The 117,782-nt window shown below is 39.4% G+C and overlaps 6 protein-coding genes across 11 annotated transcripts; 1 reads left to right on the forward strand and 5 right to left on the reverse strand.

Moving 5' to 3' along the window:
* The first annotated feature begins 22,266 nt into the window (after window positions 1-22,266).
* Window positions 22,267-30,236, forward strand: tmem98 (transmembrane protein 98). Its single transcript, XM_042504995.1, has 7 exons — window positions 22,267-22,409; window positions 24,782-25,020; window positions 25,780-25,911; window positions 27,041-27,074; window positions 27,163-27,278; window positions 27,376-27,435; window positions 27,668-30,236. Exons 2-7 carry the CDS (start codon window positions 24,890-24,892, stop codon window positions 27,867-27,869), a joined length of 675 nt encoding a protein of 224 aa, XP_042360929.1. The 5' UTR covers window positions 22,267-22,409; window positions 24,782-24,889; the 3' UTR covers window positions 27,870-30,236.
* Window positions 29,255-58,696, reverse strand: svilc (supervillin c). 6 transcript variants are annotated; one of them, XM_042504991.1, is made up of 34 exons: window positions 58,621-58,696; window positions 55,381-55,880; window positions 52,780-52,935; window positions 52,484-52,660; window positions 51,943-51,977; window positions 50,019-50,080; window positions 48,837-48,982; window positions 47,600-47,828; window positions 46,673-47,232; window positions 46,307-46,433; window positions 43,244-43,291; window positions 43,068-43,130; window positions 41,526-41,600; window positions 41,320-41,413; window positions 41,157-41,240; window positions 41,046-41,078; window positions 40,776-40,959; window positions 39,822-39,988; window positions 39,611-39,730; window positions 39,384-39,520; window positions 38,321-38,468; window positions 37,360-37,505; window positions 37,059-37,234; window positions 36,025-36,151; window positions 35,609-35,897; window positions 35,311-35,462; window positions 34,339-34,441; window positions 34,047-34,254; window positions 33,810-33,943; window positions 33,575-33,730; window positions 32,136-32,279; window positions 31,944-32,056; window positions 31,044-31,199; window positions 29,255-30,840 (listed from the first exon to the last, which is right to left on the reverse strand). In XM_042504991.1, exons 2-34 carry the CDS (start codon window positions 55,644-55,646, stop codon window positions 30,751-30,753), a joined length of 4,905 nt encoding a protein of 1,634 aa, XP_042360925.1. In that variant the 5' UTR covers window positions 55,647-55,880; window positions 58,621-58,696; the 3' UTR covers window positions 29,255-30,750. The 6 variants fall into 6 exon arrangements, with proteins under 6 accessions (XP_042360925.1, XP_042360924.1, XP_042360923.1 ...); XM_042504990.1 differs by having other exon boundaries at window positions 34,047-34,251; window positions 36,007-36,151; XM_042504989.1 differs by having other exon boundaries at window positions 36,007-36,151.
* Window positions 58,697-60,336: 1,640 nt separating this feature from the next.
* On the reverse strand, window positions 60,337-64,589 carry cdk21 (cyclin-dependent kinase 21). Its single transcript, XM_042505617.1, has 7 exons — window positions 64,360-64,589; window positions 63,338-63,470; window positions 62,436-62,603; window positions 62,100-62,209; window positions 61,910-61,960; window positions 61,413-61,545; window positions 60,337-60,492 (listed from the first exon to the last, which is right to left on the reverse strand). Exons 1-7 carry the CDS (start codon window positions 64,587-64,589, stop codon window positions 60,415-60,417), a joined length of 903 nt encoding a protein of 300 aa, XP_042361551.1. The 3' UTR covers window positions 60,337-60,414.
* A 1,221-nt stretch (window positions 64,590-65,810) lies between these two features.
* Window positions 65,811-73,524, reverse strand: retsat.2 (retinol saturase, tandem duplicate 2). The gene is given in 13 exon segments (XM_042504356.1): window positions 65,811-66,846; window positions 66,939-67,098; window positions 67,805-67,974; window positions 68,069-68,178; window positions 69,190-69,328; window positions 69,661-69,780; window positions 69,869-70,066; window positions 70,155-70,356; window positions 71,764-71,891; window positions 71,894-72,004; window positions 72,360-72,459; window positions 72,462-72,549; window positions 73,424-73,524. Coding segments are annotated over 13 exon segments (1,776 nt in total). The 3' UTR covers window positions 65,811-66,697.
* A 2,247-nt stretch (window positions 73,525-75,771) lies between these two features.
* Window positions 75,772-86,126, reverse strand: nmt1a (N-myristoyltransferase 1a). The gene is made up of 12 exons (XM_042505742.1): window positions 85,996-86,126; window positions 83,163-83,268; window positions 82,204-82,348; window positions 81,971-82,089; window positions 81,316-81,407; window positions 81,015-81,131; window positions 79,951-80,121; window positions 79,740-79,848; window positions 79,477-79,647; window positions 79,195-79,359; window positions 78,970-79,107; window positions 75,772-77,379 (listed from the first exon to the last, which is right to left on the reverse strand). Exons 1-12 carry the CDS (start codon window positions 86,097-86,099, stop codon window positions 77,359-77,361), a joined length of 1,458 nt encoding a protein of 485 aa, XP_042361676.1. The 5' UTR covers window positions 86,100-86,126; the 3' UTR covers window positions 75,772-77,358.
* A 2,882-nt stretch (window positions 86,127-89,008) lies between these two features.
* Window positions 89,009-113,017, reverse strand: plcd3a (phospholipase C, delta 3a). Its single transcript, XM_042505407.1, has 15 exons — window positions 112,720-113,017; window positions 103,175-103,342; window positions 98,805-99,033; window positions 97,419-97,548; window positions 96,651-96,876; window positions 94,746-94,947; window positions 94,485-94,629; window positions 93,616-93,768; window positions 93,367-93,519; window positions 93,126-93,276; window positions 92,857-92,973; window positions 92,411-92,589; window positions 90,912-91,047; window positions 90,470-90,619; window positions 89,009-90,365 (listed from the first exon to the last, which is right to left on the reverse strand). Exons 1-15 carry the CDS (start codon window positions 112,808-112,810, stop codon window positions 90,223-90,225), a joined length of 2,373 nt encoding a protein of 790 aa, XP_042361341.1. The 5' UTR covers window positions 112,811-113,017; the 3' UTR covers window positions 89,009-90,222.
* Between the last annotated feature and the right edge of the window lie 4,765 nt (window positions 113,018-117,782).

Raw genomic sequence — 117,782 nt, forward strand, 5'->3', positions numbered from 1 at the left:
GACTGAGGAAAACAGTGAGACATGGCTGAAAGCTCCAGAAAAAAAGCTAGTCGGACAGCGAAGGAATGGCCAGCCCTACTCCACCTCTGATTGGCTAACCCTGACAATTTTACTTTTAAGAGATGGTTCAGATTTTTATAAGTGCGATCTTGGGGTACTTGTCCATAGACCGCATATTATGTACAGCAGATTTCAGTCGGTAATCCCAAGTTTGTAGAAGCCAGCTAAAAAAAAGTCCTACCAAAAATATTCTATAACGTGTAATGTGTCTATAACGTATAAGTGTACACTAAATTGAGAGTATTTTCACCATTTTACCTCTCCGTCAGACAGCCTGTTCCAACGCGGAGGCAGATTCAGTTGCACATATATTCCCTCTTCAAAGCCACAAGACTTAATTGAATATATCTTACACTTAAACAGATACCGATTGTTTTCGGTGGCTAAAATACATTTTATTGCTGACCCCATTCACAGAGGTACATTGCTTAGCTTTCTTGTCAGACTCAAGCCTGCCTTTCCAAACTTGGAGCATGCCGACTGCCATCTGCTGTAGGAAATACACTGACTATGGATAAGTACCTCATACAACCATGGTTAAAAAAATCTGAACTATCCCATTAACCCCAATTCCACTCATTCTATCCTAGGATTCACAATGTATTTATTATTTATTAGAAAACTATTTACAGAACAGCCTCAGAATTAAGTTTCAGACCATTTTTGATCATAAGAGATTAGATACAGCTACCCACATGACAATTTTCCTTCATTTCGAGTACAGGTGGTGACACTTTTTTTTCAGAATCATACCTGTACTTGTAAAAGGTACATTATCTGTACCTGACATTTATTTCATACGAGTATTCAGCACAACAACCCTTTCGTCCGTTATCAATCAAAATTAGCAACTGTCTCCCAGACGCAGATGCAGCATGCAATGTGGATTTTTTTTTACTATTCCTTTGCAAGATAGTGGGTGTGCAGCAGGCAAACTGATACTACTGATCCCTCATCTTCATCTTCAGTGACATACACTTGTACAGGCATTTTATGTTTACGTAATGTATTGGCTATGTTATAATTTCAATGTTCAAACAAATAGTACATACTGCCGCTATTTTCTTTTTTTTGGGGGGGGGGGGCATTTTCAGCATATTTTACCAATGCTGTCATTCTGCATTCATGTGGCAATCAGTCACATCTCAAGCTCAGTCAATATTTGAAAATAACAAAAGACTTTGAGGGAGTAATAAATGAAAATTGTATGAACACTCTGGGATGTATTTTTAATATAATGACAAGGCATGTGTTTGAACATACAGTGCACTCTTTGCAGTCGACACAGAGCAGCAGATGTAAACCACAGTTGACACATGCACAGTGCTGTCAGAGGTCTGATAATTGACATGAAAAAGTGTGTACATACAAATTACATCAGATGGGTTTAAGCTGCAAGGATGTGAACATCCGGATTAGTGCTCTGCCTCAGAGGAAATGCTGCATCCTCGCCTGCCTTTCTATCACTGTTACCTTCACTGTCTTAAATTCACTCAGAAAAATCCTCATATTGGTTTATTTATGCTGACGTTATCATAAATTCTCCTAGGTTGGATTTTCTCCAGAGACACTATCGGCTTACACCTAAACGAGCAGCAGCCACATTTCCATATCAGGAGATTGATTCAGTGAATGTATGCCATATGGCATCCCAACTAACTCACAGCATTGAATGAAGGGAGCTCAGTAATAAGCATGATTCCTATATGGGCAAATTATATGCAGTCTTCACTCTGTTACCGCACAAGGTCAGATTTCATCGTCTTATCAGCTGTTGTTCCAGGAAGGATGAATAAATGAATTTTTATTTGGAAACAGCCCCAGTCAGGGCCCAAGATGTGGAAAATATACAAGGACAATCTGTAGTGCTGAGTACACCCAGAAAACAACATCCTAGATCATCTCATGTAAATGAGTTCCTTCTTTTAAGATTTAAGACATATAGTGTGGTTTTTCTCAAGAATTGTGTCTGCAGTACTTTCAAAATAATTGCCATTTTAGAAATTTTGAGTGATGTAGAGGGGGTCTGCAAAGTAAAAAAAAGGAAGAAAGGAGACTAACATGATCTTTTGTTATTCTCCTAGACCTAAACATGAGATAAAAAACATAAGATAAAAAGTTACGTTCAGTCAATGCATTTTTGACAATATTAGTTTAATCGTTTAAATGAACTGCATTTCAAATATGAGGAGGTTTTTAGGAGTTAAAGTATCTGTCTGTGTTCCAAAAATGAGATGACCAAACAGCAAAAATATGCAGATTGAGACTGTATTTATGCAACTGCAACAGATGGGTAATATGTGCTTCATCTGAGTGGGAACAACCTTTCAAACCTAGACGATTTTTTTCAGCGAGCAAGAACTCTAAATTTCACTGTGATTACCATTATTTTCCAAGATAGGTTCATAACAAGTCTGTCATCTGTAACTTTATCCAAACTGGAAGGACGGAGAGTTTCTCAAAATTGAAATTACTGCTGGATAGTGTGGTAATAACGGCGAAATGTGTCTAAATAATAAACTTTAATATGATCAGTTTAATAAAAGCCTGGTGAGGTGTTCCTTCTAGTCGTACTTTTACGAATCTCCACTTCATGATTATAAATTCTGAAGATAATAACCAGCACTTGTGAGGTGAAATTATCAAACACTGACCAGAGGAGTGCCCCTGCAGCAAACACGAGTGTATTATTATTATAATAACAATAATTACATTTTTAATTAAAGTGGATTTCACTGCTTTGCAGCCAGATTTTCACAGTGTTCATCTTCTCCATGTGTGACTCTGGATGTTAGGTAATGCAGAGAAGTCGTTCTTTCAGTTGTGTAGGAAACCGCGAGCACTCTGGGGGACGATGGGGAGGGAGTCTTTTAATTATCATGGCTGAGCGCGCAGCACAAACAACAGCACTACACAGTCACCATGACGGATACAACACACAGTCAACATCCTTGCTGCCTCTATATATCCGACTTTTTGGCTGCACAGCATTTACAGAAAAAGCTTCCCAGAGCGGAAAAGACACAAAGCCTTTTGTATAATATCTTAAAACTTGATTAGAAAGCAGCAGGGTCTGTCATGATGCCCAGTATTGGCATGCTTGATTTGTCTGTTCTGCACTGCCTCGCCTCCTGTTTGTAAGACTGCGTCAGTCTCACAGATTCAACTATGCCTATGCTTGGAGAGCCGAAACAATTAGTCTTTTAATTTATTATGAGAAAAATTAATTAGCTATTTTGATGAATGATTAAATGTTTAAATCATTTCTCAAGAATAAAAGCCAAACATTTTCTGGTTTCGGCTCCTCTAGACTGAAGATTTGCTGCTTTTCTGTGATTGCTATCATCATAAACATGAACCAGTTCAACCAATACTGATATAGAGTCAAAACCACCCAAACACCTGGATCCAGAATCAGTGACAATGGGGCAGATCAATTCAATGTGATTTTATGTTATGTACATGTGTATTGCTTCATACAAGAATTTTAATTCCTGTAAAGCTTTGACCAATTTGTTGCTGCATTTAAAAGTTTTACACTTAAATTGCAATTCCTGTCAATTCTGAAGATTCATGTTTCAAAAATTGCAGGTACACAATTATTTTAGTAAAAAAATAGCAATGCAGTTCATTTCTATTAATGCATTTGTTATATTTTATTTCGCAAAGTTGGGAAAGCGAGTTTACGTCAAGCCTGATGTTGCCCTATATATAAAAGAAGGATACCAGTCACTTCCACACAGTCAGGCATGCAGATTATTAATTAAACACTGTTACCTGATTGGTAGTTGGTGACAGATGACTATACCAAAGCCCAGGTATTGGTATTTGAACTAAAAAACTCACATCTGTGCGTGGTTGGTTTAAGTCACTTCATCTCCTGACAGAACAGTACAGTTGAATTTCATTGTTTAAATTCAGCAGCTAATGTTGCTGCAGCGAGAACGTGGAGTGAGATGCCTGGCTAGGCAGGTTCTGAGTATTTTATCTCATAATGGCATTGTTTACAAGTAGGTTTTTCTTTTGACTCATATTTTTTTCAAAAATCTAAAATATTTCCTTACTGCTGATTCTTGGCTGCCTGACACTGTTTGACAGTGACAGAGAATTTCAAAATAATGGCATAACCTAAAGATGATATAAGGACTTTTTTTCACTTTGCTTCTATGATATTGGACCGTCGATCATTGAATCAATACATCAGTCAAGGTGAAAATAACCAGATGTTACAGTTGCAATTGCTCATTTTCCTCTTTTAAAGTTTTCATCTGATGTTCAGCTGCCTCATGTGTCACCTGCCTTTCTTGTACAGACTTTTATTTATCATTCCTGCCTTGTTGTTATTCTAATGGACAAACTGACATCCGTTGTAAAACGTCCACATGGAGAACTCTGACATGTTTACAGTGATACTGTTCAACAAGCATCCCGACTGTACAAAAGATATATAAATAACTTAGAATGAGCAATAAGCACCTGCCTATTTGTCAGCAGCCTGATTAGTAATTCGATGCACGGAGGCACCATTAGAGAGTTCAGGCACATTTAACTCTCAAAGCTCTGAAAAAGCCCTGGGCGGCATGCCCCCTCATCCAGCCTCCCACTCTCTTTATCTTTCAAAAAGATTATTTTTTTAAATGATCTTTTGTACTGACAAGTGTTTGCTTTACAATTAATGTGACACCACAGGCGGGTAATTCTGGTAATTTTGGCATTCTGGCCCAGGGAGCCCCAGCAGTATGGTAATTAAGCGATGGCTTTTAACACCAGCCACTGACACATCCAGAGCAACAACAAAGGGAACGCAGCACCACGACATCCTAAAGAATTATACCTGAATCCCTGGTGGCATCTTTGGAGAAGATATTAAATGGTTTCCCCGTGGAGTCACCAGCCAGCATCATTAACTGGATGTTAGATTGAGCCTGGAACGTGCTGTTTTGTTGAGGTGTATAATGCATATATTCTGAGTCACATACAGCTCACAACACACCTTTTTCAGTGTCTGCTTACATGTTGTTAAGGATGAAAAAAGGATACCACATAGAAGTACACACACCCAGTATCTCCCAGTTACTTTCATGTTTCACTTTTCCACACTCATAACATTTGTGTGATGGTCAATATTAGAACAGCAGTTATGAAACACTCTCTGATGCTATCCTCCATCTGTTCACCTCAGCTACTACTCAGTATAAAGAGATGAATTTACTCAAGCGTACACCTTAAAGGTAGTTACAGTTAGTTCCTGTCTGTAAAGAGACAAAAGAACACAAAGAGATGGAGAAAAAAGAAGAGGAAAAGGAGGAAGAGAAGGAGGCTAAGTTTCAATTTTCCATCTCTCCTCTTTTCCGTCATCTCTCCTTCCCTCACCTATTGGTCACGCTTCAGTTCAGGCATCAGGCTCACGTTTCCAGAACAGATGTGATTTATCAGGGTATGTCTCTCCAGCAGAACCACCCACATCCATCCTCCCACAGCAGCACCCCCTCTGTCTGAACCACAACAGACCTCTTAATGACATCCATGGACAAATTAAAGCATCTACACACTCAATGACATGCACTGAAACATGTGCAGATATTCTAAACTTTGAAGCCATTAAAATTAAGCTGGAGATCAAAATATCTAAAGTGAAAATTGTGAAATGAAACTAAGCTATATTTTCTCTTTCCTTTTGTTTTTGTTATGTAACCTCAGTATTGTTGATGCCACTGCAGTAAAATGAAAAGCAACTGTTGTCTCTGTTTTAAATTTTGTGTTGCATCCTATCCTCTCTCACCTCTGACAGTGAGTGGAGATAATGTGCCACATGATAATCACTGTATGACATAAATAATCAATCACACACATTCAAATGATCCAAAACATGCACCTGTCCTGACTAGATGATCATGATCATTAAAGTACTGTGGTGGAATTTTTGTACTTGCATTTTACCTCAAATAATACTTCATATACGTCTATACTACTCCATTTCAGAGTGAATCTTAACTTGAAACTGAAATGTAACTCCACCATCATAATCCAAGAATATATGATGTAACAATCTGAATGGTGTCATTTTATATATTAAGTTCCCTGCCTAATGCAGCTGCCAAAAATGTACTCTAATTCAAATTGCTAAAAAATACATTTGAAAGATAATCCATAGACCTTGTTGGGATCAGTTTCATGTAGAAACTATTTTCTTTCTACCAAAGTACACCCAAGCAGGAGGCATGCGTGTACTCATGGATGAGAGGCTTGTGCTCATGACAGCGCAATGTAAAAATTAATGGCAACCTCCTCGGCTGAGCTGTAACGTTAGCGAGTTCAGTGGTGCTAGGTGAGCTAGCAGTAGTTGCATGCTTTGTGATGCATGTTGATATGGTTGACAGGTGCAGTTTGGTAGAAAAAAGTAGTTCCTACATGAAACTGCTGACAACAAATTATCCTGAGTAAGTGGGTCATGGAAAAGACATTGCCGTTGATGGCACCACACGCCGAGTGGTTCCAGTATATATGAGGCAGAAGTCTCTACAACCCCCAACACTTGGCATCTCACAACAAAACAATCTAGATTGATTAAAAAAAACACTGCAGGTAAGAGGAAAAATATGTAATTTTGATTTTGGGGTGAACTGTCCCTTTAAGTCATATAATAAATGCTACACTTCTACTTGTAATGGAGTATTTTCATAATGTGTTGCTAATGTTACTTGAGTAAAATATCTTAATAGCTTTTTCACCCCAGGATAATAACCGTAAACAGCAGTTCAAGTAATAAACAAGAAGTTACCAAACAGTTTTTACTATCTGTATTGCTTAATGCCTGCTAACAGTCGACACAGTGAACAGTGAAGAGCAGTGTGGAGCACTGAGGGGAAACATAATTCATTTTCATGTCTTTGTTCTTGACCTTTTAAGAATAAGTACACCAAATGTCCAAACTCTAAAGAATTTGCTTCATTTGTTTCATTTAAGGTTTAATACTGTTAAAACTTCAGCTAGCTCGACTAAACATTTAGCTAAAGGAACTTGAAACGCAGACAGAATGAATATGTGAATAAACGTTGACTATAAAAGCTTCAGAGAGTCATTTTATTCTGCTCAGAGAGCTCAGGCTCCTGTGATGCTGTGAGCTAATCACCTTTGTGCTCCAGCCTTCATTAGTTTCTCTGGGAATCAATAAGGAAGAGCTCCAGACGTATAAAACACTTGTCCTCGTCTACATTTGGCCAAGTACCTGTCTTTTTACATGTGTCAACAAACTCCTTCAACTACTGCAGTGAATGAGTCTTGGAGAGAACACAAAGGCACGAACAAGGTGAAAGAACAGAGCTTAAAGAGGGAGGTGTTTGTGCGTCATTGGTTACAGACTGAAAAAAGAGTGAACCTTCAGTTGAAGAGAAGCTTAAAAAGTGATTGCGTCACAATAAATTTACTTCCCCAGCAGATTAAGAGAAGGAAAAAAACAATTGAAAACAAATCATATGATCAAAGTATAAACTATGATTCATCAGACTGAACTATGCAACAGTTTTTGGTTGAAATCAAGTCTCCTACAGCTGCAACATCCAAATACCACTTACATTGTAAAGCATGAGCACTGATGCTCCTATAATATCTACAGCATTAAAATACACCAGTTAGAAAAAGAACATCCTGCATCAGGAGCACTTTTACTTTGCAAGTAAAATATATTTGTTGATGTTGCTTATGTGTTTTTGCATTCCTAAATTTAAATGCAGAACTTTCTACTTTTACTTTCTTGTCTTGCCTTGCAAATGACCAGTGGTATATTTAATTACCATGACAAGGACACGTTAGAAGTTAGACTAAAGTCAAGACTAGAGTTATTGTTAGATCTCATTATTCCATCTAAGATCTGCATGAAACGACACAGCCACACATCGTGGCTCTTTAACCACTAAAGAAAAACATGTTCACCGTATAGACTTATTCCCCCTGAGGATGCCCATGTTACCTTTGAGACCATGATATGCATGCTCATATTTGCACAAGAGAGTTAATGTCCTACTGTATGATCTCACACAAGCCTCTTGCGTAACAAGCTGAAGCCAGAAGTGCTATTTTATTCAACTGAGTCAGAAGAAGGAAAACATTACAGTGATGATGTTCGCCAAGGGCGACTTCTCACCCGTAACGTATGCACACGCAGGCACATTCATCACCTAAACAAGCACACGTGCTGTAATATAGTATGTCAGCCAAGAAACATACAAGTAAATAACTGCACGGCCTCCATGACTTAACAGAAAAAATAAAACAGCTATCACTCATGCATCCACACACAATCGGAGAACAAAAGCGTGGGCTCCGGTCTGCGCTGACAAAGCCTGAGTGGAACGGTGTGTCTGAACTTTTCCCCCACTCCACCGTGGGAGTGGGCGAGAAGCAGGGGTGATGCAAGCTCAGGCAGAGGCAAATTCTCATTTCCCTGCTTCAAAAAGCCGGCAGCTCTGTGGCGTTTCATGTCCTGGCAGCTGAGGCTTTCCCTCTGCTCTGCTGGTGAATACAACCTGACCCAGAATCCACTGCGGGGGAGCAGCGAGCACAGACTGTGGGGATCGCCTTCTGTTCAGTCTCTGCTTTCATGTACAAGTGAGAGCGTTGTGGGCATTTGTCTGTGGCGGTAGCTGAGTGGGTGTAGGGTTTCAATGTGATACTCGCTACAAGTAGAATTACAGCAGCAGGATGATTAGGCTAACAAGAGTCTTTCCCTCCCCATTTTACTTTGCTCTGCCTATTTGACTCTTTTTTATTTCCTCTGTTGGAGCAAATTTCTTTCTTCCTTGCAGCTATTTAGGCTCATTTACCCTCCTCACCTCACTTGTCATCACTGTGACAGCTCCATCCTGCTGACCCATTGTTCATCATTAAGTACTGACTGGACCTGCCTCCAATCAACACTAATTGAGGAAAACAGCTTTAATTAACAACAAGCCTTAATTGGCACGTTAACGGCCCTGCTTATCAAGTCAGGGTATTTTCCACAGCATGTGATGTTCTTAAGGTTATTAACTGTTTCACCACTGCTTCCCCTGACATACAAGTACATTGATTTGGGTAAATCCCTTGTTTAAGCTCCATTATTTATGACCAGCTGCACAGTCAGAAACGACACCGAGGGTGGACAGATATCCCGCATCCTCAAAGTGATCAAATTAGAGACATTTGGGACACAATAGGGGTTAGAGACTAATGTTTATAATGTGCAATGTATCTGCATTTCTAAGTTGAGAGAGAATTTGAGTTTTTTTCTTTTTTTTTTTTTTAACCCGTGGCCGCTGCAGCGAGGACACAGCCTCTGTACATGGGGCGCTACTCTATCCACTGAGCCACCAGGCGTTCCGAGGATTTGACTTTTGCAGAAAAGACAGAACCAAAATTCTGAGTGGCTCACACCAACATTGACCACGTTCCAGTACAAGTTGGAAAGCCAATATGTTGTTAAATACCAGTTGATACAAAGGTATTATGCTGTATTTTGCACATTCAAACATTGTAGCAATGTGTCCATAGAAACTAGAACTTGGACAGTACTGTCTGTCTTGTTTGTGTGATGGTTTTAAGTCACACAAACAAGACAGAAATGCTAATAAACACTTCATAACTAAAGCTTTACCTACTGTTGATGTGCAAGCAGCCATATTGGATTTTGAGGTTGGGTTTTGTGAGGTTCCTATGACTTTCCTAGTTTTAAATTCAACTTCAGGAGGCATTCCATTTGAAATTTGCAACTGGGAACTTGACAAATTTCAACTTCCCAATGTAAATGAACTGTAACATCAGCCATAGTTTTGGTTAGCAAAACTAACATTACTGTGATGTTAAAAACCATCTCACTGATTACCTCCTGACAAGACATGGCACTCAGAGTACACATTTCTTGTTTGCTAATTTGTAAAATTAGTAGAAGATGAAGAAAGCAGGGAAACATTAGTACTAAGTGAGGGAGGGAGCAGGGCATAAACTGATGTTAGCTCAGCACCCTTTGTTCCCAAATGTTGTGTCTCATAAACATATTTGAAGAGAGAGCTCCTGCTCTGTAGCCTTTGAGAGTGCTTGTCACATCCCACAGCTAATTAGAAAAGTTTTGCTGCAACAAAGTTTAGATAGAAGATGAAGATGAAAAATAAAATTTTCATGGTGTTTGATTTTCAGCCTTTTGAAAAGATCCTGGGATTATTCGAAAGTAAGAAAAATGCTTAATATAAAACTGACTTTTTGGCCACAATACATTATTAATAGCATCGCATAAAACCCTTCTACAGTTGATTTATGACCCAGGATTCAGGAAGATAATTGAACAACAGCCGCCTCTAAATGAAGTGTGTATATTTTACATCTGCTCAGATGAAGGATTCATGGTGCTGTTACAAGAACAAGAGGCCATGTTACAGTTTGCAATATGCTGGCAGGAAAGATGAGGTGCTTCACATCAGGCAATCAATAATAACGACAGATATATATGTAGGCTGTACATGCAGAAATATTAGTTTCTTTTCTCACCTTGTGGGACTGTACATGTGTTTTTGTGTGTGTCTGGACTGACAGTGTGCCTCGTTGGGCCTTGGGTGTCCCTGTCAGGCCTCTATTCTGTTGCTGACTGAACGTTCTTGGTTCTGTAAACATAGACAAATGTGCCCTACAGGACCGCCTGCCGCCCTGCAGCTCCCACATGCCTCAAACTAATGAATTTTTAAAGACAGCATCAATCAAACCGCAGGCCAGATCAATAGACCACAGAGTGGATTTCATCAGCGCTGCAGAGCGAGGGTTTTCTGGTACACACAGGTTCTACCGGGGTTTCTTGTCGAGCAGCCTTTTACTTCAACCGAGCTTCAGTTAAAGCAGCCAAGCAGGTCTGTCCAGTAATAGAATATGATTAAAGACATTAGAGGGTGTTTATGTTGGTAGCGTGTCCTCTACGCAGGACTGACTGACCCGACATGGTTGATTAGGACGTTTGATAGCCAGTCAGCCAGAGCATCTCCAAAGTGGTCATGGCCCATCGTTGATTTTAATCATTTTACGAAACACTGAGGTCATTGTGGACATTAATCCTCATCAGAAACACAGATGACTGGAACTGCCACCAATGCTGATACAAAACACTGTCAAACCAGTGTTTCCACAAAAGCCACGTGCACGAGGAAAAAAACACACACACACACACACACAGAGGGGGGAGTTGCTATGCAACAAAAGCTTGAGGCCGATTTGGGTACATGCTGCAAACTAAGCCACCAGGACACATGTAGACACATTTTCAGCATTTTCTTTTCTCACTAAGCAGATGACAGATTGTAGTTTTAGCTATACAAACATTTACACAGAGACAGAATGACTGTTACAGCAGAAATCCAATTTAGTTAAAGATAAATCCCAAGGGACCAGAGCCAAAGAAACTTTTATACTTTCACTGGTCAAAATAGAATTAAAAATCTCTTAAAAGTCAATGACTTATTTTATTTATTTGTCACATGACATCTCAAAATGTCAGCAAGCTTTCCAACCACCTCACCTGTATAAACATGGGGTAATGTTGTTAAGTTGAACGTGAATGCTCTGCTCAGGGTCAGGTTACGCTCAAACACAACTAGTCTTCATCTCTGCAGGAAGCCATTTATTATGTTGCACTCCATTGACTTTGAATAAATAGTTGTGTAGCAATGAAAAAGAGAGCAAAAGAGCAGATTAATTATTTCTTAACACCACACAGCTAAATAATCCCAGCAAAAATGATGTATTGTCAGTTTTAGGAAGGTAGGGGAGGAGGGAGGCACTACTGAAGAAGCATACTGGCCTGCTATAAAGTATACTTTGCCAATTTTCAACCAGCTTTGAATCAAAACAATGTGGGTAGAACGTGTTAATGAACGGTGTTATACTTTCATCCATCTCCAGGGCGCAGATTTCCCTGCTCATCTTACAGCTAAAATCAGCCAGTTGACGCCTTACATGTCATCTGGTGAATTTTTGCTGCCTCCAGGTCTGCTGTTCAAACTACATATTTTACTCCTGCATTTCGGTGTTGCCCGCCACTACATACATATACATACTCAGAACAAACTATAAAATAAGGCAGCACTGATCAAACATAAACCAAGATTTAGTTACAATGCCTATTTCTCACCTAAATTGTTCTCAGAAACATATCTTAGTGCACCAGTTGGCTGTAATTTGAGAATTTCTGAATAGGAAGTGGATGCCATACTGTTTGTAAAGACAGAGGCTGAAAAAACTGAGATCAAACGGTAAAACTAATCACTGCTCATCAAATATGAACCAAGATTATGTTTTTACGTTGCCTATTTCTTGCCTCAAGTGTTATCAGAAACATGTTTTAGCTTACTCTTTCACTGTATTTCAAGATTGTTTTTATACCCGCAAGCTGCCATATTGTTTCCTGTGTTTTAACAGTCAAGCTTGCATCACATAATTATACCAGAGTATTTATTGGCCCAATGCTGCACTGTGCATCGTGGTAGTTGTAGGTTTTTTACCTCTTGAATGAACGCGAAAGCCAGACCTTTTTCTCTGTCTTCTCTGTTCATGTAGCAACAATGTCAAAAGTATATGCATCTAAAATTATTTGCATCTATACACTGCACAGACAGCCTAGTTTTCTGAAAACAACATTTTTTTACAGCAGTGAAATACTTCTTCTTCTTCTAACTTGCTCGTTTAAGTACAAACTTTATAGTACTACTTTCCCCCGTCTTATCCCTTGACCTTAGGCAAAACTCAAGTCTATTCAGTCAGGAAAATTGTGGTTATAATTACTTTCCCTTCTGCCCTCAAGAAATTTCTGTCACTGAAACCCAGGTCTGGAGACCTCTTTTAGAAAGGAGGGTGCTTCTCTCTCTGTGTTGTGTTAATTCAGTCTAATTGAGCCATCTGTGTGAGAGGGCAATCCCCTCCACCCTTCTCTATGAATCGCTTCACAGCAGCAGTGGATCTATCAATTTACCTGCGACAAAGATAAAAGTGTTGGCTTTCTCACATCTTCTCCCTCTCTCACTCTGGCTTTTGGGAAGCAAGAAATTGCTTAAAGATTATGCACTAAGGAGGAAGCAATTTCTCAGCTGGTGCAGCGATAAGAAATCGAGAGCGGAGTAATCCCTTAAATCAAATTTGATTCAATTAAATTAAATTAGAAATGTTGGGAGGAATAGAAAATAGCTGCTATATCATGAGCAATGACGGGTGGATGGAGAAATACAGTTAGAAGGCAAAGAGAAATGCCTTTCGCAAACAGGAGAGAATACAGATGGAAGTGAGAAAATTTTTTCCAGGTAAGCTTCTCTGACTAACAAAGGACAAAATGAAACTTCTGGGGTAGTTGAAACACATAAAATGTACCGAGGAATCGTAAAAAAGAATTTACTAATTGCCCAAAACAGTTGAAGGATGTCAAATCTGTTTGTTGCTCCATATACAAAAACAACGACTTCTGCCTGCAAGCCAACATGCTCATGTGAACTCAGAAGGAACAAAGCACGAAGGTGGATCACATGGACGGCTCAAAAACAGCCAGAGGCTCTGTATGACGCTGAACAAAAGTTCATTTTCAGGGTGACTTCACTTTATAATTTCTCTGCCTTTAATGAAAAAAATATGTAGGATATTCCGGAGCTGTCGTCTCAGACTCAAAGCCAGATCTTGACAGTCTTTGCCTCTGGCTCACAGACACAGTGTGTCCCCATGTTAATGTTGAGGGGAGGCTGCAGTGAGTCTAAAGGATCAAGTGTTAATTCACAGAAACCGACTCTGAAAGTGAAATGATCTTGTATGTAAGCTGTGCTCTGCTGGTTATATCTGTCAGGGAAGTACACACAGCGTAAAGTCTGCATGTGTAAGGAATATACAGGTCGATCATAAAAGGACAATTTTATTGACAATTTAGAAACTAAAAGCAAAATCACTATTTTCATTATTTTTTTAAATTAAAAAAATGTGCAGAAAGATGGGATCACGTTAAATGTAATTTTTTTTATCATGGTAATGGTGTAAATCAAAATACAGTAATTGTTCTGTAAATTCACTTTAGAGTCGTTTTGATACCATTTTTTTTTGTTCCTAGTACTGATTTTCGACACCTGAATCTACGTAAAAGCTGATATTGAGTACCAATCCTACCCCTGAGTTAAAATAAAAAACTACATATGCATTAGGGGTTGGAATCACCATCATCAGAGGCCCCACGATACAACAATATCATGATACTTATGTCACAATACATAATTGAGATTTTAAACATTTCACAATTCGCCAACTATTGTGATAACATATATAGCAATATGCATTTTACAACCTATTTTCAGCAGCATATTAAGTATTTATTCATTTATCGCCTTCATGTCTCCCTAATTACATCACCTTGTGAGGCAGCAAGAATCACAAGGTCATGCGGGAATCCAGCCATGATTTGCTACATAGCTTGCCTGCATAGCTCCCACGTTAGAAACAGAATTGTAAAATCTCTACCGGTGGACACATCTCTATCGTTGCACAGCACCATCATATTATAAAAATATCACACACATGGACTGTCACTCCAAATACTTTTATATGTATGATTTGACCAAATATCTGGGGAACATAATCACATTGTCACTAAAATGTATTCATATAAGACAAACCTAATATTTGTGTTTTCTGCAGCTCAGATGGTTGTAATGCTAAATGAACTATGGGCATAATCTACAAACACTAGCCCGCATATACTCGGATGCTGTACTATCCCACACCATCCTTTAATCTGCAGCAAAAGCAACAAAAGAAAAATGTTTGCAGTTTTTCTCTATTTGCCTGCCAAGAAAGGGATTTCAGCAGCACAGAGGAGACTAGGGCGAGCAAAATAAAGAAGCAGAGCTGTTTGGCTAAAAGCCTGCTGGATTCTTTGATTCTCAAGGACATTTATGTGTCCTATACTCCACTGAGTCCCCCCCCACCCCACCCCACCCAGCCCCATTGTATCATTCTCAGTTGCAGAGAGATTCCCGCAATTCCTGCTCAGCTGCTTATAAAATAGGAAGTCATGTAAGCCTTTGGAGCTGCAGGGATTGGAGCTCCCTGGGGTAAAGCTGGGTACATTCAGAAACTCTCTAGTTTTGCTTTTGGACTCTTTTTTTCCTGAGCCCCTCTCTGAAAGTCAAGAGACTTTTAAGTCGCTCTTCACAGAAAATTGGCTTTTTAAAAGTCGAAAGGCCGGAGAGCCTTACGAGCAGCGCAGGTTTTATGGAACAGGGTCATTAAAAGCAAACTTAACTGTAAGTGGCACTTAGATCTTGAATATTCTGTATGTACAAAGGGCATCACGAAGTGTATTCATTGGCTGCTCCATTCATCCATTTATGAAATATGCCAGATTCAGTCCTACCCTGTCAGAGTTTACATCATGAGTTTCTCAACGATGCTACAATACAACACATTTCTGCCTGCCCTATTGTTGCCACATGCAGGAAACTCACAATGAACAGACTATTAAATCTATTCATATTCTGCGCATAAGAAGCCCTTTCAACCATGGCCATCAGATACACTGTGCATTCAGTAAGAGAGACTTTCTCCAGTGTATTTAGGAATACTTATTATGCAAAGATATATAAATATTGTGATAAACGTTGTGAATTTAGTGACAATGGTAGTTTTTTTATTTAAAAAATTTGATTATGTGATTTTTTTCTGGGGACTGTGTCAGACAAGCATGATTCCCTACGTCTAGAATATTGTGTTTTGACCAGGCCATCGCTGTAGCACCACCATGCTTCATTTATAACAGTTTGTGGTGGCACAATTGAACAATTATCAAAAATTTTCAGCTCCAGTTATTTGGATATTGCACTTGGTCATATTGCAATATGGATAATATTTGATTAATTGTGCAACCCTAGATGTCTTCAACTCCCCTCTGCACCCAGGTAAGCTTTTCAATGCACTGTCTGGTCAACGTAAAGACACCTTGTAACAGTGGTCTTCTCCATTATTGGTTTTTCTTGTCTCTGTTCCCCAAGCATCTTAGCCCCAAAAAGTCTTGGCATCCTCTGGTGGCCTCTTGGCCACCATTTTTGACATAATTGAACTATTTTAAGATTTTCTTTATTGACCAACAGCAGATTAACCATCATATACCATAGAATCACAATGCAATATTTTCTGGGCAATACTGTATTGATACACTGATGCCAAGTATCAATATTTACTAAATAAGTGATTAATAATACAAATAAAAAGTTAAACTATTTGTCTACTAGAATAATAAAATCAATTGCAATTGCAGTCCGCTAGATAAAATTTACTGTAATAAAAAATGGTTCAAATGAGAAAAACAAACTCAATAAATCAAAATAAACGTTATCACCATGCTCACATTTAAAATCACAATAATGTTGTATCTTGACTTAAGCAGGATAGTCTCGTATTATGGGGGCTCTGATGATTCCCACGCCTAGTTGTCAGGTATAGAAAAGAAAACCCAGCGTCCGCAATATGTCATGATGTCAATTTTCACACAGTGTAAAATTCTACTGTCGTTAGCCGTTAAAAATATCATCAACCTTTTTTTTTCCTGTTTTTTTGTTTTTCTGACTTCATATTGATATCTGGTACCATCTGTGTTGGATCAGCTGAGAATTTTAAGAAGTAAATGTTTCCTCTTGTAAAGAACTGTCACTTTTCTGCAAGAAATCTGTACTTTGTCTAGCCATCCATTTCTGATGCTATGTGGAATCAGGTCACAGTGGCTGCAGGCAAATAAAGAGCCAAACTTTTTCCCCAGCTACAGTCTCCAGCTCTCTCCAGCCATCACACATCACTCAATTCTGACTACACTTTAATCATTTCCTATTGGATTATTAAGAAATTGATAAATAATAGCACAGCCATCTGTGGTGACCACGTTGACATTTGTTTCTAGCCATGTGTGCTCATTCAGCTGCAGGAAATCGATGTGTGACAAACCACAAGATGTAAAACTAAATAAAGCACAGAGCTGCCAGGGGACGCTTTGTATGCACAACACCCAGATCAATCTACATTCAACAATCCACAAAGAAACCATTTTCAGACCACTTCAGGTGGTTTAGGTCTAAAAACCTTTTAAGAACTGAGCATATGCACACAATTAAAATATATTTTTACATCAATTTGTTTTTATTGAGGGAGGTACTTTTGCCTTGAACCACATTTTTTGAATAAAGTAAAGATAAAGCCTCTTTGCCAACATTTATGAGTTGTCCCTGTGCCTTTCATGCATTTCTGATACAGATGGTGTTGTCATGGTTTGCCTCCAGCTTTAGAGTGCTGATAAAACTGAGACAACAAAACATCTTTTTTTTCAAATCTTGGAAGCATTACCACCCCCACAAAACACATAGGATGGGCAAAGAGAATACAATAGGGGGTATATGGGCTTCAACAACCATTCTCCCAGAAGACTGGACAGTAAAATGTTCAAATATATTGCCAGAAGAGGCACAATTTCTTCCTTTTTATTCCAAAGCAAATATGCTCTCATTTGAAGGAAAGCCTTATCTCATGCAGGAAATATGAGGGAGAGAATGACTGTAAAGAAAAAGTAGGAAAAAATCCTGATTATACCTGAGGGCTGAAAATGTCACTGTAATATATGGCTGTTTATGAAGGCATCGAATTTAATCACAATCCTAGGCATCAAAATAATGTGAAATAACGCAGCAAGAAATTGCCAAAGTTGATTGATTTTCCGCTTAAACGACCACACCTGCCAGGCAGGCTGAGGGAAATACTACATTTGTGCGGCCTGCCACTCCGACAACAACAGGCATCAAACACAAAGACTGTTGTCAAGCACTGACAGTGAAGAATGTTTCCCACTGTTTCTGATTAAGAGACAGCAAGAAATAGATAAATCATCAGGGTGCTGCTCCACATCCACAGCTTCTCAAAGGCCACCCTCAGCCATCTGTTAAAGAACGACCCCTCCCCTTCACACATAACCACACTTAATGTGTAAACTCCCCTGCTGCCTGCGGAGCAGCACAGGGCCACAGATGTCATGAAAGGCCACGGGGACTGTAAACAAACCCACTTCTTCACTCCACATCTATCAGTCAAAAGGCCAGCACTCCACAGCACCAGTAATATATATTCCTATGACTTCCTATAAAAAAATCATCAACCCTTTTTCTATTTCATATAGATTTTAGGAGCAAGGCTACACAGATGTGGACTAACTCGTCTGTGGCTGCAGGCGGGTGGAGCATGCCTGAGATAATGAGAAATAAAATAAAGTGGAATTGTAGGGAAACCATGCATCATTTACTACCTCCTGTCGACTGCAGCTCCCAGCATCTGGTGCACCGGTTTGTCTATCACAGGTTCTGGAGGAGACAACAGGTGGAGATTTCTGTTAAGATACAATCCATAGGCAATTATGGCCATTGGGCAAACCTGCCAACACACTTATGGCTGCTTTTGTAAGCCTGCAGTAAACATGGGGTAACATCAAAGATAAGTTCAAAAACCTCCACCTGTTTCCCAGCCGGTGGACAACTGGCTTCTTCCTCATTTAAAAATGAATGTTTCTTGAAACACTGCAACTTAGATAATACTGCTGCCACTCAGTGGCAAGACGATGTAGTGGTTTTAAAACATTTTGTGCACAAATTTCATGTGACAGGCTATCTGCAAAGTGACACTAGAGTCTATGAGTTAGATCAGCCCCTCACTCCTCCACAGCTCTGCCCTCTTGTCATAATATGGTCATCTCTAGCTCCAAAAAAACAAGATGAAGACAGGCAAAATGCCAAATCCAGGCTTCAAAAGAGCAGTCTACAAACCAATGGGTGACATCGCCATAGCTGTCTATTATTTTATATAGCCTATGGTAAATTGTCTCAAAACAGCTAAAAATCCCACATGTGCATCACCAAAAAGCCGAAAATAGTCATTTTTTTTAATCGTTTGTTTATCAGATAGTTCGAGACCCAATTAAGGACATTCATTTTACTATCACACAACACAAAGAAAAGCAGTAAATCCTTACAATGAAACTAAAGACTGCGAGTGTGGTGGCTGTGGACAGGGGCAACAAAAACGTATTTTAGCCTCCTGAAAAGAGGAGCACCTGAAAAGATTAATGTCAGTCTAAGAGTATGCTACATTTAGATTATCCTACCGCTTTACTTAGCCGTCAGAGAGCCCTTTTTTAATGGGGAACTGACACTGTTACATCACCCTCTTCAAAGTCAACATCGGTTGACAGAAACAGTAATTTTACCTCAAAGACTTGCTGGTCTATCATGATTTACATTGTTTAATTTGTGTCTTTCATTGTGTGACTTTTAGAACTGAACTAAAATGTCACAGCAGTACATGGGTTTATATAGCAAAGTAATCATGTGAATCTATCAGGAACAATACTGGAAATCTACAGAACGAAAAATTTCAAAAATTCCAAAAATAATGTCGCCCTTAAATGAGTTATTAAATTTAATGTTGATTCATATTTCTGAAAGCAATAAAAACTCCTGAGTTGGTGCATAAACCCCAAGCTTTTCTATTTCATCTTTTTTTTTTAGAATTATTACTATTATGTCTCTCTACTGTCTACTGTGTTTTAGCGAGAGCTCTGGTGCGTAGTAGTTTAGTTCTGATGTTTCTCCTCTTCATCTCCCAGCAGTTTTCACTGTTCATTCAAGCTAATTATCAAATTCTTACAATTACCGATCCAAACAATTGCTGCTGCCAGAAGTGTCAAACGCATCAGCTCCTGTGTGTCACAGGATGTCTCTGTGGGAAAAAACACTCAGTGAACCTAAAAGCTTTCATGACCAGGGTTTAATTGGCTGATTTACAGTATGCTACTATTTTTTTAAACCTTGCTAATGAAAAAAAAAAAAAACAATCTACCATGAATAAACTGTTGGCTTTTCTGTAAACTCAGTGTAGTGAGTAAAGTGAACACACATTCCTATACAGCTGCCGGCCTCCTGACCTCAGCAGCATCAAGGACAGTTAATAGTTCAATTACAGCTTGGCAGGTTCTCTCTCAGGAGGAATCGACTGTAAGCAGCAGATTAGCTCTGCCATGGCTCAATACTGGATAACACTCAACCTGCTATTTAACTGGTGACAATGCGAAGCTCACAGTAAGAGCTACTTGGGTGAGCAGAGACCAGCAGGGGAGATTCAGTAAAGTTTCCTCGGCACACACGAGTAGAAAGATAACTAACTACCCTCAGGCAACGTGGATGAAAGGGTGAGTGTTTGTGTGAGCTGCAAATACCAGTTTTTACCATCGTGGTCATGATGTTGAGATGAAAGGTGTTTCAGTGAAACTGTTAGGATCTAAACTTATGCTCTTAATCCGAACTGACATTGTTAAATAAATAAATCTATTTTTTAGTGTGCGATTCATTCATGCTGAGTAAAACTTCAAACACTGAGCGTCTGCACCAGAATGCTGCACAGACACACCTAATGATGCACTGCAGTGATTGACAGTGCTGCTCAGACATTAACCAGCTTTTGCCGGCGTTGCGCTGAGGTACCCTGCTTTTATGCTGGATTCAGTGGAAGACGGGATAATTATCTCTACTGGTGGTATCGTATGTGCTCCAGCAAAGTGGAACACGCAGGGAAAAGTGGATGGAGGGCATAAATGTATAAGAAACAGCAGCAAACTGTGGTGTAACAGAGATGGATCCACTGTGACAACAAAGTGGGATGTTGCAGCTTTACACTCTGTCGTGCTTTAATGTTGAATGAGTTGATGTAGTTTATGTGGAAGGAAAAAGGTGGTCATACCTCTTTAAAGTTGTATTCTGTAAATTTTCCTGCATGTTAGGTTGGGAAGCAGCTGTCAGAACCTCATCCATGTGTGGATTGATGGCTCCAAGCTCTGCAAATATGAAGGAATTCATATTAATGGCAGCTGATTGGAAAATCTGAAACACCACTGGCATGCCAACTGAATTACATGCACTCCTATATTCATTATGGTTTGGGTTTCTTAGATGAATATAGTTGACAGAACAACCTTACCTCAAAGTCCAAAGCTTTTCTGGAGCTTTCAATTGTATCCTCTTCAGCAGATGTAATTTGCCCTGTTGTCAAGGAAAAGATATCAAAACTTTTACGTAAGTAACATTTTCAATGCAAGGCTTTTCGATGACTGTTTATTATTAATGAAAGGGGGGAGGGGGATGCAATACGGGCACTCCATATATTTATATTTTAACTCTCTGGAGGGAGTTGCGTTATTTGATTCAGACTCATGATTTCTTTATTTATTAAAAAATCACACCATTTAGCATTGCTATAAACTGTGGAATATGGTTATTTATGGTGGAGGGAGCGCCGTGCATTTCCCTGCAGTCTCTCAGGGAGGCTCAAGGAAAAATATCGGTAGCTCCAAAAGGTTATGATGTGAAAAAAGTAAATAAATAACATGTAAAAAATGAAAATGAATTTTAAAAAATAAAATAAAAACAAAGTCATACCCCAGCCACCCCTACTCTGATAAATAAAGTACAACTACTTGTAACAGAGTATTTTCCTACAACATAGCACTTTTACCACAGTAAAGGATCTGAGAACTTCCCTCACCACTGATAAAAGTAAGGTTAGGCCTATAACTCTTTGCCAAACATTTATTTTTTCAGCAATACCAGAATAGAATATTTTGCTGTTAAAACTTCTGTATTTCAACTAAAGTGAAATCTTGAATTCAGGACTTTTACTTGTAAACTTGTGTTGTACAAAGTAGTATTGTTCCTGTTACTAAGTGAAAAGGCCTTCTTCGACCACTGATAGTCGGAGATCCAGAGTGACACATTTAGCATTAGCACTTGTTTGCTAATTTAGCATCAGACTTTGCAATCGACTGCACGTGCAGCTTCAATAAACCACAGAAACATTTAATTTGACAGGTTTGACTTACCTCCTCTCGTGTGTTGAAAACCAAGCAATGTGGCGGTTAATGCGCGCCACCTAGCGTTTACTGTATCCACCTATGAGTGACATTCGCAACACTGTATCATTTCTTAGGAGCATTAACAAAACATAGCAGCGAGAGCGCGCTTCGGCACCTCGCGAGGCGCGTTTCCTCGCGCGTAGATAAGGCTACAGGAGCGCGCGCGCTAGAAGGTGAAGCGAAGAAAGGAAAGTTTGATCATCAGTCACTCACCGACAGCTCCAGCTCAGCCGCTCACGTAGCCCACGGGCTGCTTTTGTGCGCGTTCACGTCCCAGATTTGATTTGGAGATGTCGGTGCCGTCTCCGCGCGCTTGGCGGCGGAAAGAAAAGTATTTCGTGTCCTGAAAGGGAACCAACTAAAAGGACAAAATGTTTAGGTAAGTAAACTGTTGGTTGTTTTCTTCACTTAAGTTAAAAGTGTTAAATGCAATTTTATCTGTCGATACTGTCTGTATTTGAGAGAGACAGCGAAAGGGGGAAACTTTTTGTGCGTTACTGTGAGCGCGCACTTATGTATGTTTCTACTGATCTTATCAAGTGAAGGTAAATTGAACATGGTGAAATGCGTAACATAGCTGTGATTAAACCTATTGTTGGGTGTGTGTGGTGTTTATATGCACGCATTGCACATCTATTCAAGTCATACAGGGACTTTCTGACCCAGACCCGCTTTTAATATTTTTTTTCTGTGTGCGAGCCAGATAACTATAGCCTATTTTACGTGCAAATACTAAGTTAAACCACAAATTTTAATATTTTAGTATCATTTTGGCTTGTTACATTTTGTTTTTGTTGTTTTTGTTTTGTTTTGGTTTATCTTATTTCTAATAACTCTATTCTATGTGCGGTGGTTGAAAAAGTAGCCTATTTACTTTAGCAAAATAAGTAATACTACCTTATAGATTTACTCTATTGTAGGTGCAAGACCTGCATTTACAAGTAGGTATAATCAGCAAAAGTCACTTAAAGAATCTGTTTTAACTATTTTACAGTTGCTTAGTTTTATCGAGAGCAATGGGTCATGTAGGCAGGTTTTTTAAAACAATATTTACATTTTTATAACAATATTTCCCTCTGAAATGCAGTGGACTAGAATAGGGCTTTTCATTGTTGATTATCTGTTGATTTTTTTTTTTTCAATTAATTGATGAGTTGTTTGGTTTTTAAAATGGTGAAAAATGTTGATCACTGTTTCCAGAAGCCCAAGATGACGTCCTTGCTGTTAGCAACCGAAAGAAATTTAGTTTATGCTCACAATGGAATAAAGAAACTAGAAAATTATTACATTTAAAAAGCTGGAATAAGACAATTTTTCACTTTTTTTTTCTCTTAAAAATGTACTCAAACCCATTAATCGGTTGACAACCAATGGATTAGTCAATTAATTGTTGCAGCTTTAGGGGAAGTATAAAAGAGCAGAAAATGGAAATACTAAAATAAAGTACACGAGCCTCAAAGTTGTACTTAAGTCAGTGCCCTTGGTTACTTTCCTCTTCTGGGCATTTGTGAGTTTAAATAAAAACAAACTTTTTTTTTCTCAGTATGCGGTAAAATAATCTTGGTTAGGCTTGGGGAGAAAGGGTTTGGTCCCTGGACTTTTTCTGTATCCTAAAACACCCCCATTCACTTTCTCTGAGTTTTAATGTAGCAGAGGGAGCTTTTCAGATACAAAGAAAAGGGAGTCAGAAAAGCTTTGGGGCAGCAGAGAGACAGGCGAAAGCTCTGTATGATACGGCGAGTGTAACACAAATTAATCTGATTAAAGAATTACAGCATTCCATGGCAGAATCTCACATAATCATCCAGAGGAAAAATGCAGGTTTACAATGTTGTAATGTCGAAGGTTCAGCTGCCCTGTGGTCATTTGTGCTCGTAACTGCATACAGAACTGTGTTTCTGCTTTATAAATGTCATGCCTAATTACAAATCAATTACACTCAACTGTTGAGAGCCATCTGGGTAACCAATGACGGCTTTCCTCCAGGGAGTTTACACACATCCACTGTAAGTGATCAGGAGGGGCACGACGGGTTAATGAGTGACCAGACTGGGCAGAGGGCAAGTACAATTTACACTCTCACAGTGCAGCTAAATGTGGGAACATGTCACCTAAATTAAAATGCAGATAATCCAAAAGTACTTCAGCCAGGACTGAAATCATCAGATGGTAAGAGGTCAAAGTTCATAAGAGTTTTGTTCTTGAGCTTTGTTCTTTGTTGAGGTTTAGACGTGTGTGTGTGTGTGTGTGTGTGTGTGTCTGTGTGTCTGTGTATCTGTGTGTGCATGTGTGTATTTTCCAAAGCTGCTAATCAAAGAAGTGAGAACACAGGAAATCTTCACCCAGTTTTTAAAGTTGTTGACTCTGTGCCTGCTTGTTAAAGCTCAGCTGAATTAATATAATGTTTTTTTGTCAGCGGTGTTTGCTCCGATTACACAAAAAAGTCTCCATACGCCAAATAACACTGTGCTCTCATTACGCTGTATGAAATGCAAACAAAGAGCGAGCGCACTTCTGCTTTTTATGTACTAAGATAAAGATCAGTTTTATGTGTGTGTTGTAGGTGTGCCGCATTTAGAAACAGAGAAAACACTGCCGATTGTATTCTCCTCTCAATTGGCTCACAAGTGCCTCGTGTTGCAACAAATCAGGGAAATTTCTTGCAGAAATAAGTGCGGTCATGATGTCACTCTTCTCTGGTTTGATGTCACCCAATCAGACTGAAACTGCCAATTATTTTCTCCTCGACAGATGAGCGGCCATCCATAATCACGCTCAAACAATCAGCCGACCCTGACTGGACTCTCTTCTTCTAGAAACAAGCTGCTGCCTGCAGCCGCTGTGGGAGCCGGAGTCGCCATGGAGACAGTGGTGATTGTGGCCATTGGGGTGTTGGCCACCATTTTTCTGGCCTCCTTCGTCGCCCTGGTGGTGGTGTGCAGACACCGCTACTGTCACCCTCACGACCTGCTGCACCATTTTGAATCCAAGTCAGTGTATCAATACAAACACCTCTAAATCTGAATTAGACAGAGTTTTAACTTGTATTAGAATTTAAGGTCATAAAACTAGGGATGTACGATGCACTACAGAGGAGACCTGTTGATCACTGAACTTAAGTGGGGTAAAAAGTGAATTTATCGATAATGGTTATCTGCCAAATCAGTTATTATATATCAGCATTTTGGATATCAGCAAAAATTGTGCATCCCTACTAACAACATATTATGAAGTTTGAAATATTGGTTTTACTGGTCTTAGTTCACCTGTAACCCATGCAACAGGTTTATCTGCATGGCATATATGTGCAGTTTGACACTGTGAAATTGGGATTAGTATAACAATTTTCTATTAATGTACCTTTTAAAACTACTTTTTGGTTATGTTATGCCTTTACTGATTGGCAATTGAGGAGAAATGCCAGTAAGTGAGGGGTCAAGAGATGCAACAAAAGTCCCTGCACCATCCTATTGATGCCCTTTACACTTTGATAAGTTGTGTTCAGTCAAAAGCAGGTTGTTTTAAATTGTTCCAAACAAAAGTTCACAAACCATGTTAGATATTGATTTTTACAACCTGCCAGGAAAAATATATGCTGTTGGACCCTGATTAACGCCCCCACCTCCCACCCATTGTGCAAAGTTTGCAATTAATCAATACATCACAACCAATATAAAAGTAATTGAACTGTGATTATCTGGTTGTTAATCCAAACGGGTTTCCCTGGCTATTTCTACGCTGTTTCACAGACCCACAGTGGATCTGATTGGAGCCATGGAGACCCAGAGTGAGCCGTCTGAGCTGGAGCTGGATGATGTGGTCATCACAAACCCTCACATTGAGGCTATCTTGGAGAATGAGGACTGGATAGAGGATGCCTCGTATGTTACTGGTGTCACTGTGACATACATTTTAAGTTTTGGATATTTAAGTTATGTTTCTTAAAGGGACGGTTCACACCAAAATCAAAAATACATCCTCAAACCTGTACAGCTGTTTATCAATCGAGATTGCTTTGGTGTGAGTTGTGGAATGTTGGAGATATCAGCCGATGTCTGCCGTCTCACAATTATAATGGAACAAGATGGCACTCAGTGTGTGTCACTCAAAGTGCCAAAAAATACATTTAAAAAACTCAACAGCGGTGTCTCTTTGTAGAAATCATGACCTGGTTACTCAAGATAATCTACAGACCTTGTAGTGTGCACCTTCATGTAGAAAGTATTTTCTTTTTACCAAACTACACCCACCAACTGTATCACCACACAGAAGGAGGGCTGCATCAGCTCAACTAGCTTCAGAGGGCTAGCTAATGTTACAGCTCAGCTAAAGAGGACACCATTCATCTTTATATTACTCTGTCACAGGCTTGAGCCTCTCATCCATGAATAGATGCACACTTGTTCAGTGAAAGGAAATAGTTCCTACATATAAAACTGCTCACAGCAAGGTCTGTTGAGCAATGTCTCTGCGCTTTGAGCATCACAAGCCGAGTGCCTCTATGTCCGATGTCTCCAACATTCAGCAATTCACACCAAAACAGTCTAGTTTGATAAACAGCTCTACAGGTGAGAGGAAAACATTTTTTTTTTTTTTTTTTGGGGGGGGGGGGTCCACTGTTCCCTTATTGCTGCCGCTTTGTTTTGTCATAGATACAATGAGAGAAAGCATGTTTTCTCAAGCATTATACTTAAGTAGTTTTTTAGGTAATTGTTTTTTACTTGAGAATGCTACTGTTTCCTTTTACTTCATTACATTTCAGATGGAAATGTACATATGTATTTATTTGATAACTTAAGATGCCTTGAGCATACAGACTAATAATAAAACATTATAATAAACAAATAAAATATGATATATTCTTATAAATTAAGATTATAGATTATGCTAATACTTTTGTACTTTAAATAAAGTTTTCAATACAGGACTTTCACTTGTAAACGTAACTTTCACTTAAGTAAAAGATGTGGGCACTTCTTGCTACTAATGTTGTGAATGTTTCTCTCACAGTGGATTGGTCTCTCACTGCATCTCAATCCTAAAGGTAACTAAATTTCTTACTTTTTCCTTAAGTCCATTTTTAGTGTATATTTTTATTCATAGGTAGTAACTCATGATACTTCCACATGTAGATCTGCCACACTTTGACTGAGAAGTTGGTTGCAATGACAATGGGTTCAGGGGCAAAGGTCAAAGCACCAGCCAGCCTGAGTGACATCATCACTGTGGCCAAACGCATCAGCCCGAGGTAACACACAGTATAAAATTCACCACAACATACTATGAACACATTACTGACCCAGACTTACATGCATCCTCATGTCCTTGCTATCCCATCCTTGCAGGGTGGATGACGTGGTCAGATCCATGTACCCTCCTCTGGATCCAATCCTCCTGGACGCCAGGTAATCACATATGTGCTTTTCTACATTTTTCATCATTTAATCAAATTGAATTCAAAGTTTATACCATCCTTCCTGTGTTGTATAATTTCCGTGCCTGCTCAGCCCAACAGACCCATGCTAAGCCTTTTTTCCCTCATTCTAAAAAGCTTTTTGGGAATAAGTGCTTTTCATCCAGCAGCAACCAAAAAAAGCCAGGTAAATCGAACCCATTAGTCCCTTTCTTCCTCCTCAGGGCCACTGCTCTCCTCCTTTCAGTCAGCCACCTGGTGCTGGTCACCCGCAACGCCTGTCACATGTCTGGAAGCATGGACTGGATTGACCAGTCGCTCAATGCAGCCGAAGATCACATGGTGGTTTTACGTGAGGCGGCGCTGGCCTCCGAACCGGATCGATGCATACTGGGAGCCGACGTACAGAGAGAACAGGCCATCTAGAGCAGATACTGACACAAACATAAAGGGCATGAAAATGCTGTCATTTTAACGTTGGGCTTCTGCACTCAAATGGTACTTTACAGGCACATATTCTTCCAGACAGTGTTGAAAAGGCACACTTCACAAACTCATCATCCAGTCCAAATTAATAAGGATACTTCTGAAGGCTGTGCTGATAGGTGCAAGAACCTGACTCCTTTATTTTCAGATCTCACATAAAAAAAGACCTTGGGATGTTTATCTCCATCAAAAAGTGCTTTAGATTACTTTGTATTTACTACAGCTACATATTAAAAGTAGATGTCACACATTCAGATACAGGTGGGGTAGATAATTTTTTATTTATTCAGTTTAAGCTGTTGCTGCCTGCAAGGGACAGGCCTTTGGAAATTTGTTTCTCGAGTGCGCCATCACCCAGCGGTGGGCCTAAATCCAATCTCACCAGCACTGCACAGTCACATGGAGGCTTAGTCAGCTAATCCATTCTGAGGAAAATAACACCCAGTTAGCCAGTGAACCCAAAGGGGCTCCAACTCAGTGGACCAATGGAAGAGCAACCTGACTTATTTACAATTTGTATGGTCAGCGTGACTTGTGGATGTTCTAAAACATCCCTCAGATGCTCTTACGGTGATGGAAATCACCGGTCTGTGAGTTGCAACCAAAACAACAGCAGTAGTTTTAGCCACATCAGCAGCAGAGTAAGAGTTTTTCCAGTTAAGTAATGCCCTTTTGTCCAATTGATGCAATGTATTAGAGTTAATGGTTATCAATGGAGAACCTCCACTTTGGTCTACACTAAAATATCTCATCTACTTGATGGATTAGCACTAAATTTGTACAGTCGTTCATGGTTCCCAGAGGATGAACCTTAAAAACTGGTGATCCCCTGACCTTTCTGCCAGCACCGACAACAGCTCCACATATGTGGTTTTGAGTGTCTCATAGTGTCAAAATGCTGTGAAATTTGGCACAGATATTTATGTACCTCACAGTATGAATCAAAATAACTTTGATTTTCATATATCACCAGTCATTTTTATCAAATACCTACAAAAGTAATTACATTTCCATTATTTCCATCAGTCTGTACTTTGTGTTTCTTACTAATTAGCAGGTGTTAGCATTAGAGCTGCACCGATTAGTTGATTAATCTGTTATAAGGTTGAAGTGGATACTTGGATTAAACAAATATGCAGTACAGATAATGAATTTCATACTAGTAACATCCGAGTATAATATGTCAATATCTGTACTCGTGATGAAGGAAAAATCTTATTCCTTACTCCTGAGATCAAAAAAATATCTGAAACTTAATTCTGATTCTGTTCTATAAATAGTTTTCAAATAAATAAGCAATTTTTGAGCAGCCCACATCAATTTCAGTCTTAAAATCCCAGTTTTAAGATTAAGTTCCACCCACTCTCGGTTTAAGCCCAACCCACTGTCTATTTAAACTCATTCGTAGTACGGTTACAGATACAGATAATTTGGTTGGTTGAGCTAATGCAGATAATGGTGTACTTGCTCATTCCTCATTGATTTGTTGATCAAAAGAAAATGAATGGCCAACTATTTTAATAATCTATTAATCAGGCATTTTTCAAGCAAAAATGTCAAACATTTACTGGTTCCAGCCTCTTAAATAAAACATTATAGCTGCTTAACGTCAGCAAGTTAGCATTGTCATCGTGAGCATGCTAGCATGCTGATGTTAGCATTTTGCTCAAAGCAACGCTTTGCCTAAGTAGCCGACAGCAGCTAGCGTGACTGTCTTTTTTCCTGCATTATTTATGAAAGTTGGTGCTGGACAGTGAGTCAAGAGATATTTTCTCTTAAATGCTGACAGAAAAAAGTCTTTTTTTTTTAAAGCTAATTTGCTATCAAATTCAACCATATCTTTTTTTCTTTTACATTTGTCAAAGAATAAGGATATTATACAAAAATCAGAGTAGACCAAATCATTTTCAGTACATCACCATCAGCTGTTACCTGTTATATAAATATTGAATTTTCACACACTATAGAGAGATACAGTATGACTTTATGAATTGTCATGTTGCGAGGCTGTTTTGAACAGTGTGCTGATTGAGGTGGTGCAGAACTAGCGTGTTGTTTTGGGTCAGAGGGATGTTATTGGAGCATGTCTACCTGCTCTCCCATGCATAACTAATAGTGAGTCCCCAAAGAGTCCTAATAAGGCATTACCCACAGCTACAATGAACACATGGGCTTAAGCTGCAATACACATGGCACAAAGCTTTGTACACACAGGGCTGGCAGACAAATTAACACATCAGTACATTGTATATCACACACGACTGAAAAAGTGCATTATATGGAGTCGTTTTTGGTGACAATCATGAAGAAGAGTTCAATCTGACATAAAGCAAAAGCTGTAGCTCTGAGCACGCAGAGATGTTTGATGGAGGTATCAGTCGAGGAGGAAACCTTTAGAAAGAAGTTAGCCTTTTATTATTTTTTTTCTTGTTTACATTGTTTATTAGCATTTATCTTTTTTGTAAGCACGCCTTTGTTTTGTCATCTTTATCCCAGTTTGTTACTGATGTCCTTCCCTCACTCCCACACGCCTTTTATCTTTCATTGATTTGTACAGATGAAATGAAGTTTCATAGGAAAATGTGTTTTTTTTTTGTTCTCTGAACAGTAGCTACGGAGAAATCCATGTCTGATAAAAAGTCCACACACTCATACTAATTCAACATAAATAAAAGTGAATTTCTTTCCTCTTTTTATGACGTTGTGAGCAGTCCTTTGTGCAACACCACAGTGCTAATACCCCCCTGCCATCTTCCCTCCTCGGCGGAGGAGGAAGTCCCTGCTGCAGGAGCGTCAGTCAGCCTCCATTTGTTTTCGCTGTCTAGCAAAGCAACCCTTTGCTTTTCTTCAGATCAATTTGCTTCCAGTCTGGGAGGGAAGCATATTCATCTCTCCTCATTTCCAAAATAGTCTGAAACATAATTGTAGTGATTTATTTAGGGATCAAACAATGAATAAATCAATTCAGATGATAATATCTGAATGTTAAAGTTTAGACTAAACTTCCTCTCGGGATCAGATTGTAGACATGAGGACATCTGTTTTTGTTTGTAAAAATTATGGCGAACACTGCAGCCTACTGGTTGAAAGACAACACTGCATTCATCACTTTACCTGGAAGTCTTGATCAGACAGGTAGACTTCCAGGTGCTGGGGGTCGACTCCTTCAGGTAATGGGCTCCGCAGCAGCTCCTCAAGGGGGTACTGGGTCTTCATGAGCTGGGCCAGGGCGTCCTGCACCAAGGTCAGCTTCACCTGCCCTGTCTCACCCTGACACACACATCAAAGAGACAGATGTGGCCGTGACTGCCAGAAACAGACTGCATTAATATTTAGACAGGGATTCCATGGTCATGGAAAACCTGGAAAAGTCATGGAATTTCACAATCACATTTTCCAGGCCTGGAAAAGTCACAGAACTAATAAAAATCACTGAAAGCTTTTTTTTTTTTTAAATAATGGTAAGTTGTTATTTGTAATAAAATTAATTACATTAATGTTACATAATGGTGAATTTATTTTCTTTACCTGACGACATAACAGCTCTTATATGTGTCGACGTGTGACAGTTTTGGTTCTTTTTGTTTATTTGTTCATCACAACTGTTTCTGTACTTTCTCCCTGTGTTCTGTCTCTCCCTCCCTTCATGTATGTCCACTACGCATGTAACATGTTGTATTTACAACATATTTGTTCACATATTTACCTTTTATTTAGTATTTATCTTTCTTTGTTGTATAAATATGTGTGTGTGTGTGTGTGTGTGTGTATGAGTGTATATATGTATATATTGTTTGTTTTTGTTTTTATTGAAAACTGGAGAAACATTGCCAATATTTCGTTCTTTCTTTTTTTTTTTTTTTTTAAAGAAAACGGGTTTGGAATGCATGTTTTCTTTAAAAATTGCCAAAATTACATAGCTTATCATATCCAGAAACTGTAAAAACCTAAAATGTGTAAGAACTTTGTTTACAGTTGAAAACAGTAGATGTACTAATGAAACTTCAACCATACCTGTGTGTGGGGTCCAAGGCTCCTCTCCCAGCGGGGGAACACGTTAGTGAAGGTGAGAGGCTCTAAACCCTCAAATATGAGGTAAGCCTGCGGTGGCCGTCTTGGGTTCATCTCTGGGAGACAGAGGAAAACATCAACAAACCAGCAACGCTGTGATTTCAAAACAATACCTGTCAAACAGCTTCCTCCTACCTTTGCAGTACTGCAGCGCCGTCTGCATGGCACACCTCCTCTCGTTGTGCCAGCTGCTCCAGGCCGCAGCCGAGCTCTCTGTCTGCTCGGGCTGACCCCTCTGCCACAGGTAGACCTCCAGTCGGTTGTCAAGCAGGAACAAGGCTGATAGAGTGTATATAAGTTAATTAGGTAATTGAGTAGATTAAACTGTTATCAGATAAGTTTGACTTTGATGTTCCTTTGGGATGCTGGCACCAAGACAAGACGGATACAGCCAAGAAAAAGTTAGACAAAGACACGATGACTGTCTTGACTGAACAATCCCCATGACAACTGAGCAAACTCCATCAACTGAGGAAGGCCACGAAGGGCAGAAACTGCAGGCAATTTTTAACTAATAGATAGCACCATGAAATTTCCCCTGTTAATTACTCCTTGTGTTACAAGTTTTCTGAAATTTTATGTTTTTAAATAAGCAAATGAGGTATTATCTAATTAAAATGCACTAATTTGCAAACAATTTCTGGACATAAATCTGAACATTGGATAGTTGGGTTCATTAGAGTCCAAAGATTTTGCAGAGGAAATTTTGGATCTCTTCTCTTAGTATTCCATGAATCAGAAAATACTGTATCAGCTATTAAAAAAACAGATTAAAATGTCAATTTTTGCCATATTTTTGGGAATAAAATGTCCTATAAATCAGGCCAGGAATGATATATGAACAAACCACTCTGTGAAAACCTTCAGAATACAAATAAGGAAAAAAATGGAAAGCTTGGTGTATTTGAATGCTACTTAAGTTAAGATTTCTGGCTCAGTGTATGGAAAAAAAGTGAAAATAGCCTTTAACAATATGTATTGTAGGCACTACAAAAAAAAATTTAACTAACAGACATAAAACTTTTCCAGTTGATTGCTTCAGGTAATTATTTTTTTAATTACACGGTTTCAGAAATTTTATGTTTAAATATACAAATTATGCATTATCTAATTAAATAATCACTTTTTGTATATTTTTTCAGAACAAAAATCTGAATTTAAAGAAACACATAATGGAAGCAAAATAGCCCAAAATCTCAAATTCACCAGTGGATTAAAAAAAGTTGTTCTCCCCTGTAGTGTCTCTCTTTAAGAGCTTCCACTGAGTGGAGCTTGCTAAGTGGGCTAAAAATGTTGAGTCAAACTGCTATTTTAAGGTGATTAATAAACTATTTTAAGGTGATTAACAAACCTTTAAACTTAATATTAATTCATTATTTCCAGCAAAATTTCAGCATCTGAAAACTTGTGAAGTATGACTCCACATAATAAGTTTCTGTATAAAGCCTGAAAAAGCATAAAAAATGGGGTTGATCTGCAGAGAAAAAGAACATGTTTTTAGTGTATTGCATGTATGTGTGTGTGTGTGTGTGTGTGTGTGTGTGTGTGTGTGTGTGTGTAATATGTGTTCTCACCCGGCTGTGGTACAGAGTACAGACTCTCCTGGACGAAGGGCGCCGCCATCACAACTCCTGGCAGCCGCGTTGGACTCTGCAGCTCTTCGGCCTGGAAACTTCCAGAGGAGGCACTCAGGTGGAAGAGGCGAGGTGTGAAGTTATATTTTCCCGGATCTGACAAAAGATATGTTTTACTGTGATTTTAAAGTTTACAAGGGCTAAGAGAAATGACCTGGTCAGTGTTGTTTTCTACCTTGCAGCATACAGTCGTAGGCCTTCCTGTCCATTTGTCCCAGCGCTGTCCAGAAGTCTGCAGGCTCAGAACCCTCCTCCACTACTTGCACCTTCACAGGACTGCTTTTACTGAGACCCAACTCTGGTGGGGACCTAATAAACACACAATATTCAAATGCTGGAAAATGATTTTAAACCTTCAGTGTCAAAATCATAACTGGATCCTCTGAAAGCCCAATCAGTGCATGTGACTCACATTTGAGTGAGATGCTCTACTGCCTTCTTGCTGACCTCTCTGGAGCTGCTGTGAGCTTTACAGCCAGTCCAGAGATACAGCACCCCCTGCTGGCTGTTGAGCAGGACAACAGAGCCCCTGGACCTCAGACCTGAACAGCAGCAATCCACCTCCAACAGAGAGCCTTCCTCTGGGAGCTCTCCTCGCACACAGAACAGGCGCCACTCTGCTGCAACACACAGATGAGAATATATTTGAATGTAATAAAGAAACAAGTTAAACAGATACTGGAACATGCCCTCACTGTACATACCTGCATTAGTGGAGGCCTCCTCACGCTTGCCCTTATGAATGATCAAGCCTCCCTGGAAAAGCTGCAGGAAACAGGGAGGTTCTTGTCCCTGAGGGACCACCACCTTTGGAAACAACACAATAAACACACAGGCTAGAAAAAAACAACAGTCCCGTGGGACAAAAAATGAAAATGTCTGCATATACAGTAGTTCTTCTATAAATTAATATTGAATAAAAATCCTGAACATTTCTCCACTTTGATATGGTAAAAATGTTTTTAAAAAGCTCCATATTTGCAGGAAAGTGAAAGATGAAGTGGTTACCTTGATAGGACAAAAACAAAACAAAGCACTATACCAAACACTATGCACTTCATGCACACTTAAAAGGGGCCCTTTCATGCACGGCCCCTTTAAGTGACATGTCTCTGCAATGATGCACTTTTTTTATTTTAATTACGGATGTTTATATAATAATTTCACAATCTTATAATAATATTAAATTATTTCAAATATGACTTTTATTTGCTTTATCTTTGATTTGCATTATTTTTGTCTTTTAGGAGAAAAGCTATTTTGTTTTTCTTAATGTATGGAAGTGCACAATGAAAATGACCAAAGAAATCTGAAATCTGAAACTGAATTATAATTTGGAGCAATCACCTCTCCAGTGTATGCTGGCAGCCAGAGTGGAAAGTGCTAAAACAACAATAATGCTTAACTGATTTGAAAAGTCTTACATAAAGCAAAAGAGAGACATTTCTCAAATTTTGGATTTCTGCACTGGACAACAGGTAAAAGGAAATACTGAGAATACTCCCTCTGAAAAAGCTGACCTACATCCTTGATGAAAGACGGAAAGTGTATCGCTTCTATCAAAAATGTGAAACATAATTATAAATCAATAATAAATCAAGTGTGTTCAGTGTAATTACTTTAGGGTGTAGTCACGTATTTGAGTAAACGATCTAGTGTGAGGGTTATGTGCTCACCTGTGACTCTTCATGGTCATTCATCCCGATGGACAGGAAAGCAGCAGTGTCCCGTCCACTCACACTGGAGTGACGTCCTCGCCACAGGAAGAAAGCGGTGTTTTCTTTTTGTGAAGGACTTCTGCTACACTCATCAGAGCTGTTTGTCTTATCTACAGAAGAGAAAATCTATTTATACTCATATTTCAGGTTCTTGTGGTTGATGCTCTTGTCCAAATCAAATTACACTAACTATAACTACAGAGGAAAGCCACAGTTAGGAGTGTGAAGATAGAGTATCAGGATAGACGTCACTGACCAAAAGTGTTGATGCTGTACGTCCAGCGGATGACATACGAGTCTCCTTCATGAAGCTGTCCGGTGCTCTCCACGGGAATTTCACTGTCATCAAACTCCTGGACATGCCACGTGTCCACAGCAACTGTTTTCAGCTCCATCTGACATCCTTCCTCCAGCGTGATGACCCCGTGCCCCCTCTGAACGTCAACCCCCGCCAGCACGTTATGGACCAGGCCGTCCCCTTCCAGAGACTGACCTGACACTAGAGCCTTGGCGTCACAGGCGCTCAGGACGTCTGATGATGGGGACTGCGAGAACAGAACAAAGGCAGGCTGTAGCAAGAAAAGGACTTTTATTGGTATCAAACAACAAGCCAAAGTAATGTGTGACTTTTAAATGTTACACTATGAAGTAAACCTGTTTCTCTTTGCTCACTGAAGCAGGTTCCTCCACGCCTCCACCGCCAGCCGTCCAGTCCAGGAACTTCTCCCTGAACAGAGCAGTCTCATTGTGCTCTGAGACACAACCGAACAACGCCCAGCAGGGACGCCCCTCTCCCCTCCTGTGGACAGAGTTAGAGTCCAGTGAGGTCGTGAACCCATTTTAAAGGGGTATAATGAGGCTATTGCAGTAAATATATATAATAAAGGCTCAAACCTTAAAGACACATTTCACTGCTGGAAAGATGGTCTTTTCTTTAAAAAAAACTAAGCTGTCTATGTGAAAGAGACTTGCAAATACTTTTGAAATTGGTGCTATGTGAACAGGCAGACAGAAAAAAAGGACTGTGGCATTTAGTTTTTCTCAAGAGGTTGAAAATCTACAACTATCATATTGGTACTTTAAAGGTATTTAGACAGCTAAAAGGGACTGAGCAGGCTATAATCTGAAATATGATCACAATGAATGAAATCAAGTCTTTCTGAGGCAGAAACAGCCTTTCAGAGACAAGATAGGAGCTGCAATCACATTTTGACAGGTTGAAATGTGCATTTTATGTGTTGTATTGTTGTATGTTACCTCCTGGGCTCCGTATGTTATCCGTCCTGTATGTTATAGATATCCTGCACATTAAAGCTCCTGATTTGGGAACGACATGTTCAACAGGTTTCTTCCTATGTGTCTAAACAACTGTCTTTTGCCAGCTGCAGCATGGCAGTGTGTGTTGTTGGGGTTTTGCCACCTGCAGTGTGGAATTACAAGCCATTCGCTTTGGTTTTAAAGACCCACTGCAGACCTCTGGAGTGTCACTAAATGCACCGTAAACTTAATACTATATACTCGCCCACTGTGTCCACTGTGGAATTACATAGATCACTTTTACTGTGCCCACCTGAATGTTAAAACTGTGTAGTAAATGCTTACAGCTGCACTCCACTGTTTGTGTAATGTGTCCTTATATTGATATGCTGTTATTTTTCGTTGTGAAGTACGGACTAAAAGCTTTACCGCCTGCAGTGTGAACTCACTGCTGTGTGTTGGGGTTACTCTGCGTGGGATCCAGCGGATTGACTCGACAGTTGCTGTAGTCATAAGCTCCGACCCACACTTGGTGAGTCAGCTGGAGAGCCACATTCCTCCTGCTGATAGAAACATCCTGTCCATGCCACAGGTACAGCTCACTGCCGAAATCAAACACCAGGGCCTGGAATACACATGCATAGTACAGTATGTACTGAGACATGTTCAGCTACTAAAATTGACTTGTAAAGGCCTAAAACTTAACAAGAATGATCAAGCAAACAGGAGAAACCAGAGGGGAGCTCAGACCTCAGTGGAGCCCAGCAGGGAGATGGTGGGGATGGCGGCCCAGGCCTGTTCATGAGGCACCAGTCTGTTCTCCACCAGCCTGTAAACACAGTTGGACTCCACCACACCACGCTCATAGAGCTCATCCTCCTCTTCTGCACTGGCTCCTGTGGGGAGAACCAAACAGAAAAACATGCTGCACACATCTTATTTTTCCAGCTTCCGCCCCAAATGTTTCATCAAATGTTTTCCTGGAATTACCTTCAACTTTGTCCCATTCAGATAAAAATAAATGCTTTTCCCTATAGAAATCTAATATAAGTACATTAAATTCCTTAATATACAATCAGAGCACCGGACCAGATCACTAACATGGGATGGATTCAAAATAGAAGATTTGTCAGCTAAATATTTATCTTGTGAACTCTACTCCAGCATAGTGTAACAGACATACATTTCAAGATCAATAATGATGTTTATGGCAAATCCTTACTCTACCTATGTTATGTAACTTAAAACTAGTAACATCAGATAATGTTTTGCCTCTTTTTCAGGTGGCAGAAGTGAAAATGAGTCATTCACAACATTTGTTGTGTTATGGTTTCAGAAGGATGAGGACAGATGGAGATACAAAATACGTCATAGGCTCCACAGGATGTTTTTTCTTCTTTCAAGAGTCTTTCTTCCCAAATTATGTACATAAAGGCATTTTATTCACTAAAAATGGCCTGAAAAATAGTGTATATAGCTGCTGTGAATGGGAAAAACTCCTAAGTTTGAGCTGAGCCCTAAATGTTTAAAACATCTGCCTCCACCCCTGGTTGTCACCTTTGTCAAATCAGATGAAAACATTAGCTAAATTGTAAATGTATAAAAGAACAAGCAGGCTTTGTTGTTTTAAAATATTTCCTTTACAACAAAGGTAGTGCTAAAACAATCTACTCCAGGAGAAATTAACAATGCATACAATTTAACCTCTAACCTCTATATTGTGTCTGTCCTCCCAGAAGGCTCCAGAAGTCTTCAGCTAGGCTGCTGTCACAGTTCAGCCCCTCCTCCAGGTGGACCACCTGGGAGGCCTGACAGCCAAGATCTCTCTGACTCTGGATGGATAATGCCAACTCAGAAGCCTGAAAAACAAAAATGATCAGTATGGGTAGCAACGAAATACTTGAAACCATCTTATCAAAAAGGTATTGTGATTTCTGACACTGACACAGAAAGAACATTTTGCAACATGTGCTGTGGACCATTGGACACTGTGACAAAAATAGGTGTTTCAAAAAATATTATCACTGTAAATGTTTCTATCATACTTTATTTTAAAAGCGACCATCATCAAAAAGTGGAGATAATAATATTTGTGCGATCATAATATTTAGATTAGGTCACAAATCTAGATATCAGTGATAGCAGCAGCTGTGGTATACAGATTGCACCATGTTTGGCAACAGATATCAAAATAAATGATGTGATAAAAGCATTTAAAGTGGCAAGTTTAAAGTGAAAATGTGAACCCAACAATTCATTTTCACTTTTAGCTGACTGGTGACCTTTTTTCCATTCTAAACTATAAACTAGCAACATGGCAAAATTATGAGTAACTAAAAGTAACCAAAACATACAGCTGATGCAGCTGATTATGCAACCTGAGAGTAGAAAGAATCGCAAAGCATCAGTATTGTCAGTGTGACCTCCGGAAACAGTGATCATATATTGTATTGCATGTGTATGCTATTCAAAATGCATCTAAAGCATAAAATTCATCTTGGGGTGTTGCTTGTGATTTTACGCGATTATATATTGTTGCGATTATAATATCATTTTAATTTAAAACACTCAGAAAGATTTTCTTCTGAGGCACATGAAATGATATTTCCTGGCAGCTGCGCAGGTGATAACGGGGTTGTCAAATGATGCATACATTTTTTCTTCACTAAATGTCTCACACCAAGCACACCTATTATACCCAGGCACCTTGTGGTTTTATACTGACAATATATTGCTTTCCAAAAAGTAATGTGTGTTGCTGTCCTCAGTGGTACCTTGGCTTTCTCCTGCCCATTAGCAAACTCTCCGCTCCACAGGATGCAATGCTCCGGAGTGACCAGCAGGAAGCAGTCTCCACTGTTCAGTGACCGCACTGAGGGCTCCACCAGACGCACCTGGACATGCCGCCTACCTGTCACCACAGGCACTAGTTAATATAAAAACCTAAACACAAAGAAGTCAGCATGAGGACGCTCGTGCACACATATACATATTTTCTGACCTTTGATGTGAATGAGCATCAGGCTGCTGAAGGGAGGAGACGACTTGGTGGAGTCTGAGGAAGAGATGAAGTCTTCTGATCGAGAAACGTGTGAATCTGTCACAGAGGAGTTCTTGCACTCTGTGCGAAGGGAAAAACAGATAGTAAGGAAGCTGAATAAGGAAGGCAAAGTAAAAAAGGCATAGAAAAAAGAGAAATTTTTCCCACTCACTCTTCTCTGCCTGGGTGCTCTCCTCAGCAGCTGTGTTGACTCTCTCTCCCATGAAGTCCTGCCTGACGTCCTCCCGGGCAGCAAGAGCCCTCAGAGGGTTCCTGGAGCCCTGAGTGCGACGGGACGGACGCACCGACCTCCTGTGCTCTGCTACTGCTGAGGTCAGTCTGAACCACACACAGGACAAATACAGCTTCACACAGACAGTATACACAGTCTTCATGAGGATCTGCTTTAAAAATCAGTCATTATTTTCAGTGTACTTTGGTATTTAGTACACAAAAATTAAGTTATTTTGCTGTTATTCTTCAAAATGAAATTAAGTGCCATCAATATTTTTTTGAGATGGTTTTGAAATGATTTAAAACAGCTCCAGATGTGTCACTGCTGGGAGTCACCAGCAGGTGGCTGTATCACAAGCACAGAGGAAGTGGGTATGCTATCCAACACAGACATCTTTGACATATACAGGACAAGTTAATAAAAGTTACAAGGTCTCCTCTAATGTCCACACAACATGGTAGAGTTGGAATCATTAAATCATGACACAATGGACACAGCACACAAACCACATCTACGTCAAATTTGAAAAGCAAAACTATCTTAACCATGGCAGGGCCTTTCTCTGCAAACGGGAGGAAAGTAGCTCAACTGCCAAATTCAAATTAATTTTGTCTTTAAAAGAGTGGCACCAATTACATGCTTGTGTCATCTTTACAACGTACACAGAGTTTCAATAACTGCACACTCAAAGTTCTACCATTTTGCCCACCTTTATCAAATGTGAATAAAACTTAGTGGGTACATTCAAGACTCTGTGCTGGATGTCTCCAATTAGTTTAGTTAGGATTGCTCAGTTCAAAAGAAAATACCTAAAAAATACCTTGTAGATATTTATAATACAGCAATGGAAAAGGCCAATAATCTTAAAATCTGTGGTAAAACCAGGCTCACATGGGTGTGTTGGTCTGGCAGAGGACACCCAGGTCCTGCTCACTCTCTGCAGCGGTGATGTCTCCACAGGGAGGGGGGGCGCAGGCGGAGGGAGGTGACGGCTCTCTGTAGAAACCTTCATCAAAAGTGTCTGATTCATCCACAGGCGACTCCTCCTTCACTTCGTGTGGACAGCTTTGTGGAGCTGCAGAGGGACGGAGCAGGACATATAAACTTCAAATACTTTAAGACTTTAACTCGATAAATCCGTGAGCCTTCACTTGATCTTACCTTCAAACTCCATCGTAGACAGACTGGAGATTTCTGTTAAGTAAAAAGAGCAAACCATTTAGACACAAACAAGCAACTGGTCTCTATTAAATGAACTAATGTTATACTAACCTTCATATGTGCATGTTGGAGCTTCAGTGGAGTGTTCCTTGTTTTGAGAGGTGTCGTTTCTGTCTGATTCTGGAGATCCAAGATCTGACAGGTGGCAAATACAGCGGTAAGAGGTCAGAGAGGTTCAGCTGAAAGAGACGATGAGAGTCAAGAGTAAGCTCACCTCTCCTGACCATACGTCCGGCCTCTTGCTCTCTCCTTTCCTGCTCTGTATTCATCTCATTGACTTCGTCCATCTCATTCTCAACTCCCTTAGCCTATAAAGTAAAAAAAACAAAATCAGATGAGCTAATGTAAGATACAAATGAAATCTGTAAAATATAACATCAAAAACATTAAAAGATTTAAAGACATGCCGGCCGGTGTTACCTTCTGCCTCCACTGAGGCTGAGTCTGGTTCTTGGTCGGAGAGGAGACTTCTTGTGCCTCAAAGGACAAATTTGTCTGACGATGAAAACAGAACACATGCATAATAGAGTAACAGATGATGTATTTCATGCAGTAGAGATGTGTGGAGACGTGCATGACTGAGGGAAAAATATGAATTAGTCTGATACATTTGGGAGCAATAAACAAATAAGATATCGTGATACAAAATATGTAGTACAGTACATTTAGTACAGCATTTATTTATTTATCTATATATATTTTTTTACATGTAAGACAAGGACAGCTATCAAACCGATTCTCTTAAAGGGACAGTTCACCCCAAAAAGTGCTGATTATCAGTCTAAATTGTTTTGTTGTGACTTGCTGAGTTTTGGAAATATCAGCCACAGAGATGTCTGCCTTCTCTCCAATTTATTAAAACTAGATGGCACTCCGCTTGTGGTGCTCAAAGCGCCAAAAAATTACATTTGAAAAACTCGACAGCGATGTCGTTTTCAGAGATCTTGACACAGTTAATCAAGATATCCCACAGATCTCTTTGTGAGCAGTTTCATGTAGCAACTATTTTCTGTTTACCAAACTACACCTGCCAACTGTATAAATGCGCAGAAGGGCGCATACGTCTAGTCATGGACGAGAGATTCGTGTTCTTGACAGCACAAGATTTAAATAATAATTGCGTCCCCCTAATAGCGTAATTTATCTGTTGTTGTACATGGCTTTGGGCAGATTTATACAGTAAATAATATATAGTGGATGATATAATTACAATTTATTATTGCATCAATTCTTTGCTGCTTCCTGTTGCTTTGTGTGAATTGTGTACTATCTTGAGAATGTTGATTCTGTCCGTTTTGTTGTCATTTATGCTTGTTGACATTTAGCCTTCTGGCACATTTAGAGAAACATTGATTAATGTGTGTTTATAAATATAGAATATTAAATGAAAAGGAAACGTGGTGCTCAACAAGGAACAATTTCAGTAATATTCAAAATATGACAAACTTTGTTTACTGTCATGTTACAGGAGAGACTTACTCGGTAAAAACACTCCAGCAAGTTTAACTTCTAAATGTAGTTTTCATCTGAGATACAGAACCTAATTAATCTTGACAACATTAACACATCTTGAACTCTGCTCTTTTTTTGTGACAAGTTTCTCCAATCGTGTTGCAGGTTGTTAAAATTCAAAGTGGGAAGGTGGGGTGCCGCAGGTCACATTTCCACAAAGAGGCATGACAGAACACAAGAGTAAGGCACGCAATTAACAAAACCAAAATAGAAACTGTGAAGTGAGAGCTGCGATAAATTCACATCAGAAAAGATCATGTTCAAAAAAAACAAAAACACTCCACAGGTGACAGAGTTGACTCATTAGCGTGAGTGAAACTTCACATCATCTGTGTAAAAATCACAGCTGAATGAAACTGTGAGGTGAAAAAAAACTTTTCACTGCATCCAAAACACAGCAAACCCAAAAAAGCGACAATTAACCTGCCATGCAGCCGCTCAAACAATTACCTGATTGAAACACATGATATATTGGGCTGTACTGCTAGAATAGACAGAGGAAAAGACGGGCTCCTGGGAGAGAAGAGGAATTAGAGGAGAAAGGGGCAGGCTGAAGCTTTTGTAAAATTAGTAATGCATATGATCTTCAAAGAAGGAGCGTTTCAAAGCATTAGTTGAGGACTTACCCAGCACTGAGGGTTAACTCTCTCCTCATGAGGGGTTTCTGTCTCTTCCTGCAGGGGGCAGTATGGAGGGAAGCAGGGTAGATCATTAAAAATGACAGGAAACAGAAAGGGCATCATATCAGAGTTTTATGAGCTGCTGACATCTTACTCAACTGAGATTTCACACTATATGTTGAATGCCTGGAAGGCGAACTTGCAATCCCATATTTTGGATGAAGAGTGAAATGCAGCTTGTATACTATAAATACACACTTTAAATTAATACAGTATAAGTGGTTAATGGTGAGTCATGTGACACTGGTGGAATTAAATCGATACAACAAAAACATGCCAGACATATGCACAAAATGCACAGAAAGCAGAGGAACACTATTTCACTGTATTTGGCAATTTAGAAAGATTAAGAGGTAAGAGGTAAAGAGTTATAATCGGGATTATTTGAAAAAACAAAAAATTCTCACTGGACCCTAAGCTTTCTTTATTGGAGCTATATCCAGAGAAACATAACTATAGTAAAAATGGCAAAGCATTGATAAATGGATTAGACGAATGTTATTAAGCTTCCATTAGGAAAGGATAACTTACATATTAAAGGGTAAACAGCTAACCTTTAAGAATATATGGAGTCCCTTTATAAATTCTGTAAAGGATTTAGATTTATCAGATGAATGACTAATTTCTTTGGACCATGTTTCCAGGCTTGTGTATTTTTTTTCTTTTATATCATTGTCATACTTTGCAATTATTGCAGTTATTTTACTCCAATGTGTATAGTTGACCATTTATTAACAAAGGAGGAGCATTTTTGTTTTGATTTTTTTTTCTCTTTTGTTCTGTATTAAGATCATAATTATATGTTATGTATTATATGACTGTAATAAGCTGTATCTTACAGCATGAAAAATCTAAATAAAAATACTGTGGGGAAACATTTAAAAAAAGAACCCTAACCCTAACAGGAAGCAATTGAATATGCTACTAGAAGAGTAAAATTAAAGCAGAAATTGACTAAAAAAATAAAATAATACACACACATACAGTACATGTACACACACACGTCACCACGGCACAGCTGATATCATAAGGTCATAAAAGGGTCAACATATAACCACTGAAATAATCAGTCTGTTTACATTCCACATAACGCTCTAAGACAGTCAGCCCCCTCAGCACATAAACACTAACAAAGTCTGGAGATATTCTCCCAGTAAGTTCAGTCTGATCTCAAGACATTTGGCACCTCCCAAATCCAGAGTGCTGTTGCTAAGAGATGCTGTATCTGGTTTCACTGGAATGACAAATACAGCAATACAACCACCAGCTTCTTCTTGTTCTGGATTTAAAGATGGCAGGAAGAGTGAAACCAACGACCAATACATGTGATATTCTCCACAGGCTGCTTTCACTGAGAATTTAGATCAAAACACTACAATAACCTGTAGACATTTTGTATTGGCTTCTAATAAGTATCAACCTGTTTCATGATTGGTGTTAAAGGAAGACTTACCTGATTGAAGGATGGCTTGTATATCAGTTATTCACTCTGTTTTAGGTTGAATTTGGCAAGAAAATTTAGTTTTTCTGACATGCCTCCACAGTGAAACCTCAGCATAAACAGTACAGGTGCACTTCTCATCCATGCCTGAGACTGTCCATGCAAAAGCATTTTAAATAAGATTTTTGCAAAAAATGCATGTGTTGTGGGAGGTAATGAGCATATGACTGGATAAATGAAACTTGAATTATACTGCACGAGTTGTGTTAGAGTTTGTGAACAGATGTTTTGATATAGTTTTGCTGTTGTTAGACAGGTTCCCCTTTGCTTCATTTAACCAAGACTTTTCTCTCCTTCTGGATTCTTTTCTTACATGAGGTGTGAGAGAAAAACAAGCTTTTCTTAATGAATTCACAGGGTGCATAATAAATGCACAAATGGTCAATTATAACTGAAGTATTCCTAGGGCACTTTGGCATTGATATCACAAGTCAAAGTGTAATTTTATTGATACCAGTGGAGTTGCCTACCTTTTGTTCTCCTAAAAAACAAAATGTTATTGCCACCCTGTGTCACAGGCTGAATCTCTCTCACTCAGGGTTGTCTTTATTACATGACAGCAGCCTGTGTTTTATTCAACCTGAGTTGACAGGCTGTTTACTTACAGTAAATCTTTGGATATATCATCTGAGATAAACTCTGAATAGTTCTGTGGGCAGAGATGATGGTAACAAATTTCCCTGTTGGACAGATCAAAAGTTGAGAACTTAATGTAGAAAAACAACTGTGAATTTAAGAACCACACTAAAATATATTATATTGATGTATCGCCACTTAAAAATGCCAAAACTCAAAGTTAATATAGTTTCAGGCCACTCAATATAAAGGGTGTTGGTTTGTTTTCATAAAGTGGCATCAGAAAGTGTTGATCTGCATAACCATTTCATACCACTCACTAATTACCTAATTACTATCTAATTAATAGTTTCATGAAAAAAGAGCATTTATAACAACAATATTACTTAGCGGATTAATGGCTACCAATAATAAAACATTTTTGCAGAGCAGTTGACAATATTTTTACTCCCTGAGCAGTACCTGCAGGTTTTTTTTCTCAGGCTACAGTGTAACCACCAAACAGAGGATAAGTAGAGCAATAACCTCTACATGAATCACTCGCTGTTAGAGTTTAATAACTATGATACTTGAAACCACCTAGGCTTAGTAGATGAACATATCCCTATTTTTATCAACATCTCTCTTCTCACCTCTGGGTTTTGGAAACTTTGCAGTCTAAAGATTCTGTTTAGAAAGATTTTTGTGAGTAAATCAAACTGCGACCTTAAAAGTGAGGGGAGACAAAACTGCCCTCTGCTGACCGTTACACTTTATCCCTCTCTGCCGACAGTCTGAAACCCACTGGCTCCAAACTGACTCCCAAAGGATTCAAGATTACAGAGAGGCAAAGAGTTTACAGACAAGAGGCCAAACAGCTGCTGATTCTGCAACTGAGATTTGATCCACTGAGATTCTCACTGCAGACACAACCGAACTTTTATGTTTCTTACCTGACTTCTGCTGGTTTTGGTTGTCTCTGGGAGTTTAACTGTGCCATCTACCAGTGTGACCTCAACATGTCCAATGGTTGCAGTTTCTTCATTCAACCTCTTCACACTCTCTACCTCTTCCTGTTGCCTTTTGGACGGACAAAATATACAGAATATAAACCATAGAATAAAACAAATACAACAAAAAAAACTTAATTCCAGTTCAATTTGCATTCTTAAACTGCTGAGAGCTGATGTTTGTGCTGGTTACGCCTGTAAATTTGACCATTTTTGCAGCAAAAAACTACAAAAAAACTACCCCCAAATTTCTTTTTTTTCTCTTAAGAGGCATGCATCAGTCCACAGCACTTTATTCCAGATACTCACTGAACTCTCCCATCTGAGCTATCTCCCACTGAGGACACCCGCTGTTCCTGTAGCTTTGTCTGGCAGGGCCTCTCCTCCTGAGGAGCGTCATGCTCTGACAAGGCTCTAATCGGTGGGCAAGCGATGGTTTCCCTTCTGGTTCGAGCTCTCTGCCTCCAGGGAGCCGCGGCACCTGGCGAGCCTCCCTCCACACCTGAAGCCTCTCGTCTCTGTCTCCGTGGAGGTGCACATATTTCCCGCTGCTCTGTGCCCTCCATCCTCGCTTGTATCCCTGCTTCTTCACAGCCTCCGCCATTCTGTTCATGACTGGACAATGCATCCGTCTGACCGCCCTCCGTCCGGTTCCACTCTGAGCCTCCGGAGCAGCTCTTCTTCAGGATTCCTCTTAAGACTGGCTCCGGGTCGGAGCCACTAGGCTCCCCAGGTACAGGAGTGGTGTCAGGTTTTGGTTGGGAAAGGCGTATCTCACTGGGTTTTAGGTTGACAGACGAGGCCTGCTGTCTGTCGGACAGATGAGGGGACAAACGGAAGGCAGGAAGCTGTACGGGGCCTTTCTGGATCTGAAAAGAGATGAGGATCAAGGCTGAGATACAGGCAGAGACAACTGATCAAAATGCAAGAGTTTTACTTGTAACAGAATAACAGTGGGGTATAAGTACTTCTTACTTAAGTGAAGGAACTGAATACTTCTTCCACCACCATCACCATGTTAAACACACCAAGGTTTTTATGGTTTGAAATATATATATATATATATATATATATATATATATATATATATATATATATAATATATATATATATATGTATATAAATCTACTGCATATACGGTAAATGTATGTATATATATATATATATTTACATACATACATTTACCGTATACACAGTAGATTGATTTGTCTACATTATTTTGGCTCATGTACTCACCAGGCTGACCTCTTCCACAGTAATGGGCTGTGTTCGGTATCGAGCCCCTTTCTGCCTCCGTCTCTCTGGGGGCCCCTCGGTAGGGCCGCCAGCCTGCCTCCCCGGCAGTGACAGTTTGTTGAACAGGGCGAGCTTCTCACTCATGCTCAGCTTGCAGCTCTCATCACCATCCTCTGCTGACTCAGCCTGCAGAGACTGGGACTCCACTGGGGGTGCTGGTTTTGGGGTGCTGCAGGGAAGCACGAGTACACTTGACATAAAACTGGCTTATAATTACATGATACACCTGGCGATACTCTATTTTTCTATTTTTTTCTCATGGTCAACAAATTTGCAAGGTTTGCACATACAAGGAATTTGCTTTGCTTTTTAGGTGGATAATTATAGACACAATGCAAAAGTCAAGAGTCTTAATACAAAATTGAAAAACGTACGATCATTCCCAAGTCGTCAAATACTGACACTGTCACACCACTGAGCGTGTCATAGTGATGCACAGGGCAACCTTTCACATATCTATGTGACACACAGCTGTTGTGAAAGGGTTGCAATTAGATTTGGGCAACAAAACAATTTGGTTAGATTTAAGAAATGCCCAGTGTGTCTCATTAAGACACTAAAGGGCACTTTGGCATTGATATCACAAGCCAAGGGGTGTGGCAATGGGTCAGTATTTGACACCTGGGGAATGAGCATGGGCTGGTGAGCCCGACTGCTGCACTGAGTGACATGTATTTTTATTACCATGAACAGAGTCCCTGTGGTTTATTCTAAGTCACATACACCATCCTGTTGCTGAAAATACTCATTAGAGCACAACATAGGTATCATTCCACCGACGATAGTAGTTCCTGATACATGCACTATTTACTCTTCTTTTAGCAATGTTTGTTAGTGACGGCAGTGCCCTGCTGTTTTTAGAAATTAAAGTGCTCTTTTTAAAATAAATTATATATTTGTGACCTGTATCAAAAGAACAATCTCATTCTTTTAGGTCTTTTAATTGGATTTTCTTGACAGTAAGAAAAATATAGAATAATGCCAGCTTTATCTCCAAATGGCTAAGCTAAAAGAAACAACAATGGAACAGATGTCTAAAGTGCTGTCATGCCAATCATGTCAATATTTGTTTGCCCCGTGTATAAAACAGTTTGCGACTCAACCCCACATGCTTCTATATGCAGTATGAATTCACAGCACTGAAACTTCTCTGAAAGTCTCCCACCATCTTCCCCACCTGATTGCCACAATCTCTTCACAGGTGATTGGCTGAGTTAGAAAGCGGTGGTCGTTGCCCCGGCGCACCCTACGCTCATGACAGACGCTGCCTGAACGAGGCTTCAGGAAGGCCGAGGCCTCAGGGGCAGCAGACTTCTCCAGCTCCTATGGAGGAGGCAGGGAAACATGTTAATATGAACACATCACATCTGGTCCTTTTCTCACAGGTGGAGCCCAACATTCAGGTCAAATAGCGGCCTCAACAGCCTCCACCTGCTAAATAAGTAATAAGAGAGACCACAAAAATGGCAGTGAAAACTCTCCTCTCCTGATGTCTCCTGTTCTATTTGTACGGACAGATGGAGGGAGGGGAAGTGGGTCGGGTGGCTGGTGAATAAAGCAGCTTGCTGTAAGGTGGAGCGTGTTGGCGACATGGATAGAATGCCAGCCCAACAGGTCACAGTGTAACTGGAGCTCTGCCGGCTTCGGTTACCTCCCCGCCTGCATCCACGGAGTAACAGGCTAATTATACACACCACTGCTAAGGTTGTTAATGGTGATACAGTGTTTGGCACATTTTCACCTGATGCTTCATGACTAAAACCGTGCAGGAGGTAAAATGTAGGAATGGAGATTGTAACTGTTGAAGGGAAAATCAACATCATCTTCTGTGCGGGGACAAAAAATGTGTGTTTATGGCGCTGTAAATTTAGTCATTCTTTTAATAAGTACAAACAGACACACTGCAGCACCTGTTTGAGCATTCATCAGGTTGTGTTCTGCATGCTCAGCGCTGGCTCACCACGAGTCTCACACTGTAAGGTGAGCAGCTAAAGTGACTGTCGATGATGGACGAAGCTTTCTCTTTAGCTGTTCAATATATTTTTTAACAACAAATCACCAATCCATAATAGCAGCTTTTAATTTAGTACAGAACATTGCCTTGGCGTACTTATTATGAGATTAATTTGCAGTTACAATTCTGGTTAGACAAGTTCACTGCAGCTTGAGTAAACCTTCAGAAAACCTTAAATTATCTATCTATGACTTTACGTGAAGGTATGCCTTCATCGCATTAGATGAAAAAGCAGGGAATAGCCATGGACAGATCATATATAGCAGTGGGCATTAGTAAGCACATGAGAAAAAATAAGAAGAGCAATAGGATCCTGTTTCATTGCTGAGAATAACAGAGACTCACTTTAAACAAAGACATCTTGGCTGCCACACTCATTTTGGCTCTGTCGTCTGTTTTCACATCAGCTGTGAGAAGAAAATGACATAAAATATCATGCCATGACCAGACATTTACAGTTTGTGGTTCATCACACATTTCAGACACTATCAAACACTTTTAAGAAAGGTGATGGTCACCAAAGAGTATTTGAAATGAACTCAGATTAACTCAATGAACAGATTAATACTGGCTGACACAATAATGTAATTTATGGCGACAGTTCTCGAAGTTGGAAAGTAACAAAGTACATTTTTAGGTGATTGCACCATAGTTGAGCATTTCTATTTCCTGCAGCTTTATACTTCTTGGTTATTTCACAATATTTTATCTGCAAATATTCGTCTTTTAACTCCACTATATTTATCTTGCAGAAAGAGCAACTAGTTTCATTCCATATTAAGACTGTAGATAAACAAAAACATGGTGATCTTTTAAAATTCAATACGTTTATGCAAAAATAAAAAATAAAGAATTAAATATAAATAAAAATTATGTGAATACTTCTTCCTCCAGACAATTGCAAAGAACAATTTCTTCACATCATTTTGAAATGTGCCTTTAATTAATCTACTTTTTGTCCTGATATTAAATTAAACTAAAAGTAACAAAGTAACAGTATCACACCACCTCTAAACAACACTTTCCATTCCCTTTTCATCCTCTTTACATATTAATATTTGAATGTTGTGTACATTGTAGCCTAATATTGTAACAGGCTATGGAAGCAGGGCTGTAGCTAACTAGCATGTAAAGCAAGTAAGCATTCCATTAAGAGACAATGGGGCTTGATTAACTTGTATTGTATTTGTGGTATTATTACATTTGAAAGTGGATGGCAGAAGACACATGCCCTAAAATGAGTCCCAATAGCATTAAAAAAATAGATTTACATTAGCTACTAGTTTCTGTAGTTGTGGTATAAATTCTAAGGAAGTCAACCTTTGTAAAGACTTGCTCTTAATCTTTTTATGGTGAGGTTAAGAGAGGGCAGTGCTCTACTGCTCACATGGTTTTGTGAGATATAAATCTGTCATCAAAGAGGAATTTAAACATCGTGAGACTAAAAATATAAAGTGATTTATTTCATGAGCTGTTAAATGATTTTATGGAGGCAACTGTTTAAGTTGGACACACACCCTAAATATTCATTTTAAGAGAGAAACCTTTGAAGAGAATGTCATACGATTTAACTGGTGTTTGTTTCCTTTGTTGTCCCCTAAAGGGACAATTCAAACCCAAAATCAAAAATACATATTTTTCCTCTTACCTGTAGTGCTGTTTATCAGTCTGGATTGTTTTTGGTGTGTCTAGCAGAGCGTTGGAGATATTTGCCATAAAGATGTCCACCTTCTCTTAAATATCAGCAGACTACATGGCACTCTTCTTGTGGTGCTTAAAGCGCAAAAAGAAAAAAAAAATCTGAAAAACTCAACAGCAATGTCTTTTTCCAGAAATCATGACCTGGATACTCAAGATAATCGACAGACCTTATTGTGAGTGGTTTCAGAGACAAGCCGAGTGACATGTAGTGTCATTATATTGAAGAAAAGGCAGACATCTCTACAGCCAATAACTCCAACACTTGACAACTCACACCAAAACAATCTAGATTGATAAATAGCTCTTTAGGTCAGAGGAAAACTATGTCTTTTTGATTTTGGGGAGAACTGTACCTTTAATATCTTAAGTAAGATATGTCACTTTTTCCCTCCTGCTATCTTTGTGTTTATATCACTGTGTTTGTTGTCAGTGGACCACTATTGTGCTACTGTGACCTTCTCCCTCTCTATGTCACTGTTCACATGGCCAGCGTGCCAGACAAAAGCCATTTGTCTCTAAACACAATAACAAACTGTTTGATCAAAGCCAGGCGGGAACACTGCTTCACCTTTACAGTTCTCGTCTTCTTCTGCGTCCAACAGCCTAAGAGAGCGAAAAAAGGCAAAACATGAATTCATCAGGTGAAATATGAAGGGGTAGGTGATATGGACTTCAGTTTCCAGCTGCTAAATTCTCTTTCAGATCCTGCTGCGAGCATACAATGCATGTCTTTGTGCTTTAGGGTGCAGCTCCAAACAATCAAGATACTGTGTTATATTTGCATGCTCAGTAAAGCAACACTTTTGAGGTCATGAAGGAGGACAAACACATGCAACACACACCACATGTAGACATTTATGCAAAGATACTGCACCTCGGGCTACATATGACCGCCTTTTTATTAGTGAGGAGGAAATATCAAACACAAACCACCAGCAATTTGAGAGCCACGTTAAAAAACACATTACGCAGAGTAATCAGATGTTAAAAATTTCCCCAGCAAATGATATTTACTCTGAAAATATGTCAGCAAAACACTGCAAACAGCATCGTCTCTTGGAAAAACCAAACCAGGTGCCTCATGTTGCACCACAACACACAGGCCCTACCCGCTGCTCTCCTCCATCTCATTGGCTGTGATTGGCTGTGTCCTGAAGCGTTCCCCTGTCTTGCGACCACCACCTGACTCACTGGGGAGGTAACGGCGGGTGCGGCGCCGCCCTCCCTCAGCGCCTGGCTTCACAGCTAGATCCAGAGAGGACGTGGTTCGCCCAGCATCAGGGCCACTGGTATCCAAACAAACAGAGCAGGAGGAGGAAAGGGAAGAAGATGTTGAAGCGAGGACAAAAAATGCCACACAGGCCGATACTGACAGTCTGGATCACACACATGCAGGTGACCCTACACTTTCTCGGGCTGCACTCCGCTCCCCGTCTGCTGCAGGAGGGCACTTCTCAACTGGCCCACTGACACCCGAGTGTGGAGCTGCGGGGCATCGAGTCCAAGAGAGACGGGGTGCCCCTCCCCACTCAGCATGTTGGCAGAGTCCGGGGAACCCTGCCTGGAGGGAGCGGGAGTGAGGGGAAGGAAGTGAGGACTCAGGTGTGTGGAAACGTGGTGTGAGAAACGCTCTCAGAAACAAAGTGCAAATCTTGAACCTTTCCATCAACAGCAGCAAAAGAGAATGTGCAGCTTCAGTCAAGAAAGGTGCAACATTTTACCTTTTGTTCATGACACCAAAGAGGTTGCCAGTCTCTGTTCTATAATGGCAGCTCTAAGAAAAAACACCCAGACCACATGACGGGAAGAGATTCAGGCTGGAAGAGTACCGACCAGACTGACTGACCAAATGCAAAAGAATCAGACTGGCTTTAAAACTCCCTGCTGGGACCCACTGATTTAGACTTCTCAGTTTTAATTAGTAACAAAGGCCGCAGAGCAACTGGTGCAGTCAAGGATCTGGTGCTGCTGAAAGGTCACCCAAGGAGGCAGACCAAGTTTAAAAACCGGTGATATAACCCCCTGAGATTTACGTCACAAACTTCAGAAGTTTGAAATGCATATTAAATCATTTGAACTCAATCAATCATAAACTAAAACAAAGGGAAGTGGACCACACTGTTTTCATGCTTCTGAAGTAGAGAGCAACCTACTTGTATGCATATTCTACATCATTTACATAGAAAAGATCATGCAGTCAAGTCACACATACTTAATGGACTGTAAAAGCATTAAAACGTCATGAAATCCTTTTGTCTCTCTGGTTATGTTACCCTTCTCCTCAGTGATCATTTATGACGTTACACACTGTTACCAAAATACTATCCATTGTGCTATTTTAGGACAACACCAACTGAATATATTTATGTCAAGGTGTAAAAGGTTGAAGCAGGTGACTGGTTACATGGGGGGTTAGGAAGCGGGCATGTTGCTTTATTGGTGTGTGGACAAATTAAGCCCAAAACACCTGCTCCTGCCAAATCCAGGAACAATAAAACAGAAAAAACTACAGTGTGCTTCCCCTTCATAACACAGATGTGTTCTTATGAGTCCTGTGCATGTTTTTTACAGTAAAGGGGACAGTTACAAGCAAGTGAAATTATCAATGGCAAGAATTCACATCTCAGTCACTCCTATTTCGTATGAGCAAAAAGGTGAATAAAAAAAATTGCGTCTTGTGGCAAAACTAATGTGCATCTTCACATTACGTCACCAGCAAAAATGCAGACTCAACCAATAGCTATGAAGTTAGCACAAGCTAACAAAAAGAAGCAGTGGCAAACATTCAACACTGAGCAATAAACAGTTGCAATAATCTGACACTGACATCTAAAACGGCTCATCTCTGTCCTTAAACCTGTTAATAACCGTTGGGTAATGTTAGCAGTGTGATACTAACAGTTAGCCCTGTTACTGTGTGAGGGGCCAGGTGGACTCTCACCAACTGTCTCTGGCGTGGAGCTCACACTCCCACAGTAGCAGGTAAAACCCATACAGTCTGTGGTGTGGTGAAGCTGAGATGGGAAGTCGGCAATTTAGCATCAAAACGTTCAAACGTATGGCTACACTACAGGCCACTCCATCCAAATTATGGATATCAAATTAAGTAGTCTATTGGTATCTTTATCACTTTAAGAGTAGACCATTTCTACTGGTATGGGTACTGCTATTGTAATTTTTTAAACAATAACCAGACCTTGCGGTGTCTATGTGGTGGAGGCAGAAAGCTAGTTTACTCGCAAATGTTAGCTAGCTTGCTAATAAATATCGTGAAATACTACATTATTGGTCTATTGTTCCATTTTCTTACCTTCTATGCCTCTCTGCCATCTCACTGCCAGCCAGGCAGCATCTTTAATGTGGGGCAGTTTGTATTTTTCATGGCCATCCTCATATGTAATATTGGCAGATTTGGGTTTTAACACAGCTTCAATCAACATCTCCTTAACACATTTCTTTACTATTGGTTGAGGTCTTGACCTCTCTTGTCAAAATTCACCAAAGTTGAACTCCATATGATGCAAATTTGCTTTGCCACCACAAGCAAATGCTTTATTTGTCCTTTTGCTGGTACTGAATGGAGGTCAATCTGTATCCTTATACAGACTCTTACAGAAGCATAATGTGTGCACTTAAAAAAAGTGCTCTTTTTTTAAATTCAACAATGTTGTTAATCCATCTTGGTATTTCAGAAAAACAACCTTGTTACTTCAGTAAAGCAGGGCAAATGTTTTGTTGCTTTTTTCTCAAATGAATGCATTACATTTCTGTAGACTTTATATCCGTGCATACACTCAAAATTTGCTGTGTGTCCCATGGTCAGTGTCCCACTGACCGTCAGTAAACAGAGATTAATTTAAATATAATTTGAAAAAAAAACCAAACAAAACATTATTGGATTTTATAGAAAAATTAGCCCTAAGTGAAAACTTTAATTTCAGCATCTATCTGCTGTCTTAACTTTGCAAATTCACTCAGGTCATCCTTCACTGTAGACATGACTCACCCTCTTAAGTGGTTGGACTCTTCAGGATCCTCTAATCCATTTGTAACTCCTCGTGTCCTGCCATTAACTCTTTCATCTGAGTTCAGAGTCCCTCTGTGGGCTTGGGTCACTGGGTCGTGCACCTCTCTCCCGTCCCTCCTCACCCACTTTGAAGGTAACTCCTCCATGTTGCCAAAGCGTTCGGCCAGTTCTCGCCTCCTCTCAGCTTTATACCGAGCGATCCGCTCTGATCTGGGCTCCAGGACTGGGTTCTCCATGGTGTCCATGTCCCTCAGAAGGATTCAGTCGACTCTCTGCTCCTCGAATAATTGCAAAGCATTTAGGAACAGAAAGTTGATGAGTTGTACTCTCTCGACTTCTCAGCTAAGACAAAAGATGGGAGCCAAACTTTCCTCTGGTGAAATTCAGATTCCATTGGACTTAGAGACCTTCTTTGCTGAGAGTCCACAGATCAGAGGTCAGAGGGCAATCCGTTTCTTGGTAGGTGAGACATATTGCTCCTGAAAGAATAATAAGCGAATAAAAAACATCAGATGATAACTTAGCACATACACATTACTTATGTGCCCTTTGGCAGTCTGTGCATGTCTTTCTACACACAGTCATGATCAACGAGCCGCTGCCCTCATTATAAATTAACTAATTTTTCTAAAAGTGCATCCCTCATTTAAGTCTCTTCTCTTGCTAGAGTCCATGTAAGATGACCTGTACCAGCAGTGCCATGCAGGAATCTCCCCTTGCACTGAAACCCAACACCTCAGCAGCTCAGCTCCACTCTGGGTCCGAGCCTCGACAGCACTGAGTATGCAGACTTGCTGGTCTTTTCCACAAACCTGGATGTAACTCAACAAGTTACTCTTTTCTTGTTCAAATGTTACCTAACCACCTGCAGAGCCGGTTTGACTGTTGTATGTCAATACAGAGCATGTTATCTCTAAAAAATACTTGGCTATGGATCAAAATTTGTTTAAATACCATATAATAATTTGAATAATGACAGGTTCCTAGGCAACGCGCACATATAGATGAGCCAAAAAAAGAGTCCCTCTTGGCTACATTACAGTTGCCTGGAAGTGAATAAACAAGTAACAAAGCCTGAGGCAGTAAGTCACATATAAATAGTTCCGATATGACACCATTTGCATTTAAAGACAGCTGCTAACCACCAGATAGGTTCACAAATAAGTGACTGTGTGCACCCACAAATATGTACAAACATAAATGTGTGTTTGCATATGTGCCAGTGTGCTTTCCAAAACTGCAGATGTCAGCATTCCTGATGCAGGAAGCACAATGGAGCCAGAACAAAGAGACGTGAGCCATGGACTTAGTGCACCAGATATATCTGCAGCAGGGCTGAACGCTTCTGGTGGCAGCAGAGTTCACAAAGTGAAAGATGCAACTTTTAAGTTTATTCTGTCATGTTTGTTGTTCCTCTTAGACTGCTGGGAAAAAATGTAGTGATAATAAAACTTGACTATGAAAGTCTGCACAACTTTTGATCAGGTCGGAACTTTCATCGCTCTGAAACACCCAAAATAAACAGATATAATGTCATATTGAAAAAAGTGAAGGCCACATTTGCAGTCATTGTCAGCAGGAGATTGCAGGCCACGGCACAGAGAGCTTTAATGAGCTAAATTGTAAGATTTAGTAATTCCTACATGAGACAAGCTCAAAGGTTTGTGTTGTCTGCACTTCAATACACGTGTACGTGTGCTTTGACCGAAAACAGTCAGCCAACCAGAACAGGAGATCTCACCTCCCTGTTGAGACTAAGAGAGAGCAACCCATGAGCATCCCCAGTCTCACTGACGCCACACTTCTTTATGTTTTTGCTTGCAGAACACAAGTAAGTGGCCATGCTTGTTTAAAGAGCAAAAGTCATGTGACAAGCTGGAGGATTGTCGATTGGAGGGGAAAATGCCATCGAGGCTCAACAAGGATCATGGGCTTCTAATCCAGCGACACTCGTTGACACTAGCTCTAAAATAAAGCTGATGGATGAGCATACAGACAGGAGGACTTCAATAAGGGTATAATATTCTAATAAAAACAAAGTCTAAGGACATAAATTCAAATCTTTGACGTATGAATTCCTCAAACACTCCAACATCACATTTAATACACTGTTACTGCCATTACATGTATTGAGTACATTTTTACAGGTTACCACACTGAATTTTGCTCATAGTGTAGACATGGTAGAACTTAGATAACAAGAGGACCTCAGGGTCCAGAGTGAGCAGGAAAAAAACAAATAAAAGGCTTGCCAAGGATAAGCATCCAACCAATTACACCTGTCCTCGCTGAACGGGGCTGGCCTGCACGAAAGCCTCCCCATGGAGTACCATATTTCCAAGGACAAATCCTCAGAGGCCTTTCCTTCTCACTTCCACTGACTATGTGAGTTTAAATAGCACATGTAGCAATATAGATCATGGCTCTGCTTGGGTGTATATAGTCATGTATTGTCCTTTTGCCTGATCTCTACATTTAAGGCAAATTGCTGCAGGTCAGAGAGTAAGAACAGCTTTCTCCTCATGCAAACACCATAATCCACCAAGCTCCCAGTGGGATGTAGCACATTCACAGCTGCTCTGAGGGCAGTTTTTACCATACATATAACTTTAAGTTGTCCAACAAATATTCAAGCAGAATGTCAAACTCCTTGTATTTCAAATGGATTGGGAAAATCATTTCAAATTCATCACAATCACAATTTAATGTCCACACACATAAAGTACATGCTCAAGGCTTTTAGTCTACATACGTTCTTTCAAATATACCTTATTTACAGAAACTCATAGTGAAATTAGTTCGAAATTAATACTCAACCAAAATGCAAAACCCACAATTAAGTCGCTAGGGAAATAATAAAAGGTAACACGCGAAGATAAGGTATTAATAATAAGGTGCTTGCATCCATGCGTAATTTTCGTGCGCAAATTGTGCGTAAAATATGTTCTGGCATCACTGCCAAGTCGTCACCGCCTTCAGATCATTTTTAGACAATACTACATAAAAGTTTGAACAAACATGACTCACATGGTGACACCATAAGCTCCATCAGCAATGCATTGCTCAAACTTCAGCAGATCTGACAGAACAAACACCAACCGTTGAGTGATCGGAAAAAAATGGCAAAATACTCACAACTTGGTCCTAGCTGGCGCCTGATTACATTTTCGACGGTAAATTTGTTGTACGAGACAAATGAACAATGAATGAAGTACTCACATGCACTGCGCGCCGTGTGAAGTGGGCATGAGTGTTGTCGCTGCCCTTCCTCAGACCGGAGGTCCCTCCCCACTGGCCCTTCACCACCGGACTGTCGCTCCAAATGTAGTCACGCTTGCAGCTGTGAAAGCTCTCCGTATTAAGGGGGGAGAGTATAAATAGATGAATAAACTGTGGGGCGCCCCTTCCACTGTCCACGAAGCAGGCGTCAATATGGCAACCAAGAGACGCTGCTCTCGTGGAGCTGTGATCTCGTGTGCCGTTCACAATTTTTTTTTTTTTTTTTTTGGTAATTTCATCAATTGCGCATTTGTTGAACAATTTGCACAACTGAAGCAGTACATCAGCAAAGACCTAAACCTACTACCTTAACTTTTAAAAACTGTAAACAGGATGACCTTTTCTTTTCTTTTTTTTTTTTACTTTGCTCTCACCAGATGCATTTCTTTTAAAAATGAAAATGAAAGGGGTTGGGGGGTTCTCCGACAGGAAAATTTGAGCATCACTTTTTCTGCATTCTTGTATTTTTTCTGCATCAATTTAGGATGTAAATATCTTCTTTTTTTTATTTAGGGAGAAATGTTTTACATATCGAGGGGGCGTGTTTCCCATTCCGTCCATAAAAGACAAGCTGAAGGCATTTGGCATTTAAATGTTACTTTTTGTCATTACGTTTATAAATATGTCTGCCTGTCTCGTTCTGATCATTCAGATATTTCAAAACACTCAGCACAAACAGGAAAACCAAAGCTGTCTGCCAGCCACTTAACACTGGACGTAAGTGGAATTTACGAGTGAGGAGCAAATATTTGCAAATTAAGTTTTGGGACTATAAGCAAAGTGAGAACCCATTGTGCAGCTGATTCTTTCCAAGTTGTTTCAGTACTGCCCCCCTCTGTTCACACTATGCAGTTGCAATAAAAAAATGTTTTGCTTGTCCATCCATCATCATTACCTGCTAATGCGGCTCTTGTTCAAACAAGCACCAGATCTGAAAAAAATTAAAAAGGGTAAAAAAAAAATACACAGCAGATGTCTTGGTTCAAACTCACAGTCAATCAAAGTCCACAGATCTTTTAATCTGCCTTAATTATATCAATGGTGTTGCATTCAAATGCAGAGATGGGTTTGAGAGGCAATTATTTATAGAAATGCTTCTTGAATGAACAGTGTAACTCATGTAGAAAAAATCTCATACAATCTGTCAATACAAACATGAATACAGGTGTAATCTATTCCAGTAGTTACACCATAAATATCTTCACAAAAATAAAGGACTTTATATATAAGTCTAGAACAGAAAAGCTTTGGTGAAACAACATAAACCAACCCGTCAACCTAAATGTGCTCATAATAGTGTCTAAGGCATTTCACAGCAAAACAGAATTCCTATTTTTTGTATTAGTAACGCTTAACAAAAGTAAAGTATCACTACTTCTTGTGGAAATACACAGTGTACTATCGAATATTTTAAGAACATACTTTTACTTCATTCATATGAAGGCTGGTCATGTCATAAGTACATATAACTGTTTACCAGCTATTTCTATCCACCACATTTTCTACTGTGTTAAGGATTTTGTGCCATCAGTCAAGTTCTACAAGTCTGGCATAATGTGTTTGGTTTTTCAGAAGGCTCAAAGTTGTTCCCCAAAACCCGACCACAGTTTCTCATGATGCTGGTGAACCTCTGAACAAAGCATATGATGGATTTTATGGCACAAGACAACAGCAGTTAGTATAGGTGACAGTAGGAAAAGCAGATGGAGCAGAAGATATTCGTCTTCCAAAGTTTCAGTGCTTCATGAAGAAAGGATGAGCCAGGGCTTTGGCTGCTGAGACGCGGCCGCTCGGCCTAAATGCCAAACATTTCTGCAGGTAAGGAAAAGTCACACCTTAAAAAAAAAAAGTCTTGGAGAAAAGCATTTAAAGTCTCATTGCTGCTACTCTGGTGCTTTTTGTTTTAGATTAATCTCAATTGTCTAAATAATCAGTTAACTGCCTTCTTTATGAACCTTCAAATACGCAAATCTTTAACACAAACCACAAAAATATACATTTAAAATGTCACGAAACCAAAATTAGCATGCAACTCTTTTAGATTTGTAAAGCTTTAACTAACAAATATTTGCTTTTTTTCCCACGCTGGCAGCATGGCTCTAGGGATAGCAAAGCTGGTCAGTCCACAGACTGAAATATAAACTGTTGGACTGACTGCTGTGAAATTTTGTACAGACACTCAAGGTTCCCAGATTATGATTTTCACTAAATTTGGATAACCCCTGACTTAAAAGGTCATTTACTCGCCCCATGTCACATTGAATTCGTGCAGGGTGGGTATTTTACATTTAGGGGTGAAGTATTTCTTTGGTAAAGGGTTAAAATTTTTATTGTGACTGAATATTTTTTTAGCAGATGGTTAGAAGAGTCTTTGAGAATTCAGAAAATACCTTCAATAAGAGTTTTTTTTTTTTTTTACATGAGCTTCTGTTTTTTCAAGGTATTGTCAGTTAATCATCGTTTGTTACCTCTGTGACCCAACTGTACGGTTATAAACGAGGGGCACAAACTGGAGCAACACTGTGCCAAATTAAGACCTCACATAGCTGCCAGCACGGCTGTCTCACTGTAGTATTGCTTAAATAAACTACTAACTACTAACTACTAACTATTCACTCTATTCCAATTTTTTAAAAATGAGCAGTCAGCCTGTGCCTGTGAGTGTTTACCTCCAGATGTGAAATGCGAAGCGTGGCAACATATCATTAAAACAGAAACACAGATCTGCTCACAGATAGAAGGTCGTTCTCGTCTGGGCTCAGGTTGTGCAGCAGCTTAGTGCACGAGTTTTTTGGTCCCCAGTTGACCGAGTATGAGACTGGGCTGTCACTGGGCCAGTCCTCCTCACTGGGCACACCAATCACCCTGAAAAACATAAAGAAAAAAAAAGAAGAGCTGAGCAGCAAGCCGCTAATGACTGGTAGGTCTGACATTTTCCAGCAATCACATCTTTTTAATGTTTATTTATGGAAATATTTTCAAGGAAAAGCAAATGTCCTGCAGATTCTCATTAAATTGCATTACATGTACTTCATTCTAACCACAGTGCGATAATACAGTTCTCATGGTTTTTGAGTTTTAAGCACTGGTGCAGTATGAGCCCTGCTTGATGTTAAGATATGGGCAATTTGGAGCAAACAGGCAGAACATTACAGTGCACTTCTTTATTGTATTTATATATCTATATATATATAGAGAGAGAGAGAGGGAGAGAAAAAGCACGACTCACTCAAAGATTTTTTGCAGCTGCTGTACCTCTGTGTATCCCTGAAACAATGGTCTGTGGGTGACAAGTGTTCAAAAAGCAAGGCAAACAAAATTTAAAAAATGGTAATGTTATCTCTGTTTTAACAAATGTGGAGAACATTTTAGCCTCTACGGTGCCAAATATCTCGTCAAGCCAGACACAGAGTCCTTGCCTCAAGAGGAAGAGCTCAGCAAAGATGCAGCCAGCACTCCACATGTCCACCGAGGACATGTAAACAGAGTTCAGCAGCACCTCGGGGGCTCTGTACCACAGCGTCACCACCTTACAGAGAGAGAAAAGTATCAAAAGACGAGGAGAGAAATAGAGGCACACAGCCAGGGGTGGGAGAAGTGAAAAAGGAACATTTTTCACCTCAGGCCAAGGAACTGACAGAATACAAAGCTATATATAGGAAAGCCAGGCTCTAAAATGATTACTGCTGCAAAATTCAACTCTGTATAATTCTTTTTCAATCTTTATTCTTCTCTTTATGTGCTGCCTCACTTACACCTGGAGTGAGGGCAATATTGAAGGTGTAGATGCGTGCCAGTCCAAAATCTGCAATTTTGACTTCTCCGCAGCTGCTGACCAGGATGTTTTCTGGTTTCAGGTCACGATGCAGCACCATGTTTGTGTGGAGGAAGTCCAGTCCTCGCAGCAGCTGCTGCATCACATCCTGCACAGACAGACAGCAGCACGGCAGAAATGAAGAGATACGTCTAAATCCAGGAGCTATTTTTCGACTGAACACATTCTCTGTATATCAAAATTTGTATAATGACTTATGAATGACTAATTGTCATTTGTTTACATGTGCATTACAAGTTTTTCGTCGACTTATGAAGTCAGGATATATTACAACACCTTGGCATATTTAGATGTTAAAGGGACAGTTCATCCCAAAATCAAAAATACTTAACTATAGTGTTATTTATTAATCTAGATTATTTTGGAGGAAATTCTCAGGTGTTGGAGATATTGATATTGCCTCCACTCAAATATAATAGAATGAGATTGCAGTCAGCTTGTGGTGCTCAAAGTGCCAAAATATACATTTAAAAAACCCAAAAGCAATGTCTCTTTCCAGAAATGATGACATGGTTACTCAAGATAATCCACAGACCTTGCTGTGATCAGTTCCATGCATACCCATTTCCCTTTCTACCAAACTACACCCACAAACCACATCACTGCCCAAAAGGAAGCGTACATCTACTCATGAACGAGTGCTTGTGCTTGTGACAGTGTGAGGTGTAAACATTGATGGCATCCTCCTCAGCGGTTATGTTAGTTAGCTCAGTGGTGCTAGATGAGCTAGCATACATTTAATTTAAAAAAGGTATGCAAGAGTTTGTTTCATTGCTTTTGTAATGCAGCTGTACTATGATAACTCAGGTGATGAGTTCAGACCTTAATGCATTCACGGCTCAGTCCAGGGGCAGGAACCTTGGAGAGGTAAGTGGACAGGTCCTGGTCAATGTATTCCAGCACCAGGGTGAGGTCCAAGCTCCTACCCACTGGTACGGCAGATGCATCCAACAGCCTAGACGGTAAAATAAAAACTGGACATTATCCTCATGACTGATTTACTGCAGTTACTGTTAGAGAATGTCTTATTTATGTGGGACGAGGGGTGGTGCAAAACAGTAGGGACATGTCAAAAAAAAGTTTTAAGCACTGGAGTGGGACCATAGACAGTATATAAAGATGAACAACATGACAGCTGTGTTAAAGTGTAAATTTTCAATCTTGCCCCCTGGTGTCTAGCTGCGGTATAGGTCATAAAGCCCATCCCTCCACATTAGTGAATGGGACATACTAAAAATTCAATGTACACGCCAAATAAAGTTTTCCCAAAGATGTTTTTTGTCACTGAAGGTAGTTCTCATCACCCTGATGTTTTCGTTTTTTGATAAGTTTGGTTTTAATGACTTATTAAATTCTACAAAATAGGGATTTTCCACCATGATTGACAGCTGTGACAGCCAATCCGTGTGCTCACATTTAATGGAGCTGCTCAAGATTGGTCAGACGGGTGTTTAGGCAGGACTAGATTGATTTTAAGGTAAATCTTTAAAAATGGCCCAAATCACACCTTTTATAATAGCCAGAAACTGAAAAAAAGTGAAATTAACGATGCTGTTTGTTGCATTGGCTCTAATACTACAATGGTTGCGAAACTGAAAAAAGAAAACACAGCAACATATGGTGAGGGCCTATTTATGGCAGAGGGAGGGTCATACATTTTCCCCCATGTCACTCAGGGACTCTAAAGGAAAACATCTGTAGCTTCGAAAAGAGTCAAGATAAAAAAAAAATGTAAAAAAAGAAAAAAATCAAACCCCAGCCACCTGCTATCCTCTGATAATTTAAGAACAGTCCCTAAGACTACATTAGTTTTAGCCAGGTGTACTTAATAAACATGACCTTACTTGACTATGTTGGGATGGTTGAAGTGCTTCATTCTCCGCAGCAGCGCCACCTCTCGGATGATGAAAGCAGGGATCCCGGTCTCCGACATGTCCCCGCGGATGTTGAATTTCTTCACCGCCAGGAGGCGCTGTTTCTCCCCTACCTCTCTGGCTTTATACACTTTTCCATAAGAGCCTTCTCCTATTTCTACCAGCAGCTCGAAGCACAAAGGGTTACTGCAGACGTCCATGGTCTTCAGATCCAGGATAAAATAACCTGAAGTTTCTAGATAAATGTCTGTTTTGGGATGACAACTGTTGAATATGTCGTATTTGTTTGCTTTCCACTTAGTTCAAGTCAACTAGCTAGCTAACGAGGCTCTGAGTAAACAGAGGTTTGCAGGTTAGCTAGCAGGTATCTCCTATCACACACCACAGCCGCACACCACCTGTAATAACAATGTTTCATGCAATTAACATGTGTTTAATTTCGCTCTTGTTGATACAGTATTTGAGTTTTTTACTTTACCTCAGACTGCTGAGCGCACTCTCCCCTCCATGCCGCCTCCTGCAGGAAAGCGTCGTTGTATTTCTGCAGCCAGCATCTGCTTCTTTTTTTCCCCATGAAAATCACACCCCTTTTATTCACCAACTAATCAGAAAGCTCTAAATTTACATTTTGGTGAGCCCACTCCTTGTACACGTGCACTATGCTGCTGTCAATATCACTGTAAACAAATGCTGCGTTCAGGTGCAGCCTATGTCTTGAGATTAATGTACAAACAACATGTATAAACAAATCAACATTAAAGTCGCCAGATTAAACAATGCGGAGGCTTTTAATTTCAACAGCTTTGCAGTCAATGCGCTACTAAAGATCTGTATACTTTTTTTGTTTTTCTCTTGGTCATAAGGAGCAAAGTGAATCTGTTTAATAATATTGAGATAGGATGTTTTTACATTTATTTTCATATTGTCAACATGCCTTATCAGGGCTGAGTTGCACAGATATGACCTAAAGTGGTAAAACAAATAAAAGTCTATGGCAAAATTTTAATTACAATATTACTATTAGTATTAATATTAATATTAATTGCAGAACGTTATGATGTGACAGTGAAATTTATCTTTTGGATTTAACATATTGTCGCTTTATCAATTTATTCTATTAGACACGAGTGAAATTTTGTCATAGTTGCCTTAAGGCCTTGAAATATTGCATTCACGACAACAAGACGGACACGGGGACACGATGATCTGGACCCTCAACCACCAAAATCTAATCAATTCATCATTGAGTCAAAATGGATGTTTGTGTCAAATTTGACGAAATTTTGTCTAAGCGTTTTTCAGATATCACATTCACAAGAATGGGACAAACGAATGGACAACTCAAAAACATAATGCCTCCACTCATGGCTATGGTCAACACACAGGCATAGTAAAAACACCAAAGACCAAAACGCAACTAATTCATTGTTTGTACCCTTTAATATTGAAAGGGAGGGACATTTGTAAATCTGTTACAAACCAAACGCACCTCAGGCACAGAGTCAAGAGTAAAATGGCACACAACAAGCTGCACACAATTTTAAGGTTTAAAAAGACATTTGAATCTACAGTTGAGGTAATGTTAGCTTTGATAAGTGCAGATTGACTGTTGATACAAAATCCAGGTATTCAGAAATTAATTAAAGCTAGGATGCATTTTTTAAGTGGTATAAGTTGGGGCGAAAAGTCAACTCTTCATTTTAGTAAAAAAAAATGTGTTAAATGAAGTCTGGGTCTCTGTTCTTTGAGCCTCCTTACAAACAGGTTTTGAGAGAGTGTGATGGAAACTTAAGTTCTAATCAAGTACAGTATTTAACAGTCACCAGTGCTGGGTAGTGACTTGTTACATGTAAATTTTGTAATTAAATTACAAAATAAATGTAACTGTGATCAGTTACAGTTACTGAGAAAAAAAATCTGTAATTCAATTCCTGCTACTAATCACAATGTTGGTGATTACTAAGGGGTTACATCTGAATATTCTTTCGGGTGAAGTTTTTCTGTGGAAAATAACATTCATTCTGTTGCTTTGCATCTTATCGTCATGCAAGAATGCCGTCTTTGGGCATAGCCTATTTACAGACATTTTTCAGCTTTATTGACCAGTTTGAAACATCCCTTAGAAAAAGTGATTCAATGAAGTGAGTTACATTACTTTGCTGAAGTAATTTAAATAGTTGCATTACATCTTTAACTCATACTCTTTAACCTATTACATTTCCGAATGAAACCAACCGTTGGACCAACCAACCAACTTCCCAACACCGACATTTGCACAGGGTTACTGAGTTACCTTACGTTCAGGCAGTTACTCTCCTTTCAATTTGTCATTCGTGAGTTTAGTTTTCTTTGCCAAGTTTATGGCATCCAGATGGAGGTTTCGGTTGAGAATGACCGAGCCACAAGTGAGAGCTCCAGCGAGAGCGCCAGCAAAGCCACACACAAACACATCCTGTCCTGCAACACAAAATATGCAAAATGTACTGAATTAATATGATGCTGTCAAGTCCTGTCAGGAATTAAAAATCGATTCAGACTGACAGACTAACCTGTCAGATAGAGGTTCTTCAGAGGAGTCTCAGGTCTCACTGTTGCGTTGAGTTCAGGGCTGAATCGGGCGACGCCATGATCTGCTCCGTAGATTTCACCTTTGGGGGCTCCGATATAGTATGTGTTTGTAATGGGGGTTCCAGCATCAACATACTCGATCTACACCAAAAAAAAAACAAACAAAAAAAACAGGCATGTAAAGAACTGACATTAAACCTCTTTTTTTCAGGATCAGCAAAAATGTAAAAAAAATAAAACATTTTTTTTAAAAAAGCAAAATTAAAAATAGAAAGAAAATCAGACAAAAATGATTTTAAAATTAATATAATGATGACTCTGTGACTCTTTGACTCTTTTATAAATGACCTTGACCTCTAAACAGTCAATGAAATAAATAAGACTAATCTAATACCATAAAACAGTTATTTAATGAGGAAAACACATCAACATTAAAACATTAGCCCTAACATCAGCAGCCAGAGTTTCTGCAGCACTGATTTCAACCTCCCAGTGAGGGACCACATCTGAAATGTTGCATTTTGTTGTAGAAAGCAAATTTATTCATATAGTTTCTTATACCCAAAATTAACCCAAAGTGTACACCACTAAAAAATAATAGAACAAACAAATAATCAAAAGCATACAGAATAAAAACAATATACCAAACAAATGTATTTGATGGAAAATGGGTACGTCTTTAGCTTGGATCTGAAAGTGGTCAGCATTGTCTCAAGTTTTAGCTCTTCTGACAATTTGTTCCACATTTGAGCGCTACAACCTGGCTGCTAGCGATGCTGACTGGTTGGGTTTGGACTCTAGGATCTGTCAATAACAAAAAGAAGACAGACAGATTCAGAAACGTTACCTTGTCTCTGGTAATCTTGGGGAAGACGTCCATAACCACCTCCAGAATTGAGTCAATGAATGTCTGTTTCAGCTCTTTGTAGTCAGGCCCTCTGTTTGTCACTTTGCCGTCCTTCCACTCCTCAAACCACTTGTAGTTGGCAAAACTGACCAGACTCACAGTGGACTTCCCTAATATGAGGGAAAAATTAAGAGAATTTTAAGGTGCACAAACAAAAAAACAGACCTACTACACTCTCCACACTGACATGCTGCATCTCATCACCTGGTGATCTTTCCTCCCAGGTTGGATCTTTAGCTGACGGAGATGCAACAAACAGGAGAGGCACCTTCTTAGCAGACTCTTCCCTTTTTCCATTCATGTACTCCTCCACCCTGTTAAATGAAGCAGGTTAGCCCATAGTTTTAAGTCTAAGTTTAATTTCTTTTTCATTTAATCAGTGTACACTTGCCATATGAGGCATTTTGAGATTTGCGGGTACAGTGTATGAATTTTTGAGTTTGGCCAAAAACTTCTTTTGTGAGGTCACAGTGATCTTTGACCATCAAATCTAATCGGTTCATCATTGAGTCCAAGTGGATGTTTGTGCCAAATTTGAATAATTTTTCAGAGGATGCCCTTGAGATATTGTGCTCATGAGAATGAGAGGGGATGAGGTCACAGTGAGCTCGACCTTAAACTTGTGACAACTAAAATCTAATCAGTTCATTTCTGAGTCCATCTGGACGTTTGTGCCAGATTTGAAGAAATTCTCACACAGCCTTCTTGAGGTATCGCATTCACAAGAATGGGACAGACAGACGGACAACCTGAAAACATAATGCCTTCCAGCCCCAAGAATCGCTGTTGCGGAGGCATAAGTTAAAAAACGCAAAATGATGTGAAATTACAAGAGGCCTTTTCTTTTAGTTCGGTGCCTCATCAGCTCAGTGGGCTTTTGCACTGCAAATTAGAGCACTATCCATTTTGGAAACATGGTGCTCACCCTCCATTCTTCCCCCACAATAGCCCCAGAGAGTAAGTGGCTTCATTTTAAGCCCTAAAACCCCTTCATATTGTTAATTACGTTAGCACTACTAGACATGCTGACACTGCTAACAGTGCTAAAGGAGCTAACAGTGATAACATAGTCAATGATACAAAGGGGGGGCTGGGATTGAGCCACTTTTGCACTGTGGCAAGCTGGGGGTCAGGACAGCGTTACCAATGGTAACTGCCAAATTGTTAGCTAGCTAGCAGTGCAGTTAAATGAGGAGTAGAAAAATCTACCTATAGACCACCATGTGCAACCTGTCAAAAAATATTCTCTGCAAGTTAATTGATTAACTTTTAAATGTTTAAATCCCTAATGACAAGAAACAGAAACGAGATGCAAGACAACATACAGTTCATCAAAATTGTTCTCGGAAAAGATCCAGTAGTTGTCTGCTTTCAGGCCCAGCTCCTCCTTGGTTCCATTCAGACCCACAAAAACACTCAGTCCTCCGTCACCGTTCTTCATCATACTCAGCTGTTTCTGGATAGCTGCATGATACAAGTGTCACATCATTCAGTACAACTTAACCACCAGCTCACAGAGTCAAGTAATATGAAACCTTAATTTAAAAGCATGAGTCAATGCCCTGAATCAATGAAAAGAATACTGAAGTACTGAAAAAACTACTAAACAATCTCTCATTACAGCCTTTTAAATGTGACGATTTGCTGCTTTTCTCTGATTCATGTCACTGCAAGTTAAATATCTTTGATGCTTGTGTTGTCGCATGGGCATTATCAAAACAAAAAAATTAACTGATTACTTACTGATAAATACATACTATTGGAAATAGTCCTCTTTTGCAGCATTTATTCCCTACCTGGCATGGCCTGGAGCTCTTTGGGCAGCAGCCTCTGGTAGGTGTTAAAGATGCCGGCATTAGAGATGACCATAGGGGCGCGGATATGTACTTCCTCTTGGCCTTTCATGACACTCACACCTGAAACCATAAAAACAAACATGATGCACTGAGGGGAGATTCACTGCGTTTATTTGAGTATAGAAACACTAAGAAAAATTTCACCAACCGTAAGCTTCCTTGGCGTCATTGAACAGGATGCGGTTGACTGGGGCTCGCACTAGAACAGCACCACCAGCCTTCTCAATGATGGGGATCATGTGGTAGGCAATTTCAGTGGCTCCGCCTTTCGGGTACCAGGCACCGTTCAGGTAGTGAGTGACAAGCAAGCTGTGCATCGAAAAGCTGGCGTCTTTTGGCATGTTACCTGCAGATCAGAGAGGGAAACAAAAAACAATGAGCAGGACACTGAAAAAATAAACTGATTACATCAACAGAAGTGCAGCTTGGCCTACCGTAGGTGCCGAAGATGTAGGTGAAAACAGCCCTGGGGCCCTTGTCCTCTGGCAGTTCGTCAACCACTTCGGCCAGGCTGGGAGGTGCCATTTCGAAGAAAAAGGACAAACGTTTGGCCAGGCCAGTGCAGATAAGGAACTTAGCCACGAAGACAGGACAGGTCTTTAGCAGAGCGAGGAGCCAAATACCCCGCCCGACTTTCTGAAGATGGAACACACAAGACACACAGATGATGTCTATAATTATTAATATAATTCATTTGTACCTTTCATAAATATATAAATATATATTATATATACTATATATATATAAATGTGCATCAAAGAAGTGGCTTTACAGTATGGGGCCTGATTATTGGGGCAGGATACTTGGCATTTTGCCGAATTATCTGTATCAGCATTTTTATTTTTAGTGAATCGCCGATAAAAATTAATGAATTAAAAAGTGCAAAGAAAGTTTCAGCATGGTAGGAACTTTTTCTTTGTAAAAAAACCTCAGCGAGCTATTTTCATTTATTCATTTAAATTTTCACTTGGACTTTTTTTTTTTTTTTTTTAAAGTTGCTGGGAACTTGCTGTATATGATGTTGAAAGCTTCAGTTTTGATTGAAAACATTTGCTAAAAGCATTTAAATAAAGTTTTGGGTTGGTGTTTGTTATAATTCCAAATCCTAAATATTGACAAAAGATTTTTCATTTTTATTGTAAATGCGTATCAGTTCCAAATATCGGTTGTCCGGTCTCATTAACTATTATTATTTTGTATCAGCTCTGAAAAACCCAATAATCGGTCACACCTAGCACCTTCGCAAGAAAAAAAAACAGACAGATTAAATTAATATAGAATTCAAACTACTGACAAATATTTGACAAAAATGGCACATACTTATCGGAAATAATTTCATAACCCCAAGAAACAGAAATGTGAATGTTAACGTATCATAATGCAACTTTGTTATTATGAATCCAGTTTATCTTTTGTTCTGTTTTCTGCCTTTTTGTGGTTCTTTGTTTTTTTGCTTGTTATAATAATAAACTAGGGGGAAAAAAAACATGTAGATGCACTAAACTATCAAGATAGAGAAAGTGACATTTCCTTTATCAGTGTGTCAAAGCACAGTGCTGTTGTAACTCAGCCTTTAATGTTATATAATAGCTCAGCTAACAACCATCCGTTATCTGCAAATGCTTATCCTAGTCAGCATCGCAGGGGGCTTGAGAAGTCGCCAGCTATCACACGTGACCTATACCTAATCACCTCTTTGCACTGTAAAAGCAAGCCAGAAAACCTGGTGAAAAGTCACGCTAACACGGGAAGAACATGGATAACACCAATTACTCTGACCTTGATTTACAAACCCTTGAGTCCTGGAATAATATCAGTGATGAAAACAACAGAAATCTGGATAAAGAAGGGTCTTTGTGCAAAGTACAGTTTATAAACACACGGTTCACTGGGGGAAAGGCAACATATAAAATAGGCAGAGAAGAAACTAAATGGCTAAATTATCACTAACAAAATATCTGCTTTGAATTTGCAGTTCATCAATATTTTGTCCTGATACTTTAAAACCACCTGATCACAGTTTGTAATGCGAACAGATCCTACCTTGACCAACCTCATGTACTCATCGATGGCCTTTTCCTCTCCAGGGAAGCACTTCTTTAGTTCCTCAGGGAAGCGGGTTCTGCCGCTGTAGATGGGATACCGACGGCGGTTTTCTGGAGGTCCCAAACTACTTGGTCAAACGGATTCTCCAGAGGCTCCCACTGCAGCTGTCCGTTAGTTATTTGGTCCAGCATGCAGCGGAACGGCTTGTGGTCCAGCAGGTCACCGATGTAGTGGATTCCTGAGAGAGAGGGAGGACAGAAAACACCTGCTTTTTGGGGCTTTTTTGCCTTTATCTGAGGGGATAGTTTTAAGCGTGAAAGGGGGAGAGAGAGGGGATGACATGCATCAAAGAGCGAGGTCAGAATTGAACCTGTGGCCACTGCGGCCTTTTGTACATGGGGTGCACGCGCTACACGTGAGCTACTGGGTGCTCCTTTCCTTAAATATTTGAATAAGAAAATGATCCCCACACCAAAATCCATATATATATTATGCCCAACTTTTACATGTCCAAATTCTAGCATTGGGTATAAGCACTTCTGGTAAACCTTCACAAATGTGTGTGGCATTTTTATGAAAGTCACTCTACTCACCAACGTCAAACTCAAAGCCCTTCTCAGTGTGAACGTGTGGCAGCAAATCCTCCAGCTCGGTCCCATGTTGCTCCAGAACCAGGACTTTCTTTCCGACTTTATGGCTAGCAGCACCGCAAGCCCAAGGCCACCAATCCCACTGCCGATGACGATGGCATCCAGGTTTTCAGGTACTTTACTGGCCACGAATCTGGAAAAAAAAGGCAAGGAAACATTCAAACAACAGCATGGCTGCGCACATATATGGCACAACAACAATAATCTGGGTAAGGAGATAATGTTTACTGTATAGTCATAGCCAACATTACTCTCAGTCATAAGGCCACATTAGTATCATAGCTTCTGCAAGTGTGAAAATTAACAGTTTTTTTCTGTTTTATGTCTTCGCAAACTGGATGCCCATGAGAATGTTTAGAACAGACAGAGACTCAAATATATTTAATTTCACAACAATATATCAGAACAGAAGCTGAAACCAAATAATTTCTTTTTCTTTCAAGATAGCTGTTGACTTTGAAGTACATCCTCTGAGGGGAAGTTTTGAACACTGTTCTTTAAATTGGCACTTAACTTCAATAAATCCAATACTATCCAGGGTTAGGCTTTAACTGATTTCATGAAATCAGGATTTAATAACAATATTACTGTACGATTAAGCAGTCATAAACAGCCTAGATACATTTGAATAAATGTTTCATTAGATTATATTTTGCATTGCATTGCATTTTGTCTCTTGTGGTGTCTTAAAAATATGGCAATTTAAAAATTCTGAAACTTTTTTTTAATGATAACCAATGCTTCTACTAACTCATGAGACGCATGTTGACACGTTTTTTTTTAGACAGTGGTCTTTGAGGACTTGATTGGAGAAAAAAGAAGGAGCTGAGTCGAGATGGAAGATTTAAGAAGCAGATATTTATGTTTTTAAAGTAGAAGGTGAAATATTTTCATTGTTTGACATTAAAGAAATTCATAAGTATTAGATGACATTTTTTGTAATCCAATTGATTACGTTACCAATTAAAAATAGCTAACTGTTTTTTTGCATTCAGTAGTTAACTTACATCTCAAAGAAATCCGAGCACACGCTGTGAAAGCCTACTGCATCTGCCAAGGAAAAATCTGTCGTTGAAATGTAGGTGTGTCTTTGGTCCCACGCGAGCATGTTGCACAGATATATTCTTATATTTCTTCACAGAGTATCGGCTTCACATGGAGAAATTCACATCAGGTTGAATATAACTAAGCATATTTATTATATCCAAGAATTTGAATCTGTATTTTTCATTTAAAACTTAAAAAAATAAAAAACAAATAAATAAAACGACCTTGGTCATTTTACTCACCTTGCTTGAGAACTTTATTTTTCTCTTTCATGTCGTGAGACCATCTTTTTCAACGGCTCACGAGTGTCCGTCTCAAAGGGGTTTGGCCCCGAGCAGCGAAGACTATTTCACTATAAAAATGACCAAAGCGACAGAGATTATCACGACACTGAGCAACATGGTGCCAGAGGTTTGCTAACACACGCTGAGTGTGAGCTCAGTTCCGCGTTACAACCTCGAGTAATACAAGCTCCAACACTGGACCAATTGAGGTCATAATGACCAAATGAGAGCGGTTCTTTTAAGGTCACGTCAGGTAATTTCGACCAATCAAAGTTAACTTTAGTGTGAGACAGTGAAGCCTCGTTTAAGGAAAAACAATGAGACGGAAATCAAAGCATTCACTGTGTTTCATATATGAAACAAAGAGTCTGCTTGACCTCGGTGTCATTTATGAAGAATGTAAATGAACATAAACAACAAAAAACTGTCATTACAATTATATATTAAAATAATGTTCATCCTCTTATTGCCTTTTAAAAATACAGGTTTAAATAAATTTAAATTAAAAATAAAAATTTATAAATTAAATTTGATTTATTTTGTTTCCAGCATGTATTTAGCGTGCTAATATGTCTACAGCTGCATTATTTAAATTATTATTATTATTATTATTATTTTAAAGGTTTACACCGATGAAACGCTGGCCTTGCGTACCTGCTCAGGAATCGGTTGGGGCTGATAGCACCAGGAACACTGGGATGGATTGTCTATTACTGTATTTCTTTACATTTCTATTTTTACACACTTACATACTGAGCATATTATAAATACTTCTTTAAAAATATTTAAATATATACATATTGTACTGGGTGGTTACTAGTACTGTATTTCTACTTTTACATTTATGTTTTTACATACTTGTGCTTTTCATTATTTCTGCTTGCTATAATTCTTGATGCTGGCATCAGAGTGACTGTGTCAAACTACAACCCCCCACCCCCCAAGCTTTTGGGGGATACAATTCACAAGAACAAACCAAAAACAATCACACATAAAAATGCTTATGTGTATTGTCAACAATTCTGGTAAAATTTGTGTGTTGGATTTAGCTGCATTCAACAGCAACTTTGCAGACTGCAACCAAATGAAATATGCAGGCTGACACAAAAAAGGACTGCTTGGTTTGTACGTTCTGGGCTACTGTAGAAACATGGTGGACTCTGCAGAAGAAGACCCGCTGCCTTTGTAGATAAGCGAGTCATTCTAACGTAACAAAATAACCGCAGTTCTTCTTTTCAGGTGATCATACACTAAAGAAAACATACTTATACTCAATTTCTGTCAACTTATCACCCCATCGTACACACTGGACCTTTAAGACACTTTTGATTTATGTGCATTTATGTTAAATGGAACTTAAAGACACGAGTTTAACATGCATGATTTTAAATTGGATAGACATATCGCATTTTTCTTGATAACTGTAGAACAGCAATCTTTGTGGGTAATACTGGCAAAGCTTTGGGAAAATTGACCCAACAGTTTCTGACGAGTTTTGTAAAGTAGGATTCATAGAAAATTGTGAAAAAAATTGCAAAATTTGACATTTTTAACATAAAAGACCCTGGAGCAAAGATGCAGATGAAATGAGACTAAAACTGTGAAAACATTTTGAATTTAAGGCATGCTGTTTTTGAGATAACAACGAAAAAGTGACTGTTACAGTGCTTACTCTGAGGTCATTGACATCCATAATTTTTCTATGCCTGAGTAGTGGGAGGGGATTTGCACCCCACCAGCCAATTTGCATGAAGAGGAGAATATGGCTCCAGCAGTAAGCATCGCTTTTTGGACCCCTAAAAGTTTAACACAACATCCACTCACTTGCTTTTTCTATAGCTCTCCTCAGAAGAAACACCTTCCACTGAGGGAAACCATGAGATCCGGTTTAAAATAGCAAGCAAGTGGACCTTAAGGTAAGACTTTTTTTGACAGCAGTTTACAGCAACTTAGCAAGTGTTCAATCTGATATTGTGGATATTTTTATTTAACATGAACTTTGAAAAAAAAACTTTCAAAAAACCTCACAGCAACTTCTAGATTTTATTTTATTTTTTTTTGCCAAAAAAAAATCACCTGCATCTTCACATTCTTTTCCTGCATCATAACACCATGAGACCAATTATTCTTTTAGATCTTTTTGCAAATAGAAACAACATTATGCATAAGAAACACTTTAAGTGGGGCAATTCCCCAGTGATCATCCCCACCCACTCTGCACAATGTCCTGGATGCCCAGACTGCTGTTCACAGGCCCAGTTCCAACATCCACTCTGAATCCTCACAGACTTCAGACCGAAGTCACCTGCATGATCTGTGTCCAGCTTCAAATGCTGTATTGAGAGCAGTGTCTGCACTTCATGTTGTGTAGGTGAATGCTTTTGTTTTACTTTCTTAATATAGTTTCTAAAAGCATCTCAGTGTTGTAACAAAATCATGATTGTTTCCCTAAACAGCTACATGCTGTGCATTTAAAGATGTTGCAGTATCGCTTTTTTTGTTGTAGGTGTAATGTGTTTTATCATGTAAATCTATGTTTAATACTTACTGTGTGATTCCCTCAAGCAAAGTCTGCATTTAAAGCTTATCACCTTAAAACACTTTTGATTTACAGCTAAGCTTTTGCAGTATTTTTGGGAACACGTCAAAGCCTGAGAGCCAAAAAGGATGGACATTGAAACTGGAACAACAGGTGTCATTACACATCTGAAGCCTGCAAAAATGTGTTGAGTAAACCCCACCGAAATGCCTTCAACCTCCGTGGGGCAGTCGGGTCTGATTTTTGTCCCCCCTCCAACAGAGCTGGTCCACTGATATCAGTCTGTGTTTCAGGGCTTCTTCTGTTAGTGCAGTAAGCTGGGGAAGAGCTTCATGAGCAGTTAATACAGGTGAGAAAACCCCAGAAGGCATAAACATTTTCTCCATAATGACTGGCAGATTAGAGGGTTTAAAGAGAAAAATAAAATCAGACACAGGGTCAAGCATGACAAGAGAAATCTTAACAGAAGCCCTTATCTGGTGTCCACTTTTGGTATTTATTACCTCACCTTTTTGAGCCTTTTCCTCCTTAAAATATTTTTTGATCATTTTGATTTTTTTTTTTTAATCTCTAAAACTCAAGGATGACAGATTTATTTTAATTGCAAAAAGCGCTTCCAACATTTAGGAATAAAACAAAACAGTAGGTTCTAGTCTGGATGTGTTAGGGCATAATCCGCAGTAATGTTTGATATTATTTACATGTATTTTACGTTTTGAAGGTATGCCAACAGTGAGTGTTTGATATACAGTAATCTGTGCAAACTGTTCTTGTGTGTATGTGTGTTTGGTACAATCAAGACAGCTCTTAGATGAAATACAGTTGTTTCGGGGATGGTAACAATGGCTTAAGGTCCATGTGATTGAGGGAGGAGGACGAGCAGGAACGCTCTCCCTGCCTCCCTGCCTGGCAGCGGTAGTGCAGGTCAAAGTTCAAAAGGTCAAAAAGTAAAAATGGGCGGTGGGTTTTCCTTTCCTGAAGCAGGAGGTCATCAGTCCATCTGTCAGGTGGTCAGTGCGATGGTGCCATCTCCTCGCCTGTTGGTGACGCTTGATTATGGCATCACGGGACGTCACTGCAGTACCAACCCAACCTGAGAGGAAAAAATGTGAAACGATTAGCCAAGCAGTTACAAACATATTTTTTGGGAAACTTTAAATGACAAGGTATATGCAAGATCTTTTTGATACCACAAAGAACGTGAATTGAAAGGAATACTTCGCCCACAAAATTACCCTTTGCATATTAGTCAGTCATGCAGTGTTACCTTAAATTTGTGAGGAAACATTTTCTCGCAAAATAAACTTCAAAGTCAGGCTTCAATACTCAAATATTTTAGTGAAAATGCATGTGTTTGGGAAGTACTGAGCATATGACTGGATATAAATGAGACTTGGATTATACTGCACAGGTTGTGGGAGAGTTTGAAAACTGATGTTCTGATATACTTTATCTGTTGGCAATCCCTCATTAATCAATAAATCAATATGTTTTCTTCACAAATTCAAGATCATGTGGTATGACTAACTGATTTTCAAATGTTATTTTGTGAATGAAGTTTTCCTTTGTGTCTTCTATTGTGGAACAAGCAATTATTTTCATTATTAATTAATATTTCCATTATTTTTTTGATTAATTAAACTGCCCTGTGCAACTTCCCTGAGCTTATGGTGATGCCTTCATATAGCATGTTTTATCCTACCAAAAGTCCAAAAATCCAGAGCTCATCAGTTTACTAATATGTATGACAAAGAAAAGCATCACATTCAATATGCATTACACCAGCAAACTTTTGGCTTCATTACTTACATGCAACATCATTACAACATACATTTATTGGCAATCAATAATTGATTGACTAATCCTTGCAGCTCTAAATAGAATTAATTTAATAGGAGAAAATGGATAGATGGATTAACCAGTGAAATGTGATTAATTGATTCATGTTCATTTTAATGAACAGTTTGTAAGCTTTAGGGGGATTTGGTGGTGTCTAGTGGCGAAACTTCTCCCGGTTAGAAGCCCTTCAGTGTTCATTGTTCAGGAGGTTTTTACGGGGAGGCGAATTATCCACGAATCAGTGTAACTCAGATGCTGCTCATTGCAGGTGGGCTGCTTACTATGGTTGCAGAAACGAAAATGCAAATGACCCTATGTAGGGCCAGTGTTTGGTTTGTCCATTTTGGGCTACTGTAGAAACATGCTGGCGCAACATGGTGATGTCCATTAAAAAAAGGACCCGCCCCCTATGTAGATAGAAACCACCCATTCTACGGTAAAAAAAAAAAAAAAAAAACATACAAAAAAAACACTGGACTTGTAAGTTTTTGGTAAGTTGGAAACTTGCCCACAATGATACACTGAACTTTGTAACTTGTTATAGGTTTGATAGACCTGCCTGAAACTCAGCTAAAAGCCTTTTAAACAGCCTCCTGCACACACAATGCACTGTCGAAACAATCACACGGTGGTGTATTTAACATCTCCCAACAACCTGATACTACACTGTCGCATAAACACCTACAACAGGAGAGAGAAAACATTTGAGACTGTTATAAATTAAAATGAAGACTTTACTACCTTGTAAGGACTTCATTTGAGGAAACTAAATTCAATGCGTTTACACACTTACGACCTGCACGTATTTGAGGTTATGATACTGAAGTTGTTTTAGAAAATTTACCTTTTCTGAGCCCATGCTGGGACATTTCCAATTGTACAGATAATACTGTAGATTTCCATCACCGATGCCGAACTTAAGTTTCTCCAAGAAAGTCTTGTTTTCCATTAGATCCAGTGCATTGAAGACGTCAAACCCTTTCTAAATAAAGAGATGAGAAAAAAAAAAAACTCAGTTCCCTGAGAGTCAACATTTTGGAGAACACACACAGACTGAAGAGGAACGCACCGATTTGGCCAAGATGAGGGCATCGGACATCAGGTCGAGCAGGGGGGTGGTGGTGTGCACGTTGTAGAAGGAGTACGCTGCTTTTAGACTGCGGTGCACCGGGTGGTTCATAATGGTAGAGGGCAGTGTGTAGAAACTCAGGAAATCTGTTACCTTGCCATCATTCTGTCAAGAGAACAACATACATTTTTATATCTCAGTGTAAAACACACTAGAGGGGTGGTTATTTAAAGATGGCTGTGGTTAAAAAATAAATTAAAAATGTCTAAATATCATTTTTACCTCCACCAGGTAAGTGTCGATAATATTCTCCCGGGGCAGCAGCCAGTGCTCTACCTCTTCCTGGTTCATGGCAGGTACCAGGTGAAACTGGCTCAGGTACTCACGGAGGAGGCGATGTACCACTGGCACATCCTTCTTGGTCATCGGCCGCAGACCCGAAGTCTTAGGAGCCTGAAGAAGAGATGACAGGGCAGAGAAGAATAAACACGTGGCCGGACGATGTAATATATTTGTGTTTGTCAAATCTGGGTGTGCTCACTAACCTCAGGCAGACGGTACAACTTCATGGTGCGCTGCATAGTCATGTTCCTGCTCAGGTGGGAGAACTTTACCTCGATTAGTTTGCGTGGGTTCAAAGAGCGATGCCAGTACCTGTGCAAAGAAATTGGATTTGTAAGTACTCTGTGGAAAAAAACGGAGAAGAGAGAAAGGTGTGTGCATACAGTGTGAGGAGAGCTTTTCTCTCAGACGCACCTGCATGTGGCCACAGGTTTGGGCAGTACCACTCCAGCAGTGTAAACGGCCTGAAAGATACCCTGAAGGTTGACTCGTCTGGTGATTTCTCTGATCAGAACCGGGGCAACTCGTTTGGAGCGAAGCTTCTTGTGGACGCAGAGGAAATTGATCTCAACCATTTTCTTTTCTCTAAACATCAAGGAAAGTAATTCATAACGTGAGCATTACTGTCTGTTCAAGGCTGATATGTCACATTGTTATTACACCTTGCCATTCTTTATAAAAAGGTACGATCACTTTATTGTCGCTTTTAAGCTGGCGGTGGACTTGTTATGTGTGTGATTCACCACCGGGAGATTTAAAAAGCAGTTAACAGCAGTTAGCAGCTAACTCAAAGAGGAGCAACTAAAAATGTCTGTAAATTGGGAAGACAATAAGGTCCAGGTCTGTCTGGACAAGATCAACCACCATGTAAGAGGGACAGTAAATGATTGTTATTACCATGTTATGCAGAAAACACTGCCAACGCGTATGTCAAATGTGACGCCAGTATATCAGGGTTTTTTCGGTTTTGTATAAAAAAGCAAAGGCGTCTGTACTCCAAGGAAATGTCCAGGAGTGCAGAGGTTTGTGGAAGCCTTTTCTGGATCATGTTCATGTCAAAAGTTATAATACGCTAATGAAAGGATGTTCTCTGAAACATAACCCTCTAAGACACTGAACTGTGATCACTGACAGACTGATGATAGGACTTAAGTCTCCTAAAGCAGTTATGCATAGGATGGGCTGGACTCAACTGGACAGTGTTGTATTGTGCTGTGTTGTTTTGTATAATTTGGTTGACAGGGTTTACGATGATACTATGGAAAATAATAAAATAATCATTAAAAAAAAGGAAAGCCGGCATAATGATGGGAATTTCTTGCAGCCCTGTTGCTGGATCTCTTTGTACAAATGGCTACAGAGTTTATGTAATTTGGAAGCGAATTAAATAGTTAAACAGAGCAGTAGATTTCATGCAACATGTGAAGTTATTGATTCAATACATTCTGTTTTTACTCTGCACTGTTGTGTTCACTTACATGTCGTAGATAAAGATGGAAGCAGGAATGGCACTGATGAAGCCCACCAGCTTCTGGTTGGAGTTCACTCTCACCCCACAATGCCACTGGGGCAACCAGCCAGGGGGTCGCAGGGCCCTGAGACAGAGAAAAGTCAGATTACTGTATTCCCGTCACCTGTATTAATACTTTTAAAAAACATTTATTCAAGTGGCTAATTAAAGAAAGTATCTGTTAAGATATATCATATAATATTTAGCATTTAAATGTAACATCATTGCCAGTTGTAAATTGGAAGAATATAAGTTTTAAAAAGAAATACCAGAGCAGAAACTCGGGGGAGTAGTCAAATCGGAACATGTTGTCGTCATCTTCAACATAATTCTCGTTGAGAAGGGTGTAAAGCTCCTTGAGCTGATTTTACACAAAACGACAAAATGAAACAACAAAAACAAATATTTACTATATAATAAACAAGCTGTAAGTACAAATATTGTTTCCCATAGTCTTAATGCCTGTGGGCCCTGCCGACACCAACTGTTCTGCATAAATTCTAGGAATTTACCATTTCTGACAATGTACGTTATAAATCATACACATACTGTGCATGCAAACATAATATTCCACATTATAAATGAAAAATATGATAGAAGAATCTGGTATCTTAACCTCTTAATATTAGGAATCTTGTCAACACCTGAGATTCAGTACAATGAATTTGTTTTTTTTGTACATGAGTGACACTGTTGTTTACTTTAAAACGTGTTGTAACTGTCAAGCAAGTTTGTAGATCATTAGAGCATTAGAGTTAAGCTGCACTCTGACAAAACAAATGCACTTTAGGACGAATAAAAATCAGTCAATTTTCTAACAAAATCCGAGCACTGAGAGCTCAGGAAATTGTTTCTGAAAGATGAATTTCTCACGTGCATCCCTGCTCTGAGTGTGTGTGTGTGTGTGTTTATACACTCTCTTACCACGCCAGGATTCCCCAAATCGAGGGTGTCCCAGCTGAAGCCCTGCGGGAGGCTGTAGGGCTCCTCACGAATGTTGTCTTTGTCAGGTTCAATAGAGCCATGTGATGTCACGGTCTCCCCTGTGGAAAAACAAAACAGTCTCTAACATGAGGCACAGAAAAACCCACAGTAGATGACATTCACTGAGGGTTTCAAGTCTTTGAGCAGCCCGGCAGCTCTCACAGATGTCATACCTAGCTTGGGCACAGGCTGTGTGTCCCAGAACTGGTAACTCCTCCGAGTTGCCTCCTCCATGGTTTTGGCAGGGCCTTGGCCTACAGAGAACAGTTCGATGGCCTTTTGGATCTCCTGGAGCTTATCAGCTGGCAACGAATTTACCTGTTTAGAAAATCCAGACAGAAATTAATAGCATTAAAACAGACAGTCTAACAAAATATATATATATATTTTCATCTATACAGGATGACATTTTTTTGTTGGCCAACCAAAAGTCAGCATTGCCCTGGTTCCATCTTCAAAAAGCCAATGGGATTTTTCCATTGAATTTTGGATCATCGCAGAAAATAAGCTCTGTAGCAAACAAATGTTTCTGTTACCTGCACGTTTTGCTCAGCAAGATTATCCTCAGTAACGAACATCACTCTCAGGATTTTTGAAGCCTTATTGCAATCGCAAGAAGTAAAAAGCTCATGTTAGGCTCTAAAAGGACTACACTATGGTCTAACAACTTAAGGTTGACACCACAATGAGGTTGTTAAGCCGTGTTTGGTACGGTTCAGCTTGATAAAGTTCTTTAGTCTCATTTGGCCACTTGTTAAAAACCCCCTTTTTTTTTTTTTACTGCCTTTTTTTATGTCGAAGAGCAAAATGTGACAGTCTCTTAAGCTAGTGTTTACCACAGACCTTATCTCAGGCTTGTAAAAAAAAAAAAAAAACAAAACCCATTCAAAAAACCCATTGCCTTTGAGAAGAAGGAACTGTACAATTTTCTACACACCACAGTCAATCACAGTGAACTGGATGGTTTAAACATCTAAAAGCACCACCTTGTGGCAGAACTGTAACTCCAAACTTTGGAAAATCGCGCTTGAACTATACTTTTTTTTTTGCTTATTTTCCTTTTGAATCTCAGGTGATCTGATAATTCAATCTAAAATGTGTCACTTCATAATATTAAAGGACAATTTCATGCCTTGGCAAGGGGGTCCTGAGCTGCTTCTGTAGCACCAGATTTCTTCTTCTTTTTCTGCTTCTTTTTCTTCTTCTTGGCACCAGTGTCGTCACCCAGACCCCGGTCACTGAGAGGACAGAAACATAAGGCATCTGTATTAGTCCACTATCCCAGAGGAAAGCCACGCCCTGGTCCAGATGTATTATCTTAAATCTCTACCTGGGAATGCTTACAACACAATGGCACGATTAAAGCTGCATTATACATACTTTTGTATTATACCCATCCTATCAATCTGAATATTCATTTTAACTGAATTAATTAAAAACGTATCATATTAGAGGAAGACACTTTTTTGGAAAATTGTGAATACAGACTTTCAAAACCACCCAGGTAAGTCAACAGTTAGCCACCCAACCATGCCCGTAGGGTTGCTTTAACTTATTATTTCAGCTCTAAATACAGTTATTCTCACTGCTACTGCAGAAAAGTAAATTCAACATTTTGTCAAAATCAACATTTTGACAAAATACCTCTATATAGATCTTATTACTCTATTGTAGGGTTGACTATTGGTATTTGACAAAATATTTTCACAATGAGATTTTTGGTAAATAGTCATCAGTGATGTGGATATTATGACTAAATGGATTAAGGCAAAATAATCAAACAGCAAGAACAGTCTCGTCGTGTTAATAAAATTACATCACTTTACTGTAATGCAGCCTTTAAGACCCCGAAAAGACAACACTTATTATGTCACAATATCCTAAAACTAGAATATAGTTTTATATGAGTATATCAAGCCAGACCTACTGCTACGTATTTCAAACATCATATTTCAGTGGTGAAACAAAGTCACTGTTAGTTAAACAAGCACTTTTAACAATGTTTTCAAAACCCAAGGTCCTTTTATCATTATACAATTTAAAGCCTTTTTTAAATCATTTTTTAACTTATTCACTTACTGTTCTATATATCTTTCTCATTTTTAATTATACTGTTTTGACTCTGGATTGGTCTTTTATGTTTTTTGTTTTTAATCTCTCTGTACCTCTGCACCTTGAACCTACCTCTGTGAATGAAATGCGCTTTATAAGTTAAACTGCCTTGCCTAAAACAACTACAGTGGTCTGTAAGCAAGAAGAAAACCCCAAATGAAGCCTCAAGAAACTGGCAGGACATATATCAGGTAGAACACTATAAAACATATAGACTGCGTCCCTCTCCATCACCTGCATCAGCAACAGCTGATGCAGGTGATTCAAGTGGATACATGTCAGTATCAATCACTGCCGGTCCCTGCAGCCCCCTCCAGCCTTCGTGTAACAACCCCCCATTTTCTGATCACTTCAAACCTGAGTAGCCGCACACCCCCACCCAGCTATCCCATCTTCTGCCCTAAGAAAGACCGCATACTTACAGAGGATAATCTCATTAGTGTCTGAGAGAGGAGAGAGGCCAGCACCGGCCTGTATTTGTAACACCAGCACAGATGGTGAATCACATGACCTCTGGAAGAAGAGTGTATAGTATCTGCGCGTGTGTCCATATGTATGTACAAGAGGTCAGTGAGTGAGTGGGACAATGGGCAACAACAAAACATACAATAGTATGTTCCACAGGCTTCTTTTTTAACAGCTATCAGACAGAAGCGTTCTTTGTTTCTGTGTGTGCTGTGCATGTGTCCTCAGTGGACAGAGCAACAGTGAAGCTCACATTTGCTTCCCTTCCATTAATAAATAGGATCATCACTTAACGCTTGCTGCAGCGGTGGGTGGTTTAAAAAACATACATTACTGTTACAGAAAATTGTTTTCATTCTTTTATTGTGAAACACTGGCTGCTTTAATCACCTAAACTCCTTCAATTAAAACAATCTGAGAAGGAATTTTCACCCTGTGGTCAAATTGCTCATGACCACCACCACAAAAAGGCCATAACTTGTGATGATTTCTTTAAAAGGTCACAAGCCACATAAATAGGCAGGGGAATCACTGCATTTTAACAGCATTTTCTCTCCCCGTTTGCTCCTAAAAGCAGTATTTACCTTGAGCAGGACACGCCTTAATATTTGCAAGCCTACCATGTGTGCCACCGCTTGGTAAACATTAACAGAAGTCAATGCGGTGCAAAGTAGGATATCCATCAAAGCCTATTTTAAGAGCTCGACTGATCTAGTACCTTTCATATTTCTAAGATTAAACAGGAGATTTAAAGCCTTGATGACTCCCCGGCTAAACAGCCAACCCGGACACATCGTATTATCAAGATGCATGTGTTTAAACATGCAGATTTTGCTTGTTTCACTTTTGATTTGGCTCCTGTCTGCACCGAGATCCACTTACAGACAATAGCGGTTTGACAGCTATGTTAGCATGCAAGCTAACTTGCTAAATGTCAACTGAGGTTGCCATGAATTGCATCAGTTACAGGCAGCCAGCAAGATATATTTATACATATGTGAATAATACATCACGCTGCCAAGTTAATAAAAATATTGGACTGTCCTCTAATTTGTTCAAGTGACAGTAAATGTTTTGTTTTGTGATATAACTGGCTCCCAGGCGTACTTTAGGTTTTCTACCCCCATACTACGCCTTGCTATCAAGGAAGGCGCTGATAAAGCCCGCCCACATAAGGGACAGAGTGCACTCTCGGCCAATCACATCAAAGTACTGGCAGCTAAACTGTGCTTCTAACCAATCAGGTGAAGGCAAGTGGACGGGACAACCTCCACCGATGGCTGTCTATTCCGACAGCTCGCCGAGGCTTTACTTAGCTCTCGCTTTAACAAAGTGTGCAGCGACTTGACATCTTTTACACCGCTTTGCCTCTTAGTCTGCCTTCTTACCCATCGTCGGAGTGGTGCTCTTCATTTTCACAGTCGCTGCAGTGTCCGTGGTCCTCTACATCTTCTTTCTCCGGCATCGGTGCTGTCTCATTCTCATCCGCCATCTTCAACCAGGAAGTGAGGAGCCACCGCGTGCCCTCGACGGCTTTAAACCTCCCCTGATGCTATTGGCTCAGAGCGGTGATGTCTTCACTGCTGGCTCCCAGTGGCTGTTTATTATAAGACCTTATAATAAACACATGCTCCTGGTCATGAAGCTCCAGTCTTTCATTTCCAGTCGTGGAATGAAACAAAGTACATTTACTCCTTTTTTTCCTTTACACTTTGTATTGCATTCCTGTTTTGTTTTGTTTAATTGATGTTGACTTACTGGTTACTTTTTCTGCCTTTGTTGTCATTTATCTTTTGTTGTGTTTTACTATAAAATCTTAATTTAGGGGTTTTGTTTTTTCATTTTTGTTCACTATTGTTATTGATTGTTGTTTTCAAATCGAGGGGGGTCTGTTGGTCTAAGCCTCTGGCTTCTTGGCCTCTCCAGACACTTTTTTTAATGACCAAAATTTTTATTGTTTTTATGTTTACAGACCAGTGTAACTGACAGAAAATAGCATATAGATAAACATATTCATGAAACCAAAAAGGAACACAACAGCAAAAATCAAGCAATAATGAGCAGACCACATAAATCAACAAAGGACAAAAAAGGACAGATAATAAACAAAACATATGTTAAAAAACACACACAAAAAAATCAGTAACAGTAACAATACACACTTACACTGCACTGATGAGCTTAGTTGTCTGCTACTTTTAAATGCCAACACTAAACTGCAGTGCATGGCCACATCACCAGCTCACAATGAGTCGCTCTACTCCTAAAGGAAACAATTATGGTCTTGTGATAAGATCAATATATTTTACCCATTTAGTATGTTACAGGTCTAGCTGATTTACCATCCTGTATGTCAGCTCTTCATAGGCTGCCACAACATTTAACTGGGTAAGCCATAGACTGGATGGAGGAAGATCCACCAATTTCCATTCTCCAACAAGGAGCTTTCAACACATTTTTGTTGTTGTTGTTTCTTTTATTCAACTGGATTTTATGCAGTTTTTAATTGTGTATAAATAAACTAAACTAATAAATTAAACTATTCAAGTACTGTAGATTACTTATATACAATTCTGTGGTACATGTACTTTACTTTAGTATTTCTCTGTTCTGCTGCTTTATACTTTTACACCATTACATTTCAGAGGCCAACATTGCATTTTTCACTCCACTACATTTATTTAACACCTTTAGCCACTTGTTACTTTATGGATTTATGTTGCTAATGCAAAATAAAAAATATAAATAAATATCCTGTCTTTTAGTTTATCACAAATATCCAAAATCAACACATCTGGAAATACGTGGTTTTTAACCAACAGAAAGGTTATCAATGATTGTACTCTGAAAAGTAACAAAAGCTAAATATGCAAAGTTTTAAAATAAATGTCGTGGAAAGTCCAATACTGGCCTCTTAAATGTAATCAATGCATCAATTAAATTATAAAATAGAGCAAAAACATCAAATATAATAGTAAAGCACTGGCAGGGAACAGTTTACTGCATACTGAGTACTTTTATTTTTCATACTCACGGTAAATTTTGCAGATTATTCTTACATACTTTTACTTTATGAACAGTTTCAAGGACGATTAATTGCGGTGGAGTGCTCTCACAGGGTGGTATTAGTACTACTACTTAAGGAGAGGATCTAAACACTTTTTCATTTCTCATGACCCTGACAAAAGTTTGTGATTGATTCAGTTTAAATCTCTTTTTGTCTCACATGTGCATGATTAGAGCCATGTGACCTGCATTTGGCCTAAAGGAAATAAACTGAAGTATTTAATAGGAAGCACATGAGGGGCAGATATACATGGTGTATGATCTAGACTGATATTTGGTATTATTAGAGAAATGTGCAGTGGTGCAAGACGTATTCAGATCCTTTACTTTAGTAATAATACAATTACCATGCTGCGAAAATACTGCACTAAGTAAAGTCCTGCGTTTAAAACCTTACTTGAGTCAAAGTATGTAAGTATTATCATCAGCAAAATGTATGAAATGTAGTAGTAGTAGCAGTAAAATGGTCCCTGTCAATGTTTTACTATTATATCTGATGCTTTTGGATGTTTTAGTATTACTGTTACAATCATGTGTATATTGCATTTTACTGGGTAAAAATTGTGCTAATCCTTATTCCTTTATATTTACAGTTGGGTAGTTTAATCTAAACAGCGCTACTGTTCTGTGAGAACCAGGTTTTTAAAAAAGTCAAGTCAAAGTCTGTTTTCAGATTTGTGAAGATTCATTTTCCAGCTGCTCCAATAAAGTTTTCAAAGAGTTTACTTAGCTTTTATACAAGAAGTGCATAAAAAATATAATCTGACAAGAAACTAAAGCTGTCAGACAAATGCAGTGGAGAAAAATTTACAATATTTCGCTCTGAGATGAAGTGGAAGTATTAAGTTGCAGAAAATGGAAATATTCAAATAAGTACAAGTACTTTAAATTTGTACTTACAAACAGAACTTAAGTAAATATACATATTTCACAACCTAATCTAAATCTGTATATATTAAGTGATAAAAGGAGTATTTCCACTTTCTAATAAGGGAATATGGCAATATTCTTTATTTTTCTTGTAAACAAAACCCATGAAAGGATTAAAATAATGTTTACCTCTCAGTACTTGCTGACTTCCTTACCTGTCTCTGGCACTCAGTTCCTGCTAAAGACATAAATCCTCACAAATATATCATTTCTATATAATCTCTTTAAAAAAACATCTCCACCATCTCCTGCAGATCATCAGATCGCAAGAAATTTAGCTGTTGAGACAGTGAATAAGACTTAAATGCAAACTTCCACCCATCTGTACAAACATATACACATATTCTGTCTATCTCATAATTTAAAAAATCCCAAATGAACAATAAAAGGGCTCACACAGTGACGTGTTATTAGTGCTTTTATGAAAATTTTCTCTTGCACACATAATACCAGCTGCCATTCATACAACAGAGGCTCTAACACTGCAAAGTCATTCTTCACTATCTGTTACATGCTGTTGAACCCATCCACATCACATATACTGTAATTACAGAATTCCACATGCAGCACCTTTCATTATTGCACCATTTTACTATCAGGAAAGCTCCCTTAAGGGTATTAAATGATTCACTGTAGCCTGCAGTAATTGGTGGTTGTGTTTAACCACAGTTTTCTAGATCTGAATGTTAAGGACAATAATTGGCAACAAAAATATTCATACAAAAGAGAGCATTCAAGCAAATATCATTACATGTCAAAGACATAAAAACATAAAAAAAATGCTAAATTGAAATACAATAAATTGAAATTTTAAGAGCACAGGTATATCTATCTATTGGCAAGTTAATACTGTTTATATTTCAAGTTCATTTGTAAGTTGTGGAAATATGTCATCTCCCGAGAGAAATTAAAAGTGCCAAGTATCGGTAGTATCAAGTAAGACTAACTGAATAAAGGCTTTCATTATATTTTCAACCTTCCTGGACAATCTGTAAAACAATACATCTGAGTTACATCACGATTAGTGCTGAAACAATCATATATAAAACAATAATGTTAATCATTTTTTAATTACATACTTGGATTCCTACCTAAAGCACTTATAAGACAGCCATAGTTAAGTAATTACTGCTTTTGTTTGTTAAAGTATCTTCGGACTTTAAGTTAAATGGTAAATTTTAAAAATATTTCTAAAATCAAAAATACAAAAGGATGAAATGACTCATCTTGACTCAGTCAATTACCGTCCACACGTGAGAGTTAACAACATTGAAATGAATTTGGTAACAAATCCCATATCGGTGTATTTTGTGATTGCAGTCCCGAGTGCCCTGTTTCCAGAGCACTCAGCACTGACAAGACCAGATACTCCCACAGTGTGTCATGGATTCATTATCTGGCCTGAGGCAATTCATTTGCTAAAAGCCAGGATCTTCATTTCTGATAAACGACATCTTTCCTCCTGCTTTGGGAAGTGGTTCAGTGTAAATTGGACCACTTGAGGTCTGGACTGTGAGACTGGCTGGCAGCAGCAGCAGTCTCTCTCTGCTCACATTCAGAGCTCCCTTTCCACAGCCCTTTGTTAAAAAATGCAGCTCTCCATCTAGTTCAGATGCCCGTCATGCCTTGCCTTTGGCGATGGCCATTCGCTCGGACACAGTTTTGATGGGAACTCCTCTGCGGGCCACTTTGACATGTATGAAGAGTGTGCTGGGGGACAGACTGGAACCATCTGCCTTCAATAAATGAACATGCCGATAACCTGAGGAAAAAAGAGGATATTACACACATGACAAACAGCATGCCACAGTGATGAGTGCTTTAGAATATGCACAGGGGATCTTTCACAGGGATCTTTATGAGCACCTGTCCGTATGCTTGTGAAAGGTAACGTGAACTGCCCCACAAAGTCATTTTTGGCAGTGTGGTCATGGTCCTCCACAACAAACCGCACCAAGGCCAGTTCAGGGACCTGCAGCTGGAAACTCAGAGTGCAGTCCCATCGCGGGTTGAATCCTGTGGAGGGCGCACAAGAGCTGTAAATACATCAGCCAGGATTGCACCTTTCAAACAAACTAATAATGGCGCTGGACAGGAAAAAGGATCTGTGCTGCTTAATGCTGTCATCTGCAGCCTCCTGCATCTACATCATTACAAAACAGGCCAATAGTGAAAAAAAAACAGCAATAATAGGTTAGCTTTAGAATTTAGTATTAGCTCTCTGCTTTAAACGTTAATACAGGTAATAATATGAGGATAACAATCTATTGTTAAAGCTTTTTAGTGAATTATGACGTCTCAGAATTACCGTTGTTGTCAATGCGGTGAGTTTTTTGTCTTGCATTATCAATAGCCACCCCATGAATCTCCACCACCACCTGCGGGTCCACAATGGAGCTGGCCTTCTCTGTTTTGATTTTTGGCAGCTGCTGTGCAGATATTATCTGAAAAGCAAAGTGTAATAAGTCTGTTTTTGTATCAAAATCTTCTGTAAATATGTTTGTAAATATGTTGAGACCTCGTCCAACAAAAAGGGGCACAAACATGTATATTTGTCCTCATTTCAGCCATTCATTCCCCAACCTTTCCTTTGCTACCACCCTGACCACCCACCCAGAGGATTACAACATACAAAATATATACCGATAAAGGAGGGAAAACGGCATAACTTCATCAAATAATTATATTAATTACTCAAACAAAAGTAGAAAGAGAGGGGGGAAAAGAAAGAAAAGAGAAAAAAAATAATAAAATGTTAAAAAAAAATCAATAAAATAACAATAACAATTATAATTTAACTATCAACAATAATAGTTTAAAAAGAAATAATAGTTTTCATATAAAATTCTGATGGTTGTGTAGAGTCCCAAATCACAAATATGCCTCAAAGAGCCTCACAATCTGTGCAGCATACAATACCCTCTGTCTTTAGAACCACGTCAGAAAATTTAAAAAATAAAATTAAAAAAAATTAAAGGTCCAGTGTGCAGGGTTAAGGGGGACATATTGGCAGAAATGTAATATAATTGTACATTTCTGTAAGTGTATAATCACCTGAAAATAAGAATGAGTCGTATTAACTTGCTGTGAGCTGTAAATTCACCACTTCTTACGGTTCAGTCTCTATTTGTCACTGTGCTGCTGACTACATGTCTGCAACTGCAAAGAGTAGCGTGAAGATCAAGAGTACTCACTCCGCAGCAAAATCTGTGGACCAAAATGTCCCCCTAAGTACATTGCACAAAAAAAAACTGCTTGACTTGAAGCAATTTCAGTTGAATGAGGGGTTTCCAACTGATGATTTGAGTCTCTAGCAGCCCTACTTAAGATCCAAATGTTTAGGAGGTTCTTCTTGGGAGCCGAATTATCCGCAGAGGGCTTTTCCACTCCAGAATAAACAAGCCTGGTGATTTAAACCAGTAAAAACACTGAATAAACCAGTTTAACTTCTGTGGCTGATGCAAGAACATAAATGACCCTCTCTAGAGACATGGAGAAACATGGAGGTACAACATGGCAAACCCGCACCCTATATAGATATAAATGGCTCATTTTAAGGAAATGAAAAGACAATATTTTTTATTTTCAGATGATTATACACTAAGGTAAACATACTTATTATATTTCTGCCAATAAATCCCTCTAAATCCTACACCCTGGACCTCGAAGTGCAAAAACCTTATGAAGAGCACTGATCTAAATAAATAAAGTTTGTCAAAAATCAAATAATAACTATCATTTAAGATGGACTTAAGTCAACCTATCTAAAGTTGCTCTAATATTTTCACTTAAAAGGTCACCACTAACCCGTATTGTTAACTGGGTGGGGATGTGACCTGGGCCTCCTCCCGTGTTCTCTGGGTTAAAGTTGGACGTGGGGCTGCATAGGAAGTCAGGTTTAAGAATGTATCCACAGCGACCATTGGGAAGGAAGCGACCCTGGTTCAGGTCCATCTGCTCCCCAGGTGTCTGGAAGTTCAGAGCCACTGCACGGCACAGAGAGTGGAGTCAGTAACATGGCAAGTCGATCCCACTCGTGCCAACGGAAAACATTTCAGTACGTGAATGCCGTCAGTCACAGAATCAGTAAAAGAGAAAGACATCAATGTGTTGTGATGTAGCAGCAATTTGCAGAAATGAGAGTCAGTATAACACTTCTCTGGCACTTACTGACCACATAATGTTTTCCAAATGAATTGCCTTAATTTGCTGCCATCAGAACAGCATCCAAGCTTCTAGTCTGGAGTACTAACCCATCTGGCAGCCGCCGTTCCACATTTCCTGAGGATCATAGTTGGATGATTGGAGGCGCTGGCCAGAGGGGTAGATCCGGCTCAGCTGCCTGCTGTTGTGTCTCACGAAAAGCTTCCCTGCAAATGAAAAGAAGAAAACCACATGCCATGATACACTGGAGGCTGATTATATTTTGTGTAGAATCAGCTGCAGTGAAGCAATGTCAGAAAATCTTTTTTTTTAACTTCCTCTCTGTAATGTCAAGATGCAATTATTTCCACTGTTGTACCCGAGTCTTTGATGAGCCTGAGGGCTTCGTTTTCAGAGAAGGAGGACATTTCATTTGAGGGTTTTTCGGATGCATTTTCAAACCCACGGAAGGGGACACTTTTGCAGTACACAACCAGCTCTGATAGCTCTGGGCTCAGTTTAGGACAGACCTGGAAAGGGCAAATACAAACATAAAAGAAAATTGGGCTTTTATTTAAAAAGTTCACTTGAACATCTTCTCCGTTTTATTGACAACTGACCTTTGCAGGATCCTTCTTGGGTGTGTTCTTATTGCTGCCTGCGAGTTCATCTTCAGAGCTTGAGGAGAAACTGGCACAGCTGCCATTCTTGCCCAGCTGGCCCAGGTGAGGAATCTGCTTCTTCCCTTTTACCAGAATACGCCCCCGCAGCTCCTGTGGCGAAGATTATTGGAACAAATTACTTCATTAGAAAACCAGACAGCCAAAGGACAGAAAAATGATCCAGCTGTGTGTGTGTGTGTGTTGCACCTCAGGAGAAGGGAGATCCTTCTGCTGCTGGGCGCTGAGAGGCTTGGTGAGCAGTTTGCTGCCCAGGATGGTGCGGAGGTGTTTGGCCATGACTGCCTGCTGCTCCACAGAACAGTGGTTCTCCAGGGACAGGATTAGAGGGTAAGGGGATGCCTGCACAGAAAAACATGGAAACATACTGTATGCCATGCCATTAAAAGGCAGTTATATCACATGATGGTAATGCAGGACACAACACTGTAATGCTATAGGCTAGTATGTCAAACCAAAATGCCACAGGGTTGCCTCTGAACCAATGCAGCTGCATGAAGTGCAGCAAGCTATGAAAGTAAGACGTCTGACTGACTGCTTACTTATTACATTAGCAGTTACCAAGGGCATATTATAACTATATAGATATGCAAATGGCCTCACCGCCACTCCTACAGAGGAGCAAGACCCTCAGACTTTGTGTCAGCTTTGCCTTTTTTGTTGTTGTTTTGGATCACTTAGTAGTTGTTATTTGTATTTTTGAGGTTTTGTGTCTCTCTGTAGTTGTTTTGTGCCTTCTTGTGGTTGTTTTGTGTCTTTTTAGTTGTTTTTTTTTGTGCCTCTTTGTGGTTGTCTTGTGACTCTGGTTGTTTTATGTCTCTTTTTAAAAGTTTAGTGTGTCTTTGCGGTTGTTTTGCCCCTTTTTTGTCATTAATATTGTGTCTGTTTGCAGTTTGTGGTAATTTTAAGTCTCTTTCTGGTCATTGTCTTAAGTCAAGTCACATTTTGCATGTGAAGGCCACAGAGGCCCCCTAATACTTCATGCCCCATCCATCCATGACAGTAATGAGGGGCAGAAAGCATACTTTCATAGCTGAGAATTTACACTATTAAATCACCTTGAAGGCATACTGGGCGATGGTTTCAATGACTTCCTTGAAAGGCACTTTGGAGGTGAGAGTGTGCCCGTGGTAGATGACAGGTTCACCTTTATCTCCATCCCAGCAGTCTAGCTCCACACAGCGACAGCCCTGATTCAGAGCCCTGCCAGTAAAAGACACACTTCATCTCACACCACAGGGGGAACTTAAAAACATCTAAATCAGTTTTGATCATGCTAAAATATGGTGACAATGCTTTACAAGTCTCCGTCTCAATACCTGATGTATGGCTCAGTGCTGCTGGCGCTGGTGACTTGGTCCTTGGTGAGGTAAGTGTTGTGCGACGAGGAGATGAAGAAGTGGGCCAAAGGTCGGCTCATGTCCTGGTAGACTCTGGCGTGGTCAGGGTTAACCACATCATTCTCCAGGGACAGCATGTACATGGTGAAACCATTCTGGGTCATGAACAGGTTCCTTTGAGCTGCAATTAATAGCAAAGTGTTTAAAGTATTTTTAGAGGGTTTATCAACAGAACTGTGAGAGTTTAATTATAGTGTTTGAAAACTAACTAGGACTCAGGTACATGGAAGGCAAGGCAGGACAAGAGAGGGTTTACAATAAATCACAGCCTCCTTTTCTCACACAGATTCAGCTGAAAAATCTAGAAATAACACATCTTGACTTCTATTATTATTTATTTTGAGAATATTTTAAGCTGTCAGTGTTGTGATGTCTGCCCTACACTTCACTACCACTCAAACAGTACTGCTTCCTGCATCCTATCAACTCCTTTATTTTGTAAACCTGTCATAATACTCTTTATAATTTATAATTCACAGATCCTCTCTTACCAAACCAGACAGTCACTTAGTCTTCATCTTCCCAAACATCTAACACATATATTTAAAATGATGCTTTCAATAAAGCAAAATATGCAATTTTTTAAAGGAAAAAATGACACATTCTTCAACTTGAAAGTAAAAAGTTAAATTTATAAGAAAAAAAAACACACCACCACTTAAGTCAATGATACATATCAGTGACATTGTGAATATTGTTTTTTATTATTTACTTTTTGAAAATGACTAATGAAACAGTTGTTTGACAAGGACAAGTATGCTACAACAGACTGAAAATTTTCCTTTAGAAAAAAAACACATACAAAATGCCCAAAGCAAATACAGCAGAAATGTGCCGAAATCACAGAAACAACGCAAAAACAAAAACACACAAACCTTGAAAACAAATGGAACTGAAAAACTCCAGTCAAACACAATGGAAGTTCTCCAGGCCTCTATGGGAAGATCTAAGAGGAACAACTTGGTTTTTGATTCAGCAGAGAGGAACCAGAAGAGAGTGTTTGTTTTTGAAGAACAGAAGGCTTTTTTAAAAAAGATTATGTACTTTTTTTGTGTTGCCTCTTTACTCCACTTTTCATCCCGCTTCCAAGACATTCTCTCATCCCGTTTCTCTCCTCGGGTCTAACATCAAGCTGCTCCATTTAGCACTTCTCCTAGAGAACTGCATAACAGACGTTTTGTTGACTTGATATGCAGTGTTTTTCTGTTGTATTTGTTTTCAACATTTGTGCAGTTATGACCTTGCATCATTTCTGCATTTGCAGGGCTTTTGCTGTTAATGTATTTATTTTGGCTTTTTGCAGCACTTTTCCATCATTGTATTTATTTTGTTTTATGTGTTTTTAAATTGGCATTGTTTCTGAAGCTGCAGTACATTTCTCCTAATGACAAAGTTTTGGGCCATAATAGCGTATTTGCCCTTGTCATAGAGTGCACTTTTGAGCCTGTTTGTCTCTCTGTGAACAGAACAAATTTTTATTTGTTTGATTTGGCACATTCTTCCTTGGATTCTGTTAATCAAGTTTGAATTTTTGTGTGTGGCGTTTTCCTATTTTTCATGTCAGCCATGGCAGCTGTTTTTGCTTGTGCTACTGCAAATACTTTAACAATTTCTTCTTCCTTGAAACAAATCAATGTCACTGCTCGAAACATAAAGTGTATCACAATGTTGTGCAGCAGAGGATTTTGACTCAGTGTTTAGAAAAGGAAGATAACGGGAAGATCATTATTCTGTCATTGTATCAAAGAGGACATACATAGTGTTTATATGAAAATGTTTTAGGTTCTTCCTTAAAAGCCTTTAATGACTGTTTTTAGGACCTACCCCAGTCATTGAGCTCATAGGTGAGGATGAGACTCTGAGCATGATTCAGTGAGGCGTCCTCTCCTTGGTCTCCCAGGAAGTCTCGCAGCTCAGCAGTGGCGAGCACACAACCATTACTTGAATAATGTCTGAACACGGCGTCCAGCTCGGGCCGTCGCAGCAGCTCCCTACAGAACTCCTCGATCTCTATATGATCCAGACGACCATCACCGGATCGGTCACACCTCTGAGATACATAGGGGATAGAGATGAGTTAAAAAAAGACAAACAATCGAACACACAGAGAGACACATATCAAACACAGTGCTTTTATGGAGATATTAAGCATCTCCATAATAATTCACCCCAGCTGCATATACTCACATTAAAATACAGCTCTCTGAGGAGGGTTACTATTGGAAATTGCATCGGAAAAGAACAGAAAAACCAACAGTTAAGCTATAATAGAGAACTGAGGGACAGGGCAGGCAGTAATGCCCCACAATAAAGAAATAACAGGCTCTTGATTTGTTGTGGGGAGGATGAGGGAGGGGGTAAAGTTGTGGAGGGGGGCTGGTGGTTGGCTTGCTGCTGGCTTGGTAATTGAACACAGACTGTAGACTCCAGGGTGTCACAGTGAACTGACACTGGCAAAAATATAATCAACTCCACATCTCTGTGTAGTTATCTCCTCTCTTCTCAGAATTAAAGCTTTTACAGAAATGCCCTCTACTAAGGATATTTTACAGGTGCTGAAAACTCACACAATGTACACATGATGACCCTGACCTTGAATAAACAGCGGGCATACTGCTCACTCAGGTCAATGTTGATCATCTGGAGAAGTCGTTTGACCTCGTCGTAGCTCATCTTGCCGTCCTGGTTCTGATCCGCTCGCCTCAGGTAGCGCCGGATCCAAGTGTGGAGAGTTAAGGAAAAAAAACAGACTAAAAACTAGAGACTACAATCAGTCAAGTCCATTTTGTCTTCACTATGCACAAACACACTGAAATCTTACACTTTTTTTTGCATAACACTGCTTCTGATATTTAGCCCACCCTCATTTAACCTCTCATTAACAGGGTGGACAAATAACAGCAACTTCAGTCAGCCCCGAAAAACTGCAACCTCTAAAACAACACCGCAGCTACATATATGCACAAGCACTGGAGTGGGCACCAATACAGCCAATCATCATAATTTTTTATCATAATGACTGAACATATAAAATTAAGACGAACACAATTATAGGCAATAAGGCAAAGTTTATGGTCGAAATAACCAGGATCATTAAGTAAGAAAAAAAAGACTATTAGATTATTTGTTTGTCTTTCTGCTGCAATATGATCTCACCTCTACTCGTCATATTTTACTGCTTGGACGTTATGTAAATTACACTGAGGGCAGCCTTTTCTGTTGTCTCTTGACACAGAAAGGGTCAGCAGTAAGAAGGTGTTTGTAGTTAGGTTTAAGGCAACAAAGTTATTTTGGTTGTGGTTCAGTACATGTCAAATAAATTATTCCTTAAGAGTTTATGTCATTGTATGTAGTTGTTATCACGCTGATGTTTGCTCAAGAGTTCATTTTTCTGACAAGTTTGGTTGTAAGTGAATACACTTTGTCCATCTTTGTCCATGTAATCTCACTGCATAAAGGGTTGGTAACAATAAAAGACTAATTAAAGTTTGTTACCTGAGTGTGCAAATGGTAGTACAGAAAGCCAACACACACACACACACACACACACACACACACACACACACACACACACACACACACACACACACACAATACACCATTTAAGAGAAACATCACGCCGATAGTCTGCAGTGTGAAACCTAATAAACAAGTTAACAAGATAGCATAAACAAGATAATTGACTTGATGATTTATAAGGTCATAAAAATAAAAATATATCAATAGAGAGGCACAGATTATTTTAGTTTTATACACTACCTGACACCTGCAGTCATATTATCCTCTGGCTGTGAGGGTTTGTAATTAACTGATAGTCGGGCTATATTTAGACAAGGCTTTTTCATCAAGTCATTACTGCTCACCTTAGCTATGCCGTGGATGTGGGATGGCACATGTGACAGCAGAGTCAGTCACCATAGCAATGCTGCCTCAGCTACTCTATATTTATTCTAGCATATTAGAAATTGGGCAGGATATTGGTCCAGTTTCTGCTTCTGACTCATGTTTGCCACGTGCTCCTTTAAAGTGCGGAGCCCTCGCACCCAGCGCCGAGCTTCGTCCTCACAGTGGCACAGCAGGTCCAGGCTCTTCCTGGCTCCTCTGAAGACCACTGTGAAGCACTGGCTCTCTGGCACAGACCCAGACAGCTGCCTCAGCGCCTCGGACTGGCAGCCCTCACGCACACACTCAACTTCTGTCACTGCAACTGTGGAGAGAGGAGAGGCAGAGAAAAATCATGTTTTTGAGTAAACACAGCCCTGCCAGAAGATCACAACAACTCAAGGTGCGAAACAGCGTAAGGTCAAACGTTGAGTGTTTATAGGGATTCATCAATCCCACCCAGCAGAGTGTCATAGCAACAGGATTGTAAAATATAAAACGTACTTTGCATACTCTTCAACAGGATAAATTTAACCTGAGACTCTTACAGCACCCAAACTGACACGCAAGTGAAAGTTACACCTTCAGTTTTGCTCTCCCTGCTGAAAGTCAAAGAGCAGATTCTTCTAATAGGTTTTTTTATATTAGTTATTAACTCAACATGATGGCTGTAGTGCACAGCCATGTGAGGCTGTGTTGGCTAAATGCTAACATTAGGACATCTCCCCGTCAGCTAAGGCTGATGGTAAGGTCACAGGTCAGTCATAAACAAGAGTAGATTGACCATATCCATCTCTCACTGATTAGAGATCCAAATATTCTAACAGAGCGCGATCTACACACACACATCCGAGAGATTCACCAGCACTATATATATCAACTGAGGTTTGGATATCTATATCTATATAACATCATGACCACTCTCGGCCTAGCGAGATAAAAAAAGAGCAAATATTTTCCACCATTAAAGATTGATGATATAGAGAGAGCACACGGTGGGGTTGTGTTCCGTTTGACAAGCATTTTTTTAAAAAAAAAAAAAAAAAAAAAGGTTGGGGGTTTAGTTAAAAATACCCAAAAAAAAATAAAAATAAGAAAAGATACATAAATTCTTCAACTAAACTCCACCATCCAAAACTAGTTTTTTGGGCCACACACCCTCTTCTTTCCACAAGCTCTACTCCCAAACCACACGCAACATGCGCTGCCACTCAACCACGAACTGGCACACTAAAGTCAGCGAGTTGCGGTTCTGTTCAGACTCTTTACCCACAAAATGTCAGAGCGTCTCAAAACATATCTCACCTATCTGCGAAATCACTCCAGCCTATTAGAGTCCAGTGACGCACACACATCATACACCTATATAGTATCTAGATCATCTATATTTTATTACGAGCAGGTTTCTCATTCATTCATGAACATACTGTTGTCCAACAATTTTGAGGTAACATTTCACACAGACAGTTAAAAAACTTGCGCTGATACATAGATGCATCGAGAATAGCGTCCAGGGCATTTACAAAAAGTCTCAGCCTTTTGGTACCATGAAATTAAGCATATATTTTATGGCAATCCAGCCAATAATTATTGAAATATTTCAGTATGGACCAAAGTGACTATCGTGTGTCATGTTGTTAAAAACATATTTCAATGTTGTGGGGGGTATAATTTTGGTGGAGGAGTCACAGGCCAAAAAGGTTGAGATTTACAACTTTATGTAATCTGTTTATCTCTTGCTGAGCTCTGGTGAGTCTGGGCAACACTTTCTGCACAGAAAAGAGACACACACACACACACACACACACACACACACACACACACACACACACACACACACACACACACACACACACACACACACACACACACACAGGCCTAACACAACAACTTTATTCAGTGCAGGAGCTCATCTATTTCTGCACTGGGAGGCCTGCTGTGTGGTGATCACTCAGTTGGGTAATAAGCAGTGTCTGCCCTGACAATGGCCTCATTCTCTTGTTGGAGGTCATAAAGCCTCTGCCGTCCACCTCTTCAAAATTACTCCACATTCCTCCTTTGTGGTTATACCAGAGACATGGTAAAAGTGACATGCATGTGTGTGTGAGCTGTACAAAGGAACAGTAGAGGTGTGTTGTAATCTAACGCCAAGTGCTTTTAGAGCATCAGACGCAGCACTGAACTGCAAGGGCCAGATCACAATGGACCTGGAGAACCGCCTGGAGCTCGGAAAAGAGGAGCCGAGCCAATCCTCCATCTGGGATTCACACAAACACACACAGATATGGTCCCCAGCAGTCTGCCAGTGCAGCATTATCAGTATCTGTCCCTGGAGAGGCCACCATGTCCTCACACTGCTTGTCATCGTCATTGTAAGGAGTGTTACACGCTGCAACACGACCACTCTGGGTCTATTTCTGGAGGTGCTGCAGCACAATCAAGACAGCCTTCACCACCAGCTGAACCACAGACCTGCCCAGCCACCCACCCCGTCAGTCAGGCTAGCAAGGGGCCAGCATTAAACTGCATTGCAACATCAGGACAGAGAGCAGAAACAGAGCAGAGGTGGGAGAGCTAAAGGTCAAGCAACAAGGAAGAAAATAAAATAGTGTGAGAAAGAGTCCGTCCGTATATATAAATATATAAATATATATAAAGCAAATCAGATGTAAAGTCTCTGTCTTCTGTTTAATTTAACTCTTCCAGACATGCGTTGCAGTTATTTTAGTCCACAGGTGTAACTTTGGACACAGTGTGCCATGACCACTAATATGTGACAGGTATTTTAAAACAATGGGATACCAACATCAATTACTTATTAAATATTTACTTCAACATGAAACATAACTTTTTTGTCAAGTTAAAGAGTTAGATGATCTACTTTAAATGCTGAAAAAAATTAAAACTTTGTGGAGTGGAACACATGAAAAATTATGAGCATATTATTTTATTATATATAATAAAATATATATAAGTATCAGTTTGGTTTGCCCGGAAAAACATTAGTTCATTTTTTATTTAATTGGATGTGGTAAATGTATATGAGTGCTGTTGGTTCTTCTATCCTGATCTGCCTGATGTAAATTTGGAAAATTATTTAAATTATATTTGAGATTTCACGATACAATGTCAGAAAAAAAGATCGATAAAATCCTTTTCCCAGTGTCTCAGCATAATTAAGACTTTTGAAAGATTTATCTAATACTATTTAACACTAATTAATGTCTTAATTAATGCCTTTAAAGCATCCGTGGGAACCCTGGTACAGTTTATTTAGGATGGTTTAAAGCTGTCTATCTAACAATCAAACCGAGACCGCAGGAAAAGGTGGGTCTTGATTTGCTTCTAAGCGGACTCTGCTTAGTTGTGTGTGAAAGCAAGCAAACCGACCACAGGATTATGATAGCAGATATGAGGTTTGCGCATGACTTCAAAAGCTAAATAAATCCATTATTCCCCTAGAAATAAACCCATCTGCTGACTGTAAATCTGTTCAGGAAACGATCTTACAATGAATAAGGACTGGTAACCACTTAAACACGTCAGCACAGGTTTTTTTCCTTATTAAAAAGCTGTTAAAATGCTTGTATCTGACTTTGTGTGTGTTTTAAGTACAATAAAAAGTGTATGACCGCAATCCCAAAGTAATAAGCCCCAAATCATTGTTTTACAAGATTCCTCCTTTTCATTCTGTCTTTTCCTGTTAGTCATTGTTCATAACATGCAGGCAATTTGCAGTCCAATAATGCTAATAATGCTTATAATCAGTTATTTCTTTGATCTTTACAGGGTCAGTTCACCCTAAATATACAAATTTGCCATTTTAATCCTTTCTAGCCATGCAGATCTCTGTCTGAGTCTGAAGAGATTTCTGCCACTAACACGATGCTGAAAATGCAAACAGTTGCCTGCAGTGACATCTGTTACTGATCTGTAACTTTACATGACGGTTTAATAGTGAGCCTGCACACTGTACCTGACTCTTCATGAATCCAGGTTTATGTTCTGGTAAATCACTCATGATTATTGTTTCGGCAGTTTGCAGAGCCCATGATTAGTCTCCTCACTCACCATAGAAACAAACAGCTCCTTTAATAAGGCAAAGTAACGGAGAGGGCATGAGATAGAGCCAAGATAAAACAGCACAACTGTAAACAATAAGCTCGCTGAATGAGTGTACTGACGCACGTCCTGGTCTACACTGGTCTGATGGAGGAAGGCCTGCTGGTGTGTCGCTACATTACTGCCTTGTAGATAACGTTTCCTTCCAGCCAAAGCCCTTTTCCTCTTATCTGATATCGCCTAAGTTTCCTCTTTCAGGACAAATTTTTATTCAGGAGCTCCTTTTCCTTCTTAACCCTTCTCTCTTCTTGGTGCTTTGACTCTTTTCCACCTTGAATCCTCCCTCCTGATGATTAGTTGTCCTGCTCTCCCTGATCATGAAGGCAAGTTTCGGCAGTACTTACATGTCTGCTGGGCTTTGGCTTTGCGGGAGCTCTTAGTGGATTCACACCACACGGTGAGTCCATCATCCAGCAGCCGCAGGTTTCTGCTCTTCTGCCACCTCGAAGAGCGAATTTTCACCATGCTGGAGCCCTGCATCATTATACGGATGTCCTCATTGTCCAGCAGCCCTGGAGCACAAACACACACCCACATAAAACAAAACGGGAAGTTTTAATGTAAAAATAAAGTGTGATTCTGTTTGACACTGTGTCATCAGCTAGTTGAGCAAGACTTGTTTTTGTGCCGGTTAATTGTGGTGACATACAGGCTTACAGTTTTTCTCCATTGCTAAGACACATTTCACGCACCTGGAATCCACTAGAACGTCATCATCGCCTTCTTAACACAGCAGAAGTTTCTCTTGCAAACTCTTTCATTGGTTTCACACATTTTTCAACCTTTTTAAAACACAACTCAGATCTCACACAAAGACCCAAGACTGAAAACATCTGTTCACATCTGATAGAAATATCTTACATAATTATGGATCGCTGATGCACCTGTGTGAAACCCTTTTGCACAACTCTTCAAACAGAAATCAGTCCGTAATCGTCACCTCTGCCTCCTCTGTGATGCTATTTACAAGCATGAATCAAAGAGATCAAGGGCACATAAAAATTAATACCATAATAAATATAATAGATTGAATTCTTCTTCATGAGTATCTTAACAGGCCATCCCAAAAAAAAATTCAAAACACAGGTGCATCGTCTTTAAAGAAAATAATATCCATGGTGTGATATGCTTGCTTGCCTCTGTAGAGTTTTGACAAAATAGTGAACTCTTTTCAGATTTGCGTTTGGGGTTTTGAGCCATTGTTTCAGAAAACGTTTTTAATCGATTGGGTAAAAAATGCAAACACAAAGCACAGCTGAGGCTGATGGGAATGTCATTAGTGTTGCAGGTATTTGGTCATGAACCAATGAGACCAAATACTTGTGGTGCTAGATGAAAATTTAAAGGTCTGGCAAAGTTATCACAATTCATCCTTAAGGTGATATGACTGTACTAAATTTCACTGCAATTCAGTCAATATTTGCAGAGAAAAAAAACTTGAATCCCAGAATCTAACCTAATAGTGTTGCTATGGGAAGAAGTCAGCACGGTTGACCCTCTGGACGCTATGAACGTCTGAAACCAAATCTCACAGCTATCCATTCAAAAGTGAGGACCACAGGCTGACTATAAGTACAATAATTATGTCAGCACTGAGTTCAATGTAAAAAGTTGAAGTTTCTTTAGTAATTTTGTAGCTTTACAGATATGTTTTGCTCCTCTCCTTCAGGTTAACAACATCAGAGGTCTGGGAGTTACGTATCTGCCTTCTCTAAGTGCAACTTAGTCTTTCAACTCAATCTTTTTTTACGAGCTTGTCAGTGGATGCTTTTAAAAATAATTAACTCTAATACAACAGAAATATTTCACAGACAAACAGACCTTGTTGTCTGTATTTTGTCAATCCACCCTCAACACTTTTCTGCTTATACCCAAACCAAAGGCTGTGTTTCATATACAAACCTTGGAGGAAATTACCTGTGCTGAAGGTTTCGGTGTACAAAGTGAAGCTCCCACGAGAGATTGTCTTAAAAAAATGTTATATCAAAGTTATGTTTTTCTGTGCATTTTCTTCCAGTCTAGACTTTATGAAAATGAACATACTTTAAGATTAAAGCTGTGAGAAATTAAATGCTGAAATTGGAATCAGCTGTGATAATTGGAAATTTATTTCTCTCTTGGGGCAGAGGCAGGCCATCAGACAGTGTTTACTCTGCCTGTATTGTTCATAGTAGTTGTCCCTAACTATTACTACCATATGGAAATTTAATCAAGGGGCTAAAACCTTTGCAGAGCCTCAGAAAAGAGGCGTGTATTATTATTTTTTGTGAACACTTACAGGGATGAAGCTAGTCAGAGAAGAAAATAAAAGATGAACACAAGAAGCCTATGTGGAGGCCTGGTGGAAACACAATACAGGTAGAGCTGGATGATATAGAGAAAACCTATGTCCACAATAATATTGCAACAATATTGTAGGGTTGATTACTAAATATTAACACGACATTTATAATAAATAATCATTAGCAATGTGGATATAATGACTGAGTGGGTAAAGACAAACAACAAAACAGCCAGAACAGTCTGGTCAGTTCAGAAAATTACATCACTTTACTGTAATGACATTTTAAAGCCAGGAAAAGATAGCGATTCTGATATTGCAATATCCAAAATCAAAGACCATACCTAGTCTCATATCCCAATATCAGTATAACATGGATATTTTGCCAGCCCTAAATAAAGGTTTAAGTTGAGAACTGATAGTAAGTTGGAGCCTAGTCATGTGGTATCACTTAAACTCAGAGGGGAAACTAGTAACTACTGCATGGTGCATGTGCTATTTTTTGTAAAGATATCAAGTTTTATTATCAATAATAAAGCCAAATGCTGGCACAAGATACAACTCTTTTAAATTTACAAGCACAAGGCAATATTTATATGAGCTGGTTTTGATTACATCTAAATTCAAAAAGGACTATTCAGTTGAAAGGGAATTACCAATTGATAACTGATTAATCATTACGTTTCTTAATTGTAATAATTTGCTTTTTATTTTCTTTTATATAAAGTTGCACACTGGATATAATGGGGATTTGGGCTGGAATTGTGTCCCGCTGGCCTCTGAGAAATGATGATGAGCATTTTATTACAATATTTTCTAGGACAAATATTTAGATGATCAATCAAACAAGATAACTGGCAAAATAATTGAGAACTGTTATCTGCAGCTTTACTCTAAAGCTGAGGGGATTTTGGACTGCAAGGTTGGAGTTAAAGGGGCATGCAAGAAGTGTTTACACAATAGTTCAAACATGCCAGACCCACAGAGAGCTCAGGGTGCAATCCAACACTGAGTGGACATATTTGCAAGAGTGTGATGGAAAATGTTGTGAAATTTACTACATTTTTGTGGATATTCCACAAATTATTTATTTTGGAGTGGTATGGGGTTTCTCTCAAAATTACCTATGTAATGACATAGCTATTTCTTATTTAGTTCATTATTTGAATACATTTTGGGTGGTTGGGGATGAATTTAATGATACATTTTGGTAGTGTTTTTCAGAGGGTGTTTTTGTAATTATTTGATAGGAGCTAGTTATCAAAAGGGAGGGTTGACTTGTCAAAGGCCCTAAGCAAAATTTCACCCAGGAAACTAGCAGGCCATGAAAATGTTACACACTCAGTTTAAATCTGATTTGACATTTTTGCAAAATGCATATTTACATTTCATGAAACAGGTGCAAAAGTTGTGAAAAAATGTAGCACAAAAATCAACCAAAGATTCTGCTCTTCAGAGCTAAGTCTGGTTATGTCAAACTTGTTTTACTATGACGAAATCATGGCTACTACAGCTTTACACTACAAGTGTTTATAAAGCACATTTGGCCATGCCTCATTGCTTCTTTAGCAGGGATGAATGGGGCCTCTCACAGGGAATTTTTCTCTTTTAGGACTGTTCAAAGAAAAGGTTTAAACAAACGGTCACTCTTGTCAAATTATTCTTTGGAGTTGGTCTCTTCTGCTCACCCCTGAAGATTTGTCCAGAAACAGTGGGCATAACTTTCCCTTAAATCACAGTCCTTATACTGTCAGTGCCAAATGGCTGAAGTCCCTCAGAGGGCCCCCAAAGCTACAGCTCAACAAAAACTGCTCCGAGCTCCCTCCCCCCGACTAGAAACAAAGTGGGTGCAGCCAAGGATCTCTCCCCATCAAGGTTGAGCACAAAGAAATTCCCCTACCAGCCCTCCATCCATAACAACCCTGTTTTCCCAAGCTGTTACCACATGCAATGCATTCCCACAAGCAGAGCACATGGACCTGATTAACTGCAGGTCATTGACCACGCTAAGCTGCCCAAACAGCCTTAACTGCCTCTGTCTCAACCCCCTACTTCACCTTTTATTATTGCCCCTTCAGCCTCGACCACATTCTTGCTTTCCTACCTGCATCGTTTTAATATCTAACCGCAGAGCAGAACAAGTGAGCACAAGCCTGAAAGTATTGGCCAATCCACAGTTTAGTTAAACAAAGGCACATTCACATTTTAATACACTACATGTTCCTAAGAGCCTCTTTATAAGGGTGTAAATGGAGGGATGGGCATGGCTCTTCAGGCTACAGAGATGAATTGTACTTTCTTTTCATCGTCTCCTGCAGAAAATCTGGTTGACATCCCCTTCATCAGATGGTCAAAGCCTTGCATGCCAACTGGCTAGCAACCATACTGATGTATTTTAATGCAAGCATTTCAACATGGCACAGACATGAGAAAAGCGGCAGAATTAGCTACATAGGAGAGGAAAGAGTCCATGCCAACTGCCAACCAAGCAGCAGTGCTTTGAGCTAAGCTATTGTGTCACCATGCTAACATGCACTCAATTGCAGCACTAACACACACTGATGTTTACCAACTCAGATTAGCACAATAACATGCTAATGTGTGCTAAGTAGCACTAAACACTATGTACAGCTGCAGCTGATGGTAATAGCCCATCTCTTCTTAAGGTATTTAGTCATAAACCATAATATTGGACAAATTTTGATATGATGATGGCACTAGATGAAAAGTTAGCCACACTTGCAGCTCTGTGACTTTGCACATCTTGCTGCAAAAAAACATCTTGACCAGCTTTAGATGGTTAAGCTGGTTGACCAGTTTTTTTGACCAGTTTGAGGTATGTTTTCACATAATTTTTTAATGGTTTAGCTGCTTGTGATGGTCACTCTAGCTTTTTTATCCAGTGAGGTTCCTGTGAAATTGAAATTAAATCAATGTCCTTGAGTATGGAGAAATAACAGTGTCATGAGGGGAATGTATGAAAAGCAAAGGGTATAAATCAGTTAAATCTGCTATCATGGGATGTGCATATGGATACATTTGCACAGCTGGATAGATTGGCCATACCGGCCTGTCCAGCTTGACAGGCTGGTCACACCAGTACGGCTGGTGGTCTACCAAGCTAAATCATCAAAGACCAGCAAGAATTGCTTGATGCTCTTAGAATTCACCGCTTAAGTGAAATTTTTAACGTGCTTGCAGAGCTAGAGGAAAAGTCAAGCAGTCACCAAAGTCATAAGGATTCTCTGGGGACTATGAATGGCTGTACAAAATTCCCTGCCAATCCATCCAATAGTTGTTGAGATATTTCAGTCTGGACCAAAAAGTGGACCACCGGACCGACAGACCAACAAAGAACTAAAACTTGTATAACAGTTGGATCACTGGCAGCTCCATGTGAGAACAACTGGCCAGAGAAGAAAGAAACACTGATGGATCAGCTGTCAGAAAACAATAAACATTCAAATCAGTTCCATAAGGAATATTTCTCTGAGGGTGTGTCAACACTGTGAGCAGCAGGAGTGCCTTCAACCCAAGAAAAGGATCAGAAAGAAAATAACCATATCAGCTGCTCAGTAATAGATTGTGTCTGCAGGAGTCCTCTTCACTCAGGCCCACATACCAGCTCTTCCTGGGACATGGGTCACATTTCTCTCAGCATAACAACTGTCACGAGAGCCAGCTAGCAAGGATTCTACACTTGCTTAGAGATAGACAAGTTAGGGTGTTGTTGATATGATACGGGAGACAGGTCAATTCAATTTTCTGAATTCAGTCCAACAGCTGTCCCCAGGAGACGGGCCAGGTAGCAAGTAGGACACAAGGTCCAGCTTTAAAAAAAAAAAAAAAAGCATGATATCCAGAGTTAAAAGATGATCTGAGGGAAGCTTGACCAAAAAAAAAAAGACTGTACTGTAGAGCTGCGACTCTCAGCGGCTGATCTGTGAACAGATTCCCCAGAAAAAAAGATGAGAAGCAATCTGAGTGTAATTTGGAAATTCAGCATTACTGCCAATGGTTTTTTGGACAGCACACAGTTGAACATGAAAGCACATGCAGGCGCTTTGTATTCAGCTGAAAATAAGCAGTCCTCAGTTTCCACATTCTCTTTGTTATTCATAATGAATGCTACATCACTCATTCACTCATTAATAAGCAGGATATGAACCCACAGGGAGGAGTCCATAAATACAGCGAGGGGGTAACTGTTGTGTGCAGCTGAGCTAACAGATTGATTCTAATCAGCTATCACAAATGTAATATCTGGTGACTTTTAGCTTGTTTACTTGCATTTGGGGGAAAAAGAGGATTAATTATGTTGTCAAGAACATATATACTTAAACACTGATTACACTTTGAAACATGGTCTGTGTCTCACTGATCTGTAAGCTGAAGATCTTTAGTTAGTGGGATTTCTCCTGCGGCCACTGAGGATGGCAGATTAATAAATAACCAGCAGAATACCAGACTGAAAAATGGAAACTGAGTCTTGCTTTTGGATTATTCGTATCATGATGACTTAAACATTCTGATGTACAAATGATCTAAAAATAGGAATTTTGATGCGTTTCAGTTCACTAACTTTGGATCAAAAGCCTGGAAAACAAGGGAATATAATAATTTAGTTTGCATTTGGATTTCTGCAGAATTATGGTTCATCACCAATGAACACTTGTGAATTTAACTGTAGTTAACAGGATCTATGGTCAGACCTCTCTAGACCGATACCACTTTTTCTTTCCTAATATCAAGTCTGACAGTTGAACTTGTGTATCCGCCAATACTAAGTACAGATCCGATACCACTGTGTATTAAAAAAAAGGCCTTGGCCCATTAAAGCTTGAGTGTGTAAAATATTGTATAAAATATAAAGTGCTGATGACACTTTGGGTGTGAATTGAAACTACTTTAAAGATTATTAATAAATGACGTGGTATCGGATCAATGCACAAACCCACGTACTCGCCCAATACCTGATCTAGCAATTTAAGCAGCATCAGAGGCATTTCCAATATCAGCAACGGAACAACTCTTGATCTATTACGAACAAACTGTTATAAACTCCAATAAGAGACATTCAGACTTAGTAATGCATCATTTTCTGTGGCTTACTTAAACATAACATCAGTTCATTAGGTTCATTAGCAACTTTAAAGATACACCTATACTACTGCAGAATTTTCAAAAATGACAATGTTCATACTCATACAAAAGTGATCCCTCACAATCATCACTTAGGACCCACTAGAAGTGTGTGGTGGGTGTATTTTCCTGCAGTCTCTGCTTCTGCCTTTTCTTCTTTATTTGCTGTGTTTGGGACATCTGTGGGCATGTAGCAGCAGGCATCGAAGTGACACAGCACCAAAAAAGAAATAAGAAGAATGAATCTGTGGTTGGCTTTTAATTTCACATTTGCCAGCAGGCGTGTTTACAAACAGTAATCAGTTAGTTAATCCTGCACAGTATAACTATAAAATTAGGAAAGTCAATGAAAATTAGTCGTATCTATTTTCTTCAGTGTTTGTACTATTGTCTGAAAATACAAACGCAGCCCTTTGGATCTGGTTTTATATAAATGTGTTGTGTCTTGTAGGCTTACATGGGCAGGGCATTTGTTTGCATGACATAACAACAACAAAAATGTATCCAATCACTCCTGAGATATTTTTACCAAGCTAATATAAATTGACTGTGTGCAAAGCATATACATGCAGCCAATAAGTGCAACCTGTGAACTCATAACTCCACTCCAAAGTCATAAAGTTATGGATTCTGTTTGTGTAAATCCTGTTTGTTCTCACAGATAAGTAATTGCTGAGTAGCAATGCCAGAGCAGTACTGAGCTCCAGAGTTAACTACATTGCCGACAACCTCGGACTCTTTCTGAAACCAAATCCACAAACACCCCCAGGGGACATCTGTGGCAGCGAATATATTTATCCATGCGTACGCTTGTCTGATTCAAACATAGATTATCTCAAAACTAACAAACCTCGGGTTCACACTAAACTTTATCTGCAAGCAAAGACTAAGGGAGAAATCTATGAACAAACAAGTAGGACAAGTCCTGTGACACATGACACAAAAGTCAGAACTTCATTCCACTCTTATACTATGCTGTGTGTTTTCCATCGGTGTAAGTACAGATTAAAAAGCAGCTAAGACACCGTCGGCTGAACGCCACCTGACTGAATAATGACGACACATGGCGGTAAGGGGTCGGGGTCAGGCAGGAGGGGGGTGATCTTACTGGCTTCATTATTCAGCATTAGCGAGATGCTCAAATATAGAGTTGACAGTTGCGCATTACATTTTCAGGCACAGATATATGGTTTCACAACTCAAACAGCAGTAATGCTTAAACAAGTGTGTGCATAGTGTCAGAGTTTCAACATAGTCTACGGTGTCAATGCCACAGCCTGGACCACACTGCTGTGATAACATGGAAAATCAGGGGTTCAGGAAATCAAATGTGTGGAGCAGGATTTTATTATCTGATTGCCAAAATAAACAATGATGACATGTTACAATAACAGAAACAGGTCATCAGCTGTCGTAAAGTTATTTTTTTATTGTAAAAAGTGATTAATTGTTGAATTTTTAGAAGATTGGACCATGAAAATACTGCTTGCTGCATTTTATTGTGAAATTATGGTTAAAGTCATTGCATTGGATGTATTATAACGGCCTCAAATATATGAATTTTACACTATTGGCTGCAAGCATGGTTTACATTTGTACAGCCTATAAACAGGTCAAATGGTGACATCATCGGTGGTCCAGATTTCCAGACATCCAGCGTCTTTTCAGAGATTCTGACAGGTGCTTTGTTGCTGCTCAGCAGGTGTCTATTTTGGGGCGAGGTGTGACCATGAGCTGGAAGGGCTTGTGTGAAGGGGCAGCAGCCTATCAGTGTTGGGCTGAGAGCCAGGATGGACTGGGATGGTAGAGGTTAGGAGCCTGAATCACACCAGTGGGCTAGTGGCTGCAGGGGAGTAAGTTCGGCTCTTCATGAACACATAATCACTTCAAATACACCCCCACACACCCTGTCATGGTGTGTCACTATCATGCTGATTACCAGCAAACTCACATTCTAAATAAAAACTATTAGACATCTGTCTCACACTCTTTCTCTATTACTTGATTTTTTTAGGTACAACCAAGCAACTAGGTCACAAGCACGTGGTCAGGCAGTAAATAAAGCAAACAATTATTTAAATTAAATCTTCCCAAGTAGTTGCAAGGGAAGGCTGGTAATCCCATTATGTATTTTGAAAGGATGCAGAACTTATAGCCTACTTAAATAACCATTAAAGTAACTATTCTCACAACAGAAAATGTAGGAAATACCATGATAAAAGCCTGTTATCACGAATAAACTACATCAGGTATCAGTCTAACTCCCTGCTGAAATGCTTCAGTACAAAGTGTGATTAAAGCACTGTACACTCAGATAACTTCATATCAAGAATCACGGGGGGTACTAAGGTGATACCACAGGAAAAACACTCAACACTTAAGATATCGCAGTTTATGGTGTTTCACTCTCACAGTTAAATGTTGCAGCAACAGAGAGCAGCTTCAAAAGTGTGAATGTTTTCTTACCGAGCTTCTTGATGGGGTCCGCGGTCTTCTCGTCCCCTTTCCTCCTCTGCTCTCTGGGACTGGTGGCCGCTGACTTCCCGCTGCCTAACATGATTACAACTCCAGCGAAACCAACAGCACGCTACAACTTTAATACTCGAGGCTTAACTCTGAGAAATAATAAATCAAAGGGGGGGTGCAGGTGTCTTCCAGCAAACGCAGATTTGTGCTGTCCCAGAGGCCCTCCGAGCAGAGAGAGACACACAGCCAACAGTTATTCGTTTTCCACATGTGTGAAGTCCCTCCCCGGCGCTGCTGCTCTCCATGCCTGGGCGTAACATGGCTCCAAACAAGGCGCACACTTTACGCACACCCACCTCCTACTCCTGCCCAAACAATACTGACAACTGAATGCATGAAGCAGGGATGTCAACTGCCTGCACACAATTAAAATTTACTCGAGTACTGTGCTGAAGTACAATTTTAAGGTAAACGACATATTAATCATCAATAATTATTATCCAACAATATAACATAATTCTGAAGTGGTCCATTCTACATACTTTTTAAAAATTTACTTTTGGTACTTTTAGTGTATTTTCATTATAATATTTTTGTACATTTACTCAAAAAATTTTTCTTGAATACATGACTTATTTGTAACTGAGAAGTTCTGTACACAATACATTCCTGTATGTTACACATGCCAACTAGGAAGAGACTTATGACCAGATGCAAGTCTAAGATGGCAAAAGTGGTTTCACATCAAGCATTTTATTAATATAACACTTGCTCTTTGTTTCACATCAGCCCTTGCTACTCTTAAAATTAAGTGGTCATTATCAGTGTTTCAACATATATTCATTCTCAAAAAGAGATGCTCATCAAAACATGGTACACATTACACACACATTTTTTTCACCAGGCACTTTTCATGCTATAATTCAGTGAAAGCACCACTTTTAGTAAAATTAGTTATAAATATATATGGTAACTTATAGTTTCCTTGATTTCAACCAATTAAATGGAACTTACAACAGGGTCACATTCTAAATATAGTAACACCGGTTTAATTCCAATTGAATTGTTTGAATTTAAAATGAGAGGAAGGTCAAACCATTAAGCATAGAAGGAGGGCCTTCCTGGTGAGTTACAAATATTGTAATTTTCTAACACAATAATGGCATAGGTAGTGGCTCATAACTGACAGGTAGGCTAGTGATTTTTGGTCATTTCATTAACTGGATATTTTCACATTTTTACAAGTGTTTTTCAAGTTGAAAGTATTGATACCACTCTCATGTTTTTATGGTGTGAGTGTCATTTTTACACTTCAGGTTTCCTTCAAGGTGATTGAGACATGATGTGTTAATAGGTGCACTTGAAATGCAAGATTTTGTTAGCTTTGGGCAGAGACAGGCTAGCTGTTTACATCTGTTTCCAGTCTTTATGCTAAACTAAGATTACTGTCTGCTAGCTGTAGCTTCACATTTAAATCTAGCTACCTCTTAATGAGAAAACAAAAATGTATATTAAAAAATATCAAAGACTTTTCCTTCTTTGACATCGGACTGTTATTCACTTACAGCCTGAGGCTGGGTAGAAGTCTGGAGCCTGAGCTGATCAGGGCCAGATATCACATCATGTCTCAAACTGATGCGAGCACGGAGCCTGTGAGATGGCCCATAGCTCCAGATGGCTACATCCCCAACTCTGTGATCCGGAGCTGGAGGAAGAAAGGGAAGGATCTCATCAAGACGTCTGGATGGGATGACCTCCTCTTTAACAGTCACTATCAGGTGGATGGTGGCCCAACAAACAAAGATGAGAACGTGAGCACAAGAGTTTTCTGGTTCACAGACGATGAGGAGGAAGAGGAAGAAAAGACAGACAATGTGAGGAAGAAAAAAAAGGTAGACGTGAAAAATGAAAAAGACAAGAAGAAAAAGATAGGGGTTGAGAGAAAGAAAGGGGCTGATGAGATGAAAGAAAAGGAAGATGAGAAAAATGAGAAAGACAAGAATAAAAGAACAGAGATGGAGGGAGAGGAAAGGGCAGATGAGAAGCCAGAAAAGGAGGAACACAAAATTGATAGAACTGTCCCGCTAAAGCAGTCTGACAACATCCAGACAATGCTGAGCCAACTGAGAACACGCGATGATGGACAAAATAGTTTGTTAGATCTTCAGACGCAAGAAGTTGGTTCAACTTACAATTCAAAAAAGACTGTGAACTTTCCGTAAGTGTTAAAACTGAAAGATGCTTTGATGTTATTCAGAATTTCTATTGTAGGTTATACAAGTCCCCATAATAGCTGAATTTATGTTAACATCTAAGAATTTCTAGACCAAACTTTTCTCATGAAAATGAAACTAAACACCTGAAAGAGCAAAGTGAAGACAGGAATCTTCATGAAACCATAACACCTTCACTCCAAGGTATCTCTGCAACCTGTAAACCAGGAGCATCCACTTTTATCCCCAAAGGTACGAGTAAACAATATTGTTATGACATTTGTGATGGATATTTTGGCCTGCACAAGTGAACACACGTTTTTCATCCTGGAATCTTTTTTCCATTTCTATAGAGTGGCCAGAGCCTCAAGTGGAAAGTCCTGGGGTGGATCATAAAGACCATAGGACTAGCCCAGATGTGGTCATCCTAAAGCAAGGTAACTGTCCTGTCCACCCATTAACTCACATTATAACTTTCACACATTCACACACCGGTAACCGAGATTGCTAAAGAGGGTTCCACCTGCTACTCAAGAACCATTCTCATGCACTCTGTATCTTACCAAAGCATATTTCTACATGCAGACTGGAGGAGATGAGGATCGAACCAATTAGCTGTACTACCCATTCAACTTCCTAAGCCACAACAACCCGTAGTAATGTCAATCCTATCATCTTTAGCAGTGCTTAGTGCCATGCTCGTGTCAGTCGTTGGGTCAAAGCAAAGTACAGTCTCACAGGGCAGCTCGCAGCAGATCAACTGCAGACTGTAGTCTTGTTGTGAATATAACTACACATAAATTTGGGTACATTTATCAGGATCAAGCGAATACAACAAGAAATTCACAACAGATTTGTGCATTTTAGTAATTTTGCTGAAATCCAACTTGGTAAGAACAAACCTTACAGAGAACAAAGAAGTGATGAGATGTTTAGGATAATACAGATATTCTTGCAAAGGCATATTGCTTCTCACAGTATTAAAATCACAAATTTTGAAACTTCACATTTTTCTGTACCTTTCCATACTCCAGAACCCAGGGTAACTTCGTACACGGCACCTATGAAGACCAATAACTTAACTCCTCATAACCTGAAGGCTCCCCCCTCCATCCCAGAAGATGATCAACTTCAACTAGACCTGAAGCCTCCTGAATACCCACCAATCAGAGATAAAAGGGTCCTCCTGTCTTCGACCAATAGTAGCATCAGAGACCAAGCACAGGTGGCCAATGATCAAAAAATCTTGGAGCTCTTCAAGAAATCCAAAATCAACAAAAAGAACTCGTCACAACTCGGAAAACTCTCCACCACTACTGAATGCCTGTCTGCTTCTAAGGCTACAAACTACATGAATGTCAATGCCAAATACCCTCCTGCTTCTAAGGCTACACACTCCATGATTTTCCATCCTGAATGTCCCAGCCAGCCACTCTGCCCTGATGAACCTGCAGGATATGCAAGAAAACATTCAATCTTTGCTGAAGATCCTCATGCTTCTGATGCTACAGATTCCATGTTTGTTCATCCTGAGTGCCCCAGCCAAACACTCTGCTCTAATCAACCTGCAGAATCTGCCAACACTATCCTTCCTACCAATAACCAAGGGTACAAGTCCATGCCTGGGGGGAGGATGAACCTGCACACGGCAAGGCTGGGGCTGGACGCTACAGAGCATCCAGTCCAGTCTTCCAATGCCAGACAACCTGCAGAAACCATCCCCTCACTACAGCCTGGCCCAGTAGCAGCACCTCAGAGGGTGGTGCAAAATATTCAGATGAAAGACGCCTTAGAGCTGACCTCCTCCCACTTCCACCATATCATCCCAATGGCCTCCCAACAGAGCTATTTCACTTTGGATCCCAGCGGGACAACTCAGTATGGACGGCTGCAGTTTGACTGGAAGAGGGGACATGATGAGGATGAGCTGCTGAGAGTGTCTGGACTTAAGATCGAGAATACTGCTTCTAAAGAGGGCTTTCTGCCACCTTGATAAATCTGCTTATTTGGTCAAACAAAAACATAATATGTTGCATGTTTTTTGTCTACATTTTGGTAGAGTTATACAGTAATTTAGGTTCATACTATGATGGCGATGTTGGGTGGATTGGTTTTCTACTTTGGTCCAGACTAAAATGTCTCAACAAATATTGAATCATTTGGCATGAAATTTCTTTCACACATATTCATGTTCCCAAAAGATTAAATCCTACTGATTTTGGTTATACTCAGGCCTTTCCCGTAGTGCCACCTACAGGTTACAGCTGTTCATTCCCAACATCCAAGGTTTCAACTAACATGATGTTCACATACATGACAAAAAAAATGCACTTGAAGATAACACGTTTGTCATTAACAGATTGATGCATTCAAGAAACTGATTGGACAAGCAAAGCAATGTATGAAATGTGTATATTTCATTGGGCAAGTCATCAAGGACAACAAATTTGAAAATCTATTCCCTCTGGAAACAATTAATTTTAATACCTTCAGCAGCTTCTTACATAACAACATTACAGCAAAAACAAATATTTTCTTTGTCTTTGTAATTTTATATACAAAAACATTTTAAATAGCTGTTGATAAACTATATGAACATCCAGACCAAAGTACACTGTACTTATAACTGCTGTATCTTTTAATTATGACTTAACATTTCTCAAAATGACAGAATAATTATCTCATAATTATGAGAAAAACTTGTTATAATTACAAGATTCCATCCCACCAAGAAAGAAAATACCATAAGTACAAGATCCTCATCTCATAATTGCAAGATAAAGGAGATATGGATGATGTGTGTGATGAATGAGATATGGATGGGGGCAGCTGAAGCTCAGGAGGTAGAGC

This window comes from Plectropomus leopardus, chromosome 17 (assembly GCF_008729295.1).
Source record: "Plectropomus leopardus isolate mb chromosome 17, YSFRI_Pleo_2.0, whole genome shotgun sequence".
In the NCBI taxonomy this organism is placed as follows: domain Eukaryota; kingdom Metazoa; phylum Chordata; class Actinopteri; order Perciformes; family Serranidae; genus Plectropomus; species Plectropomus leopardus.

Coding starts and splice junctions, on each gene's coding strand:
- tmem98 (XM_042504995.1), top strand. CDS start 24,890: ATGGAGACAGTGGTGATTGTGGCCATTGGGGTGTTGGCCACCATTTTT. Junction 25,912..27,040: donor GACTGGATAGAGGATGCCTC/GTATGTTACTGG, acceptor TTTCTCTCACAG/TGGATTGGTCTCTCACTGCA. Junction 27,279..27,375: donor GCCAAACGCATCAGCCCGAG/GTAACACACAGT, acceptor CCATCCTTGCAG/GGTGGATGACGTGGTCAGAT.
- svilc (XM_042504989.1), bottom strand. CDS start 55,646: ATGGACACCATGGAGAACCCAGTCCTGGAGCCCAGATCAGAGCGGATC. Junction 52,936..55,380: donor GAGTCCAACCACTTAAGAGG/GTGAGTCATGTC, acceptor CGCTCCCTCCAG/GCAGGGTTCCCCGGACTCTG. Junction 39,989..40,775: donor TGCCAGACCAACACACCCAT/GTGAGCCTGGTT, acceptor TGTGTGGTTCAG/ACTGACCTCAGCAGTAGCAG.
- cdk21 (XM_042505617.1), bottom strand. CDS start 64,589: ATGGACGTCTGCAGTAACCCTTTGTGCTTCGAGCTGCTGGTAGAAATA. Junction 62,604..63,337: donor TGAGCCGTGAATGCATTAAG/GTCTGAACTCAT, acceptor CTGTCTGTGCAG/GATGTGATGCAGCAGCTGCT. Junction 62,210..62,435: donor ATATTGCCCTCACTCCAGGT/GTAAGTGAGGCA, acceptor TCTCTCTGTAAG/GTGGTGACGCTGTGGTACAG.
- nmt1a (XM_042505742.1), bottom strand. CDS start 86,099: ATGGCGGATGAGAATGAGACAGCACCGATGCCGGAGAAAGAAGATGTA. Junction 81,408..81,970: donor ATTTGGGGAATCCTGGCGTG/GTAAGAGAGTGT, acceptor GTGTAAAATCAG/CTCAAGGAGCTTTACACCCT. Junction 77,380..78,969: donor CCAGCATGGGCTCAGAAAAG/GTAAATTTTCTA, acceptor TTTTCCTCTCAG/GTTGGGTTGGTACTGCAGTG.
- plcd3a (XM_042505407.1), bottom strand. CDS start 112,810: ATGTTAGGCAGCGGGAAGTCAGCGGCCACCAGTCCCAGAGAGCAGAGG. Junction 96,877..97,418: donor ATGCCCGCTGTTTATTCAAG/GTCAGGGTCATC, acceptor TATGTATCTCAG/AGGTGTGACCGATCCGGTGA. Junction 94,948..96,650: donor CTATGAGCTCAATGACTGGG/GTAGGTCCTAAA, acceptor TATTAATTGCAG/CTCAAAGGAACCTGTTCATG.